This window comes from Physcomitrium patens, chromosome 9 (assembly GCF_059467195.1).
Source record: "Physcomitrium patens ecotype Gransden chromosome 9, ASM5946719v1, whole genome shotgun sequence".
NCBI classification, from domain to species: domain Eukaryota; kingdom Viridiplantae; phylum Streptophyta; class Bryopsida; order Funariales; family Funariaceae; genus Physcomitrium; species Physcomitrium patens.
Window position 1 is genome coordinate 2,149,314 of NC_143418.1, and position 144,179 is coordinate 2,293,492.

The 144,179-nt window shown below is 32.8% G+C and overlaps 10 protein-coding genes, 1 long non-coding RNA gene and 1 other non-coding gene across 39 annotated transcripts; 6 read left to right on the forward strand and 6 right to left on the reverse strand.

Moving 5' to 3' along the window:
- Positions 1 to 15,072: 15,072 nt before the first annotated feature.
- Positions 15,073 to 21,450, forward strand: LOC112286619 (uncharacterized). Of its 16 annotated transcripts, XR_016504658.1 has the most exons (19): positions 15,073 to 15,395; positions 15,828 to 15,896; positions 16,133 to 16,316; positions 16,506 to 16,578; positions 16,768 to 16,813; positions 17,033 to 17,143; positions 17,476 to 17,728; positions 17,835 to 17,937; positions 18,259 to 18,319; positions 18,476 to 18,606; positions 18,882 to 18,999; positions 19,172 to 19,295; positions 19,481 to 19,582; positions 19,721 to 19,810; positions 19,922 to 19,977; positions 20,209 to 20,374; positions 20,561 to 20,686; positions 20,781 to 20,876; positions 21,132 to 21,209. XR_016504658.1 is itself a non-coding variant. In XM_024528667.3 (16 exons), exons 1-15 carry the CDS (start codon positions 15,297 to 15,299, stop codon positions 19,975 to 19,977), a joined length of 1,620 nt encoding a protein of 539 aa, XP_024384435.1. In that variant the 5' UTR covers positions 15,073 to 15,296; the 3' UTR covers positions 20,781 to 21,097. The 16 variants fall into 16 exon arrangements, 4 of the variants coding, with proteins under 4 accessions (XP_024384435.1, XP_090109024.1, XP_024384439.1 ...); XR_012218181.2 differs by lacking the exon at positions 20,209 to 20,374 and having other exon boundaries at positions 20,561 to 20,669; positions 21,132 to 21,450; XR_016504660.1 differs by lacking the exon at positions 20,209 to 20,374 and having other exon boundaries at positions 17,838 to 17,937; positions 21,132 to 21,450.
- Positions 21,451 to 21,551: 101 nt separating this feature from the next.
- LOC112286618 (SCY1-like protein 2 A) lies at positions 21,552 to 29,002 on the reverse strand. Its single transcript, XM_024528658.3, has 15 exons — positions 27,965 to 29,002; positions 27,486 to 27,696; positions 27,180 to 27,284; positions 26,639 to 26,749; positions 26,233 to 26,415; positions 25,782 to 25,908; positions 25,360 to 25,421; positions 24,869 to 24,955; positions 24,566 to 24,652; positions 24,281 to 24,394; positions 23,897 to 24,025; positions 23,522 to 23,584; positions 23,109 to 23,270; positions 22,884 to 23,002; positions 21,552 to 22,779 (listed from the first exon to the last, which is right to left on the reverse strand). Exons 1-15 carry the CDS (start codon positions 28,243 to 28,245, stop codon positions 21,957 to 21,959), a joined length of 2,664 nt encoding a protein of 887 aa, XP_024384426.1. The 5' UTR covers positions 28,246 to 29,002; the 3' UTR covers positions 21,552 to 21,956.
- Positions 29,003 to 35,735: 6,733 nt separating this feature from the next.
- LOC112287068 (katanin p60 ATPase-containing subunit A1) lies at positions 35,736 to 40,398 on the forward strand. 2 transcript variants are annotated; one of them, XM_024529699.3, is made up of 8 exons: positions 35,736 to 36,410; positions 37,112 to 37,715; positions 37,947 to 38,159; positions 38,372 to 38,423; positions 38,506 to 38,698; positions 38,948 to 39,100; positions 39,285 to 39,372; positions 39,690 to 40,398. In XM_024529699.3, exons 1-8 carry the CDS (start codon positions 36,292 to 36,294, stop codon positions 39,966 to 39,968), a joined length of 1,701 nt encoding a protein of 566 aa, XP_024385467.1. In that variant the 5' UTR covers positions 35,736 to 36,291; the 3' UTR covers positions 39,969 to 40,398. The 2 variants fall into 2 exon arrangements, with proteins under 2 accessions (XP_024385467.1, XP_073392506.1); XM_073536405.1 differs by having other exon boundaries at positions 36,180 to 36,316.
- Positions 40,399 to 59,966: 19,568 nt separating this feature from the next.
- LOC112286950 (uncharacterized) lies at positions 59,967 to 62,612 on the forward strand. Its single transcript, XM_024529429.3, has 5 exons — positions 59,967 to 60,271; positions 61,035 to 61,294; positions 61,421 to 61,501; positions 61,724 to 62,077; positions 62,261 to 62,612. Exons 1-5 carry the CDS (start codon positions 60,013 to 60,015, stop codon positions 62,357 to 62,359), a joined length of 1,053 nt encoding a protein of 350 aa, XP_024385197.1. The 5' UTR covers positions 59,967 to 60,012; the 3' UTR covers positions 62,360 to 62,612.
- A 549-nt stretch (positions 62,613 to 63,161) lies between these two features.
- LOC112286949 (lanC-like protein GCR2) lies at positions 63,162 to 66,554 on the forward strand. The gene is made up of 6 exons (XM_024529428.3): positions 63,162 to 63,735; positions 64,094 to 64,275; positions 64,507 to 64,618; positions 64,900 to 65,049; positions 65,273 to 65,587; positions 65,840 to 66,554. Exons 1-6 carry the CDS (start codon positions 63,610 to 63,612, stop codon positions 66,179 to 66,181), a joined length of 1,227 nt encoding a protein of 408 aa, XP_024385196.1. The 5' UTR covers positions 63,162 to 63,609; the 3' UTR covers positions 66,182 to 66,554.
- A 1,756-nt stretch (positions 66,555 to 68,310) lies between these two features.
- Positions 68,311 to 69,873, reverse strand: LOC112286430 (uncharacterized). Of its 2 annotated transcripts, none has more exons than XM_024528305.3 (2): positions 69,755 to 69,873; positions 68,311 to 69,312 (listed from the first exon to the last, which is right to left on the reverse strand). In XM_024528305.3, exons 1-2 carry the CDS (start codon positions 69,843 to 69,845, stop codon positions 68,987 to 68,989), a joined length of 417 nt encoding a protein of 138 aa, XP_024384073.1. In that variant the 5' UTR covers positions 69,846 to 69,873; the 3' UTR covers positions 68,311 to 68,986. The 2 variants fall into 2 exon arrangements, with proteins under 2 accessions (XP_024384073.1, XP_024384072.1); XM_024528304.2 differs by having other exon boundaries at positions 68,311 to 69,315; positions 69,755 to 69,860.
- Positions 69,874 to 71,566: 1,693 nt separating this feature from the next.
- LOC149988329 (uncharacterized) lies at positions 71,567 to 74,335 on the reverse strand. Its single transcript, XR_016504667.1, has 2 exons — positions 73,552 to 74,335; positions 71,567 to 73,328 (listed from the first exon to the last, which is right to left on the reverse strand). It is a non-coding gene; the product is annotated as an uncharacterized LOC149988329 (long non-coding RNA).
- A 2,305-nt stretch (positions 74,336 to 76,640) lies between these two features.
- LOC112286330 (uncharacterized) lies at positions 76,641 to 83,946 on the forward strand. Of its 8 annotated transcripts, XM_090252907.1 has the most exons (15): positions 76,641 to 77,746; positions 78,050 to 78,252; positions 78,468 to 78,658; positions 78,756 to 78,830; positions 78,989 to 79,061; positions 79,296 to 79,452; positions 79,777 to 80,068; positions 80,257 to 80,371; positions 80,780 to 80,943; positions 81,050 to 81,127; positions 81,511 to 81,585; positions 81,696 to 82,181; positions 82,587 to 82,656; positions 83,194 to 83,278; positions 83,440 to 83,946. In XM_090252907.1, exons 1-10 carry the CDS (start codon positions 76,656 to 76,658, stop codon positions 81,059 to 81,061), a joined length of 2,373 nt encoding a protein of 790 aa, XP_090109033.1. In that variant the 5' UTR covers positions 76,641 to 76,655; the 3' UTR covers positions 81,062 to 81,127; positions 81,511 to 81,585; positions 81,696 to 82,181; positions 82,587 to 82,656; positions 83,194 to 83,278; positions 83,440 to 83,946. The 8 variants fall into 8 exon arrangements, with proteins under 8 accessions (XP_090109033.1, XP_090109032.1, XP_090109027.1 ...); XM_090252906.1 differs by having other exon boundaries at positions 83,194 to 83,946; XM_090252901.1 differs by lacking the exon at positions 81,050 to 81,127.
- Positions 83,947 to 85,899: 1,953 nt separating this feature from the next.
- LOC112286329 (serine/threonine-protein kinase VPS15) lies at positions 85,900 to 97,859 on the forward strand. Of its 4 annotated transcripts, none has more exons than XM_024528104.3 (19): positions 85,900 to 86,154; positions 87,165 to 87,412; positions 87,696 to 87,770; positions 87,985 to 88,107; positions 88,265 to 88,310; positions 88,678 to 88,841; positions 89,128 to 89,207; positions 89,413 to 89,518; positions 89,886 to 90,062; positions 90,363 to 90,692; positions 90,867 to 91,050; positions 91,458 to 92,053; positions 92,305 to 92,550; positions 92,831 to 94,197; positions 94,612 to 95,524; positions 95,855 to 96,025; positions 96,260 to 96,519; positions 96,806 to 96,905; positions 97,235 to 97,859. In XM_024528104.3, the coding sequence occupies exons 2-19, from the start codon at positions 87,215 to 87,217 to the stop codon at positions 97,421 to 97,423; spliced, it is 5,325 nt and encodes a 1,774-aa protein (XP_024383872.1). In that variant the 5' UTR covers positions 85,900 to 86,154; positions 87,165 to 87,214; the 3' UTR covers positions 97,424 to 97,859. The 4 variants fall into 4 exon arrangements, with proteins under 4 accessions (XP_024383872.1, XP_024383873.1, XP_024383874.1 ...); XM_024528105.3 differs by having other exon boundaries at positions 91,461 to 92,053; XM_024528106.3 differs by having other exon boundaries at positions 91,464 to 92,053.
- A 2,107-nt stretch (positions 97,860 to 99,966) lies between these two features.
- Positions 99,967 to 102,262, reverse strand: LOC112286331 (xyloglucan endotransglucosylase/hydrolase protein 9). The gene has a single exon (XM_024528108.3). The coding sequence runs from the start codon at positions 101,317 to 101,319 to the stop codon at positions 100,417 to 100,419; it is 903 nt and encodes a 300-aa protein (XP_024383876.1). The 5' UTR covers positions 101,320 to 102,262; the 3' UTR covers positions 99,967 to 100,416.
- Positions 102,263 to 103,890: 1,628 nt separating this feature from the next.
- TRNAP-CGG (transfer RNA proline (anticodon CGG)) lies at positions 103,891 to 103,962 on the reverse strand. Its single transcript has one exon. It is a non-coding gene; the product is annotated as a tRNA-Pro (tRNA).
- A 3,343-nt stretch (positions 103,963 to 107,305) lies between these two features.
- On the reverse strand, positions 107,306 to 114,440 carry LOC112286642 (uncharacterized). Its single transcript, XM_073536230.2, has 18 exons — positions 114,243 to 114,440; positions 114,013 to 114,105; positions 113,725 to 113,787; positions 113,482 to 113,561; positions 112,100 to 113,157; positions 111,669 to 111,908; positions 111,043 to 111,320; positions 110,554 to 110,676; positions 110,226 to 110,363; positions 109,940 to 110,025; positions 109,566 to 109,665; positions 109,356 to 109,431; positions 109,075 to 109,157; positions 108,865 to 108,935; positions 108,654 to 108,737; positions 108,444 to 108,531; positions 108,177 to 108,293; positions 107,306 to 107,722 (listed from the first exon to the last, which is right to left on the reverse strand). The coding sequence occupies exons 1-18, from the start codon at positions 114,438 to 114,440 to the stop codon at positions 107,558 to 107,560; spliced, it is 3,141 nt and encodes a 1,046-aa protein (XP_073392331.2). The 3' UTR covers positions 107,306 to 107,557.
- Between the last annotated feature and the right edge of the window lie 29,739 nt (positions 114,441 to 144,179).

Below are 144,179 nucleotides of genomic sequence, written 5' to 3' on the forward strand. Positions count from 1 at the left end.
TATATCAATGTAATCTATTTTAGGAATTATTTTACTCTAATTCTACTTTCAAATTAATCCTAATAACAATCATATTAATTATTTATCCCTTCTATCTTATTTTTATCATTGTAATATAAATTATATGATGAAAATGTAATCAAAAATAAATTTCTAATTAACATCTAATCATCTTGATTTAATGGTCATTCAAGAAAGTACAAAATATTTCTAAGTATAGTTTTATGTTCTTTGAATACCTTCTTGTTCCAAAAGATTTATTTCCATGTTATAGAATTGGTGTCGAATAGTTTCTAAAATTTTAATATATAGCATATGTTAATCTAGGTTTTTCAAATTATCTACTATAAATAAAATCTTATTCTTTTTATTACATTGAAGTGAATATAAAGAAACCATACATTTCTATGTTTTCAATATAATCAAGTAATATGGTGTTTGATGAGCACCTATTAGAATGCTAATATAGGCAATAAATCTTAAATATAGAGTTTAGCTAAGAAAGCCTAGATTTATAAGACGTGATCTAATAATTTTAATTTACTTAGCTTTTGTAGCAAAACTAAAGACTCCTAGGCTACTTTAGCTTTGAATATCTATTCTCCATTCTTACTCAACTATGAGTAGTTCCATATTAGAGTACAATCTTTATCAAAGAAATAGAAGTGAAGACATCAACATGAAGCTACATATGAATTTGATGCTAATAGAAATTGATTATTAATTAGTATTCTATCAACTAAGGATAATTTATTAGTATACAAATAAATTAGTTTTTATTGAAGAGATTTAAGGGCTAATTTAAATCTTTTTCTAAGGATGCTTAAAAATCAATCATAAAGCTTAGATATTTAGACATTTCTTCTGATATAAGCCATATAAGTTTTTTTTTTTTTTTTTTTTTTTTTTTTTTTTTTCTTCTCTCACATGAATGGTCCATCACAAATTATTCTTTTAAATATAATTTTTTTGGAAGGATTTCTACATTTTTTTTTATTATATTTTATCATATTAATATTTTTTCCAAGTATCTATGAAGATTCTATTAGTAAGCTTATACTCATTACATTTCAAAATGTAGCTTCTTTTTTTTTTTTTTGTTGAGAATGTGAATATTCAAGAAACCTACATTTTTTTTTAAAGCCAAAATTATCTATTTTTTTTCTTTGAGATCAATATATTGGAGTAAAGGACATTAAATTTCAGTAAGACACTTAAGAAAATATATGTGCTTTATTTGTATTGATTAAAGGTAGAATATAGAACCAACCTATTTTAAAGGTCTTTTCTATATTTTAGGTCTAAGGTGCCAAGCTTCTTGCAAAAATCTTAAGAATTTTATGTTTATATATGGATATCAATTTTGATTTTAGAAAAAAAATAAAAAAAAATAAAGATGATTTCTAAAGCAACTGCATTTGACCTTGTATGTAGAAGAGCTAAAAAAGTTCCTCACATTCTACAATACTATGCTTACACTTATGTCATACATTAACAATAGTAGAATAGGATAATTCAATGATGTTCTATTATAAAGATATAGTTGTGTTTGCCTACAATAAGTGTAGGACATAAATTTTTAATATAAAATCCCACTTTGTAGCAAATTTGATGTTGAATTGAGAGATGAATAATACAACTATATATTGTAATCTAATAACCATCATCTTGCTCATAGAAAGATGGTAAATCATTAAAATAGGCATCAATTAGTAGCATCTTTTAGAGTAAGCTATTGCAACATTTTTTCTATACTTCACATCTTGAAGGCTTGAAGGGAGTTCCAAGCTATAGCAAAAATATACATAATAGATTAAATCAATTGATTCTTATCATGGTTAACTAAGACATACTCAAAAATTTGTTTCAGGATGACCTATTATAGAATGTTGATCTATAATATTGATATAGATAAAGATGAAGGAAAAAGCAAAGAAAAACTGCTTGGAATGTTTGACAAAGAACATTCCTATGACCAAAGTGAAGTTGGCTAGAATATTTTATTACAATGTTTCTGAAAAGTGAGCATTAATGCTTGTTTTGCTTTGATCAAAGGCAATAGATATCAATGTTATTTCTCTTCATTGTCAATATATTTTATTATGGTTGATTGGCTTAGAGAATCTTTCTTTGCTTGAAGTTTTTTATTTTTAAGGATTAAAGTCTAAAAGTTTTAAGTTTGAATTTGATGGTTTGTCAATTTATAAGTCAATTTCATATTAGGTAGCTAGTATTTTTAGAGAGTATCAAGTTTTTGGTGCAAGATCCTAATTATGATATTGTTAAAGTCAGTAAGTAAAAATGAAAATAGAATAAGTTACATTGTAGAAGATATTATCTTAGATAAGTTATTATAGGTGAAAGAATTAGCTCTTAATATGTGAAAAAGATAAGAAATAAGGAAGATAAAGAAACAAAAGATAGAAGATGAATGAATAAAGTAAATAAGATATTAATGAATAGACTTTGTAGAATGTTAGATGGACATAATCATCTAAAGGATGGAAGTTGTCTATTAGAACAACAACCACTACCTATACGTAACGGATGTTGGAAGTAAGATCTTATCTTACTCCATACTCGCTTTGTGAACAACTTTATCGATGATATATATTGTAACTTCAAAGTTCTTTTTTTTCAATAGGTTATAGGTCCATTCACCTTTAGTTGTGAATTTTGAAGTTCTTTGAAGTCTTCTTTATTAGAAAGATTAGATCTTATGATTGTTGATATTAGAATTTGATATCTTCTAAACCTATTTTTGCATCTAATTCTTGATGTAATTTTGTTCTTACTTATTGATAAGTGCATTCATAGTCTTAGAAGTTATAAGATTATTTAGAATGATGTTTTAGAATATTAGTGTTGTATTCCTTTATTGAATTATATCATTGGTATACTAATTGAAACAAGACTAGACTATCTCAAAAATCTAAGATCCTTCTAATCTACAATAATATAAGGCATTATTACAAAATAGGACAAAATAGACCAGAATAAAATTGAACAAAACTAAACAGAATAAGATATGAAAGATAAAACCGAGTAAGCATAAACAAAACAAAATAGATTTGAAAAGAAAGATACAAAATCAAACTTTACTAAGAGAAAGGATTCAAAGCCATACCAGACCAGATGCTCCAAAAGGCCTTGGCTAGTCCTATTTATACCTTATCCTACCTCCTTGGATCTTCTAGAATGTTCTTAGGTAGTAGGCTCTATTTAGACAATTGCCTTAAATTTTTTTTAGAAGGTTTCATAATAGTTCCCACCTAGATAATCATCCTAAGTCTTTTTTAGAAGATTCTATAGTGGACCCTATCTAGGTAACTATCTTAAATCTTTTCTAGAATGTTCCACGATAGATCCTATTTAGTCCACTAACTTAACCTCAATTCTAGAAACTTCTATGGTTCTAATTATCTATATAATTATCTTATCTATACAATGTTATAATTAATCCCCTTCCACTAATGCACTATGTCTTTGTTTTACTCTCGATGGTATCTTTGCATTGTCTCTTAGCAATGGGTGAATTTTTGTGCATGTTTCCACATTGTATCAAGAATGGAATAATCTTTGCAAAGAACTTTGTGCTGAAGTTGTGGACATCTACTGCCACGACGAAGGTAACAATGCTCCAAAATGTTGTCCACTTTATATTCTTATTGTTCATCAACTACAATTGGTGGTGGTGGTAATTGATGTCAATCCAAAAAGTACTTTGGCTTAATATGAAATTCTTTCAGTTACTAAAGATAAAAGACTAGATAGATCCAAATATGTGGTAGAAGCTCGAGGTGGTGTCATGATGTAAAATGGCTAATAGATAAAAAAGTAAAGAAAATATCATATTTTTGAAGATCTTATTTCAAATATATTGAATAAATTATCTTAGAAAAATAGATATAGTCAAGGAATAGAAAAATTAAAAGTGTTAATATTATCTTTTTACAAAATAGGCTTCTACTCACTTTATAGGACCACAAATAGAGCAAAATAAGATAGATTAGAAAAATAAACAATATAAACACCTTTTAAAAGAAGTTAAGAGTATTTTTTAGCAAAAATTATCTAAAAAAACTAGATATTGATACCCAGAGAGGGCCATTTATGAACTAGAATCAAAATTAGATCCCAAGGCACAAAACCAAGCTGTGACGATGATTCTAGGATTCTTTGGCAAATTGGAGAGCAAGATTAGAGAGGTGACTTGATAAGATTTCAATAAGCATTGATTTGAGGTGATTTAGATTTGGATGACTATGTAAGAGCTTTGCAAAGTCAGGATTTGGTTTGGGTGACTCTAAATTTGTGAAATAAAAGGGGAGATACGTTTTGGAGAATTTTGTAAGTTTAGCAATAGATCCATAAATAAAATTTCATAAATTTGTAGATTTATATGTGTTCAATATATGCTATGAATTTGAACTTGATCAAAGGGTTGGATCAAAGGCTAATAAGGTTTAAGTGGGTTGAGGTCTCAGAAAATAGAACTTTAGATCCAATGAGGGTTTCTAAGATTTCTTGTAATCTATTACTTGGATTGAAATGAAAATTTTGTATATGAGTAGTCAACTTATTTTTCTACATATATAAAAAATTTGAGATCAATTCGAATAGTTCAATAAGGAGATATTGGTACTAGAAATTCAACATTTAAATTCGAGAAAGAGACCAGCCAATATCTAAGCAAATATTAGGATTGATCTTTTTTTTTTGGTGAATTTGATGTTCTTCAAAAAAAATTTACTTGTTGTCAACTTAATTTTTAAGAAATGTAAAAAATTTGAGTTAAAATCAATGGTTCATTGAGGTTTAAATCTACTATAGAAATTATTAGAATTTATTTAGGATTTATTTAGCATTTGTTTAGGATTTATTTAGGATTTGGTTAGGATTTGTCCAGGATTTATTTAAGATTTTACTAGAATTTATTTAGGATTTTTTTAGAATTTGACTAGGTTTTATTTAGGATTTGGTTAAGATTTGTTTAGAATTTGAATAGGATTTAGTTAGGATTTTTTTAGAGTTTGGTTAGGATTTGGTTTGGATTTGTTAGGATTTGACTAGGATTTGGCTATGGTTTATTTAGGATTTGGTTAGGATTTAATTAAGATTTGATTAGAATTTAATGGATTTTTAATTAAGATTTAATTAAGATTTTTATTTTAATATTTTATTAAGATTTCTATTTTAGTATATTTTTGAATTCTATATTATTTCTTTATGATTTCTTTAAAAGGTCTTTAAAAATATTTTATATTTCTTATATGATTCCTTTGAAATTTTGATTGAATTTGATTGATATTTGATTATAGTTGTTAATCATTAATTGTAATTTGTTTAAGAATCTATTACAGTTGTTAGAACTTGTTGTTGGAATTTTCTTTATATCTTCCATAACTAGATGCTCGGTGCATTCTCAAGCCAAACACCACATAATACAATAGTAATATGTGACATCAAAAATCACTACACAAATGTGAAAAGGCCCAAGCTATCGAGGTGCTAATTTATGGATTTGGGTTGATGTAGTAAGTGGCAAGTTGACATTAGAAAATAACACCTAATCACCCTCTCAAAAGGTCTTGTATTGTTGATGGTTATCCGCATAATGCTTTGTCAACAAGAGGCGGTGCCATACCTCTTGTAAGGCCGTTGTATGCCATTGTATAAATTCCTCCATTATTAGATTGTTGGTATCGATGGAACAATAAAGAGTTGTTGGCATAATTGGATGCTAACCGGTATTCAGGAAAAATAGTCAATAAACAATATTTGCTTGAATACTATCATTGTAAGTAAATTCCAAAGATATCAAGTATTCACCCCAATCATTATGATGAATCCTTACAAATGCTCACAACCTATCATTCAAGGTCCGATTTGCATGTTCTATTTACATATCTGTTTAGGGATGGAAAGTTATAGACATGGCAAGTCGTATACCTAGTAGCTTGAATAAAGCTTATTAAAAACTTCTCGTGAAGCATGGATTCCAATCTAAAATGATGACACAACATAATCCACGATGATAAAAGACAATATCAAAGAAGACTCATGCAAGCATGGAGAATCAATATCCAAGTACATCGTAGACAAGTGAAATTACTTTGAAAGTTGATCCACATAGACGGCAACCACGGTATGATTATGAGACGTGTGCAACAAATACATAATGAAATCTATAGTCACATGCTTCCAACGTGTTGTAGGTAGCAAAATTGGCTCTAATAATCTAAGAGATGCTATGTTGCATGCTTTGTTATATTGACATAACTTGCAAGAGCGTACTAAGGCTCAAACATCACAATCCAAATTTGCCCAAAATTATATCCTTGAGATCCATTGCACGATCTTTTATCATCCCAGATGTCCAAGTATTGAGATGTCATGTCCCTCTTGAAGTATGCACGTCCAAAGTTTTACATTATTGGATATATAGATTCGCTTCTTGACATAGAGTAAGCCATCGTTAAGAGTGTAATCTTGATATTATATATTATCCACCTTCTGCCAATCGCTAAGCATCTTGAAATAAGCATCTTGTTGTGTAGCTTCCTTCTATTCTACCTCTTTGATTAGATCTGAAATGATACTTCTAATGGTAGCAACTTCTATCTTATCCTCTGATTTATCCTTCAAGTTTGGTCTCTATGATAAATTGTCTAGTACAATATGTTATTGCCCTTGCTTGCACTCAAGTTGAATATCAAAAAGTTGCAATTATTCTTTCCAATGATGATGCCATGATTTTATATTTTTCAAATACAAATCATGTAACAAGGGTTGATGGTCAGTCCGAACATGACTAAACTATCTCAAAAATCCAAGATCCTTCTAATCCACAATAATGTAAGACCTTATCACAAAATAGGACAAAATAGATCAAAACAAAATTGAACAAAGCTAAACAGAAAAGACATGAAAGACAAAACTGAGCAAACAGAAAAAAAAAAAAATAGAATAGATCTAAACAAAAAGATGCAAAACCAAACTTTATTAAGAGAAAGGATCCAAAGCCATACTTGACCAGATGCCTTGAAAGGCCTTGGCTACTCATATTTATACCTTGTCCTACCACCTTGGACCTTCTAGAATGTTCTTAAGTAGTAGGCCCTATTTAGACAACCACTCTAAAAATAATAAAAAATTAAAAAAAAATAAAATAAAATAGAAGGTTTCGTAATAGGCTCCACCTAGATAACCATCTTAAGTCTTTTCTAGAAGATTCTAAGGTGAATCCTACTAAAGTAACCATCATAAATCTTCTCTAGAATGTTCCACGGTGGATCCTACTTAGTCTACTAATCTAACCTCAATTCTAAAAACTTCCATGGTTCTAATTATCTTTATAATTATCTTATCTATATTCTATTATATTAATATTATACTTTTATGTATTAAACTTTTGAAGATGTCTTCTTATAAGGCAAAGAGAATATTTGTAAGATTAAAAGTGTTTTTGTGAAATTTGAAAGTGATTAAAGAGTGAAATCATTAATTTATTTATAAAAAAAGTAATTCGGATTTTTTAAAGTAGCAACTTCTTTATCTTAAATTTGAAAGCTCTATCTTTTCTTTTCTTATATTTTTTTTATACACCTCTACATTAAATATGGCTTCAAGTAAGAATGATGGCCTAAGAGAAATTGAAATGTCTAAAAGTGATAATTTTTACCACTAGAAGAAAAAAATGGAGTTTTTTTTTTTTATTTCATTGGATCTTTAGAAAATTATTTGTAAAATTGAAGAGCCTTCAAGCTACAATGTTGATGTCAAAATAAAAAACAGAGTAAAAATAATGTAAAAAGAATACTTTTGGATTGATTGCAATAAATCTTAATGAAGATAATTTTTTATATATTATTGCTTGTAATAGACCAAAAAAAGTATGGAAGACTCTTTGCAACATCTATAAGAGTAGAAACCTTGCTAATATTCTATGGAAAAAGAAGAAGTTCTTAACAATAAAGAAATGACATCATGACTCATATCAACAAGGTAAAAATACTTTCAAATCAACTAGCAATTGTTGACAAACTAATTGATAATAAGAATATTGTGTTGATATTGCTCATGAGCCTTTTAGAGTCCTAAAACTACCTCATTGTGGCATTAGAATCTAGTAATATGAAAGAACTTACTATGAATTATATAACGTCAAGACTTATCCATGAAGTAACTAAAAAGATAGAAAGGAGGTTCAAAGTGATGATTTGGCTCTAATTTCAAGTCAAGACAAAGATAGCTATTTTCACCAATGTAATAATTTAAAAAAATTTATAAAAAATTATGATATTTATAGAAAATCAAGTCACTTTACAAAGAATTGTTATAGAGCTAAGATAGAAAAAATACAAAAATTCTTGTGATAGTTTAGGTGGAGATGACTATGCTTTCATGGCAAGCAAAAGAGCCTCCATAACTGTCATGTCCAAGTGAATTATAGATTTGGATGCTACTAAGTACATGACATTATATAAGTGATCATTTGATACTTATGAAGCAATTTCAACAATAAAAGTTTGATAGAAGACAATGGCATGGTGCAAGCCATTGGAATTGGCTCCATTGTGGTTGAGATTAATATAAAAGATCAAATGAAGAGGATCAAAATGAAGAAAGTCCTATATATGCCAAAAATAAAGAAGAACCTCTTTTTGGTGAGTAAACTTCTATCACATGGTTGTAAAGTTAACTGAATATGAATGGATGTTTTGTAAAGACATTGAATAGAGATCATGTTACCAAAGGCTTTAGAAATGGCAATCTTTACTTCATTAATTATAAAAAAATGAATAAAATTGAAGTGGCAAGATTTATTGAGTTACTACAAAATTAAGATAAGTCTAGAATTTGGGATCAACAACTTAACCATTTGAATGCCAAAAGCATGAAGAAGCTCCAATCTATAATAAATAGCTTGAATCTTGGTCAATTCAGGCACAATACTATGACACTTGCTTGTGAAGGTTGTATGTAAGGCAAATAACAAAGGATTTTATTTTCCAAGTAGAGTTGCAATATATACTAGCAAATTATTGAAAATTATATATTTTAATATTTGTAGACCAATAAAGATGCCAAAAATTAGAAGAACAAGGTACTTTGTTATATTCATTGATGATTTCTTAAGAAAACTATGGATTTACATTTTTAAAGCTAAGAGTGAGTTTTTGTTAAGATTTAAGGAGTTTAAGGTACTTGTAGAGAAGCAATGTGAGTGTAAGATCAAAGTATTGTGCATGGATAATAGAAGTGAATATATATCAAAGTATTTTGATAAATTCTTAAAAATTGAAGGCATTATAATATAAATCTCTATTCCTTACATTTGACAACAAAATAGAATTGCTGAAAGAATAAATCACACTATTGTGGAGATGGAAAGGAATATACTTCATGTACAAAACTTTGAGTATGAATATTAGACAAAAGCCATAGTTATAATAGTGTCTATAAGGAATAGGTGTCGTGTAAGTGCACTCACATCAATGATTCTACAAGAAGCTTGGAATGGCAAAAAATACGTATTTTATAGATGAAGATTTTTAAATGCATTGCTTATGCAAAGGTATCAAATTATATGAAGTCTAAACTTAATACAAAAATTATAAAATATGTATTTTTTGAATATTGTAAAGGCATCAAGGCTTATAGGCTAATGTATTTACAAACCAAGAATATCATGAAGATTTATAATGTAGAATTTTTGGAGCATAAAAATACTTATTAGTACTTAGAGATGTGCCCAAGTGTGAGTAATGGTATATTTGTAGATATATCTTTAATTCAAGCAAAGAAGGAAGGAGAAGATGATGACAATGAAGATGAAAGAAATACAAATTAAGATAAAGAACCAATGAGGGTAGATCATAATATGTCTATAATTGCTAAAATCAACAATAAAAAGAATCAAGATATTGAAGATGATGATGATGAAGAGTATCAACTATTAAATGTGAAAAAACTAGCTTTAAAAAAGAATAAGATTGCAAAAGAGCTTAGAGTACAAGATGATGAATTTTCATTAAATAAAAGGAGTTATCCTTTGAGAGATAAAAAAAAAACTTGGTGAATAGTGGAAAAACCATATCTTTCTTCAAATAAGTGAAAAACATGCTAGTATAGACTTCTTATTGATCTATTGAATTTTTGTGATATAATGAAGTCTATTGATGCTATAAAGTCAAAGAATGCTATAAAAAAAGAATACAAATTATTTATGGATAATGAACATAGAAGATGACTCAAATTCTACCAAATTGACTTTTAATTAGTTCTAAGTAGGTGTTTAGAATCAAGAAGGATGCAATGAATAATGGTATTAGATACAAGGTTAGATTGGTTGTCATAAGCTACTTACAGGTTATTGGTGTTGATTTCAATGACACATTTGTTCTTGCGGCTAAATTTAACACTATTAGAATTATTGTGGCAATTGAGGCAGTAATGAATTTTGACATGAATCAAATGGATGTGAAGGCAACTTTTTTAAATGGAAGGTTGGAAGAAAACATCTACATGGATTTACTTCAATTATTTGTTAAAAAAGGCAAACAATATCTTATTTGTAAGTTGAAAAAATCCTTACATAGGCTCAAATAATCACCAATTGTATGATATCAATATATTGATATATTTTTAATTAATAAAGGCTTTGAAAGAAATAAGACTGATCAATATATATATGTGATGCAATCAAATGAGTTCAAATTAATTCTCATCTTTTATATTAATGATTTGATCATCTTAACCAATACCTTGAAGACAATGGATTGATTGAAGGTAAAATTAGAAAAGAAATATAAGATGAGTGATTTGAGGGAGCTACATTATTTTTTAGGAGTAGAATTTATGAGAAATTATATTAAGACAACAATTATAATGAGTTAAAGCAAGTACATTGAAGAGGTATTGAAACGATTCAACATGGATAAGTGCAAGTCTATTGGAACATCTTTAGATGCCAATTTAAAATTAATGAAGCTCACAGATGAAGAATTTGTTGAAGTTGTAGGTGAAATACAAGGTATTGTATACAAGGCATTAGTATGCTCACTTATACATACAATATTTTATATAAGAATAGATCTTGTACATGTGGTGAGTGTTGTGAGCCATTACATATTAAAGGCTGGACCAATCTATTGGGCAACCACCAAAAAGATCATGAGGTATTTAAAAGGTATTTTGTATTTCAAATTACGCCTTGGAGGTGATAACATTACTTTGTATGATTATTGTGATATTGATTGGGCTCAAAATACAAATGATAGAAGATCAACAATAGAATATGTATTCTTTATTGGAGTGGGAGTTATTTCATGGAATTGCAAGCTACAACCAATAATTATAAGATCAATAATGGAGGTAGAATACATGGCAACAAGCCATGGTGTAATAAAGGCAATATGGCAAAAATAATTTTTGGACGACATTAGAATTATACAAATAGAAGCAATTACAATGGAGAGTGACAATCAAGGATATCTTGTATTTGCAAAGAATTTAAAGTATCATTCAAGGATCAAATACATTGATATTCAACATCACTTCATAAAAAAGAAGATTGAAATAGGAATGATTGATATGAAGTATTATGCAATGGATGACATGCTTGTTGATTTGTTGACAAAGACATTAGTAAAGGATAATCATCACATATTGACAAAGCCATTAAGATTGAAAGCCTTTGATTAATAATAAAATAGAAGTATTAAAATAAGTAAATAAAAATAAAAATAGAATAAGTTACATTGTAGAAGATATTATTTTAGGTACGTTGCTCTTAGTATATGAAAAGGCCAAGAAATAAGGAAAATAAACAAGTAAAGGATCTAAAGGATTTAAAGAATATATTAAAGATGTATTTTTATAATAGATAAGATATTAATAAATAGACTTGATAGAATGTTGGATGGATGTAATCATCAAATGATGAGTAGTAGCCACCACCTATAAATAATAAGTGTTGGAAATAAGATCTTATCTTATTTTATATTTTCTTTGTGAGCAACTTTGCTAATGCTATGTGTTGTGATTTCAAAGTTTTTTTTTTTAACATATATATATATATATATATATAAATTATTTGTATCTATCTATTTGAATTGTATTTCATTAAAATAAAGTAAGTCTCATCTAAAGTCACCTCTATGACGTCTAGTACATAACATATAGAAAAGCTTTTGTATAGAATTTGCCATTTGTTGACTCAATGAATTATTTTTCATTATCTATTAGTTAAAGTTTTATTCCTTGATCCAAAGTTGAATATAATGTATATTTAGAATTGCTTCTAGTAGAGCTCTTAGAAACTCTTAAATTTTTGCATTATATTTGATGGCAATGAAATATAGGTGCCTTAGAATTTGCTTTAGATGTAGCTCAAAAATTATGGTTTTGAATCTATGGATGTTGTGTGTATAATTGACCAAAATTGTAGTAATTTTTTTTATATATATGAAGTGCCTTAGAAATATAAAAGTTCATAAACTTATACTTTGAGTAGGTTGGATACAATTGGCCACTTCTTACTTGATGATGGTGCCAGTAGAAACAACATGTTTTTTAGAAGAAATTTCATTGCCTTTTTATTTTGGCCAATAATCTGTCAATCTTCAGCGTTTATGAATGTTAAGAAAAAATTAGGCTTTGTGTAGAGCACGTCGCCACTATACAATATCAAAATATCTATGATTGTAATTACCTCACCTTTTAATACTGCTGTAGATTTTGATTTTATATTATAAATTGAAAAGATGGAAAGAATCTTTTCATGGTCCTTGACCTTGATCACATCAAAGGATGGTATTGGTGCATAGAAAGGCTTGATAGTATTCAAATTACTTATGGTCTTCGTACCAATAGTCAGTTTTTCTTTTTTCTTTTTTCTTTTTTCTTGCATTTGATTTAGATGCATTGATTTCTTTTGACTTTTAATTCTAGAAAATTCTTACATTGTCTAAGAATGCTTTTGTATTCTAAATTTTTTTTAATTTTTTTATGTTTTAAGAATTGATAGGATGATTGATAAAAGAATGATTTTGACATCACCAACTAATACATGAATTCAAGGAGTAAAGGATTTCTTCAAATTATCCTCTTATTTTCTCTCATATATAACTTTTCTAACTTCAAAGAAAACTGCAAGTAGAACTTGATAGTAGATATAATCATGTTTTTAAAAGCAAACCTACAAGGAGATTTTAATGCCTTTTGGCACCTCGAGATCAAATTAAGGTTGCTAAGGGTGTAGATAGATGAAATGTGTATCAAAATAGAAGAGACTTTGTTATAGGTTTATTGTCACTGCTTTTGCCCTATTAAAAATCAGCAAGATGTAATCCTCAAATAGAATCTAAATCTTGGTTACTACCATTGCTAATTCTATAAGATTAATGTTGAATCACTTTTGGAGCTCCAAACATAAAAGATGCTTTATAAATGTAAACTTAATCAATACAATTCAAAACATGGTCAAGACATCTTTGTCAATAGGTACAAGAGTATTAAGAGACAAATTGTGTTGCAAAATTAGGCTAAAAAAGAAAATAGTGGCTCTCATAATCTTAAGTGTCTTTGTCCAAGCCAATACTTGCGTAGGTGCTGTAAAGTCTGCTATGGCAGAATCTCTAATTTAAAGATGTAATAGATTCTAAATATTGCTACAAATCATGATATATATGTAGCAAAAAAAAAAAAAAAAAAAAAAAAAAAAAAAAAAAACATTATCTATACAAGAAAATAATTTAATTTGAAGATTTTGAAAATTTTGAATATTTTGAATATTTTTTGTGCCACAATTCTATTAACATTTGTTCTTGATTCTTTGGAAAGTTAATAACAATCTACATGCAAATTTGGTATATATATGTCTAAAGATCTAATCTATATATAAAAAACTTCTTTAAAGTTTTCTAAAGAAGATATTATTTGAACATATTTTATTTACTTTTGTTTATTTTTATTTATTTTTAATTACTTAAATAATAGAAACATCTATTAGAAGAAGAAGGTGTATATATGATGTTATTAGAGAAACATCAATGGTTTTATGTCACATAGAAAGAAAAATTATACAAAAAATAGAAAATAAACTAAGATGTAAGAAAAAAAATATTATACATACAAATAAGACAAGAAGAAGATATGCAACCATTACAAGTATAGAGAAGAAAATAAAGAATATTGAAAGAAGAAGTTATTTATATGATATTTAGGATTTGATAGAACTACTTCTAGACTTATATTATAGATGAATGTCATATAGGAATTTGTTATTTTTAGAAGAATTTGCTTATTCATTGCTCATCTAATATCCTAAGATAATATATATATATATATATATATATATATATATATTAAATTCTTTCTATATAATAAAAACTATATAAAATTCTAATTGAAATTTATCAATTGTAAAAGCTATTGTAGCTAGCATAAACTCTTTAATAGACCTATGAAGTCTTTAGGATGGATCTTGCAAGTAGTGTTGTTAGAAGTTAGATATTATAGATTTAGTTTTAAAGCACTTTTATTAATCATTTTTTCCTTAACTTCTTGAATTTCTCTTTGTAGTGGTGGATGGTTCTTAGAAATTCTCTTCCTTTTAGTCTATAGGTGCTCTCAAATTAAGTAGATGGATAAGCAATCAAGAAAGAAGAAAAATCAAAATCAAAATCAAATGAACTTGTCTAAAATCTCCAATTGGATAAAAAATAAAAACTTATTTATTATATTCCAAGTCCTAGTCCAAGAATAAATGTGTCCTAGCCCAATTCTTAGGAATCAAAACTTACTCATCAATACAAGGGACTTTAACTAATTCAAGATAAGATTATTTTGAACTTACAAAAGGTAAGTGAAATTGCATCTTATAAGTGAACCTCTTGTCTACAATGCTATCTTGCAAATGGCAATTTCTAATAAAATTTTAAAACCATTTTGAAAAAAGAAAAGAGAAGAAGACGTATGTCTTGGTGACTTTCCATACAAGAATTCACTTTTTCAAAAAGTCGATGAAGGAAGCAACGAAGGGTGAGCTTTTCACATCGAGATATGAGAGCGAGACATTGCAGCCTCCGCGCGATGGCGTCCTCCCTGGAAGACGAAGCTATCGCCGAAGCCGAATCCCCGACGCTCGCGACGCCAATTTGTGCTCGAGATTGACGATGCCGATGTGAAGCGAAGCGAGAGTGAAGTGAAGCATTTGCAATGAGACGATGTGCTGAGATGTGAAATTGCGCTTTCGCAGATACCTCATTTGCCCTAGTTTCGCTGCAACGATGCCGACGTCGCTGGAGAAGCCTCGAGCGGAGATGGATTTGAGGCCCAAGGTGGCGGAGCTCGAGGCTCTCGTTTCCGAATTGCGGGGACAGAATGAGGTATCTTCTTCTCTCGCTCGCTCGTGCTACAATTTGGATAGCATTGAGCCTTTTAGCATGAATTTGTCGGTCCTTTAGATTTCCGTTGTGATTATTTCATGAGTTTTTATTTGCTGTTTCTGCCCGAGGAGATTATGAACCTGGTTTTAGTCTTCTCGTCCAGGTTTTCCTCGTGGGAACGCCAGACGGGTTGGCTCGTGGCTGAACCTTTGCTGTTTTCGAAGAGACTGGGGTTCAGGGCTTAGGGTTTAAGGATAGAATTTCAACTTCGATGAGTAGAATCCTGGCTCGATGCGTTTGTAGGGTTCGTGTTCACAGCGTGTGAGGTCGTGCCCGTTCTGGTTTGGTTGGCTGACTTGTCGAGCGTCTGACTTTACTCAATGCGAATGTTCATGTACTCTTGTTTCTTACTACTGGTGCTCCTTCGTGCAGATTCTCAGGAAGGAAAATGGAATATTGAGTTCCCGTTTAGCTGAATTCGAGAGTGGTCTCAAGACAAAGGTCTCTATTTCTGCTATAATCTTTGCTCATGCTGAGATGGGGATTTGTCCTTCATTTGAATTGGTAATTTAGTATGAGTGCTGACATTTGCTGAGGACGCTGAACCTCATGATGTAGAGATTCATTATCACCATTTGATCGACTTCGGAACCACTTCCGAAGCGTACAAAATGACCTATTGTTAAGTTCATGATCCAAGAGTTAAGCCTGTGGTTTGCTTCTTCAATGTGCTCCAGCCTGGACGTGAAGGGATTTTTGCGAGCGAATCATTGTTGCAGACGCCTGAAAGGTCAGAGGATGCTGCTCAGCAAGTGAAGAGGGTTCTTGGTTTGAAGTGTCTGTCTGAGAATCCAGTTTCTGACATCCCGTCCACAGAGAGCAAACTTCCTAAAGTAAAAGGAAAACGGAATAAGAAAAGAAGTATGTGTTGCGTTTTCCACTTAAGTCCTGAATCTTGAACCTTCATTCGTTTAACAGCATCCGCATGTTGCATAGTACAGTCTTTTTTGAGTGACATTTCGGATGAAATTAAACATTTGAAGGTCCTTTTGTTTACTTGTTTCATTTTTTATTATTTATTGAAATTTTCTGATGGCATGCATGATGCAGATGCCATGGAAAAAAGCATGTCCCATTATTGCTCTCGTCACGTAGCACTGAAAGTGATGTATCTGGGCACCGGGTATGTTATGTATGCTGTTACTCTTGCATATCACTAGGGATTGAATTTATTAAAATGTTTGGATTTTAAAAACTTTTATCTAGCTGTAAGAAACACCTGGTGTGCCTGTTCAGAATGCGAAACTACTTTGTAGACACCTTGTAACAATTGTTAGGTGATGCAGATTTGATCCATGTGTATGGTGTGTAGGTATCAAGGATTTGCATCGCAGGCTGGTTCGCCAAACACAGTTGAGGTGCAGAACAGTCTGATTGGTGGTCAAGTTGGTTATTGACCAATTTCTGATTGTGTTGTATTTTGTATGCTCGCCAGTTCATTACCCTTTAGTTTTCACACAGTTCGTGAATGTATCTTTGCCGACCGCCGCGTAAGATGTGGGTATTGCAGAGAGTTACACCGTGTAGGCATAGGAGTATTTCGTAAACAAGTTTCTCTGGTGTTTTTTGTGCTTCAGACAGAACTTTTTGCCGCGCTTCATAGGACACGAATGATTACTGGGACTGCAGCAGAAGCAAAGTATACAAGATGTGGGCGCACGGATAAAGGGGTGTCTGCCGTTGGCCAGGTCTGATACTTGCGACTCATCATCTGGGTAATTATCCCATTATTCCCAAACGTCTTGGTTTATTTGAGTAGAATAGATTGGGATGAATTTGAGCGGTTTCCTCCTGATTATTGTGCTCCGTTATGACTCTTTGTTGCTCACCCTCGTTGTCATTTCTGCGTCATGGTTTTCAATCTTGATGCAAACAGCATCTTTGAGGACGAGGCCGTTAGTCCGTTACTTACGTGCAATAAGGTGGGTTGCTTTGTGCAATCATGTGTGCCTTATAGTTCATCAATATCCTACTTTAAATTACTGATTGACTGGGTTAATCAATTGATAACATTTTGTAGGTCGTTGCATTGTATCTTCGATCAAAAATTCAACCACGGCGTCAAGAAAATATTGTGTCTACTGGAGATGCTGAAGAAGAGCTCAATTCAAAGAGCTCGATTAGTGCTCAAGGTGTTCCTGAAGGAGAAGATGGCTCGTTCACCAAGAATTCTGGATTTGTTATGGATTTGTCATGCATAGATCATTCTGGAGACAGAGTTGCTATGGCTCGAGCAAGTCGTAAAGAAGAGGAGCAATTCGCCAGAACTGCATGTATTTCAACCCAACTCTCGCAAATGTTCTTTCAGATACTCATGATCTTAGACATGGTGTTGTTTATCCTACCGCTTATTTTTTTGTGTGTATTGTGTCGGTATAGCAGATGAAGACGAATATGACTACGTCGGAATCTTGAATAGGGCACTTCCAGAAGATATACGAGTGCTTGGTTGGTGCCCTGTTCCACCAGGGTTTAATGCCAGGTATTTTGATCTGAACTTGTCCACCGTTTTAAGTACTGATATTCTAGCAATGTCTGAATACTCCAATCAAGACTCATCTTTATTTTAATTATGTGGGTGTATGAGGTTTCGTGTAACTCACTTATCTTTGGTGATTGTGATCAAGTTGATTCTTTATGTTAAATGAAAGATACCGGATTGTTTCATAATTGAGATCCCAAATCTCTCATCTTACCTTCTGGTATAGTAGTGTTTTCACAGAATTCTGTATACTTGTTTTCAAATGTCAATGCCTATGTTAATTTTATAACATATGTTTTCTTCGGTACATGGAGGGTTCAGATTCAGTTGTATGTATCGTGAATACAAGTATTTCTTCATCGACGATGGTCTGAATATTGATGTATGGACGCTAATCTATGCTTTCAATCGTCAATATAATGTTTTTTCTTGCTTGATGTCACCTTATTTTTTTTAATTAGCTATGCTGTTTACCAGGGTCAACAATTTTATCATAACCAGAATGTTTGATTAGACTTACACTTTCTTGTCGGTTCAGGTGATGAAGTTTGCTTGTAAGCAATTTGAAGGAGAACATGACTTCACGAATTTCTGCAAGATGGACGCCGCCAACGTACATAACTACATGCGTACGATAACCCATTTTGACATAATACCTTCAAATGAAAAGTAAGCAACATCTGCTCTCAATTGTGGTTAACTAGTCGCACAGGAATGAAATGACTTTCTAACATGACCTATGACTAGTTGAACTGTTATGACGTTCCACTGGAGTTTGGGATTTCTCTCTTTCTTGTTTCCTTCACAACCATCGTATGGAGATATAAACCATAATGTTCATTGCGTTTTGACTCATTGCAGCAGCAAAGATTAACTGAGCATAATTTTGTCCTTCATATTAGTTATTAATCTCAACCTCGACTGACCACGTTGAATGCATTCAGATGGGGTGGGAAATCCGTATGGATAATGAACGTCAAAGGCACTGCATTTCTTTGGCATCAAGTTCGCTGTATGGCTGCAGTTCTATTCATGGTGGGCGCTGGTCACGAGAAGCCAACAGTAAGTTAAATCACAAGCTGCGGATGTAATAATGCACTGGGGTCGCAGCAATGTCACTTTCGTGCTACCTTTGCTGAATGAAGCTGATTACATGAAGTTCTCTGTAAAGGGTATAAACGTGCCCGTATTGGTAGGTTAGTCTGATATGTGAGGCACATTGTGTGTTATGCAGATTGTAGAAGAGTTGCTCGATGTAAAAAAAATTGTGAGAAAGCCACAGTACATTATGGCGTCTGAAACGCCTCTTCTTCTTTTCCATTGTGGATATCAAGGCCTTTCGTTTCGTTGTCATCCTGGTATTTATATGCAGGACTATTTTTATCGAAGTACAAAGATAGACGTGAATGTTACAGTTTCGTCTATGTGCCCAGTTGTGTTCATTTTGTTCATTTTCTGCAAGTATTGCACTGGAGAAGGGGCTCATTTTTTAACGACTTAGAAATGAGTAACGCTGTTGCTTTATCTCGTATTAATGTTGCAGATGCCGTGAAACGCCTTCGTCTGCACCTGGAGTCTTTGTTACAGACCTCTATTGTGAATTCGTCGCTTCTTCTGCAGGGATTACTCGAGCTTCCATCTCCAGGTTAGATATCGTCAGTAGTCATAGTATGATTTCTAGGTGAATTTCATCTGTTATGCCGATTTTAAAATTACTTGTGCGATTTGAATATGCTTGGAATATTGCTGATGCTAATAAGGTTGGTTTACTTTGTTCCACTAGTATATTGTGCAGCAAAGAAACCCACACAACCAGGAGATTCACAGTCCAGGAAAGGTCTACACGTTCCCATGCTGAAACGGCCCACAGAACGTAAGCACAATATTCACCTGGTAATTCACCCTGAGCTCATGTTTTTGTGTTTCTATGTTTTGTAAGAGCATGAGTCCTAATTCTGTGGTTCACGTTGGTATATCTTTAAAGCAACGTACGAGGAGCGTCGAAGGATGCTGGGCGGTAGCCAACCAGAGTCAATTTAGGTAATTTTTTTAGGCTTTGAAGTCACTCCGTAAGAATTTGATCTAGGCAGAACACTGGTACATATCATGGTGTTTCAAAACATCCGGAACTCATTCTCAATGACGAAGATTATTTTATTTATGTTTAGTAATTAACAAACAAATCAAAGTAGAAAAAGAAAAAGATTGAAAGTGTCACCAAGTATCGACAATTTCAACACATTCATAACATCCGCACGCTTGGTGTAATAGATCAGCATGGAGGGATAAATGTTTACTTGTGATTCAAGATTACTTGCTTATCAGGGAAACACAGTCCATCCTTCATGACAGCCAGTCTTCATCTGATGGGAACTGTCATACTTGACTGGCAATATGCGACGCACTGCCTCGTTTCCGGAGTGAACACCCTTTAGCTGTGAGCTCTAAAATTGTGCTCAAACAACGATCTTTCATCCATCTGCCCTAGGGTTGTGTGGCACATGTCCGGGAAAACACGTCCTTTCGTCAAATCTATCCGTGTTGTATACCTTGGATAATCTGGCGTTTTTCTGTAGAGATTGATATTTAAACTTTTTATTTATGTTTATTTACTTGTTTACAGTGATGGCGTGGATACAATCACCTGATCGCTCTAGCATCTACACCCCTTCCGCACCCTTGGCAAAAATGTCAAAAAGATTTAGCAGGACATAGCCAGACATCTCCTCATCGTATGCACTTACCAGTGGTACTCTTCCCATGCTCTCGTGGCTCACTTAGAACTCGAAATTCACAGTAGTGTCATGAATCCTGCATTTGATACGCTCTCATCTTTTTTGCAGATAATGCATCACACTTAATTTCGTCATCAAGGAATCACTGGAGTAACCAATCTAGACTTCAATTTGGTGAATTTCTTGCGGCGCATACTCCGCCATGTAAGCCTTCAGAGTCCTCCGTTACTTCTATTGCTTCATTTGAAAGACTACCTTGCATGTAAGCTGTGTGGTACCCAGTTTAGGTGCCTTCAGCAGAAGCGATCAGAGTGTTCTTTCAAGATGACCACAAGTTAGGTGTGTTCGCCATTGATCATGTCTAGGGCACCAGTGCTAGTGCGTTCAGGAATTTGAAACCAGAAATCAAATTTTGATTACAATTCTTGTGGGTGTTTCGTTGTTCACTTGCATCTTCAGAGATTCATTATGAAACCAGACAACGAAGCACTCTCAGATTATAATTCTTTGAATACATGAAAATGATCACATTCAGCACCCAGAGCTAAGCTCCGAGTTCGATGAAGTAATGCCAGGGAAAGGACATTCGCTGCTATAATATTTACCAAGCAAATCGATGACTTTTGAGAGACTGCTTGATACAATAATATGTCTACGAGCTTGTGGTGCTATGTTGATTAATCATGCATATGGCAAACAATCCCATGATCAGAAAACTATCCACTTAACTTCTTGAAAGTACACCCGGTACAATCAATAAATCTGCACTATTTGCAAAGTTTCTGTGCCAAAGTCGGCTCCATGTTTACTCCATCAGCAAATTGTTACGGTGATTGACACCTAACACACGGTTAGTTGAGAGGTGCAATAGAGATTGACTGATACTGAAAACAACTCGCATTACTTCAAGGTGCCAGATAGCCAAAATACACGGGACTCTCCAAGTCCCACACAATTATGCGATTAGCTGGACCTGTTGATCCTTCATAACTACGAACGAAGAATGTTCTAATGTAATAAATAGTGACACATCCGTAACTAAAGTGACGCCACTAAGCGTAATTGTAAGCAAGAAAGCCCAACAATACCTTCTACACTCTTTGTACAAAAACTTCCCTGCTAATGTCTTAACAAGACTTTTCGGAGACTAAAAGGGAAGGAGCGGGCTGCAACAATGAAGCTTATTATCATTCGAGACTACCTCTACTGCATGCCTCTCAAGAATGACTAAGATATTAGCCTAACCACGAGTTTACAAATTCTAAGTTCTGTCCACTAGAGCTATTATAGCAGATCCAGCAAGGGAGGTTGATCACTTGTATTAGTTTTTGTGTGCCTGACCTGTGGCCCACGGATAGGGTTTCTCCCTCTCCCTTTCCCTAAGCCCGCAGTTGGAGGAGGAGGAGCCAGTTTTAATGGGGCCTCTTGACGTCCAGGAGAGCTGAAAAAGTCGCCAAAATCATTTGTATCCTTTTGCGGACTCTGCTGAGCCGAAGGCATCGTCCAATCATTTGCATTCAACATAGATTTTGAACTCCCTGTTCTTGTCTTAAGGTTGCCAAGGCTTTGAGTATTTGAAGAAATGGAACCACCATTCCAACTGGGCTGTATAGATGTATTGCTCGAATTTGAAGATGCTCGTGGTGCCCAAGTAGAGAATGGATCATTGTCGCCACTAGCTTGAGTGTTTGCTGTAGTTTGAAAGTTATTTGAAGAACTCAGATTTGCGTTGCTGAAGACAGAACCTATTCCACCAGCGTAAGGAGAGCTGGGAGCCTTGGTGGCCTGATTAGCAGTGGACGCAGGCGGAGGCCACTCAAATGACAAATCAGGTTGTTGCAAGGAAGATTGAGGGGGCGGAGCTGGCGCCGCACTTGGAGCTGCAGGGGAAGCTTTTTGAGGAAACAAGCTACTATTGTCAAGTGCAGTGTTGGTGGGTGTCTTCTTAGGAGCAGTCCAGTCAGCGTCCCATGAACTGTTGTTGTCTGTACCGTTCCCTGTTGCCGAAACATTGGCTTTTGCAGGACCAGTAAGCGCCATCGTCTTCATGTCTAGAGAAACTGGCTCCACCCCATTGACTTCAACACCTCGCTTCTCCTCTATTTTCCTGCAATTTAAACATGGTCCACGTCTTACACTATCGTTTGCCAGAACAACCATATTTTCCACACAATTGAAGGGAGAACAGAACCAAACGATTGCCAATTTTACCTGAGAACTTCTTTCACGAAATGCATATACTTTGCAAATTGTTGAAGGTTTAGCTGCTGAGCAGTGAGCAGAGGGCAAAGAAGTGGAAGCAAGTGCTCTGCAGCATATTCCACACCCATCTGATGTTGCAACACAACACCAAGTCAGTTGTGACGTTTAATTCATGACTTTCAACTCAATGCAGACAAGACATACTGTTCAAACATGGATGATAGTATAGTTAACCTGTTTGTGAATAGCAGATGCGACTCCTAGAGAACACATTAAAGTAGGAGCAGAATGGTCGACAGCAGTGCAGCGCTGCAAAGTTTGTAAAATTTCTTGTATAGCCCCTTTGTCAAGGCGTGGAACAACCTCGCCTAGACATAGCAGCGCATTCACTCGCACCTGCATCAGCCCAATTCGATTTAAATATAAACTTATAATACATCCACCCTAGATTCAGCAACACACTGTGCCATACTCCTGCTCAATTAAAAGTTGTGAACACCCCAGTTCCATTACTAATAGACGACTCAGACTGCAAGAATGATGCCCAAAACCAGAATAATAGGGCACAACACTAGCTACACTTTTTGCTATTAAGCTGCACGTTAACTGCACCAACAGGAAATCGGAAAAGCAAGGAAGATACATACTGCTGCCATTGTGGTCTTGAGAGCAAGACCATGAACACGGGGTAAAATCGATTGCCTAAGAACCTGTACAGGTAATCCGACGTTAGCACATTTATAATCGCAGCCAGAGCAATTACTACGTCACAGAAGTAATAACCCACAAAACTTGAGGACTCGACGCTTTCATAATATGGGGATAATCATTTACCATGCACAATGCCAAAGAAAAAAGGATGTCGACAACTGTCATTGTTCTTGACAGTTGCGTAATTAATAAATTATAAGCTACGCACAAAAATACTCACGTCCACATAATCGCTGCTCCTACGACAAATTAGTTTAAAATCCGATTAATTAGAGATTGATCAAACAATAAGGCAAGGAGAGCACACTAACTGTGAAATCGAGCTGCTTGGTGAGGTTCAAGGTGCGCTTCAGAACTTCCTCCTGCATTCGGGCATCAGGGTCTTCAAAGGCACGGACAATCATGGGTACCACATTAGCTGCCAAGGCATCTGGTCCTGCCTGCAAACGAATTGGCACCAAAATAAGTTCAAAATTGGACTTTTATTGAGGGAGCTAGGGTCATGTCAAACACGAATACATACAGTACAAAGCTCGGGAACAAAACTCACCACGTTACTCTCAACAACTCAATTTCCTAGAGAGAAATATATCTACTATGTTTCAGAGTACTAGTAAAACAAATTGCACATAGATGTGGGATCCGAATTCAAGAACATGTAATGAGTAAATTGTCCGAATCCAGCAGAAAAGCACCTTGTTGATGAGGAGGCTTGCATGCTTAACTAGCAAAAGCAAAGCATCTCCAGTGGCAGTTCCTAGAACAGGTAATAATGCTGGAAGTGTTGCAGACTGAAAATCCACCATTTCCTGCAAAACATCACCAAGCATGAGGAAACGCTAGTTTAGCGGGATTAAGGATCCATAACAGACAAATTTGAATATGCACTAAATCCCATTCAAAACAAGAAAATCAGATTCACTAATCAGAACATCCAGAATAGATACTCTGTCACATGGACGCCGTAAATAAGCACACACCTGCGATTCTGCAATAGTGAGCACCATCGGGAGCACCATTGGCAGCATCACTTCATTCCGAAGCTCAGCACATAATGGTGGCAGCACCTTCATTCCAGACATTGAGCCGCGTCTAAATTAGAGATTTAGCAAATGCACGTGGCAGACACCACTCTAAAACATATCCATTAACATCCCATTGCCAAATTAAAAGTGAGCTGCAGCATCCAGCTGTCAAATGGTCGCTTCCTCTTAGTCAAGCTGTTGTGCGAAAAGTGGAAGGTAATCAAAAGGAAAGCATTCTCCACATCCATAATAACGAACCTTGTAACGTAGCACACGGGCATCAAAGTTGGTCCACATATCTGCCATAGCTTTCAAGAACTGGGTTTTTTGCATATTGTCTCTTTCCTGTACGTTCCATAGAGGCTTGATATTAGAACAGAACTTAATTAGCAGGTATGCAGTGTTCGGATAGGAAAAATGCAATCGAGATCTAGGTGATAGAATACCAATTCCTTTACCCAGTCACTGCTGAATCTAAACTTACTGCAAACAACGGAATAAGACAAAATCCAAATGCGTTCTAGAAAAGTGCACGCAGTCAATGCCATGCACTACACCTACTGCATACTCGTCACATGTCCCTACTTTGATTATGAGAAGTACTGAAAGTTCTACATGCAATTCTAAATGTACGGTCAAATCATTGGCAACTGTCCATCACGTTCTGACCATTGGAAAGGACATTAATGATCTGTAGACTATCCTATCGCCAAGTCATCTGCAGTTCAAATGGGAATGACATTTTTTACCAGCATATGATCCAGGAACCGCAATGCACGCAGCCTAGTGTCATCCCGAAAGAACGGAGAAGCTGTAAAACCATTTCCACAGCCTTCATGAATAAGCACATCATGGAAAGTAAATGTTTGTGCAGGCGACTTCATTTAAGAAAATATGTTTCATGTCGACCTCAGAGCAAAACAGTGATAACATCGTAACAGTAGGAGCTTAGGTGAACAAAAAATATCCAGTTCAGTACTAAGGCAACCAACTTGACTCTACCAAGGGGTACAACAGTCACTAAAAATATGACAAATCGAATTTGACAAATTTGGTAACCTTAGTATACATCAACAAAACTACCAAACGGACACAAAAGATAAATACTGTGATTTTAAGACCAAGGAATTGCTAATGATATTCTGATAACTTTTTAAATGAAGAGGTTTACTTGTAAAGTCGTGGGCGCTAGGTCTGGAATGCACATCCGAACTGAGCATCCGTCTCAAGTCTTGACCAATATCGGCAGGTACATTTGAGAAACTTTCGTTTGGAAGGTATGAAGCCTTGCCTGAATACTGCAGCACCAAACTAGACACGGGTCAACTTATTGCCACGTACAAATCGTAGTTCATGACTCAAAGCAACTTATGAAGTGACGGTAGATATGCATATCATAATCTTTAAAATAACTAAAGACAGGCTGAGACCTGGGCTTTCGAGAACAATCAAGAAATAACAAGCGGAGCTACTGACCAGCTTTGCAGACTGAACAGTTGCCATCTCTAGCAAGAGAATGAAAGAGACCATATCTTGCAAAAAGCCATAAATATCACACTTCAAAGATTTCAAAAATGTTCGTAGGGTCCTACACATTGGAAAGTTAAGGTAGACCACCATACCGTTTGCAGATTATTATTGCACTTAAGGAGTGAATGACGGGATAGTAGATGAAATGCAAGCAGAGCAAGGCTAAAGATGTCTGTCGATGCAAAAGGCCCACCAGCTCCTTTACGTGTCAACTCGGGCGCTGTATAATCAAGAGGTGGTTGCAACGGCAAAACTACGTCATCCACATCATAATCCTGCATAATAGATGCTCAATTCAATCAATTAGGATTACGGTAAAGGTGTCGAGTAAGGAATATCTTAGATACCTACAAAAGATGAAAATAGTATACATTACTGTCATGGAAGCTTCAGCTCAGGTAAAACTACCAGGTTGAAACTAGATTCCTAATAAGCAGCATCATCATGTGAACAGATAGAAACCACGCAAGATGTTCCAAACGAATTTAAGAGTGTTACCGGGAAATGAAAAACAGGACCCCCCGTTGGATCAGCTCCAGTCTGGTCTAGACTAATGGAAAATCCAAATCCAGCAAGCTTCCATGCTCCATGAGATGTGATGTAAACAGACTGTCAAGGCGAAAAACAACAGATTGCCCCATTTACTTCAAGCTGGATTGCAAGTGATCACTGAGGACCATTGGGTAGATTGCAACTGGACGTCCCTAAGTATTACTGCTTTCCAGCAACTCGTAAACTCTCAAGCAACTCAACGACCTCAAACTGATAATCAAGACCAACTAACACTTCAAAGCAACATGTGGACACTGACATGGTGGGATCCCTGTTAAAAGGGGGGATAGAATAATCTAAACAGTAATAAACATGAAATTCAACCAGTAACGCTGGATACACTGATTTGATGACTGCAATTATTTAGTTCATAGAACCCTTCCCAAAGAAAAGAGACGAAATCCTTGCTGAATAATGGGAAAATTGAACAAGGACGGGAAGCAACCGAAGAGAGAAGAAGAGCACAAATACAAGAACTGAATTTCACCTCTGGTGAGATGCCTCGGTGAGAAAGACGTGCATTGTTATGCAGAAATCCCAGTGTCTCAGCCAGCTGCAACAAACCATGTTTGATCTCGAGTTGACCTAGCTCCTGCAAGTACGCTCACAAAACCATCCAAGTTCATCCTCTAAGCACAGTCGCATGAACCAAATATAGATACTGAGAATTAAGCTTGCAATTAGCAATACGAATAACTCCCTAAGCAATAACGCATCACTCTAAGAACTCCTAATAGAAAACACAATCACATGGATACCCAGAGACACGATAAACCGTGAGAAAAGTACCTACCAAGTCTTTCAACTCATTGGGGACTTTTCCAACGTTGTCAAGTCGCCCCAATACATTAGCAACAGAAGCGAAGATTGGTTCAGTCACCATGGCCATGGTTGTTTTGCTCTCATCCAGAGCTTGTATTACACGTACTACACCTGGATGTCGCAAGCGCATCAACTGCGCAGCGTCTTGCCGCACCAAGTCCAAAAATGCCTCCTCCGCAGCCCTGTAAATCACAACCGGCCCGAACTCGTGAGCCACTATATCAACATCGTATTGCACAATAAAGCACGAGACTGAAATTCCACCTATTACTGTAAATACGCGTTTGATTTCAATCAGTTGTTTCCCAATCAAAAAAGTTCATTTACAATAAAGATTACAAGATGTACTCCCAAACATTGACAGTAGCCCTAATCTTTGAAAAAAAACAACTCGAAGAAAGTTTTGCTGCAGCTCGAACTGTTTCGGAGAGAGTTCAAATTGATAACTACCTAGATATACCAACTCGAAGTCTGAGATCTGTAAGTGCCTTCTTGTCCAGAACCCAAACGCATACTTCAGGATTGTGCATCTGCGTGGCCTTGTTCCGAGGCCGTCCCGCGTAGAGCTTCCAAATTAAATCTGGACCTCCGGACCCCACCTGTTCTAACAACTCATAGTCCTGCATCGCTTTGGGTCCAGTCACCTCGTGCACGGTGCTCGACACCGTCTTCTCAATGACCGCAGAGGCCTTAGCAAGCGCTTGTGTGAAAGACTTCATGTTGAGCGACATTTTGAATTCCTGTGTTGATCAAGAACGCAAAATCCTCTGATCTTTTTCGAGAAAAAAGAGCTTTGTAAACAAGCCTTGAACTGCTACAGAGGAGCCAAACTAGGGTTCGCTTAACAGATCCTATCTTTTCTCGAAAACCAACTAAAATTTGCGGTAGCGAAAAGAACAATTCATTCAGTCATACCCCTGACAAGGGAAAATATCCGAACCCTACACCTCGGAATTATAACCGCCCCCAGCTATGAAACCCACAAATCCATTTCCTCAAAACCCAATACCCGACTCGCGAACCGAATCACTGCTCTCTAACACGAATTCCAAATCTTCGACGCAAGGTGATCCACTCAACTACCCTAACTCAACCAAAAGAAATCCGACTCCCAGTAGCAAGATCTGCCGCAACGTGAGCACCAAGCATCTCCAAATCCACCCGGAATTGTGTCACTGCACGAGGTGATGAGGGAGCGTTAAGCGGCATAAACATTCCCAGAGAAAGTGATGCGAGTGCAGATTGTCGGTGTGGTGGTGGCGTTGCTGCTGCAGGATCTAGAGCGGTGACACTGTAAATGCGACCAGCGTCACAGCAGCAGCAGCATGGATGGAAGGAAGAATGAAGACCAGAGGTCTATTCTTGTGTATCAGAAATGGTCTACACCAAACTGTACTGGAATGATGGTTGCATAATGGCGACCCAGTCATGAGACCAGCCAGGGCATCAATCCAAAGCTCGTATGATCCCACCCACATTACTTTTCTTCGGTGCAACGCAAGTAGTCGCAGCCCTTTCTTTCGCATTTGTATAATTACTATAAGACTTGCAACAGAGGAGAAACTTGCAAATCTGAGTCCAGCGCGCAAACAATGCTGTCGTGATGACGTCTCTTACAATTCCTTAATTAATATTTCGGAAGATTCCCGTAGCACAGTATTCCTCCAATATTCTGATGGCTTGCCAAGTCTTACAGTACTGTCCGCAGAAGTGTGCCAAGTCTCAAACTATCGTCCTTCGCGAGTCCTCCCGCTTTTGTCGTCGATGATTGGTCCATCCTTGTTTCCAGCAATGTTTTGCAGATGCTGCATTAGCCAGCTTCATATCATTATTCTTCCCTTTTGCCTATCTTGATCCTCTTGTTATCCCGTAGAGTTAGTCTGAGTTCGTCACTCTTTTGCTGCAGAATTCCATCACCCTAGAACTCAATCTTTCAACAATCCTTAAGAAATCCCATTCTATCTTTTTCTGCTTGCCATGTTTTCTATTTTGTGATTATTTCAACAAGGTAATAACGTTTCTAAGATATTAAATTTCATCTACGCTGGTGATTGCAATCTCAATGGCGTGGATGCCAGTGGTAACGGGAGGGGTGGCGCTCATGAGTACAATCACAAAGTCGAAATCCCACGCAGTTCTTTACTATGGTGAGACCATGAATGAATCGGTCGCGATGCGTCGCGGTCCAGTCACCAATTCGTGTGGATTGAGGTCGAACTCGACCGCAATGGACTACTCCAGCGTCGCCTAAGCCATGCAAAGGGTATCCTCGGAGACGTGGTTCCAGGTCTCCGAGGGGGGTTCATAACACTCGCCAATGAGCACTGAGAGAATCCGCGGAGTGTGGCTTCTTCCTCTTCGCTTGAGATGTGCAATAGCAACGCCGCATAAACACACACACACACGCAAAGTCTGATTGCGGAGTTTGAGGAGTGCGTTTGAACCCGCCTCGTTGATTCCGCCCGAAAATACGAAAAAAAATAAAGCCTCCTCCTCCTCCGACGTCAATCATTTGGTTTGTTACAACCCCCATTTTTTTTAATTTAAGTTGGTGCTATCATGTGAGCCCAGTTTCATTCATCCTTTCAACGTTTCTTCCATCCCGCACCGCTGCCCAGTTTAGGGTTTTGATGTGCAGCATGGCCAACTCAAACCCTTCAAACAAACGAAAACCTTCATTTCTATCATCACTCAAATTTTTTATTTTTTATTTTTTACCATAAAAATTTATATTATATTATTATTAATTATTATGATTTAGTAAATTATATATTATAATTGAATAATTCTAATACATAATTATTTTATATATATTATATATTCTATTATATTTTAATATTTTATTTTTACTAATATAAAATTTTAAAAATGATGACAATATTAGAAAATGCAATAATTAAGGTGAGAATAAAATCTATATATATAAATACATATATATATATATATATATATTATTAGAATAAATTACCACAAACATCAAATCATAACCAAAATCATTTTTGAAAATAAATAAATAAATAAATTCAAATGACAGCTATATGAAAAATACATAGGTATAGAAAGCTGATTGTTTGGCTGATCAAATATGCCACAAATTAAAAACAAAATGTCTGATTTACAATATATATATAGAATCAATATTCAGAGTTTAGAATTTTATTTTATTTTCATAAAATTCATTTTATAAATTACATTGATACAATATCAAATTTAAATTTAAATTATCTTTCCAATTTTGGTTTCAATTATTTTATTATTATTCAAAATAATTAATACAGTTTGGAAATTCAATATAAAATTATAGTGCATTACATCCAAAAATCAATAATGAAAATCTATGGAAAAATATCATATGTATCCCTCAAGTATGTTGAAATATCAAGAATATCCTTACATTCTTGATAATAGCAAATATACCCTCAAATAAGATAAGGTATCATCAATCTCACAAAGCTCTAACAATTCTTATGATTCTTGCCATCTTCTAGGTTTGTGTGAAAGATGCTAGATGAGATTGCTGCTATACTAACTTTGTCAATCAAATACTTGCAAGAAACAACATTATTATCAAATCCAATAAAAGATATGATCTACTATGATGAAGTAGGTGCCTTTTGATTCTTAAACCTCAAATTGTACACTTTTCAAACCTTCAACAAGAATGTCTTTCTTAGCGCTATAGCTTTTAATCAACTCTGCAAAGAATAAATCAAGTACTCACAATGCTTCTAGAGATTTCCATTGGAGTGGCATTGTAGTTGTAAAGATTAAGAATATACCAAACGGATTCTTCATGTCACATGTAGTGCCACAACCCATCTAATTTTCTATCTTATCAAAAAGAATGTTTTATCCAAGAAATTCATTGTCACCATCATCTCATACATGCCATTTAGTGGAACCTATGACACATGCTCTTATTTAAAGACTAGCTTATTATAGACCTCATCACAAAAGACAAAAGTATTGTGTTTCTTTTGCATAAAGATGCAATGAGTTCCATCTTAGGCGAAGGAAACATCTTATTGGTAGGATTGTGAGGTGTATTCACAAGAATTATCTAAGTTTTGCTTGAAAATGTTGCACAAAGCTCCTCTTTTTGCATAGCAAAATTTGGAGTATGTAATATAATTGTTTTTAAGATCACACTAGACATGGAAGCAATTGCTTGCTAAGAATTGTAAAAAGGTTCGAAGAAAACAATCTTGTCTTTAGGGTTAACTAAACCTAAAATATTGGCTGTAATTGCCTCATTGTAGCTTGATGTAATAGTTTCATGGATTTCTAGATTTACATCGATGGCTATTTTTGTCTTGAAGTTCTTTGCAATAACTGCATTGAATTGTGGTACACCAAAACTCCCTGCATATAGATTCTTGCCACTATCTCAGATGGCTTCAATTGCAAAATTCTTCACAATTTGGGGGTCATAAAAATTTGGAAAGCCTTTGCTTAGATTGAATGCATTGTGCTTTGAGCCAAGGATGATAATTATAGTAAATGTGGTAGTCTTGAATTGCTCAAGTTACTTAGCAACCTTGAAAACCAAAATATGGTATAACTCTTAAAAAATAAATAAATATGGTGATAATTATTTTTCACTCCCTCATCCAATGACACCATTCTAAGACATTTTTTAGATGTTGAGAATTTGTGAAGCAAAATACTAAAAAATTGAGCTAAGATCTATCCACAAGTGATATCATAATTGCATGCAATTTGGATCTTGTATAAAGACAAAAAAAAATAAAATATATTGGAATCCATGAGGATTGATGCGTCTTTGTCAAATTGGTGATACCTAATCATATTTGAGGATACATTTGCTATTATTAAAAATGCCAGAAATACATTTATTATTATCAAGAATGTAAGGATGTTCTTGATATTTCTATATACTTGAGGGATATGTATGACATCTTTTTAAAATCTAATGATCTATTTATTTTATTTGTATCATCTATATATATATATACACACAAGTACTACAATCCCTTATCTTTTTTTAAAATTAAATATTAAAGTAAGTCATTGAATTATTATAAAAAATAATACAAATTGGATGGATGCATGAATAGTATTACATGCATAGATAGGCACATTTTTCTCTCTTTTATATATATATATATATATATATATATATATATTATATTATATTATATATTTTTTATAATTTCAAATTATCTTTATGTATTTGACAAAAAATATAGTCAATACTTCAATCGAAAAAAAATGCAATGAAATGAAATTTTGGATCAAATATTTTATTATTTCATTTAATATATCATATTTTATACTATATTTTATTAATATATGTATAAATTATTGTCTATTTTATTTTAATTTTAAAATCGTATTAATAAAGATATAATTTCAAATTTAAATTATTATTAAATTATTAGTATAATATGTATAATAAATTATAATAATTTTAATAAAAGTAATTATATATTTTTAGACTAAATATATCTATATATATGAATATATATTTTTTATTATATATTTAAAGATAAACAAACAATAAATTTGTTTCAATTTCAAATATAACATTTATGAAAAAAAAATTAAACAAGGTTAAATAGATAATTCATACTTGATTGTGTGTGACGATAGAATCTAAAGCATATTAGTAATAAAAACAAATTTTAAAGCTAATGGTCTTGTATTTGATTCTTGTATTTTGTAGACATCTAAAACACATAATTATTTAATTATAATTCTTAGTATATTCTATCTCCTATATTAAGGCCTAGTAATAGTAGAATTAATTTGTGCAAGTAGAATTTGACATAATAGTAGTGAAATTCAATACTACTAATAAAATGTATTCTTAGAATATAAGTGGTGTATATGTTTTATTATCTTTCTACAAAGTATTAGGTGTGTATTTTGTGAGTATTCAATAGACCATAAAACTTATATAAGCCCTTGAGATTGTAGGTGTAAGGTAAAGCATTTTATAATGTAAAGTCATCACCTTTGGCATTATGATTTATAGAAAAGGAAATATCTATTGTAATGAGAGCCAACAATAGAGATTGCTAGAAGTGATACAAAACATTAATGTGGTGTGAAAGAGCATAACTAGACATATAAATATATAAATAGATAGATTGCATCTTAGATGTTTGGGATAAGATATATACCATTGTCATTGATACATAAGTTTTTGTAGCCAACACTTTAATATATATATATATATATATATATATATGTATATTTATATTTGATAATTATGCAAATATAATATTCAATTAAAAAAATCAAAAGTAATATTATATGCCAAACTATTATATATGAATATATTTATAAATTTATTTTTATAATTTAAAAATTAATATAATGTTAGATATAAACTAAATAATCATATTAATATATGATTTTAATTTTAATTTTATATTAAAAAAATTTAAAATTACATTGTTGATATATGTATTATATTTGATGTTTACAATTATTTTTTAAAATAAAAATTAAAATCCTATATAATTGTATAGACATATGTATCACTATTTTTAATTTTTATCTATTTTATTCTTTTTAAATATTTTCTAGATTAAAAATTGTACAAAATTTACATAAATAATTTTCTTCATAGATTAATATTAGACATACTATCACGGACATAATCATATAAGCTAGTAATTATATATACAAATAGATAGAAATAAGTAAAAGTAGGTAAAAGTAAGTTAATTCTATAGTATTTAATATGGAAGCTTCCTAGAAGCTTCATAGATGCTGCTTTGACTTCATAGGTGTCTTTAATTGACTTTTTGGATTAGAAACATGGTCAACAAGTTGGCCATGTGCCATACATGTTGTTAGCTTGAAGATCAAGCTAACTATGTGGCCCACACATAGAAAAACTTGCCTTGTAAGTCAAGGCATGTGTCCTACAAAGTCAACACACATTGGAGGTCCTATAGAACATCGCCACGTAGCCCCTAGTTAGATAGTATATATAGAGACAAGAGTGAAGGCTTCTTCACTCTTGTCAACTCCTTTCTTGCTTCTAGTCTAGTTTCAAGGGTCTCTAGTTTTCTTGTCTTTTGGCAATAGCCATTCCAGTTTCTCTTTCAATATATATACTTGTTTATATATATTTTTTTACCTCTCTTTGAGTGAAGGCTCACTTATTTGAATTGTTTTTTCATCGAGTTCTTGTCCTTGACACATACTCTATAAATTGTTGTTGGTACATTTGTTTTATTGAGATGATATACCTAATTTAGTTATAAAAAATAATAATATTTAAAAAATAAGTTTAAAATAATTATTTGTAACATAGTTATTATTATTCTCTTACCATTATATAGCAGTTCTTATTAACATTATAAAAATTTATAATACTTTTATTATTATTAAATTATATTATCTCATTAAAAATATTACAAATTTAGTTTTAAGAATGTTTTTTATGAATTATTGATTAAATTTTTGCATACTTAAAAATTCCATAAATATTTGAATATTTGTTTTTTTGAAACTAATGAAAAAAAAAGTAGTTACAACTAAGATAATAATTTTTTCAATAATTCATTGATAAATAATTTCAAAAATATTATTTCATCATTCTTTGCATATTAAAATATAAAACATTAATTATTTAAAATACAATACCTTTATTTTGTCTTTTGAATAAATTTTAATTACCACACAATACACAATAAGATTATTACATATATATAGGAATGATGGGATTTGATGACTAATTCATTGATTCTCACTCACGCCATCACGTTACACATGAACAAGTCAAAATTTGAACATTTCAAGAAGTCAAAGAATTCAAGAAGAACAACATTCAAATAATATTGCCAAAATCAATCAAACTACATACTTAAGTGGATACAGATGATACCATAAGAAAACATGTTACCATGAGAGTTTTCATAAGAATTCCGAATATGTTACCATGGAACAACCGGCATTTAGTTTTTATTTAACCCTAGGATAGAAGCAAATTAGAGTTTTTTGCTCGGACTCAGCTACCGAAGGGCTCCGCAATGTGAACGAGTCTTGTAAGAAACAAGATTCCGCTGAATGGCGCCATTGCCCACGCAGTTTTCTGTGTTCAAAAATACGTATCCCCCACGGCTCACCAAAAATCTATGAAAACCCCGACATGCAATCTACGATTCTGGGCCCGTCTTTCAGAGAGACACACTCTCGCACACATGCGCGCGCGCCAGGGCATCATCGCCATCGCTACATTCCGCCGATCGATGAGCTGCTTAGGATTGCAGGCTGCGTTGGATTCTTGTAATTTATGACTTGTGGATGATCTCAGCAGGTTTTTGTGGTTTTGGGTTGAAGCCACCGGTTGGAATTTCGAGGAGTTGTGGTTTCGTGAGGTCAGGATCCAGGAGCGAATGTGGAACAGGGGACCCGGCTGAGTGCGGTTGTTTTTTAGCTCCATGATTGCAAGTTGTTGGCAGTGCGATACGTGCTGGAGTGGTTGATGCATCCCCGAAGCTTTTGAGTCGCAAATTCCGCCTGGACGTTGCGGTGCTTGGTTTTGGAGCAACGCGGGTTTTGGGAGCGCGGAGAAGAGCTCGGGGATTGAGCGGGTGTTTAGTTGGTTGGGAGGAGGTGGTACTTTGATGGCGTTTGGAGGAGGAGGAGGAGCGTGGTAGAGGTGATGATTGAGTTTGCAGTGGGAGCAGCGGAGAGTGACAGAAGGGTGATTTTGGAAGGGGGCTATATGATGGGCTGTTGCTGAGGTTACCCAGGGGCGGATTTGGCTTAAGAAGTGATTGCGGGACGAGAACAGTATGGGAGGGCCTTTAGATACTCTAGGCGAGCATCTCACTTTAGCGCGGGAGTATGCATTGTTAGGGAACTATGATACCGCTATCATTTTTTTTGAGGGAGTGCTCGCGCAAATCAACAAGTAGGAACTACATTCTTTTTTCCCCCCAGTGTGCTCTCTTCCTCATCTTCCTTCATCGGATGATGTGCAGCATGGTGGTGATGATATGGATCTGTGTATGACTGGAATTGAGTATTGCATCTCCTTAGATCTCATAGTCCTCATGCAGAGCTAAGCCCTAATATCATCTGAGGTTGATCATGCGCTTTGAGAGGTTTCCTTGGGATTTTCGTATAGTTCTCTTGGGTCATGGTCGGTGCGCCGATCACCGAATGCGGAAAGTTTCTCTTTTCACAAGAGCATAGGTTTTAGCATCGCATCAGAATCTATCCCTACGGGAGTTTGGTATTACTGCCTAATCACAGACGCCTCTTTTTTTTTTTTTTTTTTTTTGAACTGAAACGTAGTATTACTGTAGCTTATACTCCTTAAATCTTTGAAGGCATCCTTTCAGAAAGTCGAGCAGCTCTTAAGCCTGAATCTGTATCTTTCATTCTGTCGTATGGTCCAGTTTCTGAAAGCATTAAGCGCCATTCGAATACGTCCAGGAGAAGATTGAAGTTTGTCATCGTTTTCGCAGCTTCATGTTTTATCGTAGAACGAATGATAGCTCTCCCTCAGCAGGAGTACTCTCCTTTGATTGTTCAGTCGCTTGTTTTTATTTTTTTAACTCGTTGCTGACATCACACATGATTCTTCTGCGCCCATCTTTGTTGGCCCAGGCATTCAAGCAATGTGGACGATCCGTATCTTCGTACTAAGTGGAATAAATGCAAGAAAGATCTCATGGAGGAATTCAATATTGTGAAGCAGATCGATACCGAAAGGCAAGCCTTTAGGGATGCTCCTGGTAGTCATCCTCGGCCATCATCCCCGAAAATAACGGTATCTGCACCCCCATTACGCCACACACAAGAACGCCATAGGGAAGAACGAGAACCCTTCTTTCCTGTCGAAGAAATATATGTGTCTCATCCCCCAAATCGATCGGATAGTTCCAGATCGGATCCCAATGACGATCCTGACGTTTGGAGACCTCCCAGCCGTGACATTCCTTCACAGTATGGGACCAGACGGCCAACTAAAGCAGGTCAGATGGCAGCTGCTGCCCAAGCTAAGCGAATGGCTGCCTACGCTAGAGGAGCAGGAGATAGGACTGCTTCTCAGGTGGGGCGAGGGAATAAGGTAACTCCATCAGCTTCGTCTAAGACCATTGGTCAGGGAGCTGGGATGGGTGCGAAGGGATCCTCCGTTTCTGGTACCACAGTCCCTCGCAAAAGCACTAGCAGCACTGGCCGCTCGACACCCAGCAAACGAGAATCATTGGTATGATTGGACTTGATTACTTGTTTTCAAATAGCTCTTGTCATCGCTACTCTACATGACAGTGATAAGCATGCATTGAACTTTTTGCTACTGTTCTTAATTGAGATTTAATTCAGTATCTGCAGTTATTGTGTGATTTGCTTCGACTACAGCTCACAATGGCTTGTGAAGTCCCTTTTCGGACTAAAGGATTGTCGGGTTGCATTTGGTGCGGGTCGATTCTTCCTGCAGAATGGAGCTCCGGAAGAGGAGGTGCCACGAGGTATGCCCAATAGGAAAGGGAAATATGAAGGCCCGGACACTGAGCTCGCGGCTATGTTGGAAAGGGATGTTCTTGAAAGCAGTCCTGGTGTTCGGTGGGAGCATATTGCGGGTCTCACCGAAGCAAAGCGTTTGTTGGAGGAAGCTGTGGTTTTACCACTTTGGATGCCTGAATATTTCCAGGTTCCAAACCGTACTCTGAATCATTCCTTGTCCTATTGTTGAGACTGTGTATAATCTGTCATTTGTTGTGCGTGCTCACTTCTTTCTGGATGATTCGACTTGAAGTCGGTTCTGCAGGGACGTACATTATAATCTTATGATTCAAAATTTTGTATCCGGATACTTATTTTCATTGCTCAATTGGTTCTTAATTGGCAAAAATGGGCGTGCAGGGAATTCGGCGCCCGTGGAAAGGAGTGTTGATGTTCGGTCCACCCGGTACTGGTAAGTTTCCTGATACACTTTTAAACCTTCTATTTTTGAGCCAACAGTTCTAGGTTGTGACCTTATGTTGACTTGTGTGCAGGTAAAACACTTCTAGCCAAAGCAGTGGCAACAGAGTGCGGGACCACTTTCTTTAATGTATCATCCGCAACACTGGCTTCCAAATGGCGAGGGGAGAGTGAGCGCATGGTGAGAGTCTTGTTTGATCTTGCCCGTGCCTACGCTCCTAGCACAATATTCATTGATGAGATCGATTCGCTGTGCAATGCCCGTGGGTAAGTCTGATATCTGTGTTTTGCCTCGAAAGGTTTACTGTTGCCTTTGGGAATGAGAATATTTCAAGTGATGTTCACATGTACCATCCTGATGGTTAGATTTTGCTGTCGATTGTCTGCCTTTGTTTTTTTAGTTTACTCTTTTCAAACTGTTTTATGAAATTTCTGTTAGTTATCATGCTGCAGTGCTGGTTACAATTGAGGGAACACGATATAATTCCAAGTTGTTTAATATATCTGTGAATGCAGTTCATCTGGAGAGCATGAATCATCGAGACGAGTGAAATCAGAGCTGTTGGTTCAAGTGGATGGTGTGAATGGTACAAGTGAGGATGGTGAAAAGAAAATTGTGATGGTGTTAGCAGCGACAAACTTTCCTTGGGACATTGACGAAGCACTTAGGTTAGAGGCATTTACATAAAAAGTCATTGCTAGATTGAATATATCAAGTTACGTGTGTGTTTTCGATTTCTTAAGGATGTGCCTTGTGTTAAGAAGAAAAAGAGAAGTACTTTTGTGAAGTTTTTAATACTTCAACTGAACAGATGGTAGATTGATGTAATATCTGGGTTTGTTCTTAATGCAGGAGGCGACTCGAAAAGAGGATTTACATTCCTCTGCCAGTAGAAGAGGGTCGGCGAGAACTTATTCGGATCAACCTTAAAGATATTGAGGTTCAAACTAGCCCTTCTTTTCCTTTATCTTCGTTCATGTTCACCAATTTAGGTGTAACAATGGCGTTGACGTAGTTTTCCCCCCGAGCTTATGCTTTGTGTTCTGCTTTTGTTTTTTTGGAACCTTAGGAAGCCTTTGATGACAGGCTTTGTTCAGTTTTCAGAAGTAGGCCACCAGCATGGACACGAGTTTAGGATTGGGCTTGTGATTCTTGTAGAGTTTAAAAAGCTTGATAGTTATTGCATTTTACTGTTCTCTTCTGAGCTTTTTCTGGCAAACTAAGCTGATCGAATGGTCGTATGGGCTTGTGATGCAGGTTGCAAAGGATGTGGATATAGATGCTCTGGCAAAGCGCACTGAGGGGTATAGTGGTGACGATCTAACCAACATTTGTAGGGATGCATCCATGAATGGTATGCGGCGCAAGATTTCTGGCAAAACTCCTGAAGAGATTAAAAACATGACCAAGGACGAGATGTATGAGCCAGTGGCTATGCGTGACTTCGATGAAGCTCTAAGCAAAATCTCTAGAAGTGTGTCTACTGCAGATATTGAGCGACACGAAAAGTGGCTAGCCGAATTTGGGTCTTCATGAGCTTCTGATGTAAACGATGGAGCTGAAGACTTCAACGTGCACCCATTATTTGAACTTTGTTACTCATGTGGCCGTTTTAGGCTTGCGGTCGGTAGCAGTACGCTCGTTCTGAAATTATGGAGTTTGAAGAGAGTTTTTATTTTTCTTTTTTTCCCTCAAACCATTTCAGCTCAGTGCCTCTCGGTGTTCTCCTGTAATCATACTCATTATGACATGGCGGGCAGGCTTGTACAAAGATAAGTTTTTGCACATTGCTGGTGATGAGACCTTGGTCGTATTTTGGAAATCTCCGGACTAGGTTTTGAGTAGATCCTTCAGTATACACGTACCCACCAGGAACCTTATCCTTGAAGAGTTGGGAAGCTCAAGGGTATTTCGGTTATCATTTGATTCCCTATGCGTTCACTTAAATTTATTTTTAAATGTTGTATTTGTGCGATCTTGTATTAGTTTCATTACACAGAAGTTTTAGAAATGAGATATTGTAGGGTAGAATGGTCAGTGAAATGGAATGGTGTAGGGTAGCATCTAGGTTAGGTGTAAGAAGCTCCATTTTATGCGTACATAGTGGAAACATAATTTGATGATGACGTTTACACGAAATTTGTTAATAATCGCGAGTCCATAATCAGAATTGCTGGATTAAATTTGTAGCGACTGTAATATACTCTTCCAAGGAACAACATAGGGATATCTTCTCAATTCTGAAATGAGTTTCTTATTAACTTTTACTCTTCCCTCCAAGTTGTGTCTTGTTTGAAATGATGGAAAGTGGAGATACAGTTACATTTCTAACATCTTCAAAGTGTTTTAACTGTTGGTTTCGATGATACATTTCACTCTAATTTTATGTGTGATATTTGTAGGTGTTTGTTTTGATGTGATGGTAACTTTTAATTACTTGTATATAAACAATATATACAATGACTACCAACTTTACTAAATATTGACATAATTCTACTAGGTAGAAGTGTACTGAATTTATACTTAATAAAATTATCAAAACAGTTTTTCCTATATGCTTTGTTCACATGATTGATGTATATGTGTAAATACACATGTATACATACAACAATAAATGTATAATTTCCTTCACAGTAACATTGACAAGTTTTGATAGTTTTCAAAATAGATTTTATTCTTTGAAAAGAAATGGTGTAAATGTGATTTATTTTTCTAAATTATTGTTACAGTTGTCATGTATCTATATATATTAAGATCACTCAAGGAGACAAGTGGTGGCTCTCACATGCGAAGTGAGCTTAGCACGTTGTGGATATTTATCCATCAATTTGTCAAAAATTTGATAGGTCAATTAGAGTTGGAGAGGCTTTGGAGTGGGTCACAAGTAAAATACTATGGTCCTCGAGCTTTTGTTGCACATCCATCTAAAAGAATATTATTGACTTAATAGCCTATTGCCATGATTCACTCTTGCATACATGTACAAATGTTGTGCTTTGATCATCTCTTAGATATCAACCTCACTAAGAATTTTGAGGGTGAGACGGTATCGTACTACGTGTGTTCTTGCTTGAAAATGCATCGAGCATCTAAATGTAGAAGGTAAGTAGAAATGCAACAACAATCCTATCAAGTTTAATAGAATTTTATATAATTTTAAGTAGACCTTAATAATCTTGATTGAACTATGATCAATCCAAAATAAATTTAAAAGAAGTTATAAAAGAAATATAAAGAAGTCTTGAACTAATTCTAAAGAAAAATAACAAGAAATCTTAAAAAAAAAAACATAAAATAAACCTTTAAAAAAATAACAATAATCTAAAAGAAATACTAGAAATAGAAATCTTTAAAGAAAAAACATAGGATTCTAAAGAAATATTAAAAATATAAATCCTAATGTAATCCTAATTGAAACCCTAATTGAACCTTAACCAAACCTTAGGTCAAATCCTAGTTGAAGTCTTAATTGAATCTTAATCAAATCCTATGTCAACCCTAATAAAATCCTAATAAAATCCTAAATCCTAGACAAACCCTAATCAACCCCTAGTCGAGTTTTAAACCAAATCTCAAGAAAATCCTAATCCTATCTTAATCCTAGATCAAATCCTAAGTCCTAATTAGATCATAAATAAATCCCAAACCAAACCCTATAGTAAATTGGAACCTCAACAACTAATGATTAAATTGTTGATATCAACTCAAAATTTGCACACATCTTAATATCTTAGTTAGAAACAAGCATAAGAATGATGAAATTGATTGCACTTATCAATTAAAAGAAATGCAAGCTAATCTAATTGGGTATTCAGTAGCCTCCTACTCCAACTTAAATGCTGAACTTCTAACACCAATATCTCCTTCTTGAACTATTGAATTTCTTTCAAATTTTACCTAAATGTTGAAAATCAAGTCTGATATCCATGTAAAGTTTTTACACTTCAATCCAATTGACAAATTGCTGAAAATCTTAGAAATACACACTAATCCTCAAAGTCTAATTTCTAAGACCTCAACCTACAAAACTCTTTACACACTTTGATCTAATTATTTGATTGACCTCAAAATCTGCATACACATTTATAACTAGCACACTAATGCACTTTCTAAAATTTACTTGTATATATACCACAAAACTCAAGAAAATTTCAAATTTGTAATTATGTTTTTATTTTTCAAAATCTAAACCAACTTAGAACATTATTAATTTTGAAAATCTCTCAAAAACTCAATACTGATTCAATTAATATAAAATCAATTCCCAATTTTTTTTTTCTTAAGTTTGTTCCCAAATTCCATTCTTTGATCTACAAAAGAGCCCTAAAGTTGCTATATGGGCCTAGTTTTATACCTCATGATCTGATTTCAGCCCATGTTGAAAACTGGTCCTTTTTGGATACCAATTTTTGGTAATTTGAAATAAGTTTTATTTTATTTTATTTTATTTTTAATTCTCTTCTTAACATACCTATATCAATTTCTTATCTCATTTACTTTGATTTGGCTCATTTATATATCTACAAAGTTAATAGAAGTCCCTTCTATAAAAAAGTAGTATTAAGACTAAATCTTTCACTACCTTTCTATCATTTATCTTTATTTTTCTACTATATCTTTCTCCTAGGCACTTCTATAATAACATCCATACTTTTATTGTTTACTATATAGTCATGTTACTACATGATAATGCCTCTAATTCTATTATATTTTGAAAGTACATATTTTGGAGTGTACATAGATACAGTGGACCACACCATGACTTTAAACATAATGATTTGTGGTATAGCATTTTTGTCAGCATGAACCTTGAATCATTTATGCAAGCAAAAGGTATCTTAATTCCATTTGATAGCAATCTAGATGTAAAAAAACTTTGTAAGTCCATTTGTAAAGAGTGTGAGAGAAATTAGGGAGGTGATGTTGATGGAATAAAATAATGTCTAGAAAGAAGATATGTCATTAAGAATTAGAAGTAATAATGAAAAAATTCATAGGAAGTAGAGAATGAAAGTATGTACTCAAATATCAAGGCATCTTGCATGTGAACTCATTGATAGTAATGATAATAAAAGATTCCAAAGATTGATGAAGTGACCATGAAATTATGAATAATCAATTTATGTATAGTACTAGTTGGACAATATTTATTGAATTTTGTGATCACTCTTCTTTGATGACATACTTTGGAATATAGCATAATGATCAAGTAATATTTTATTATTACTTGATTGATTTTTTTTTTTTTTTTTTTTTTTTTTTTGGATAATTTTGCATTTAATGTTTGTGATTTTAGTAGCGACAATCTCAACCTTATTTTCATTCCTGCAATCACTAATATAATTTATACCAAAAATATATTCATACTTAATCATAAATATTAATTAGCAAATAAATATCTCATTTGAAGAAGGTGCTATGACTCTGTGAGAGGCTTTAGCTATGGCATTGGTTGTGGTAGCCTTATTATTTGGAAAGGTCACCATTCTTGGAGTAGTAAGTACTTCAAAAACTTGGCTACATTGCTCTCAGATAAAAGAATCTATAAACTCAACCCGGGTTAGAAAGTGATAACAGCAATATCTATTAAGAATATTGTATTTACTTTTAGGATACTATCAATTCTTTCCTATGTTGATAGAAATTTTAGACATTTCAAATAAAAATATTAATTTGGTTCTGAAATGATTTTATAATTTATAAATTGTTGCGCCTCTAAGATAAGTGGTTAATTAGCATTGGTTTTCCATAGTTCCAAACTTTGTAATTAGTCACATGCAATTTATGATTTTACAATGTCTTTCTACTCTCGCTATGCTCAAATGAGTTAGACAATATTGAAGTTCATTGAATTTGCTTATTCTTTTCTTTTCTTTGAATGTTGGTGATTGGAGGCAGCAATTCAACCATGAGTAAAGATCATGTTAGCAAAGATTTCATAGTTGGCAATGGAGCCTAAACTTTGAGCAAATTTTTTTTATTAGAATTTTAGAAGCATTTTCAACTATAATAAGAATTACTATACAAAAATTTAACTCTAGGAATTTTATTTCTTATTTTTATATGAATTTTATTACATTCAACTTCATATGTATGTATATATATATATATGTATCAATTTTTATGTATAATATATATATAATTTAATAAATATTATTTAATAAATAAATAAATAAATAAATAAATAAATAAGTAATTTTAAATTTTATTAATTTATTTTGGTTTGTCAATTGTAACAGTTTGGAAAAATTGAGCTTTTTGTTGTAGCAAGTTGTTGTAAAAATATGTATAATCATGATCAATAGAAATGCATAGATATAGAATATTTTTATTAAAGTATTAGGGCATTATAGTTTGATTAATTAAGCTATATATGCTCATTTTTATTTTATAAATATTATGTAATTTTATTAAAATACTTGAATAACAAGATTTTATTAAAATTTTATGGAGGTGCAATTTTGATAATTAAAAGCTTATTCTAATTTTTTGGTAGAAATTATGCTATTATAAATAGTCTTGCATTAACTATGAATCAAAAAACAATTGTTCAACAATAGTATATATAACATAAGAGAGCACAAAGAGAAGCCTAAATAGTTACAAGTGGTGAAGCCATATATAATTTAAGAAGGATGGATGTTTTGTATCCTCATTATAATGCACTGCATTAATTTGATGAATGCTTCAAAAAAATGCTCTATTCAATTTTAGAATAAATAGAAAGTTTTAATATTTAATAAGAGAGTTGTTATCAAAAAAAGGTATTGATCCAGGTTATGCACAACTCTATATTCACAATGCATTACTTATATAAGATAGAAGAATGAGATGTAATTGTGGTTTATTAAGCCAAATTACATGGAAAATTGGAAAATTTTTGAAGAAGAATAATTTTTTTCTTAGATTATATAGATAAGTACATCAAATATTATCTTAGGTGCAGATTGAAGGAATAGTGGAAATAAATCTTGCTGTTTCTTTTCACTTCATGAATGAAAGTGATAGATGCTAATATAATCTTTTTGTTCCTTTTAGAAAAATTGCTATTATATTGTTTAGAGATGGATTGAAGCATAGTATACTTTGTGATATTATTATGTGCCTACAAAATATTATACTATTAAAAAAAATTCATTAGATTCAACTTGCTTATTTGCTCCTTCATTATGTTCTTTTTTCTCTACATAAAATCTTTGAATGGCATCTTAATCTAAGGATGTAAAATGTAGTGATGGATATTATTAAAAAAAGAGAAGGTATCAGACAAGAAGATTGGAGATACAACAACCTTATACAAATAAATAATTTTACTTATTAATTTTTTTTAAGACCTATCAAGTATTTCACAATTTTAACTAAAAGAAAGCTATTATAAGAATTTATGGTTGATGAATGGGCATCAATTGAGCAATCATGTTTGCAATATCTACATTACAATCAAAGAAATCTACATAATGATTTATACCAAGGATTGATAGATGTTATTATAACTCATCAAAGTATTAGGCCTGAAGAAAGACAATATGAATTAAATAATTTAAGACGTAAGACCATACTTTCATCATCATATATTAAAAGTGTAAGATATATGATAGAAATACTTTAAGATTCTATGGAAAATACAAGGTTTTATTAGCATCTTGATATTTTTATAGCAATGATAGCAAATCTAAGATGGTGAAAAATTTAGAATGAATTACTTCAAGGACAACAAATAAGTGACTAGCCAAATTTGGTTGCTTGTGTATTTGAGCTTAAAAAACATGCAATTATAGAAGATATAAAGAAAGGAGTTGTCTTTGGTTATGTTATTGTATATGTTTATATCATTGAGTTTCAAAAGAGAGGTCTAGCTTACATATACATCTCGATTTTTTTGGATAGGAAATACAAGATTAAATGCACTATAGATGTACATCACATGGTTTTTACAAAATTTCTAGATAAAGATAAGAATCAAGAGTTATTTGAAGTTATTCTATAATGCATGGTATATGGTTCATGTGGAATACAAAATCCTCAAGCACCTTGTATACAAGACAATCATTATACAAAGAAGTATTTAAAGGTGTTGGTAGAAGAAATAACAATAGATACCAATGGATATCCTCAATATAAAAAAAATAGTAAATGAATGTTTGAAGTTCAAAGAATGATTGTTGACAATAGGAATGCTGTTTCATTTTATCCAAAAGTATCTTAAAAGTATAATTGTCATATTAATGTTGAAATATTTGCATCTATTTTTATTATCAAGAATATCCAAAAATACTTCTATGAAGGCCATATTTGCATTACAATGCAATTTAAAAACCAACAAAGCAAAATCAAATAATATTTGGATTTAAGATACATTAAAATTCCAAAAGGTGTTTAGAAATCTTTTGGCATGTGGGTCTATGAAGAAATACTAAATGTTGTTTATTTAATCATTCATCTTCTAAGAATGCATCAAGTGGTATATCATCCAAAAAAAAAGGTAGCTACAATTTTAGAATATATTAAAAGACAAAAAGAAAATATTAACTTCATTTTTTTTGAGACATGTGGAGCAATGGTAGTGGCAAGATAATATACATACTAGCAGTTTTGACAATATTTTATTTGGCATAAGGCAAAAAAGATGTATATATTAAAAAAAAAAAAAATTCTATTGAAAGATTATATTTTGCAAATCCGACAATGGCAAAAAGATATTATTTGAACCTTCTATTAATCCATATTAAAGGTCCATAATTATTTGAGCACTTAAAGACTATTCATAGAATTTTCTATCTAATATTTAAAAATACATGTACAGCTTTGGAATTGCTTGAAGATAATAGAAAGTGGCAAAAATATTTCAAAGAAGCATCAAAAATTCCATCAATTGAAGGCGTTGTTTGTTGTATTATTATTACATAGAAATCTCCTAAATCCATTAAATCTATAGAAAAGATTTTGAAAAAGCATCTTGAATGATTTCAATGCCTATTTGTAAAAAAATATGGAATTAAAAATCCAACAAAAGAATAAATTAAGGATTTTTTTCTTTTTTTGGATAAGATTTTGCAAGACTTAAAAAAAAATACTTAAATAGTTTTTTCTAATGCCATTCTCAAAAAATAATTGGAATGCAAAAATTGATAAAAATTAATTTATTGTTTAAAAAAAACATGAAATATTTAACAATTAAAAGAAAAGTTGATTTAAAGAGATGTATTTTTTATTCAAAAAGCAAAAATTTGAATTGATTTAAAGGATCAACAACTACTTGAAGACAATGCCTCCAAACTAAGGTTTGTTACTAAGCCAATTTTATGAAGGATTTAGTTTTAGCCATATCACTACCATTTGGATGAATCTTTGAATATATTTTTTCATAAATGTGTAGTACTATGTTATAAAGCTATATTCTAAATTTTGTGGTATTTGAATTATGGATTTTGAGATATAAAGAAAATAGTGCTTGGATACTTGCAAATTGAGATTTAGAGCACTTATTAGTATTTTCAAGATATTAGAGGATTGGGAGCTAATCTATAGCTATTTTTTTGGAATAGTAAATCTTAAGGATATAAAATAAATTTTTAATAAATTTAAAGAAAAATGAATGATTTCATTAAGAAGTTGCAGATCTTAAAGTTAAAAAAATAAAATAAAATAAAATAAAATTCTTGTAAATAAAGAAGATGTGAGAGGTTTTTGGCCACAATTTTGGATCTTTTAAATTAACTAAGGGATTCTTAAAAGCCAAGACTTTATATGTATATATTGAAGATGGATATATAGAGCTATGATAAAATTTTGATATGATGTTAAGTTTTTGAAAGGAAATTATGGATTTTCTTTAAAATTATTAAAAACCTCATTTATTAGCAAATGGCTAGTTATGATTTGATATAGCAAAGAATATTAAGAATTTTAGGTGCTTTAGAAAGCCTTATGTATAAACCTTCTTAAATATAAAAGGTTTTATTAGTAAAATTTCTTTTGATATTATTAGATTTATTTGTCATCTATAATAAAAATAAATCACTTATTAAAACTTTGCCAATAAATTAAAATTAAACTCTATACAGCTAGGTACTTAATGTATTTGAACATCATAAATTATGCTATATGATACCATGCAACTAACAATTTTTGCATAATACCTAATAAAGGTCTTATTTTTTCTTCAAATCCTTCATCTTATTTTACAATAGAAATTTATTTAGGACCAAAAAATTGCAAAGTCTTAACCTTATCAAATTTAGAAACCTCAAATTATTTTATAGACACAGACTTTGTCAAAAAAAAAAGAAATTTCATTAGTCAAGAAAACTAAACATATACATATAGAAGTCATAGATGATTGTTTGCTATCTTTTGAAGATGTTACCTATGAGACTGTTCTTTTCCATGTAAAAACTTAAGATTATAATAATATAGTAATATTTAATGTAATAAGATCTCTCTTCAATCTTATTATTTTAGGATTATTGTGGTTAGAAAAGCATAATATCTAAATAGATTAGATTTTTCAAAACCTTAACTTTTTTTGTAGTTTGATCTAAAATTTCATTCATTAAATAAAAATACATAAGTCTAATATATCCAAATCCTTATTAGTAGGTACAAAAGTTTCCATGCATGCAACAAATAAAGAATCATCTTTTGCTATATATGCCATACTTATTTTTGATGGAAAAAAGACATCAAAAGATATTTCTAGTCAGATTCAAGTTTTTTAAGACATTTTTGAAAAAAAAATAAAGATATTCTTCAAGAGCATTGATACTATGATTGTTCAATTGATTTGCAAGAAAGAACTGAACCACCATTCAAATCAATTTGCAACTTATTGCAAAATAAGTTGTCTATACTAAAAGAATATATTAAGAAGAACTTACTAAAAACTTCTTATGCCATTTAAAATTTCTAGTAGAAATTTCCATCTTATTTGTAAAGGAAGAGGATAGATCTTTATAAATGTGCATAGACTATTAAAGACTTAATAAGATTAACACTATAAATAAGTATCTTCTACCTGAGATTTCAAAACTTCTTGATGAAGTCAATTAAGTAAAGATCTATACAAAAATAAATCTATAAGGAGCATATAACCTAATTTACATCAAAAAAAGACATTAATAGAAGACTACTTTTTGAACTAAGTATAGATATTTTGATTATAATATCATGCTTTTTGGACTCATAAATATATTAGCTATTTTTAACATATCATGAATAATATTTTTTATGAATTTTTTAATAATTTTTTTGTCTATTATTTAGATGATATTCTAATTTATTCTAAGAATAAAAAAATATAAATTTTATGTTTGTTGTATATAATGAAAACTTAAAGCTGGAGGATTATATGCAAAGATTTAAAAGTGTATATTCTAAACTATTCAAGTTGATTTCTTAGGATATATTATTTTCAAGAAAGGACTAATGATAGATCTGAAAAAGGTCCAAACTATCATAGATTGGAAGATTTCAAAAACAATTACAAAAGTATAATATTTTTTGGAATTTTTTAATTATTAAAAAATCTTCATCAAGAACTTTTTTTAAGTTATGACATCTCTTGCATGCCTAATATGTAAAGAAAAACTTAAGCAGAGTAAAAAAAACTAAAGCATCTTTTGAAGCTTTGAAGATAATATTTATTTTTGTACCAATTTTATATTAAGTTGATTCTTTAAGGCATTATTCATGAAAATAAATGCATCAGACTTTATTATAGGTATTATTTTGTTATAAATGGAAGCAGATAATAAATTCTACTTGATAGTTTTCCATTCTAAGAAATTTTTAATAGTCAAAATTGACTATAAGATCTATGATAAAGAAATTCTTGCAATTATAGATTCATTTCAAGAATGGTGTCATTATCTAGAAGGCATCTCAAGTCCAATCACTATATATATGGATTACAATATCTCAAATATTTTGTATCAACAAGTATTTTGAATCATCACTAAGCTTGTTGGAGCATGTTTTTATCAAGATTTGATTTCAAGTTCACTTATTGATTTGAAAAACAACAAGATTTATCAAATATCTTTTATAGACATTCTTATCTTATACCAAAAGAAAGAGATGCATCTTTTGATCAACAAAGAAAAATTCTCTTAAATCTAGAGTATTGTTACTTTTAAGCAATAAAATCAATATTAATTGTTGATTGAATCTTTTTCTAGTAAATTCAAATGAATATATCTTCTGATCTTCTTATTGATAATGTTAAGAATAATTCTTCTAAATCTCATGATACTTTTAAGTTTGAGTTTTAAAAAAAAAATCTATTTTATTTCAACAAACAATTATACATTCTAAAAAGAAAGCACAATTTTATGGTTTTTTAAGCTTGTTATGATTTTTTAGCAGTCAAATATTTTGGATACAACAAGACTTTAGAGCTAATATCTAGAAATTTTTGGTAGCCTCAAATGTTGAATGTAATCAAAGACTTTGTATAATTATATGATATTTTTTTAAGATCAAAAACTCTTCATCATTAACCTTGTAGACTTCTTCAACTATTACCTATTTTGGAATAATTACAATCTTTTATTTTTATGGATTTTATTATGAATCTTTTAGTCTTAAGTTTGTATGATTTAATATTTATGATAATAGATTGTTTTATCAAAATAGCACATTTTGAACTATGTACAAAATCTATCATAGGTGAAGAAATGACTAAGCTTTTATTTGACAACATCTATTGTAATCATGGATTGCTCAAAGATATTATATCAAATAGGAGGACTCAATTTGTATAAAAATTTTGAAGAATAATTTTTAAGATTTTAAAGGTGGATATAAAGCTCCTTTTGACTTCTTATTCTCCAGTTAATGGATAAATAAAACAAGTCAATTAAATTCTAGAATAATAATTGAGATATACTATCAACTAGGATCAAAATGATTGGATAGTTTTTTTGCCATTGACAAAGTTTGTATAGAATAATTTAATAAATTTTTTATTCAATAAACATCTTTTTATTAATTATAATTATCATCTACAACTTGATACTTTTAACTTTTCAAAAGTTAATAATCTTGTAGTAGAAGTTTTGGCAAATTGTTTATTAAAGCTACATACAATAATAAAAGCACAGTTAAAAGAAGCTTGAGAATAATAAGATCAATGTAGATGCCTACTACAAAGGACAATTACAATTCAATATGGATGATAAGGTATGGTTATTTCATTGTAATATCTAGACTGTTTGTCTTTTTAATAAATTAGACTATTATATGCCTAATTTTTTTCTTATTTGTGAACAAGTCAATTTTATTGCTTATTGATTACATCTACCAAAATTAATGAAGATCCATCTTATATTTCATGTATCTTTTTTTGAATCATATAAGACAATGAATATCTTTGGAAGAAGACAAATACCACTTCCTCTTATAGAAGTAAATAATAATAAAAAAATTGAGATAGAAGAAGTCTTAGATTCAAGGTAGTGCCAAAATAAATTAAAATATCTTGTTCATTGGCATGGATATGATATTAATGAATGCACATAAGAATCAACAAAGAATCTTGTAAATGCAACAAAAAAGATTGAGGCCTTTTATTGATAATATCTATCAAAATTAAGATAAAAAAGCAAGATGCATGAAAGTTAATAATTGTTGTTTGTAGACTCATTTCTAAAAGGAGAGGTAGTATTACAAATATATATATATTTGTTCCAATAATTATTTATATGATTATGTCAAAATAGGTAAAAATAGTTTAATTTCATAACATCTTTTAGAAAAACTTCTTAAAAGATTCATAGATGTGATTTTGACTTTATACATATTTGTAGTTGATTAGTAGGTTAGAAACTTGGTCAACAAGTTAATCACATATCACATATATTGGTAGCTTGTAGAACAAGTTAACTTTGTGGTGCATATATAGAAAACTTATCTTACAAGTTAAGATATATGTCTTGCAAAGTCAACACATATTGAAGGTCCTATAGAACATTTTCATGTAGCTCCTAATTAAATAGTATATATGGATGCAAGAATTAAACCTTTTCACTCTTTTTAATGTCTTTCTAGTTGTTGGTCTTATTTGAAGTCTTTCTAGTCTTTTTGTCTTTAACAATAGTCATTCTAGTTTAATACTATGTCATCTTTAAATAATTTTTTAGTCTTTTTGAGTGATATAAGAGTGTATTGATCTTTTAATTCTTTGAGATTTATGTCCTTGACAAAATTTGATCTAGATATAAAGAAAATAATGTAGTTTATATTACAACCATTAAAATTTATGTTTTGTATTAAGATAATTGATCAATAACGTTATGTACTTTATGACTCTAATAATTTTTTACTATTATTAAGTAAAATGATGATGCACTAATCAATAAATTTTTTAAAAAATTATAATTTGAGATAAACAAATTCATGCTGAACTTATTTGATCTTAAGACATTAAGCCAAGCAATTAATTTTGTTGTAAAATATAACAATTGACTTTTTGTATTTTGATTTAAAAGTTGTACAAGTAGACTTAAATATTTTTATAATTCAATGGCTATACCAATGTCTTTTCAATACATACATTTAAAAGTATAAGACATATATAATGACACAATATATTTTAAATATTTTATTGAATAAGAAAAGATTTGACATTGTTAAGGAGGATTATGCTTATATTGTAGTAAACCTAAGCACATTACTCAACATTGTCTGAAGAAGCAACTCAACCACAAAATAAAAAGCATGGTTATGAAAGAATATAATATGTCAAAAAACAAAATTTTGATGCTACAATAAGGACTAAGTGGCTTGAATCTTATATAATATATAATAAATATCACATTTTTTTCTTCAAAATTCTTTGTTTTATAATTGATGTTTATTTAGGACTTAAAAATCATAAAATCTTTGTCTTATTAGATTCAAAATTTTCAATTTATTTTTTATATAAAACATTTATTCAAAAATATAGTATAAATTTAATAAAAAAAAATAAACTTATATAGGTAGAAATCACAAATGATTATTTTTTGTCTTTAGAAGATGTTATTTATATAATCATTCTTATAGACATACCAAAAAATAATCATAATAGTATAGTGATATTGAATACTATTAGATCAGTTTTTTAATTAAATTATTTTATATTTATTGTCTTAAAATATATAATTCTTAAATTGATTAAATTTCTTGTAGTCTCAATTTTTTTTAAAGCATGATTAAGACCTTTGGTAATTATATAGAAAGTCATAAACCTAGTACAACCAAATTCTTACTTGTAGGTATAAGAGCTCTCATGTTTGCTATAAAAGAATGATTATTTTTTGTAATTTATACTACAATTATTTCTAATAGTAAAAAGACTTCAAGTGATATTCCAAAATACTATGAAGATTATTAAGACATATTTTGAAAAAAAACATAAAGATTTTTTTTAGTATTATTTTTATAGTTGCTCAATTAATCTTTACGAAGTAGCTCAACCGCTAATTGGACCAATCTATAGTTTATCACAAAATGAATAAGTTCAAATCAAGAGATATATTGATAAGAACTTAGAAAAGAATTTTATGCGCCATTCAAAATCTCTAATAGAATCTTCTATCTTGTTTGTAAAGAAAAAAGATAGATCATTATAGATTTTTATGAGTTGTAAAAGACTCAATAAGATTATTGTTAAGAATAGATATCTTCTATGATTGATATTAGGACTTCTTAACTAATTGAATCCAACCAAGATCTATAAAGAATATATAAGTTAGTATACAATAAAAAGAGATAAATATAAGGTTGTATTTTGAATTAGGTATGGACATTTTGAATACAATGTCATACTTTTTGGATTCACAAATGTACCAATTTCTTTTTTAAATATTATAAATTATATTTTTAAAGATTATTTAGAAAAAAAAAAAAAAAATCATCTAAATAATATTTTAATCTACTCAAGGAATAAAAAATATATAAATTTTATATTTTTTGTATATTATAAAAACTTTAAAATATAGTATTATATATCAAGATGAAAAAGTGTGTATATTATACTAATTAAATTGACTAATTAAGATATATTATCTCAAATAATAGCTTTATGATAGATCCTAAGAAAGTATAAATTATTATAGATTAAAAGATTCTAAGAAAAATAAAAAATATCCAAAGCTTTTTGAGATTTTTCAATTATAATCAAAACATTATCAAAAACTTTTTTAAGTTGCATTTCTAGTTACACATTTGGCTTATAAAGAAAAATTTAAGTCGAATAAAAAAAATGAGTTAATATTAAAAGCTTTTAAGTCAACTTTTAAAATACCTCTAATTTTAAAATAAAAAGAATTTTTTAAAACATTTTTTATGGAATCAAATGCATCAAATTTTACCTTAGATTTAATATTATCATAAATTGAAGTAGATGAAAAACTTTATTTTTAAAATGTTTATTCAAAAATTAACTTTTTCAACTAAGATCAATCATAAGATCTATAGTAAAGAATTCATTGCAATTGTAGATTTATTTCACAAATGACATCATTATTAGAAAGAAAATTCTTGTCTAATAATTATTTATACAAATCACATGAATCTTAACTACTTTATGTCAACATATATTTTGATTTTTTTCAAGTCCATTAAAACATGTCTTTATCAAGATTTATATTTAATATTATTTTTGAGCCAAAAAAATAGCAAGATTTGATAAATGCCATTTTTAAACATTCTTATCTTACATCAAAAGAAAAAGATGTAACTTTTAATCAACAATAAATGATTATTTTAAAGCCAAAGTAATTTCATCTTTAAGCAATGAAATCAATTTTGACTATTGATTCAATCTTTTTTAATCAAGTCCAATCAAATATATCCTTGGATTTTTTTATTTATAATATTAAAAATAATTCTTCTATTTCTCATAATACTTTCAAATTTCAATTCAAAAACAATCTATTCTATTTTAAAGAATACATATGTGTTTCAAAAGGTGAAGCTTAATTTCAAGTTCTTCAAGTTTTTCATAACTTTATAATTGTAAGATATTTTAAATATAACAAGGTATTAGAATTAATCTCAAGATATTTTTAGTAGCATCAAATGTAGAAGGCAATTAAAGACTTTATATAATCATGTAATGTTTATTCAAGAACAAAAATTACTTATCAGTGATCTTATAATTGTTTTTAACCACTTCTTATACCAACACAACTATGGTCTTTTTTTCTATAGATTTTATCATAGATCTTTTAATCATAAGTTTTTATAATTCTATATTTATAATATTAGATTATTTTTATTGAGATAGTTTATTTTCTATTATCTACAAAATCTATCATATATATATATATATATATATATATATATATTATATTATTAAAGAATATTATATTAAATAAAGAGATTCACTTTATATTAAATTTTTAAAAAATTCTTTTCAAGATATTAAGAGTGGTCATAAAACTATCATCAAATTTATATCCTCAAATTAATAGACAAATAGAATGAGTGAATTAAGTATTGGAGCAATTTCTAAGATGCACCATCAACTAACATCATGATGATTTTTAAATCTTTTTTCTATTAGCAAAGTTTGATTACAATAATCCAATACATTCTTCTATTCAAAAATCACCATTTTGTATAAACTATGGTTATCGTCTTAGATATGGTATTTTTTATTTTTTCAAAGTTAATTATTTTACAATAGAAGATCTGATAAATTACTTATAAAAACTGCATGTAACAATAAAAATACAACTAAAGAAATCTCAAAAACAACAAAACATCACGATACGTATTTATTGCAAAGATTATCCTCAATTTTACATTGGTGATATGGTATTGTTATTGTATGATAATCTCAAGACTATCCTCTCTTGTAACAAGTTGGATTATTATAGATTGTAACTATTTCTTATTTGCAACCAAATCAATCTAATTGCATTTTATTTATACCTACCAAAGAATATAAAGATCCATCCTATATTTTATATATTTCTTCTTGAGCCATATAAGATACTGGATATATATATATATATATATATATATATATAATAAAATAAAAACAAATACCACATTTTCATTTTAAAATGGATAATAATTAAGAATAAAGGATGGAAGAGGTCTAAGATTTAAGGTGGCACCAAAATAGATTCAAATTTCTTGTACATTGGTGTCAATATGATAATAGTGAATATACATAGGAGCCATCAAATAATTGTACAAATGTAGTAGAAAAGGTTAATATGTTTTATTGAAAATATCCATCAAAATCAATATAAAAAATCAAAAAAATCTTTAATATAAAATAAAGCAAGTTTAATGGAAATTTCATTCTATTTTTTATCTTTGTTTGTTATTTCTTTGTATTTGTAGTGCTATTTTTTTTTTTTACTATTTTATTTAAAAGATTTTTTTTGAATTAAAATTTGAAAGTATTATGAGATTTAAAAGAATGTTTTTATATTATAAATAAGAAGATCTAAGGACATATTTGATTAAACTTGATTAAGAAAGGTTGAATCAATACTCAAAATTGATTTCATTACTTAAAGATGAAATTACTTTTGCTTTAAAATAATCATTTATTGTTGATTAAAAGTTACATCTTTTTCTTTTGATGCAAGATAGGAATGTTTAGAAATGGCATTTGTCAAATCTTGTTGTTTTTTTGGTCCAAAAATAATTTTTAAAATAGAATAGTAAAAAGTTTAAACAATCACCTTGATAGTAGTTGATAGTACATCTTAGAAATTGCTCCAATACTTAATTCACTCATTCTATTTGTCTATTAATTTGAGGATAAAAATTTGATGATAATTTTATGACCACTTTCAATATCTTAAAAAGAATTTTTTTAAAATTTAATATAAAGTAAATTTCTTTATTTAATATAATATTCTTTAATAATATATAATAGTAATATATATATATATATATATATATATGTGATAGATTTTGTAGATAATAGAAAATAAACTATCTTAATAAAAATAATCTACTATTATAAATATAGAATTATAAAAACTTATGATTAAAAGATCTATGTTAAAATCTATAGAAAAAAAGACCATAGTTGTGTTGGTATAAGAAGTGGTTAAAAAAAATTATAAGATCAATAATAAGTAATTTTTGTTTTTAAATAAACATCACATGATTATATAAAGTCTTTAATTGCCTTCTACATTTGACACTACTAAAAATCTCTTGACATTAACTCTAATGCCTTGTTATATTTAAAATATCTTACAATTATAAAGTTATGAAAAACTTGAAGAACTTATAATTAAGCATCACTTTTTAGAACACATATGTGTTCTGTAAAATAGAATAGTAAAAAAAAATTCAAGCAATCTAAGCATATGATCTTTTATTATTCAAATCACATTAAAGTTATAAAATCTTACATGATTTATAAATTTCCATTTTTGAAGGTCATAAATTAGGTAGAATATATTTATATAGAAAAATATCATATATATCCTTAAAATATATTGAAATATCAAAAATATCAATGTATTTTTTATAATAGCAAATCTTTCTTTCACTTTTGTGATAATATCAAATCAGTTCTTCAACCTAATAAGATATCACAACTATTCTTTTTTAAATGCACATGGCTCCAACTTGCTTGCTACAAAGAAGTCAACATGCCTTCTTCAACATTGTTTAGCATATAAATTTTTTTTAAAGCTCTTATTTCAGATTATGAGTCAAACAAGCTGCTTAGTCTTCTAATGGTAAACATTTATCCCACTTTTACAAAACACAATTTGATACATTGGATGCATAAGTCTCAATCCTTGCTTCTCACATACCATGGCTCTCAATGTTAATACCACCTTAATATACACCCATGACAAGAATCCGTATCTTAAAACCTAATAACACACAACAAAACATGCATTTTGAAAAAAAAATCGAAATAGTGTCAACCTGTTTTTTTTTTTTTTTTTTTTTTTTTTTAATATAACTAAAATTTGCATCCAACCTTTTTTTACTATCGCAAAAGTATGTACCAAAAAGTTATATTAAAAACTAGAGCTTGAATTTTTGTTAGTCTTTAATATCCTTATAGACACAAAAATTATAAATGTAATGTAGCATTGCATCAAATTGAGACTCATGGATTTGTAAATCACAATCACAGCAATGTAATTTTGCATTGAGAAGTCACTAAAGTAATCTTACATGAGAAACTAGAATTAGTGGTTGTCTTGTAATGTTGAATAGAGCAATTAATCTTTTAAGAAGTTTCTTGTAGCATGATTTCTTAAAAAAGAGATCCGGAACTATGTCCCATAATTATTTTTTTCTAGTAATCTATGGAATGTGGAATTATATTAGAAAGCTCCATCAAACCATCTACCAAATGGTAAAGACATAAATCCAACAAATTTTACAAGATCTATGATACTATTTGTTGATTGTTGGTTACTTGAAAGCTCTACCTCTTTCTTATCTTCCAAATGCTTCTCTTAGACCACCTTTGCCACAAGTTGGGAAAAATTAAGGCTAACCATGTTCCAATTTTTTTCCAAAATGCATCTTTTATTGTGTGTTGTAAAGTTTTAAGACATGGGTTCTTTTCATATATATATATTGAGGTGGTATTAATGTCAAGAGCCATGGCATGTGGCAAGTGGTGGTTGAGACTTGTACTCTCAACATATCAAATTGTGTTTTATAAGAGTAGGACATATGCAAACTCTTTGGAAGTCCAACAGCTTGTTTGACCTAGAATATGAAGCAAGGGCTTTTATAAAATTTTATGTGCCAAAAAGTATTGAAGAAGGCTTGCCAATTTCTTTGCAATAGGCAAATTGAGCCCTATTTGCACTTAAAAAAGAATAGTTGTGATATCTTATTAAGTTAAAGGATAGATTTTATATTATTACAAAAGTGAGGAATAGATTTGCTATTGTCAAGAATGCATGGATATTTGTGATATTTCAACATATTATAGAAGTATATATATATATTTTATAAATTTTTATAGAACCATTACTTTTCAAAGTGGACTTATACATACAATGATCCTTTTTCTTTTGATGCAGAGATGTAATTTATATTTATATATATCTATAGTTTTGGTAACGGAAATGAAGCATCGGATGGGATCACAGTTCCGTTGGAGTTCAGATGGACGGCGGAGGAAACGAGGCAGGACGCCCCCGTCCCGTTGGCTAGCGGGCGGCTCGGGGGGATGCGAAGTGGGCGGATGAATCCTTTTATCCGGAATGTTTCTGTTTTGTTTGTTTTTTTTTTTTTTTTTTTTTTTTTTTTCTTTTTGAAGGTGATCCCCCGTCTCACACACTGTCCCTGGATTCTAGATTGTGGCTGTGCCCATCGGGCCATGCAAATTCAGTCCGGGAATCCGCCCCGCTGTCCATCCAGTGGAGCCCTGCTGTCACCTTCGCAACACGAGTCCAGTGTTGGGTCCTTCTCTGCGCTCAATTTCTTTTGCTAAAATTATTCCAACATTTGGTCACCAGCAGATTGTTAGATATATATACATATATATATATATATATATATATATGTTCTAGGAGAATTTGTGACGATTTCGAAACCCTGCGGTCCAGTTGTCGAGGTGGGTCTTCATGGTTGCAGAGGAATGTGGAGATCTAGCAGCGATTTGAGGGCGGGAGGTTTTGCGCTTCCACGAGGTTTTGTGGGTCGTGGTGGGAGAGGTTGCATGGCAATAGCCGTGGGAGTTGCTCCCTTCGGAGCCCTTGCCACAGTTCCAGCTGCTGGTTCTGTTCTGGGGAGAAGCATTAGAGCCAGGAAACCCGCCCGCGTGACGACTTCGTTGCGGCCATCGTGTCATGAACTAGCTTTGCCCTCATCGATGTCGCATCAGCGCTCGAGATCTGGTCAGAGTCCCGCTTTTACTATCTTCTGCGTTGATTGGGAGTTGAGGATTGTGATTGTATTTGCATTTGCATCGTAGGTCAAGAGCCCTGCTTTGAATTGTTGATTGAGAATTGAAGCTTCTTCCAAATAGCTAAACGCGATGTTGGATTCTGTCGTCGTAGGCCGAGTGACGGATTACTTAAAAAGTTGAATCTTTTTAATTCTATTATGCCCGATTGGCTGTGGGGCTTGTTTCGATTCCAATGGGTAATAATAATTCGACTTGTAAGTAGATTACAACTCCACAGGTGGTGATTTGTAGGCGAGGTATCCGTTTTCGGCAAGCGTTTGCCATGAATCTGTTTTAGGTCATGAATGAAACACATCAATCAGACAGTGTTTCCGAAGCAACTTTGATCGAGCTAGAAAGTTGAGCTCCATCATGAGCAGACAAGCACCGTCCACATTTGGCAGAGACATTTTAGAGTCTGAATTTCGTAAAGCATACACTGAATGGTGCATTGATGCTGTGCTTGTGTAGCTACCTCGGCGTAGCTCTGCACCATGCTCAATCCACCTTTATGATAATGAATGATTAATTGCAGGAACAGTTCAAATGCTGTGAGATCATTGATTGGTCAAGTGCGTGTACTCTTTTGCACCTCTCGTTTTCCGTCTAAGTGGTTTTATTCTAAGTTTTACGAAGTAGACAAGGATGTGAATATCTTTACATGTGCAAGTCACTTCGATTAAATTGTTATTAGTTTGGATTGCTTGTTGCAGACCCATTTAGAGTCGCGGCAGATGGTAGCGGCCGTGGTCTTGAGGATGGAACCACTACATCTACCGTTGACAAAGAAGCTGAGAAGACTGAAGTGGACAGGCTTATGGAGGGGCTCTCGTTTGGCCAGCTATGCGACGAGTTCGAGTGCATTAGCAGTCCTGCTGTAGAAAAAACAGCACGGCAGCTCGTTAAAGACATTATGGACCTTCGAGAGGGCCGGAGATCACTGTCAAGTTTTGGAGTTAATGTGAAATATAAGGTACGAGTATTTTACCACTGCTCATTACATGTAGTAAGGTTTCAGTTGACGAATCGATCATGTTTTTGTGTTTACTCGCATGCTAATTTTGGATGACACTGAAGTTTGTGGCATGGACTTCTACAGGACCCTCTTCGATCATTTAAAGGACGAGACAAATACAGGAGTGCAAACTGGATTAGTACTGCCTTGGAGAAACCCTCAGTGGTATGTTGTTAATTTAACCGAATTTCTTTTTTCTCTTCGCTGATTGTTTTTTGACATGCATTGATTGATGAGTTCTTTCTGGCTTTCCAATCACAGGCGACTATGATTTGCTTTTAGTAATGGACTGTATGGAGTTGTTTTTAAGATTTTACTCCTGAGATTTCTGTCGGATTGTGCACCATGTTGTGACGAACGATTAACTTCAGCTTTCTTCTGGCCCAGGCAGTGCGTGAGATGAAGATGCTGTCCACAAGCGTACTCAACATCAAGTGGACCTTGACAGGGACACCAAAGCTTCCACCAGCGTCTGCTCTGGGTGGTAAAGTCGTGTTAGCTGTGAATTCAACCTTCACAATGAACCAGATCAGTGGGCAGGTTGTCTTGCATGAAGATCAGTGGGACTTGTCAGCCTCGGATCCAGCTGCACAAGCTTACTTCTGGACGACGCGACTGGCCTTCTCAGCCGTAGAGGGAGGCAAAAATCTAGCAGATGGTGTTCAAGGAATGGCCAAGCAACTGGATAAAGGCCAAGAAAACAATTCTATTTATCCGGATCCATCGGGCGACCCAAGAAAAGTAAGCCCTAATATTCGCTTAATTCTGCGTCCACTTATGATCATGTAATTTGCAATCTTCAACTACTCTCAGAACTGTCCTGGTGTGCATTTTTGGGATATGTTGTATCATACGATAGCTTACACTCTTGTGAAGCATGGAGCAGTTAACAGTGTTCAACTGTGAATTTTAATTTTTGTGCAGTTTTTTCAAATGGAAGACAACGGAAAGGATCTTTACCAAATTGGCTTAGTGATAGCACTGATATACTTATTAGTGCAGTTTCTGAGATTAACTATCTGAACATTCGGATGTATCTTCAAAAGCCTAACCATGTATTTTAGTGTAATTGCATGATGGTCGCAGAATGTAGATAGGATGTCATCTACCGGAACCCTCCTCTTATGGTCGATTGTTTTGGAGAAGACCAGCTTGTACGTTGATTGAAATTGACTCTGACCACTGCTTCATGAATAGTGATGAAGCTTGTGTTTGTTCTCGTTTCTATTTTGAAGAAATTATTTTTTATATAAATGCCATTCAAATTTTGACCGCAGCATCAGCTATATCCGTTTTACGAGTTGCAACCTCGTCGTAGCAATATTTTGAGGTGCAGACCGTTGAGTCTTCTTCAGTCGAATGCTAATCGGTATTGTATAAATTCTGCGCTTACCTTCGTAAAAACTTGCTCTGGTGCACTGTGCGGTTCGAAAACACGTCCGGTTAAAACTCAGCACAGCTAGCAATTGAACAATGCATCTGTGTCTGCGAAATCTCTCACTCATGAACTACTCTACACTCGAGTATTATTATTGTGCGAATGAATGATTTACTGTATTCTGTAAAGAAAAATGCAACACCCATGGTATTTAATAAACGCTCAAATTCACCAGCCTCTGTCCACAACTTGGCTTGCAAGTACCCACATCAGTCCACATCCACCTCAAAAGCGTAAAGAGTAACCAATCTAATGAAATCCAAATGGTATCACACTCAGCACTGGTCTATATCCATTGGGACATGTGTAAGGAACAAACATATAAACTATTTCGAAGTAACATAAGAAGAGGAAGAAGTAATCCGCAATCGAAAGATTCAGTTCCGTAGCATAACACCCAACGAAATTGGTCAAGACCTTGTTTTCGTGTTGTGGAATTTTGAGGGATTCGTGCCCTATTTGGCGCGCCACGCGTGATCCTCTGACTACACACTGTTGTCCTCTTCAAACGACACATGAGCGACAGTTCCGTCATTGCGCCGAAGGATTCTTCGTCACTGTACTGTGCACATGCAAAACGACAACTGTGATCCATCATGCCTTCGATGCAATCCAGTGATGCATGACAAGACACCACGCGATCTTTGCAGACTTCTATCGTTTATTTCTCGAACGATGCGAGTTGTAGAACGCGCGGAACTGATCACCCCACATTCCTAAGAAAACTCGATGCACTGTGATGATACTTGTGACTGCTTAGGAAGTTCCACTGCGGTCGTTTCTCGGAAGATTGGGTAGCAGACATTGGAGGGAGGGGCTGTAACAGTAGGAAAGCATGGCTAATCGGTACTTCCCCAACACTATGCCAGATTATTCATTGAGTTTGGAAGGCTCAGAAGCGGATTATTCAGTGATGGATCCTGACACGCTGCTGGAGGTCGCCATGTCCATCAAAGATGAGGTAAATCGCTCTTCTTCTTATAATTTTGTTCCATTTCTTATTGCTCTTGTCTACAGTTCCCCTTGATGTGTTGTGTATCCCACCTTCTGGCTCTTATCGGCTTTTTAAAGGGAAACGAGAATTACAACTATCAGCAATTGACACTTCGCAGAACTTTAATTTTGATGTTGGTGCTATGTTTCTTCTCCTTTCTCGATCGTCAGATATGCTCTGCACTTCGATCCCTGCTGGATTAGTCTTCTTTAATATATCTGCAGAAATAGCACTTCGTTGTATTGGTTGAGGATATTGTGCTGGAGGAAGGAGTTCATCTTTTTGTAACAATTTGGGTTTTCTTTTTTGCTTTGGCATGTTGCAGGTGATACAAGCAACATGGATACGAAAAGGCCGAAGGGTTTCTGACCCCATTCTCTACACAGGGGTGTTGGGAACAGCTTTTCTGTGCTTTAAGGCATATCAAATTACAGGAAGCAAAGAGGATCTCACACTCTGCAGCGAGATCGTTGATAGTTGTACCGTTGCCGCTAAATCTTTGCACAAGTATGCTTGCCTCCTGTAGATCTTGTTCTTCACTTGATTGTGATATTGGGAGACTGATCGGTCCATTTTCTACACATGTAATGTACCTTAACTCACATCTGCTAGGGGAGGTCGTATTTTCGACAATCCGATCTCCTTTTTAGTAATATTTATTTCAGTGGTAGAGACCTCGTATCTTATTAGTGCATGCCTTTCGATGACTCTGATGTTGCGTTGACGAATCACAAACAGATACGTCACTTTTTTATGTGGGCAGCCAGGCATATATGCCTTAGGAGCAGCAGCGGCAAAAAGCAGCGGGGATGAGCAAAGTCTTCATCGATATCTTCAGCTTTTCCATAAGGTGACCTCTTTTTTTGCCCAAGGGCTGAGGTAGTCGGTGGTAGATTTGTTTCTTCGGGCTGTTGAATTGGATATGAATGATGGGTTTCTAAATTATGTCTCATGATGAATCTCGAGTTCAACCAGCAAAATGGCCTGATAAGGACTTCATGTGCCTATCTCATCATGCGTGTTTCCAAGTGTTGACAAGTTTAAAATAAGACATTATTGGAGCAAATGTTGGCTTGGTCGACTGGTTAAGTGCACAGGTGTATGGGACTGACATGCTTCACTATTTTTCAGGTTTCCAAAAACCAAACTCTTGCTGTGGGAGCGGAAGAGGGTGGTATGGGAATGCCTTACGAACTTTTATATGGACGTGCGGGGTTCTTATGGGCTGCTCTCTTTGTCAACAAGCATGTCGGCGAGGGGACCATTCCTTCGAGCACTACGGTTGATTTCACAATCTATTATGCCCTTTGTTTTGAACTTGAGCTAGGAAGCTTTGCATCCAAGAGTTTGTTGTAACTGTATCTTTGACTTGTGATTAAAATGCACATATCGCTGAAAGCATCCTCTAAAGCTGGTTGAAGCATTTTAAAGTTCAAATTTACTGGTTGCAGTTGCTAAAGACGTCATATTAATTTACACTGAATCCTCTGCGTCTTTCTAACAGGGTCCCATAGTTGATGCGATTTTAGCTGGCGGACGAGCTGGAGCTTCACAAACACAGTCTCCATTGATGTATCAGTGGCACGGATCAAGATATTGGGGAGGAGCACATGGTCTGGCTGGTATCATGCACACTCTCATGCACTTTCCCTTGAACAAAAAAGATGAAGAGGATGTCAAGGGAACACTACGATACATGATCGCGCGCCGCTTTCCTAGTGGCAACTACCCATCCAGCGAGGGCAATGCAACAGACCGGTTGGTGCATTGGTGCCACGGAGCACCTGGTATTGCCATGACTTTGTGCAAGGCGTCTAAGGTCTGTTTGCTCTCCAGCTCAGAAGCCGTGTATTATTGGTTTTGCATATCAGAACCTTGTCATATTCCCTCCTCAGAAACCATTGTCAGTGTCTTGAATCTGCCTCCCACATTATTACAATAGAGGTCAGGTAAACGCTTTGAAGCATCATCCTCTTCCGTAGAAGAGATCTTGCGTCAAGATAAAGAGTTTATCTCATTTGATCAATATTGAGCTTGTTCATCTAATAGGAATTGTTCCACCAATTTACAGGTATTTCCTGATGAAATGGAGTTCCAACATGCAGCAGTTGAAGCAGGAGATGTCGTATGGAGTCGAGGTCTACTTCGGAAGTTGGGCCTCTGTCATGGGATCAGTGGAAATACCTACGTCTTTCTGTCTTTGTACCAATCAACAGGAGGGAAACAGCACCTCTTCAGAGCTCAACAATTCGCCACTTTCCTTCACAAAAACGCCAGAACGTTGATCGAGTCAGGAGAGATGCACGGCGGTGACCATCCCTACTCTCTGTTTGAAGGCTTGGCAGGAACTGCATGCCTCTTTTTTGACTTGACAAAACCAGAGATGGCAAGATTCCCTGCTTATGAGCTTTAGGCCTGCTTCACCAAATTCCTAAACCTGTATAGATATGATATCTGACGTTGGATCATTGGAGTCATTGCCTCATCTTCAGATGAGATAGTGAGGGTATATAGAGTAACAGTAAGTGTCTGTCTATGTATCTGTTATGTAAAGCACAAACCCAAAATTGTATAATTGTATAATCGCAGCGATTTTATAATACTGAACATAGATACGAACAACACTTAAGCTGAAAGAAGATTAGTGATATGAAAGTACAATTGCAAATGATAGTGAAGTTAGGAGTGAATACATACAAAAGAGTTACTTAGAATGTATATATGTATTGGCTTCGGCAGACTGTATTGACAATAATGATATTGTGCCTGTTTAAAGTTTTTGACAATTTGGTTGGCATATAAGAATTTGTGAATACATAAAATAAAAGTGTGTACACAAATGTATATTTTGTGTGTGTTTTCTGAAGCACCTCCAGATATTCAAATGAGGGCATTGTTCAGTTGTCTCATGTAATGATGAGTGTTTTATACATTTTATTCTTTTTTTGTAACAAAGAATGTTAATAAATAATTATTTTGAAAAATATTATGCATCTTGATTATTTATCTTTATATATATTTTTTTAAACAAAAAATCCAAAATACTTCAATGTATTATACAAAATTTAATCATTCATATGTATGTATGTATGTGAGATATTGCTAATATCACCACAACTTGCCACCCATTTCACATTTTTTTTCTTCCAATCAAAAACTTAATAGCTAAACTAGACAAAGTGAATACTATATAATTTTAATTTTTTATTAGAATTATAAAATATTAAATTAACTTAAATTAACATGTTGAATGGATGGAAAGTTATGGTAGCAATAGAAAAAAATATGGTGACATTAGAAATATATATATATATATATATATATATATATAAACATATGGGTGCTAGATTTTAATCAAAGTTTTGAATACTCACAATATTAGTATATTGATTGTACTTGACACAAATATATGCTTTTTAGAGCTTCATTATATATGAAGTATATAATTATTCTATTTATGATTATTTATAAATAAATTATAATGTATAATATTTTATTTAAAAATAAATAAAAATTAAAACAACTTGTAAATTATCTAATGAAACATAATTCAATTCAATATTTTGTTATACGAAAGTATATTTGTTTCTTAATTTTTCTAAAATTAATTTTTTATTATATATAATTTTAGTATATATTTTAAAAATATAGAAATTAAATATATATATATATATATATATATATAAGTTTCTAATAAGAAACATTGCTTGAGATAGTGGACAAGTAATTTTAAGAAGGAATTTTTGTTAGACTTATAACTTAAGTTTTCTAGTAGAATCAACATCATTATAAAAATAAATAAAATAAAGTAAAATACTTAAGTAGACACCCTTTTTTAATGTGTGGACTCACACCCCTTCTTCCTCCCCTCACTAGCTACACATCCATGCAAACAATAGCTAGTTTACATTTAAAATCATCATTCTTGTTATATTCATTATTTTAGTGCTAAAATTTGGTATACCCTTATTCATTTATGGTTCCATAATATCTCGACCTTTAATTCTTTTGATAATCTAAGAACTAAAAAATAAAAATAAAATATGTTTTAATCATGGTGTCCTTTAAAAGTACAAAGATTAGAATAAAAACTTGTCACTTTTGTTGGCAATATATCTTCAAGAAACACCAAATTACAAACCTAGAGAAATTGGCAATTTTTTTAAATGGTCAAAAATATATTCATACATAATAAACAAAATAAAAGTTGTATTAGTTGCAAATAAGTAATGAACTATACTACTTCCAACAATGAATCAGAGGTAATATAGAAAACTTCATCATACCACATACAAAAAGTTAATTAATTAGTATATTATATAATTGACTAAATAAATCATTTTTATTTTTATTTTTTAATAATGAAAGATACAGGATTATATCATTTTAAAGTGAGTACCTAAGATTAGTATTTTAAAGCAAGAATAGTAATAAACATATTACTTTGTTTAACTACTATTTAGATCTTAAAATGTCAGCTTCAAAAATCAATACAATATTAGATCAACTGACACACATTCACAGACGGTGCTGAAACCAAGCTTCACGAAAAAGATGAAAAACTTGTATTAAAAATCCCTACGTAGGAAGGTTGATAAGCTGTGAGTGGTTATCTCACTCTAAAAAAAATGGTTCATAAAACAACTTTATACTTTGAACACCTCTGTACTACCACTTCTATTAAACAAAAACAATCATGTTGAGAAACACAAATACCCACATATCTTGTTGCTCTTCATCAGCTTACTCAGATTCCAATACCAACCACCAGTCGTAGAACGGTGTCCTCAAATCCATTGCCGAGTCAAATCATTCTTCCTCATCCCTGACCGTTGAAATCGTACACGTTGAACCATAAAAGCTACATTCGATTTTTCTAAAACGAAGTATAAAGTCCAGTCGTCGAGATTTACAAGCTTCAAGGGTAATCCCTGTTTCACACTCGTACAGGAAATGAAACCCACCAAACCTCAAACCATCATGCCAAGCAAACAGTAAAGACTACAACATGATACTACAGCAGCTTCGAGTTATACACCCAACCCACCTGAATCCTAAGGCTCTCAAATCAGGTTTCTGACTTGAGATATAATCAGTACACTGCTTTCTAACTAGGTATGAATTGTAGTATCACGCATGCATTATACCGTCCCCGGTGACTACTTCCTTCGATGGCAAGTCTCCACGAGACATGAGTCTAACTCCAAAACTGATCTACTTACTGATCTGGTAGAATAACATCGGCGTATGATATTGAGATCAACTTGCGACGGAACTCGTCTTCACTGCCGCCCTGGTGAGTTGATTCAGGACTTCTTTTGACCTTCACAGGAGACAAGGGCATCATAGAGCACAGAGGTGAGCCTGACACAACTGGTTCGACCCGTGAAATCGCAAGTAGCCGAGCGCGCACCGAATCTTTCCGGTCCAGTTCCTTATTGTGACCCTCTTGTTGCTGTTGGAGAAGGGACCGTGCATCCTGGTCAAGGTCCATAGGCAAAACCTGTGCTGCCTTCGCCATGTAATCGTTTCCCACTTTTTCAACTGCTGAGTTACAACAGAGCCTCGATAATCAATACACCTCTACGTAAAACACTACAGTGGGTTTCTTTGCACAAGAAGGGAAAACTACACCCACGAAATTCGCATTCAACCGATCACACAACCCATCAACCCACTCTCAAAAACTTGACACCATCAGGTCTACGAACGCCCTCAAGAACTAATCTGGACTCGAAATCAACGCAACATCCGACTTGACCCACTGCAGATCTCCTCAACCGCACGCACGGAAACCAACCACAATCTCGAGATTCACCAGCAACGCAAGCTTTACCCTCGCCCACCGACACCACCAGTCCTCGTATCCCTCACGTGACCGCTCATTCTCGACCTTTTATCACGCTCATCTCGTTCTCACAGAAACCCAGAAACCTCGATCACACTACCATGTCATGCAAACAATCAAACAAACAAACAAACCAACCTCGGCCCGAATCGAAAGTTCTCGAGTACCCAACAGCCTCCAAACAAAGACCGTGAACGACGGACCTGATCAACTGGTAATATGCACTCATACACCATTACCTGCGGAGAGAAAACAAAAAAGAAAAAAAAAAGAAAAAAAAAAGTTAGATGTTTCGATGGATGTGGTCGTTCATCTGTAGGATGAATGATAATTCGTTCCTGTAACGAATGGAGCTTTAATATTGTGGGGCTTTGCTTTTATGGCTTCTTTGTGTGAAGCTTAAATGTTAATAACTGCCCTTTAGTGCGATGCTTTATTTGTCAGTGACGGTGGATTTATTTTGCACAAGCGTATCATTGCTGTATAAGTTTAATAATTCCCTTAATTAAAAATTAAGAAGTGTGATTATAAAAATAAAGATGTGAATTTTGATGTGGTTTTTGTTCACTTGGATGGGGTTTTTAGACCTACAGGCTTACTTTGAAAAGTAAAAGTATAATGAAAGTTTTTTTTTGATTGATAAAGAAAAGTTTTGATTTGGGAATTTTTTACCTTATTTTTAAGTGAGAAGAGGTCTTTTTAAGGACCAAAGCCATTGTTTGATTATGGTTTGAAATGTGGTGGTTCATATCTTGAGTGTACAAATATGAAAAATACAAAATAGTATTGATAAATAGTTATGGGGATTTTTTATATGAATTCTTCAACTTTGTTAAAAATATTTTATTGAGGTGGGGTTAATGCAAATTTTTGGAGACAACACCATTTGTATCATGTAATAATACAATTCATCTCATCATTTTCTTTTTGTAGCTTCTTGGATGGTTTTCTAAATGTAAAAATATGCTTAAAGAATGTTTTTATATTAAGAAAATACAAATTTTAAAAGTTGTGATCTTTTGTCAATTTTTTCTTAAGCATAATGACTATCTAAGATACAATTAACTTTGTGATTTGATCCAAGTAATCATTTTGTTCAATGAGTTTCTTAAATTATATAATAAAAATTTAAAAAATTAAATAAACTTTAAAGAAATAACAACAAACAAGCATGATTGATATAAGGGTCGAAAGTAATGTGAGATGCATGTTGCATCAAAAACAACATCACAATCATGTGTTGAATTTAAATTGTGTATTAATAATTTAAATGAAAATATATATGCAAAGTATTTTTTTTTAAATAAGAATACTAATTAATAATGAAAATGTGTAACCTTGAAATTAATATGCCAATTTTTTTTGTTTTTGGTAAACCATCAGTAAAAAATTATAAAATTTTCAAGGTTATTTCTTTTTGTGGTCTTAAAAGTTTTAATATTAGATTATCATGCTTCCTTTTTATAATTTATAACTATATCTCAATAACAAAAGTATGTAAATAAAATAAATAAATAAATAAAGAGAATATAAATTTATTAATTGATGACATACAAAAATCATTTAAAAACATTGTCAATTGAAACACCAACCTATATTCCAAAACCCTGATTTTTGTGATGATCAAAATTGTATAAATAAATAAACCAATCAAAATTTTATTTAATTATTTTTATTTTTAAAAAACATAAACATCAAAGAAGAGTACAAGGAAAGAATTGTGTTTGAATTTGTTGTTTGATTGAATAAACCTCATTCATTGCAACCTAGTTTATCTAATTGAAAAGAAGATGGATCAGTGATTGATCAAAAGGTCTACTAGCAAGACAACAACAGAACGTCATCTATACTAAAAGGTTGTAGAAATTATTTGAAAAAATTACTTGAATTATGTAATAATATAATATAAAAATACTATAACATTTATTGCATGCTCTCATGAACTAAACCTTTTGTAACCATTTTCAAAACAATTATTTCACAGCTTTTCTATTAAAATTTATACACTTTATAAATTGAAAACATTAAAGGAGAAATCAATATTAGTGATATGTATTGATTACTTGTGTTAAATCATTTTTTTTTCATTTCTGATAACTGCTTGAATCTAAAACACTATGCAAGATATTTAATTAGTTGTAAAATATCACATTGACTTGTTTGCTTGTTTTGAAGACATAAAAGGCAACCATCCTCCTAAAAAAAGTAGAGTTCTAAGACTTGGGTAGGTTTGAAGTTGCACTTGTTGTAAGGATTGTTTCCTAGAGTTCTTAGTTTTTGGTTTTACTATTGATTTGAAGGGAGCTATTGGTGCGGGAATACCCATACGAATTGGTCGTGATCCGGGCAACCGTAAAATATCCAATCCATAGTCACAAATAGCCATATGAGATTTAAGCCAATTTTTCCCAAGCGTGATATTATAAATTTGTCCCGGAAGCACATTAAGTTCTTCGGATATCTCGAGATCACCAATTTCAAAAGTCACTACACACATCCGCTCCGGATACCTCTCTACATGGGTGTTTGCTAAAGTGACGACTAGAACATCATCCGTGTACCATGTTTCTAAATGCAATTGTTGTGCAAAATTCTCCGTAATAGCGGATATGGAAGACCCAGTATCCAACAACATGGTTGTTATAATGCCATTCACTTTCCCGCATACTATAGCTACGGATTCTTCATTATCTAGTTGCGATGGATTGTGGGCTTCGTCCTCTTTCCAATTGTCACACCATTTGTTACTATTATTCTTTTCAATGCCCTTGTATGGATGATCTATTGGTGGTAGTTTTTTGAGTCTTCTTCTTCTTGGTTTAAAAGGAGAAACCTCACTCTCCGAATCACTTTTGGAACTACTACCCGGAGAGTGCGAGTTAGGGTTCATTCCATGCAATTCAACACAATATTCACAACTACCACCCTCAGTACTGCTTTGATAACTTAAGTGTTTCTTTTCATAATCCAAATGTTGGTTTCCTTGTTGAAGAAAACTCATTTGCATTATTTTTATTATAATTTTTTATTTATTTTTTATTTATTCTTCTTCCTCAGTGTATAGATTCTTTTAGCTTCTTCTTGATGTGCAACAAGTAAGAAAATTGACTGTTTTGTCATGATTTGTATTGGAACCTCTACAACTATTACAAAACTGTAATACCCATCTTTTCTTGTGAATTCTTTTTCTTACTGAATATTTATTTTTTGACATTTCATTTTCTTTTTCAAACTCTCAATTGATTAATTTACAAATTCTACTTCTTTTAAAATTTAAGCTTTCATTCTTCAATGACTTATTAGAAAATTCAAAGACATCATTTCATTTGCTGATAGATATATATATATATATATATATATATATGTTTTAAGAGATCTAACTTAACAATTTAAAATGCTTGAATTCTGTACATGTTTTCAGAGGAAAAAAACCTTCAGATTTCATTGTTAAAATTATTTATGTCACAAATTCAATTTTACTACCAGATTGATGATAAATATATATTTTTTACAATAATACAAACGATTTGATGAAGTAATGAGTTCTTAATACAAAATGTAGAAATGCATGTTTAGGTTTAGGTTTTTATAATCTTATCCTGCCACCAACAAAACTATGCTCTCTCATGCATTAATAAACAAGATTGCACGATATTTTTCAAGTTACGGAAAATTTTCTCCACTTATTAAACACACAACAACATTGATCCTGCTAAAGAGGACGAAGAAGAAAAATCAAAATTAAAATAAAATAAACTAATCTAAAATTAAAACACACAAACAAATAGAAATAATAGAAAACAAGACACTTGATACAAATGGTAAAAAGTTACCCAAGTCAAAATAAAGAGTGCAATTTTGTGTGTAAAAAATATTTAATTTGTATAACTTACAACCTCAAGATATACGAAATTTCAATCTTACAAAAATCTTACTTTCTTTTTGTTTTTAAAACTTTGAAGTTGAAGATTATGTTGTATTCCAAATCAAATCTTGGAGTGTTATGTTCATATTAAAGGCAAGGGAGAGAAGATGCTTTTTTCTTCATTTTCAGTTTTCTTCATTGTTATAAAAAACAAAACAGTAACCTTCACATTTTAATGTTGGTAAAATAGAAAAGATGAATGAAAAGGTTTAGTAAATTTTCACCAATGGTTGTCATTTAATTGTAATGTTCAATGTTCATCATCAATGTTGTTACATCAACCAATCAAATATTGTGAAATTTATGAATCTCATGTATTTGTTTATATATTATTCGGAAACAAGAATGAAAATTTAAAATTGAGTGAAACTACATTCCATAATAAAAATTCTCTAATAGATAATGGTTCACCATTTTTTTCATGAAATATAGACTATTTAGAAATTCTGTTTCTTAAACATGTAGAATGAGTGCATGTTAATTTTTAAATGAAAAAGAACTGAAATTAATAATCCATATCTTTGAAATTGTAAAAGCTAGTGGATTAATGTGATAGTATTCTAATTACTGAGATTCACATTAAAAAATTAAAATTAAAATTAAAAAAAAAAAAAAAAACAAACAAACAAACAAAACAAACAATGAAGTTTACTGGATTTTGATGTTGTAAAACTGATGAAACCATTAATGCAACATTGTAGACAACAAGTGTCATTACTTTCATTTTCAAAACATGCTGTTACACATCAAACAATCGTCAAAATATTACATACAACAAATGCTTGAAAGAAGTTTTATACTTCGTAACTGTTAGGTGACCTTTTTCCAGCATTTTTCCCTTTAGAACGGTAGAATGTGGCTGTGTTTTATACATTTCATTTGTAGACACACAACTATTTAGTAAGAGGTGTTAAATGACTATGCAACAATTCTTTTATATTATGTCAAATTACTGCTACTTACACTTTTTATATTTAATTGATTCAGTAACTTTATTCAAGTTTCATTGTGATGATAATGCTTTAAATAATATTGCAAATCAACTTTTTAAATTATAAACAAAAAAAATTACGTATTAGAACATCTGGAAACATACAAAATCATGGGTCTACCAGATTCTCCGATTTAGTAACCACAGTATCATTAATCCATATACTACAATCACATGTAGACAGTGGTCTGATTTCTTCATACAAAATAAATGAAAAAACTATGGATATATGAGTTCCAAGTGTGTAAATTATGTATATATATATATATATATATATATAAACGCACACATACATATGTGTATGTGTGTGTGGCTGTTGTGTATTGTTTATTTTATTTTTTTAATTGTATCTCATTACAATCACAATTGAGACACAAAGTATTATTTGATCAGAGCAATATTTTTGCTTGTTTTCTGTTGTTGTTGTTGTTGTTGTTGTTTGTTTTTTTTTGTTTTTTTATTTTCTTCTTCTTCTTGTTTGATTTGTTAATGTTGTTGTTATTATTATTTTTAGAGGATTGTTATGCTACATCTCCAATTGATATGGCTACACCACATGTAACCTCCTCATAGACAACTAGATAATAATAATATTCTTTTCTTTGCTTTAAGAAATGGTGGTGGTTGAGATAGAAATAGTGAGTATTTTATGAAAAAAACATGTTGTTAAAAAAAAAAAAAAAATTGCCACAAAAAAAAATTAATTTAAAATTTAGTTTAGTTTAGTTTTATTTATTTATTTATTTATTTTTTGGCTTCCAAAAACTCAAAAGCTTATGTTTTAGTTTATTCTATTTTGGGTCAATATTGGGATTAAATATTGGATTGTCAAACGTGCCCTAAGCATAGAAGCATGCTTTTTAGTCAATTTAAGTAGTGTAGAGGTCATATGGGATGTAGCAATATCAATTGGAGATATACTATTAAAAATTCTCTAATTTATTATTATTTTTTATTTACAAATAAAATTCTCTAATTTATTATTATTTTTTATTTACAAATAACATTACAAAGTGCTTCAATCTTGATTCTTATTTTGAATGAAAGCATATTTTATTGCATATTTTTCTTTTGTATTTTTGTATCCTATTATGTTTTTCAATTACTTGACATTTATCAATATACTATGATAAAAAGTTATACATAAAATTTATCTTTCAAATAAGGTTTTAAAAATTGTAAATAGAGTTTTCTTTTAAAATTAAATATTAAATAAAAATCATAAACAGTTTTCTTAGTCTCTAACTTTAAAATTTTGAATATTTTTGTAATAACAAATAATTTTATTATCTTGTTATGACTTAAAACCTATCATTCATACCCTCATATATTAATACAAACCACTCAAATAATGTTTTAAATTTATTATCCCTCATAAGTATCCCTCATATTCCTCCATTTAATATTGCTACACCCCATATGACCCTCTTCATAGACAACTTGCTAATAATATGCCTATTTTTTTTATGCATTTTTTCCTTTGTTTGCTTTAAGAAAGGGAGGTGGTTTAGAAGGAGTCAACAAATATATTATGAGAAAACATGTTGTGAGTTGTTTTTTTTATTTTATTATTATTTTATTTTAAATTTAAACAAAATATTAGCTTAAAAAGGTTCAGTTAATTAATTAATTAACTTAATTATGCTCTTATAAACACAATTTTTTTTTTCAATTTATTCTATTTTTGTGTCAATATTGGGATAAAATATTGGGATGCCAAATATGCCATGAATGTAGAAACGTGCTTTTTTCAAATTTACATTGTGTAGAGGTCATATGGGGTATAGTGATATCAATAGTGGACACATTACTAATATTTCTCTAAAAGAATATGAAAAAAAAAAAATGGAAAGAGAAATTTATTTTCAAACATAACAAGAAGGTGGAAGAAACCAACTTTTTAGGATTTTACGGTCCACATTTAAAAACAAAAATGCAAACCTCAACCTTCATTTAGTTTAGGAAGCACACACAAGGGGGGGGGTACGACCACGTGTCAGCACGTAATAGGGGCAGCCAATCGTTGCCAAGTCCACGTGGATGGAGTGCAGAGGTCGCGTTCCCAAATCGGGCAAGCCCCGTTCCCAGGATATAGAACATCTGGGAACAACACAATTGACGCTATGGGAACGCGAGTTCTAGAAGAGTGTATGCTTGGTAGTTCGTGGGTGGACGGGCAGGGCGACCCGCGATCCGGAGGGGGGGGAGTCGGGAGCGTTGTCGTCATCCTCGTCTTCGTTGTTGTTGTTAATGTGGAGCTTGGCTATGGCGTAACGTCGCACGGTGCCATATTCTATCATAGGGTTTCGATGTCGGAGCGAGTGCGAAGCAGGGCGGAGAGCAGAGAACGGAAGGCGCGATCACGGTCTAGGGAAAGCATGAGAGATTCGAGGATAGAGGGGGCAGTGGAGACGACGAAGGAGAGAGCGCATAGGAGTTCGAGCGATGGACGGAGACGGAGGTCGCGGTCGCGAGATAGTATGAGGGATTCGAAGCGCAGGCGGAGGTCGCGGTCTAGAGAAAGCGCGAGGGATTCAAAAACAGAACAGAGTTCGGACCGGAAGGCCCGCTCTCGATCCAGGGAGAGTGTGCGTGACCGTGATGTTGTTGGAGGAAGGGATAGGAGGAGGAACCATGGTGCATCAGAGGAGGTTCATACCAGGAGTTGTGGCAACGAATCTAATAGTGGTAGGCATGGATGGGATGAGGAAGTTCATGATAGAAGAGGGAGGGGTGAGCATAACCGCACCAGTGTAGAGCGGAGAGAAAGGTCGCGTTCTCGGGAGACCGTGCGAGAGAGGAGGGCCGGAAGTAGGGAGAGCTGGCGTTCGAGAGAGAGACGGGCCGGGAGTTCCGAGAGCAATCGAGATAGAGAAAGAAGGGCTGGGAGCAGAGAAAGCATGCGAGAGAGGGAAAGAGAGAAAGAAAGAAGGGTTGGGAACAGACCTCGGGGTTATGGAGATGAATATTACGATAGGAATGCCGGTCATGGGAGTCGAGATAGTGCGTGGAAAAATCATTACGACGGGGGTAACATTTTGTATGATTTAAACAGAGATAGAGCGTATGGGCCTGACAGACATGGTGATAGGGATTGGGACAGGAGTCGAGACGGTGGTTACAGAAACCATCATGACCGAGATCGCGGTGGCATGGGTTTCCATAATCGTTCGTTTAGGGAAGACATAAATCACATCAATGAAGAGAAAGACAGGTATGTGTGCAATTCCTGAATGCCTCTTGTTTGAAACTTGTATTGATCCTTCATAATTGTTCCTTTTGTATGAATGCTGTGAACATTGCTTAAATGATACGAGACACAATGTTTTTTTTCTTTTTTTCTTTTTTTCTTTTTCTTTTTTTGCCCTCGAGTGTCAATACTTAGGATACAAATTGTGAATCGCGTCTGCGTTGTTCGTCGTTCCGGGCTGTGATCATTTACATGTAGGGTCTAGGCAATTTGTCGATATTTGACGGTTTTTTATATGACTCCTTTTTGTGTCTTAAATTTTTACAGAGAAGAAGAGGATGACGAAGAGTACCAAGAGCGCATCGAGTCGCAGTTGGCTGCTCAAGAAGAAGACGATCCGGAAAGGATTAAAGAAGAAAGTAGACGCCGAAGGCAAGCAATTCTAGAAAAATACAAACAGCAGCATCAAGAGCAGCAGCAGCAGCAGGAGACAAAAGTGGACATTTTTGAGGACCCGACGGTCAATGCAGGTGAGTTGTTCAATGGAATCAAAGACATTTTTGTTTTTGACTAGGTTTGATGTTAATTTGGTCATGCATTTAATTTTTTCAGGATTCGTTTTTCCTTTTTATAAGTGTCTTTGGTCGAGGTATTTCAGGTTTCGATCTCACTATTCTCAACGTTGAAATAGTTTTAGTTTTTTAAAAAAATTACAGATCATAATCAGTTTTGAGCTAAACTGCAGTTGATAACGTCGTATCTTCGAAGACAGAGCAAAATCCGCCTTTAGCTCTTCATGAAAACAAGGAGATGCAGGCTGTGGAAGAGACTCTTAATGGCGTGGAAATCGACTTGGAGAAGAAAAATGTCGCAAATGGAAACGCTCAGAACGAGATTGCACCAGAAGCAAGTGGCTTGGGACAGGGATCACCGAAAGTAAGTCTATTATACAAATTTAATACTCTTTTTAGAAGGTAGTTATGATCAGTGTCTGTTAGTGAGACGGGTACTTGATTGTTTTTGGTGGTTGCAGAGCGAGCTAAAGAGGACCGATGACATGTTCTGCGACGATATATTTGGGGAATCACCCGCAGGGGGTCGGAGAATGGTAGGTCTCTTTTTGAGAACTGTTTGGGATACTTTCAATTACTTTTTGATGGAGGATCATTTTCTTGTTTTACAGATTTTACTCTCAAATGGAATCGGTGTTGTTCATCGGATTTCTTAAACTTGAGGATTGATGACAAATGCCCATGACCATTGCAGGGGAAAGGTGATGGCTTAGCTATTAACTCAAGTGGCCTGAATGACAATTGGGATGATCCCGAAGGACGTTACTGTAAGTTCACCTAGTCTATGATTTTGAATTGCTGCTTTGTTCTTGGGTGTTGATATGTTTTTTTGTTTGGATACTGGTATATGCTTTGGCATGGTTTCTGTTCTTGATTTTTTGATTTTTTGATATTTTTTTTGAGGTGCTTGGGGTTTGGGAATATAGATTTTTACAATGGCCCTTGATTAAGGCATCATTACGTTGGGTGAACTTTGACAAAGTGAAGGTAAATGTTTACAGGTTTTCGTATCGGTGAGACCTTGGATGGCCGCTATAATGTTTTGGCATCACATGGCAGCGGTGTATTTTCAACTGTGGTTCGAGCGTATGACACAAAAGCAGGTAAAAATGATCCCGAAGAAGTTGCAATCAAGATCATTCGCAACAATGATACTATGTAAGTTTTCAACACTCCTACTTCCATTTTCCATTTGAAATCTTGCGATTGTGTATCCCATGGTCCGGTTTTTGTTACATGTGAGGTTTCGTAGCTGTACCAAGTGCTCACTATTGGCCGTAATTTTCCATTTATGATTTTGATATGGAAGTTGGATGCAAGTTGCAGAACTTTCCACACATTTTAAAACACATACTGTCGTCATACAAAGAAAGTTGAATTTTTCGTCACTATCAGTTGCATTCGTATGAAATGTTTTTGAATTCCTGAACTTTTTGATGTGATAAATTTAAGCTCTAAGATATCCGCGTGTTGGACTTGCAGGTACAAAATTGGTCAACAAGAGCTGGTGATATTGAAAAAATTAGCTGGAGCTGATCCTGAGAACAGAAGGCATTGTGTACGACTACTTTCTAGCTTTGAATATCGGAACCATTTGTGTTTGGTCTTTGAGTCTTTGCACATGAACCTACGTGAAATTCTGAAAAAATTTGGTCGCAACATTGGCATCAACTTGACTGCAGTCCGAGCTTATGCAAAACAGCTATTTATCGCACTCAAACATTTGCGGAACTGTGGAGTTTTGCATTGCGACATCAAGCCTGACAACATGCTGGTGCGTAAATCCATTTCATAGACAATTAGAACTAGGTTTTGGAATATCTAATGGGTCTAATGTGCATGATTTTATACTATTGAGTTCTCTGCACCTTTAGTGTAATTGTGGGACTTATTGACATCTTTTGCGATGGGGGGAGGGATTGAAGCACATCTCTGGGCTTATGTTGCAACCATTTTTTGCAGGTAAATGACGCCATGAACGTGTTGAAGCTTTGTGATTTTGGATCTGCGATGTTTGCTGGAGAGAACGAAATTACACCTTACTTGGTCAGTCGATTTTATCGAGCACCGGAAATTAGTACGTATCTGAACACTAACTTCACATATATTTACAGCTAGTATGTTTTAAATCTGGTAATATCAGTGGTTTCTTTTAAATTCAATTTTCGGGGAAATTTGAATTGAGAACGATTGAACCTTAAGGACCTTTTTCCCTTATTTGATAAAATTTTCTGTAATATTTCTTTCTATTTGAAGTCTCCTGTTTCTTATCTTCTTACGTTGCCTCCATGAAATTTTTAGGTATTTATTTATTGCTATTTTAAACTCTCAAGTTCACTTTATATTCATGCAAGTTTGTAAAGACATTATTAATGCAGATCTTGTTGCTGAGTACCATTTTTTTTTCCAGGTACCACTTAAGTGCCCATGCTGATAAGACAAGTCAAGGTTTCACGTCTGACTCATTTTCATTTGGCTATTGCAGTTCTTGGCTTGCCTTACGATCATGCTCTTGATATATGGTCGGTCGGCTGCTGTTTATACGAGCTTTACTCGGGAAAGATGCTGTTTCCTGGGCATACCAATAATGACATGCTGCGACTGCACATGGAGCTGAAGGGGCGTTTCCCCAAGAAGATGCTCAGGAAGGTATATACTGAAAATTTAGCTATTATCCATTGTCACTTGTATGCCGTGAACAGTTTCCTCTTCTAAGGTCTTGGGTGCTTAACGTTCTTTGCCTCCCGGCTGACAGGTGGAGTTTTAAGCTTTCAATCATTTCAAATTCATACAGCCTAGGTGAAGGGATAAGAGGCCTGCTCGGTTTTGATTGGTGAGCTGTGCAGCTTGGCTCATAGAGAGTGGGGTAGTGTGTCTATAGGCTCCATTTATGGATTGTGCGTATCCATAAACCATACTATACCTGCAGTCAAGGAATGATAATATCGTTATAACGTTCGCATAGCTGTGTGAAGTTTGTCAACTTGGATGCAGGTATGGTATGGTATATCCCCGTAGCCCTAGAGCCTTAGAGGCCTTCAGGATGTCTACAATTAGCGCCCACGTAACTAATAGTGATACAGCTATATGTATACCAAGTCCTGGTATTTATACCGGAAGAAGGCTTTACCGCTGAAGCACAACTCAGGAATCATAGTTGTGCTGGCATAGAGCTATCTGTTCTAATGGGTCTTAGTGGTTTGTCTTGTTGTGCAGGCGCAATTCCTGGATCAGCACTTCGATCAAGACCTGAATTTTTGTGCTGTAGAAGAGGATCCTGTCACTAAGAAGGTAAAACCCACTTTCTTTCTCTTCTTCCTCTTTTCTTCTTTTTTGGTATGTGTACCGACCCTTTGTATGTTCACCTTTTGCATTCCTCATTTTTGTTTCATTTGCTGCAGATGGTGAAGAGGATAATTAGAAATGATCATTTTATTAAACCCAAGGATATGGGTCATCTCATTCACAGCTCAGGAACAGCTGAAGAAGACACAAAATTGGTGATGCAGTTCAAGGATTTGCTGGAGAAGATGTTTATTCTGGATCCAGACAAGCGGTTGACTGTGTCCGAGGCACTGAGTCACCCCTTCATTTCGGGAAGGTGATGCAGTTATGCCAGTTTCTGGCGTATACATTGTTGTCTGTCTAGACATCAAGTTGTGTCCTGCATATGTAGAAAGTAGGAAGGTATTCGGAATCGTAGATTCTATTGGACGAACAAACAAATTCTGCTTTTTCGTTCTACAATTTCAGCTATTGATCTTAAACTCTCTCTGTCGTGGCACTGCTCGTCGCGAGATCTCGCCAATTCATCAATGGCGCCTGGCGAGGGTGGGCTTCTGCTGTTGTTTCAGGGCAATACCCACAGAGCATAAAACTATACGATTGTAAGACAACACGCACAAAGCGTTTTCCTGTCCGTCTGCTTTTTATATCGATCATTGTCTTGATGGTGTGAGTTCTCTGGGCGTCGATATTTGGTTATTGGCGGTTGGTTTTTTTTTAGTGTCCTTAGAATTAGTCGTTGTGCTGACACTCTGCATGTTCTAGTGTTGGGTGAGTTTCAGTGTGGAGATTGAGTTGAATTTGTTTCATGTCTGGTATTAAGAATGGAGAAACAGTTCGGTACTTCTCCTCTTTGAGATGTATCAGGGATTTTCTTTCGTAACTCATCGTTCCTGTGGTAGGCATATTCTTGGTCCATGTGGCTTTTGATTTTATTTACCTCTTGGTCTTTTGTAGAATAGTTGTAGGCAGAAGTGTGTGGAGTCTGATGCGCGTTCGTTCTTCAGGGATGTCCTCATATCTAAGGAGATTAGCCCCTTTGGTGCTTAAAGCGCTAGGTAATGCAGCGACGAGAAGGTACTCTAGTTCTCCCAGGGCTGTCTGCGCACGTATCCGTAGTGTGCTCCTTACTAGTCCTCATGGCCTAAATCTTTTTTGGTATTTTTAAGCAAGCTTTTGGCTTGCTGGTCTTACGTTGTGTATGATTGTTCTCTTTTAATTGTAATTAACCTTAGTGATGTATTTTTCACCTTTATAAGGCAATTGGATATGGATTTAGAAGTTGTTACCTAGATTGAGGTGGGTTGGAGTCGCTTCTAATGTTCAACTTCCCTTGTCAGTAGAGTGCTTAAGGAGAAGTCTGGAATTATGTTATTATATAGTGTTTATGGTGACACATGAGGCGTGCTGTGCAGTCAAGATACGTTGATCGATTGAATTTTATCTCGGCTCTCCTTTTGTTGATGAATAGTTTCAAAGGAAGCCTAAATGGAAATTTCCGTGTCCTTCGTTTTTTATTTTTTATTTTTTTATTTTTATACTGTCAGTTGGTGCTCTACACTTTTTTAAATGTTATGGAGTTTGGAGTATTCATCTGTCGTTCATAACTGACAGGAAGTGTGTAGGTGGTGGCTGCCTCTTTTCTTGTGAGCTCCTTGGGGAAGTGATTTTTCAGACTGCCTATAATGGCCAGATTGAGGTGGGTTACATTTCTTGTCATTATAGGTTTAAAAAATTATCACCTTAGTCATTGCATTCTATGAGTTGAATCTTCGGTATATTCTTCTAGACGTAGAAATCGTAATCCTCCGCATTCCTCTATATTGACCGCAGAGCAGGGTTAATGTGGGTTTCTGTTAGATAATGAAGCTGCTGATGAAACATTGGTAGTTATTTTTCGGCTCGTTGAGGTTCAGCTCGGGTAAGTCCCTGCTGATCCGTGTGGCACGCTGGGCTCTGGTGACATGATACATATTCTTAAATGCCTTAGATTTTCTAATAGATACCCTTGTGTTCAGTCTGTGACACCATTAAATTGTCTTACGGAACGATATAGTGAGGATTTCGTGAATCCTTTGATTCTAAATGTCTTGGATTTGCCTAAGCTACGTTTCAAAGCAGTGCAAGAAGAGGGGTTCCACATCCACTCCGGATGCGCTGCTTACATTTAATTTCTGCGCAAGCGCACTTAGATGAATGGAAGTAAATACCCTAATTACCAACAAATTTTCTCGTTATCTACTAAAAGAAACTGCGTACTAGTTTATTGCAAGTATGCGCTTAATCCTTTGGGTTTGAAGCACAATGGGATGTGGCGAAGAACATCACTGTTTGCTCTTAGGCTCAATTTAAGCAGCGTTTTGTTTACACGCTTTGTGATTGAATGTATCAATATTTTTGTTGAGTTTGGGACGTCGGAGCCTGTTGCAATGATCTCTGAGGTAGTTTCTTGAATATCTGTCACTTTTTGAGGTCGTGAATTGGCTCCAGGTTTTGGTATCTATAATTTTTGGGTTAGAATAAAGCCAATTAATCCGAATGGTTAGGTTAGGAATATTAGCTTGTAAGTGGTTATACGTTTTAAGTAGCCTAGATGGTTGATAGTTTTATTATTTTTATCATTAACACCATAATCTTTTTAATGGATTCAATTAATACACTCAAGTTAGAAAAGTTGGAATGTGAATTTCAGCCATATTAATAGATTAGACTGGGGATATAGACAGAGCAAATATCATCTTACAATTGGGTAGTTGATTTGAATTACTTCAAATTTGTTGAAGATGTTAGAACATTGAAATTTCAAGCCACATGAGAACAAGAGATGAATTTAGTAGGCATCACTGCCTTAATAAATGGGTCGTTGGCAAATACGGAGCTCCTTATTATGGAATCAATCTTAGCAATGGCGGTGGTAATTACAATTTGTGAAATTAACAATCTTGTTGTTAATTTCCTAATTGTATTGAACACAATGTTTTTCTTGAAAGGATGTGAATATGTTAAATTTTTGAACTATGTTTTAAAAAAAAACTAAGTAATTGGGATTGATTGTAGATGAAGTGGAAATTTACATTTTAGAATATTTAGGAACCTTAAAAATAATAGTTGGATGGATGTTAAAATCTAGTGATTTTTGACGGTTACTATTTATTCTTTAATTGAACTATTCGAATAGAAACTTGAAATACAATGTGTTCTGTAGGTTAAGACTTTATCTAATGCTGAAAGAGTGGATACAAATATGTTTTTATTGGATTTAAGATTTTGTTGTTCTTCATTATTGTTCTCTTTATACATTCCTCTTTCTTCTTGTAAAAATCTAGAATCGACCTTGTCTTTAAAACTTTCATTTTGAAATATTTAAAATATCAATAATTATTCAGATATAATTTATCATCATGCTTTACAAGTTCTATTCACTTAGTTTTTTTTGTTTTGCAATCTAATCTCAACCTCGATTTTGTGAGTTTTGGGATCTTGATTTTTAATTACAAACAAGCTTTTTAATTGGTCACAACATCTTATAGACTTAAGATGAAATCAATATAAAGTTGTATTTTTTTAATCTATGATGTATTTTGAATATTCAAATTTTATACAATGATCCAAAATATAGTTTTTGAATATTTGCTTTTTATATATATATATATATATATATATATATGCACATTCTAAATATGTAATAACTTTAATTACTTATTTTTACCAGTGTTCCATAAATCTACCAGAATGTAATTAGTAAATTAGATTAAAACACACATTTATTTCATATCACTTCTAACATATTGATGCATATAGTTTGAAACATTTCAGCTTAAATAACATTATTTAAGCTGAAATGTTTCAAACTATATCATTCTTTTTTTTATTTAAAAATATTTTAATTGCTATATATTTTTAAAATACAAATGGATGTAGTCAATCACACAATACTTTTTATCAAATAAAAAAAGTTTAGTCTTGCGTAGAATTATTTCTGCCACTCCAAAGCATTTTATACAGCTCCAATGCAGGTAAAAAAATTTCTCTAAAGAAGAAAACTACATAATGTGGAGAATTTTGTGATGGTGGTTAGTATGGATGGGTCAATTTAATAAATACTTGGATCATTTTAACAAATACTTGGGTTGTCATTTTAAAAATTCCCTATATATATATATATATATATATACGTGTGTATAAAATAAATACATAATATCTCATATCGTGTCTTATACGACAAGGCTCGCGACCATCCGGGCGTCCTCAACCCTTTAGCGTCCATCACGGTTTACGTAAATGCTTTTCCGCGACCCTCTAACGATGCCCTAATTGCAAAGCAAAATATTTCGATGACCGCCATAGCCAGCTCCTAGTTCAACCTCGACTCGACTCAGTGAGATAGTGCGGAAGGGGACGTTGCCGCGCCAATCGGAGGCATGTTGCTTTCGCGCGAGGATTTTGAAAGCTCGGAACAAAGTCTGCGAGAGAAAAAAGGACAACTCTGAATTGGATCATTAGAGATGGCGATGAGTGGGCAAGGAGACCGACCATCTTCGTGGTTTGGTTAAGTCCGCAAGAAGGCTCTTGGAGGTGCGTTTCCATGGATGCGTGCCTGGCGAATTTCGTTTTGAATTTGTTGCTACACACGACCGTGAAGTGGATTGCTATGCCATTTGTGGTTTCTCAATGCTCGTTTCTGGGAATTTGTTATTGCAAGCATGCACGGGGCGCTTCTCCTCTTCGTGTCGCTTGTTGCATATGAATTCTGTGATTGGTTGAGGGCTGAGAAACGGTGCGGGAAATTGGAGATGATCATCGTGAATCATTGATGAAATTTTGTTGTACTTAAAGGGTGTGATTCTCTTTTATTATGTGATTTTTCTGTGCGCGCTGTGAGGTATATTGGTGTGGCTAGGAGGTTAGATGAGGTTTTCCGCGTACACTGTGAAAAATTCTGGTAACGAATTTGTTCTTGCTTCGAATTAGAACACTTTGGAGTGTTTGGGAATTTTACGCCGCTGAAAGTTCGACCAGAAGCACTACTTTCACAAGTGTTAGCATTTGAAGGAAGTCTTTCTGCTGCAAATTGAAGTCGTAACACAATATTTTAATCTTATAAACTATAGTGACATTTGTTGACTTGCAACGTCTTAGGATTGACCTTGCGCATTTGGTGTGGACTTGAAATGATCGCAGCTTCTTTCTACCCCAACTTGCGCATTTGATCACTTTCTATTGAGAGCTTAGAAATTTAACATTGAGTATCTGTAATGTAGTTGATATACTTTTTCTCCTTGCGCAGATTGGGGGTTGGGATGAAACTTTTGGTCGTGGAAATAAAGTCCTGACTGTGTCAGTTGACTAAATGAGTACTTAATTCATACTCTTAAGTCGTTGGTATTAAAGTTCGGAGTGTGAATTTTACTGTCTTGAAATCATTAAAATCCAGATCCAGCATTGAAGTATAATCAAACTTGCAGCTGTAATGTGGTATTGATTATTTCTTTTGTTAGAGTAAGTCTCTTTTCGCTATTTGATTGAATCTTACGATGTTTGCAAGCTCTTCATTCATCACTATTGTAACGCATAGTTGTTCACAGGTGCACACATTATCGTGCTGCGGCTTAAGATTCTAGCGTAAGCATGCAAAATGGGTAATAAGTTAGCTCGAACGACGCAAGCTTCGGCGTCGGAGTACTATTTGCACGACCTGCCTTCTTCCTATAACTTGGTGTTGAAGGAGGTTCTAGGAGGTGGCCGGTTTTTGAAGTCAGTTCAGTGTGTCCATGATGAGGGACTCTTGCTTGTGAAGGTTTACTTCAAACGAGGCGAATCTCTTGATTTGAAGGTTCGATTCATTTCATACAGTTTGTCCTTTTCTTTTTTTCTTTTCTGTAAAAACAATTATTAGGATGAACATGTATAAGCGTCATTATCGATTATTACGTACTGTCGTCTTGATGGTTGTAATTTTACTGCAGTCTGTTGTAGTGGGTGCAACATTTGTAAGAAGCCCACCATGCTGCTGAAGCTTGCACATGTTCATCCTAATTTGAGTTCTTTTGTTAGACTTGGCCGGTTTCGAAGTTCCTTTGTTGATACTTATGTGTTTATTTTTCATATTTATGAAGGAGTATGAGAGAAAACTACGAGACATTCGAGATCGTTTGAGGAATATTGAGCATTCACATGTTTGGCCTTTTCAAGTAAGTATATCATATCAATATCTATTATTGTTGGCACTCGTAATCAAGATCTAAGTTGCTTGTCGTGGATACATTTGCTTGATTTCAATCTGTGTTATCTCTTCCTATTTACTCATCTGGTCATTCATTGGCCTGGGATGTGCTTTCTTTGCTTGTATAATGTGTACTTGAAGAATCCACGTATGACTTTTAACACAACTCTTGCATGTAATAGCACTGGATTGAGACTGACAAAGCGGCTTATTTGCTACGTCAATACTTCTTTAGTAATTTGCATGATCGCATCAGCACTCGTCCATTTCTCAGCCTCATTGAAAAGAAGTGGCTCGCCTTTCAGGTAAGTCCAGCTCTCTTTACATGAAGTCTACAGTGTTGTCTGTTTTGCAACAATTTTCGTATCCTATTATTCGAACCTTCCGTTTCTGATTTTTAGAGCTCACATTTAGATAGCTGCTGCTAAAAACTTGAACCTCACAGCCTCTCGGTTTTTACAGCTTCTGCATGCTTTGAAGCAAAGCCATGAACGTGGAGTTTGTCATGGTATAAGTTCAACTCTCAGGCTTTTCATGTAGAATATACTGCTGATCATAACGCCAATCACCTTCCGGGTTTAATGGTGTTCCTGTTCATCATGCTCTTCTTTGTGTAATTAGTACCGATGTGTTTTCCACGCACACTACATGAAGCTTTGTGGTTTTATAACGAAAACTGAATACATATTTATGAGTCTACCACCTTTGGTTTAACATCCCGCTGGCGGACAATAAGATCCATTAATTTTATTGTGAAGTGTTCATTATGTGCTCTCTTATTGTTAAAATTTTTTATTCCATTTCTTGTCGGGTATATATTAGTAGGTTGCTCATTCTTTTCAAGGTGTCGCTTAATTAGTGAATGGTTGTGGCAGGGGACATAAAGTGCGAAAATGTCTTGGTGACCTCATGGAATTGGGTATATTTAGCAGACTATTATGGGGCTCTTAAGCCCACTTTCTTACCGGCGGACAATCCTGCCGATTTTTCTTTCTTCTTTGACACAGGGAGTCGGCGTCGATGCTATCTTGCACCTGAGGTACAATCATCTTTCTGGTATTGACGTGTAGTACGCATGGAATTTGTGCTGCACATATGCTTCTGCTCTACGTAGCAACGTCTTTATTTTCCATCCCTTTTTTCCCTGTTTCTTTTTTTAACTGTTCTGATATGGTCTGAGGATATAAACTAAACTATAAAAGCGAGATAAATCTCAATCACATGTAAATGTGGTTGAGATTTGGACATGCTGATTTGTTTAGTAAGTTTGAATGTCAAGAAATGTAAGATGCTATAAGACTCATAGCTTTTGTTGGTTGATTTAGCGGTTCCATGAGCCAAATGTCGACATGCTTGCGACTTCAGATGCTCCTTTGACGCCTGCAATGGACATTTTCTCTCTTGGGTGAGTTATCTGTTTGGCTGAGACCATCTTGATTGCTATTTTCAGTTTAAGGTGAAATGGCTATGTTGATCTCATAATCTCGATGGATAATGGTGGGCACAGTATTTCTGATATATGATTGTTTACTAGAGCAGATGTCCTCATTGCCATTATGTAGGACTGCTCACCTGTATGTGAAGCTGTTGACTTGTTACTGGCATATCAGGTGCGTAATAGGCGAGATGTTCTTAGAAGGGAAAGCGTTATTCGATTTGTCTCAGCTGCTGGCTTATCGTCAGGGAAAATTCGATCCTCGGTCATCTCTTGAGAAGGTGGGTCATATCTCTGAAGGTGCTTTTCGTCACAAGCTTGTCATTCTTAATCTTTGGTAAATTCTTAATATACGAGGCAACAAGACGACAGGCAGCTACTTCTTGTGGTCAATGTGTGAAAGTAGCTCTAAGATGCATATGGGCATAAATTGTGTGATTTTTGGGCATCTATCTTTATTAATTGTATTCTGCAGTTGCCATAAATGTTTTTCATAATCTGCTTATTTCTTGGAAGGGCTGATTCATGTTATATTTCTTAACTGCTATACTTCAGTCAGTCATATATCTGGGACAGAGCGCTTTTGTTTACTTACTATCAAACTGAAAGGCGGACACAAATATGTATTTATAATGGTCTCACTTGCAGATTCCAGATGAAGGAGTCCGTGCTATGATCCTGGACATGATCAACGTCCTTCCAGAGAAACGGTTATCTGCAGATCAATACCTAAAGTTGTGGTGTCCTATAGTATTTCCAGAATACTTCTCACCTCTGTTGCACGACTTCTTCTCGTACCTAGTTCCACTGGATACTGACAATCGAGTAAGTGATCATTATTTTCACCCCTTATTTTTACTGATGATTTTTTCCTTCTTCTTATTTAGTTATTATTATTATTATTATTATTATTATTATTTTCCCTCTTCTTCTTCTTCAATTCGGTTTGTATAAGTGCGGGTATCAATAGTTTTGTGACTAGCGTATTATAATTTAAGTAGGTCCAACCAGTTCTCAAATTTTTGAATCAATTTGCATTAAGCTACTTTCAGGCCTGACAGGATCAGTAATATTGTAGCCTGTTAATCCTTCTGCTTCTTTTGTTTGTGCGTTTGCTTTGATAAGGTGGCTCTTACACAAAGCTTTTTCCCGGAAATTCGCAAGCAAATGCAAATTGATTCTCGAAGGAGGCAGTTTGCGGAGGCAAATGGTGATGGCATTGCTGATCTGGTACTAGGTACGAGAAGGCTTAATTTGTCGCCGACACAGAAGCAGAAAAACTTATACGATGGAGATTTTATTGTAAATGAACCATTCATTTTAGAATCAGCGAGACTTTTGTCGGAAGGTCAGACCAGGTCCGTTACTCTATGTGCATCTTCGCACCGCATCAAAGCTGCTGCGGTGGCAATGACAGAGGCAGCTTCTGCTCTCGAAGAAGTTGTTACTGAAGAGGTTAGAAATTCAATAATTCTCCTTTTCTGCTTTTGAACTACTTTTACGATTAGATGGTCAGTTCTTAGATACTTTTATGATCAAATATCCTCTACCGAAGAGATTTCCAAGCTTATCTGAGGCTCAAGTGTGGTAATACTCGCGTTGTATTTAATCGTTTTACGGTTTCCGCAGGTACTTGAGAATCAAGTTCGAGAACCAGGTGGTACATTCTATGAGCGTCTTCTTCACACTGTTGAAGCTTCCATGGCTACCCATGGAATACCAGGACGTTGCAAAGATGATGTTACTCTTCCTTTGGAGGGTGGATGGAGGTGGGATGGAGACTGGGAAGTCGACCCTAGCTGGGTTCATAGTGGTACGTCGAACCTTGTCATGATCGCCTTTTGTGTGATTTATCGCTTAAGATTCTAGCCCTCTCTCTCATGCGATAGTTGAATATGCACATTTCAATGCAAATTCAATAAGGTGAGTTGTCTCTTTTACGAAAAAATTAGATAAGTGGGTCAAGTTTGAATTTAACGCCTGAGCTTTGTCTCAGACTTGCTGATGCACTGCCAAACTAGCAATTATTTCACTGAATTGCTAGTTTATTTCTAGGACTAGCCACCGTTTAGGCTATAGTCTTAAAGGGGAGGTCGCATGATTGAATATCTTGGATTTATCTTCCGTTAAAATTTTGTGTGCAGCAATAAATTTGACTTGTTTTGAAAGTGAAGTATATCTAAGAACCCACTTATTATGTTTAGCTTGTGCTTGTCTTAGCAGCAGGAGTTGGAGCTGATGAGGAAGGGTGGAGGTATCGTAAGGTAAGCACCGGGGGTGATGAAGGTGAAGTAGACACTTCTGTTAAAAACGCGGGAGATGTTACTATAAAAGGGAATAGTGTAGGGGATTGCACTCTGAAACGAACCCCTCCTGTCAGTCGTAGTTGGACATCCACTTGTACTCCAGATTGTGTATGGAGACAAAGGAAATGGATACGCAAACGTCGAAGACGACCGTGTCACTTAGATCTGATCTCGCAACAGAGCATCGGATCAGAGAGTCAAGGACAGGGATTATTACCAGAAGCTTCAAAGATCCCGGAAAGTGGTAATGAAGGAACGCATGATCAAACCCAGCAATGCGAAGGCATGGTGTTAATTGCAGCTCTCTTATGTGCCTGCCTACGTAATGTCAAGCTCCCTCAAGCTAGGCGGGGAACCATCCAGTTATTGAAAGAAGCTTCATCGTACATAGAGGATGATGCTCGACTTCAACACGTCATACCTTACGTTGTCGCTCTCCTGTCCGACAATGCTGCCATTGTTCGATGCACCGCTCTTCAGACTCTATGTGATGTCTTGTCTCTGGTGCAGGTATTTCTTCATTCTTTTATTCTAATCTACTCTTGTTAGTTTCTATTATTGCTTTTGCATTGTCTTCTTCGCTGGTTACAGAGTAATTTGATAATATTTGAAGTTGAGCAGGGTTATCGCATGTAATGAATATTGTCGCAAAGCAGGTTGCATCAGGTTTTTGGGTTTTCTTCCTCTTGTGGTTAGTGCCGCAGCTAATGACCTCAGCTGGAATGGGAGTTTCTAAGCGCGACACAATTAATTGTCTACAGGTTTTTCCACCAAGTGATGCCAAGATGTTCCCAGAATATATACTGCCTTTGCTCTCCATGCTACCTGATGACTCAGAAGAGAGCGTCCGCATTGCGTATGCTGCTAATATTCACAAGATCGCTGAAACTGCGAACCGATTCATGATGCACTCACAGGAGATCCATGAGATTGGAAGCTTAGATTCTCCAATCAATCGCGCGAAAGGATCTTTGTCAGAGAGGAAGGCGACCTCCACTAAGCTTGGGGTAACTTTCTACTTTTAATTTGAAAAACAATTCTAGTCCATGAAGTTGAGTTGCATGATAGAAATAACATAAATCTATGTGCAATATCATGATAGAAAATTCAGAGGAGATTGCACTTCCTAGGTAGAATTAACTACTATAGTTGTCACGATGGTTGACATTTGTTAGACAGTTCTGCTGCGGGTTCCTTCCCAGTTGTCTAGAATGAGAACTTTTTCTGAATCCTTTATCGTTTCTTTGTATGAAGCTGATTCCTGCTGGGTCTGTTGGGACAAATTAGTCTGCAGGTCGCTTAGAGGGAGAGCTTGCACATTTGCGTGAGACTATTGCACGCGTCATACAGGAGCTAGTGATGGGTCAAAAGCAGACCCCTACAATTCGTCGTGCCTTATTGCAGAATGTGGGGCCACTTTGTCGGTTTTTTGGACCCAAACATAGCAACGATTTCCTGTTGCCAATCCTGCCTGCTTTTCTAAATGACCGTGACGAGCAGCTACGGGCAGTATTCTTTGAACACATTGTTCATGTTTGTCTCTTTGTGGGACGAATGAGTTTGGAGGCTTACCTTCTCCCTTACTTAGAGCAAGCTCTAAATGATGTAGAAGAAACGGTAATTGTTAATGCCTTGGAATGCCTTGCGGCTCTTTGTACACATCGTTTACTTCGAAAGAGAGTTTTACTTGAAGCTATTGAACGGGCATCCCCCCTTTTGTGCCATCCAAGCCAGTGGGTGCGGCGGGCGGCGATTTCTTTTGTTGCCGCCTCTAGCGCAAATCTAGAGCCCACTGATTCGTACGCGTTCTTATCGCCGATTTTATTACCATTTCTTAGGCGAGAGCCAGCTTCTCTATGTTCTGAGGTATCTCTGCTAGCATGCTTGAAACCACCAGTGTCAAGGGAAGTCTTCAATCGTGTCCTTAGTGATGTGATGCTACTGCAAACTGAGAGGGAGAAGGCAGCTGCAAATAAGCAAGGGATTCAAAGGACTCAAAGCCGAAGAGTAGCTCCTATTCTACCTCCTCCAGAGTTTGCTGGAGTGAGTGGTATGAACGCCGCACGCGAGAGTAAGAAAAGTGAAAGAGAGAGTCGGTCATCTAGGGTAGGTGTTTCCCAAGGTCCACCTAGGAATAACGCTAAACGTGCTCCAATGTCCGGATCTGGCCCCCAACTTCTGCAAAAGCCGTTGACAGGAGAAGGTGAGGATGGAGAAAAGATGAAGGCTATGGAGGGTTATCTTCGTAACCTGTCTAGCACTATGCAGACTCGGATGTTGTATAATTGGGAAGCAGATAATACAGAAAAACTTCAGAGCTCCGCAATCGGCTTCGCAGCTGGGGTGGGTGCCGGTTTCTACTCCAACTACGATGGCTCTTCAGAAGGGATTCCTCTATACTTTGTCCCCGTGAATGAGAAGAAGCCTGACCCAACTCTTTCTGGGCAAGGAGGGACTCCCCAAGTTGGAGAAGTAAATCCTTCTTTCAATGAAGAGTGGAGTCGAGTATTCGGAGGTAGGCAGGGATCGGCACCCTTTCTCATGGCCACGATTGCTGGAACACCGATCAGTGCTTCATTAGGACCAGCGTCTTCTCAATGGGCTAACGTTGCTGGTCATTCATCGATGTCTTCTATTGAGCCTTCTTTACACAGGTACCTTGGTGGACCAACTCGTTAACGTTTTCTGTTTGTTTCTTTACTTTTCCTACTAAATGTTTTGCACGATGAGTTCCTCCTCAACATATCTTTCTTCTTTTACTGTTTGTTTTGAATTCCATCTTGCCTCTTGTATATCACTACGTCTTACGTGCATGCCTTGGATCATGGATGACTCTGCTGTAGTGGGTTGTGCTTTATGCTGCATAAGTGTGTAACTTTGAGCAATCTCCAAGAAATGATGTGCGAAGCGATTCATTTTATTTTATTTTCCATAAATGTGCACCTAATAACCTCTTGTTCAAGTACTTACTCTGTTACCATCAGCTGTAGTAGGCTCTTTGGCAATTGGCTTGTTTCACACATTCTTGCTACGCAATTCATCTTTGCTGGGTTCAACTGTCCATGCAGGTCACATGTAGCTATGACGGGGTCGAGCGCTGCAAGGATGCTCGCAGGATCTGTATACCAGGGGCCCAGTCCCATAAGCTACAGGAAGTTCGAGACCTTGAGAGGCAGTAGTCGACAAGAGTCCGGCGAAGGTCTTCTTGCTACCGGTTTCGGAAGCAGCATCCATAGTATGACAAATAGTAAAGCTAGCCTAGCATCATCATCTGAACTTCTTGGAGGTGGAAAACCTTCGGAGTCTAATTCAGTTAATGCACCAACCAGCGAAGCATCTTTGGAGTCTGGTACTCCGCTCTTAAGTTCTTCAGTGGTAGCAGAAAGCTCATGGAAACCCCGTGGTGTTCTCATAGCACATTTGCAAGAGCATCAACGTGCTGTGAATGAGGTGGCAGTTTCTAGTGACAATGTCTTTCTTGCAAGTGCATCGGATGACGGAACGGTTAAAATATGGGATTGCCGAAGGCTAGAAAGAGACATATCTTTTAGGTCCCGATTGACATACCCTCTCCAGAATGACGGGCGAGCACTTCACGTGTCCATCCTGGGTGGTGGGCACCAAGTTGCGGCAGCCTCCAGTGAAGGAAATATTCATGTTTTTACAGTTGATTATGTGGCACGTCAAGGAAACAGCACAGAACGTTATACTGGCATTTCAGATACGCGCAAGTTGGACACCCAGGAGGGGAATGCTATGACAATGCAAAGCCTTTTCAATGAAGGACCATCTCAGCTCTTGTATAGCACACAAAGAAACGGCATACATCTCTGGGATTTGAGGACTCAAACTGATGCCTGGGTGTTGCGGTCAAAACCAGATCAAGGCTACATAACAGCAGTATCAGTTGACCCTGCATGCAACTGGCTGGTGTCAGCAACATCTCGAGGAGTACTCACACTCTGGGACTTACGCTTTCAGGTTTCTCATCTGAAACTATTGACATTTTATGCTTCACATTTGTTTCTGAATTTAGTCGAGTTTGCACTAATACTGAGGAGAAACTTTCTTATTCAAGTACCCCTCACATTCTATGCTGCTAGAAAATTGGTGGGTTCCAAGATAATAGTTGTTCAAGGAGTCTCAGTCTGTCAATGTCCTCTTGCCTGCTTGTGTCCTTATGGTTCAGAAGTGCATTGCGACAGCTGAATGTACCAAGTAATAATTTAATTCGCTCGACACCGATCTTATAGTACTTGTGATATTCATTTTTAAGCACATGGTTCTTAATCCAGTTCTTGCATATTGCAGATTGCAGTTAACACGTGGCAGCATCCAGCTTGCTGTCCAGTCGAAAGCATGTGTGTTCTAGTTCCTGGAAAAGACACAGTTGCAGCAACAAGTCAGCATCCGTACGTGTGGGTTGCTGCCGGACGCAACGAAGTGGCTCTCTGGAATGCTGCAGATGGTATATGCCATCGGGTAATTTTAGTCTTTTTGAACATCAACTTCCCTGGAAAAATTTGTGCATGATGTTCCTTAACATGGCTATGAATCAACTACAACCTTTTATTTTATTTTATAAAAATATTCAGGGTGAGAGTTTTCCCGCTACCCTCCAGGCATGGAATTTTTGGGCAAGTCTGGATCTTAAGTCATGTGCATATTGTACATATCTCTGTCCGTGTATGCTGAAGTCTCGTAACTTGTGTGCAGGTTCTTAGATTATGCGCTGACCCAGTCCATCCAGAGATGAACACTGTCCCTGCAGCTCTTAGTCAGCCACTATCAAGCTCCCAGTCTTTAAGAGATACCAAGTTGGTTGGAGGTGTGAAGTTTACTGATTATCGCATGGAAGAACTGAATGAGCCTCCCCCAAGGTTACCAGGAGTTCGTGCACTACTACCTTTGTCAGGGGGTGCTGCTCTCCTCACTGGCGGTTCAGATTGCAGGATTCGAATGTGGGATCGTTTAAGGTATTGTGCTTGTTCGCAGTCAATGGATTTAATTCTGGTGTAGGTACTAACAATTCTTGCGATTAGACCATCTTGTAATCTTGGGTTTTCTCGTATGTGGTCCGTAAAATTCTCTTTGGACGTGTTGAACCGTTAGGGGTTGCTTATGGTAGCATTCTAGGGAAATTCTACAGCATTCTGTACTAAAATCCACGTCCGATTTGAGGTTGCGGTATTTAACTCATATACGGTTATGTTGTAATTCCAATCCGAATTATTGTAACCAACTTTGCTTTATTGAATACAGACCGGATCGGAGCTATCATGTCTGTGGGCCCACCATGGGAAAGAGTTCTGCTGTTCAGACTTATGAGCTGCGCTCATTGAACAGTGTCCGCATTGTTCAGGTTGGGATCAGTGACTGTCAACTTCGTGTCTTCCGCGTTTATTGAGAACGGATGATGTATTATTGCATGTCTATTTCCACCGTCGTTGATGGCTACAAATATCACAAAAGTACTCATTAATTCAGTATTGTTTGAACAGGTGTTCTGTGTCGCTATTGAGTTGTTTTCGTTGTGATTTGGGCTGTTTATATTTGGTATTATTTCTGACATCAGTAGGAAAATTATTTCCTAGTGTCGACACTGAATAGGCTCCTCTTTCATAATTCGTGTTCCTCTAGCAGATGATAATGGTTTGGTCATTTTTTAACTAGAGAGATAATTGTTTACAGGAAACTCCAGGGACAGAGAGTGCAACCCGACCCCCAAGCAAGAATTCTGCAAAGACTGCTCTTGCAGCAGCTGCTACTGATAATGCTGGTTGTCATCGAGATTGTATTCTTAGCCTTGCTTCAGCTCAAACCAATCAGCGGCTGTTGATATCAAGTAGTAGAGATGGTGCTATTAAGGTCTGGAAGTGAAAATCTCCTGAAGGACAAACAGTTGTGTTCGTTGTTGAAGTCTTCCAAGACTGGACCTGGAACTAGCGTTAGCATTGGATGCCTGGATGATAATTGGTTTTGATTGTGGCACCAGTGACCTCTGAAAGCCGACAAACAGCTTCAAGGTATCACAATCAGCAGTTGCAGATGCAGCTTCAGTCGTTCTAGAGTCTTTCCAACAGTTCGTCCGTAGACTTAGAGCTTTATCACAGGTTGTCAGGTTGTAAAAGCCCCAACGTTGTATAGGAATCCTCTAGCAGTCAATGCTTCAAATCATTTTGTGCATACCGTATGTATAGTATGCTGTGCCTGCATAGTTCAGGTTACAGTCCACAGTAGTGAACTCTAGACAACAAAATGATTAAAATTGTGAGTCGTGAAGTGAAGACGTCTAATTAACACTGGTCTTTGGTAACTGTGTAATACTATGTAGTCTTTCTTACTTCTGTAAACTAGCAGGTGCAATTTTGAATTGGAGCATTTCCAATGTTCTCGAACTAAACAATATTATCCAAACAAATTCTGTATCTTGCAATCAGTGAGGGATACCATTACAGTAGTATTTTCACTCCTCTTACTACCTTCATTGCACAAGGCTGACTGAACGATGCTGATTACCATGGTCTTGTGATAATCGCATGATTTAACACGTCATCTATCACTCCACAAGTCTGTCCAAGTGTACTACTTACAAGCTTCAAGATAGGTTGTGATACTAGAGTGGAGTAAACCCAATGGCGGGTAAGTTGATCTTATGAGCATAAATAAGGAATAACTGCTAATTTTTCGCGTAAACTATACTAATTCTATTGAGATACGCCGCGTAGACCTTAATTAGCGTAACTGTTTGAGAGTCCCATTCTTTCTTTCTTTTTTCTTCTTGCATTTCTCTCACTCCTTTTTTTAATGTTGGTCACTAATCTTGGTATGAAGGCACATTTTCATGAGCATGCTTTGAAAATGCTCAAGTCACCATCATCCTTAGTATTACTGCCTGCATGTAGTTGCTCCAATTCGAGCAAACCTTCTTCCTACAGTGATATTCATTTATTGCGCTCAGTTCTTGAGATGAGAAGTCCTTTTAACTATCAAGTGGTCTGCAACCAAAAACTGCGAGTGCAATGACTTCACGGGTTGCAGAAGTCGTGCTTATTAAAACAGCTGAATATTTTTTATCCAAGTAATTTATCAAAAATCTACAATCCTGTATTCATAAGTAGTATCACGCGTAGCTCATCAAGGGTTTCTGGAGACATTACTCTTATCTTCTGCTTCCATCATTCAAACTATCCACATCTACATTGATAAGCTTGTTATGAAAAGTCATTGCACGTCATTTTAACCTAGCTAACGGAAATAGCCTAGCACGCGTTGCGGTTCTTCAGATCCTTGAGACGCTGCTGCTGTTTAAGCAAAGCGTACAAGAAAACTTCCACTCGTATGAGAAACTAGAGTCCTAAGAAACAGATCCGCAACGCCCCCGGTCCTCTTCCAAGAGCTCCTACAAATATGCCGCGGCCTTCTCACGTGTCCGCTTGTGCATGAGATGAAACAGCACACTCCGCTTCCTGCGATTGCTCCACGCAGGCGGTCGTTCGTTCGGAGGCTGAGGCAGACGAACTCGGTCTCCAAATCATTCCGTTACGAAATAGGCAGACAATGAAGTGAGCTGCAAGGCAGGAATCAGCTTCAAGACCTGGATATGGGTGGTCATACGGATGTTCCGATGTGGGGGTTCCTTCTACAGCTTGCACCACGGTGGAGGGTACTATTTCTCCCTGGACTTAAGGCTGTGTTGCTGTTCATACTTTACAATGAAAGCTCAACATGGTCTATTGTAGGGTAATTCGATGTAAGACTTTTTAAAATCAAACCCACCTTCGTTCTTTATTAGTATAAATTACGCCTATTACTATTATAATCAATATGTTCTTATGGTTCTTTTATGCTTGTATTGCTTATAATTACAGTAGGATGAACTTGTGAATATCTATATAGGAGTAAAGTTATGTCAAACTTCATAATATTATATATAAAATACAAGTAGGCTTGAGACTTTATGACTCAGCGACTCAATTAATGTAATGGTGGATATTATAATTTTGGTTTTTTAAATTATGCAAAGACCCCAGCAAGTAGGATTACTACAACGAAACATTCTCATAATTCAAATTGAGTTGCCCAATGCAACGCGACGGTCCAGTATTCTTTTCAGAGAAATAGATAGATTTGTGAGAGATGCTATTCAGTGTCCTTTCTGTGTCATATTCCTTACCATGGACAAAACCACCCTCTCAAAATACAATTGGTTGCATTTCAACTGTGAGACTTGTTTATCCAAATCTCTTCCATGTTACTCAAAATTATTCTCCTTGCAAAAGGTTTATGCAAATTGGAATGGATTTGACAAATATATATATGTTTAACCGTCATGTTAGGATAGGATTTTCAAACCATTGAAATTCGAATTGAAAAATGAAGGAATGTAAAATCTTCGTTCTGAGTCCAATTCAACACTGTGCTACTACAAGCGGGAAAAATTAGGTGGAATCACGAGTACATAGGTTGCAGGAAGATGGCCTCGGGGACATCGCCATGCAATCCAAATTCAAACAGCTTGCGCTGCTCGTCACTTATTTGTTGCAGAACTGTATCAGATCTGTTGAGTGCCAAGTTATATTAGACTTAAACAATGCTTTCGTTGTAAATGTTGCCCCAAAGCTATCTACACTTTCAAGTAAAAATTCAATCCGTGCAGCTGTAATGGACGGTGACTGCAACGGTCTCTACTTTACCGAAGATCGTTGCTCAGTTATTGCCTCGGAATAGATCCGCGAACGCATGATTCACCAAATCAAGCTCTTCACCACGGTACCTGCGATGGATTATTTACATCCTCGTTTCTCGTCCAGCTCCGATTGCTCACGAGGTGCATTCCACATGAACATCCACCTTGATGCGAATCTAACATTCTACAGGGTGTTGTGAGCGCATTCCGCAGGTGCGATCGGGTATCGTTTCCTGTCGTCGCAGTAGTTGTATACCACCCGATTCGCCCTCACCCACCTCATCTGCCTCACGCGCGCCATCCCCACGGTCTGAGCGTACGCTCCCGGAGAGGCATACTTACTGCCCTGGCACAGTCTCAAGCTGTTTTGATCGAGGACGTTGTGCACAGCGCATCCATTCAGCCTAAAGTTCTGATATGTTGCCACAAACGGAGCAGCGGACCAGTTGATAGGGATGCGGCCGCCTTGGGTGGCCCAGGTGCTTCCGTCCCAGATACTCATGTAGATGCCCATGGCCTGGGAATTCGGATACTTGAAGTTGGGCACAATGCCTTCAAGGTTCTTAAACATGCGGACGGGTGTGTTGTCTACGTATAACACCAGCACGTCCTTGTTCCATTGGAAGTTATAATAGTGGAAGGTCTCTGATGGGTCGAATCCCAGATATATTTGCTGCTCGCGCCCTCCAACGCCGTTCACGTGGATATTGGTGTGCAGAAGGAACGGTTGTCCAGTTTCATTCCCTAGAAATTCGAAGTCGAACTCGCAATATTTTGGTCCTGTCGATAACATATAAAAGGTGGTGACTGTCCCAGCGGAATTACGAGGAGGCAGCTTGATCCACGCCCCGAATCCTCCGAACAGATAACTAGTCTTGGACGCCGCTCCAGAGGCAGAGAGCGGATCGAGAACGAGCTGCACCCCCCTTCCGTCGTTGGTGTACTTGACATTCTTCGTCCACGGATTGAACGACGCGGCAAGTCCCCTGCCTGGCCTAGACTGAGCGTGACCACCGCCCACGAAGATACTTAAACACAACAGAGCGATGGCAATGCATGATCGTGAAGGTGCTCTGCGTGGCCCCATCAAAGTTGAACGACGGATAATCCACCAACTAGGCGCACTCCTATACACCGTCTTTTGACCAACTAGTTTCCCACAATTGTACTAAACGCTGCTCGTAAAATAAGATGAAACAAGTTTCTGTGCCTTCAGTCAGCTCAAAGAGATGTTTTAAGCGCGGAGCCGATAGAAGAGATCTTAGTACACGAACCACGTCGAAAATGCGGTAAACTGAACTAGCCGATTTCAATTGACAGGAAGTAAAGGAGCAGAACTTGATTGAAGATCAACCTCACAGGCGTCAGCTGCAAGAACTGTAGTCTGCATTGGAGAGAGATGTTTCGGAACTGAAGAGCCTGAGAGACAGTTGGGAGATGGTGGTCACGGTGCTTTAAAGTTGGTGGTGAAGAGTATCTATACTATGCAGTGGGATGACAGCCATGGGAATAACTAGCGGCGATCGACATTGAAAAGTGGTCACGCGGTGAAGTCACAAGGTGTCAACAGGGCACCGTCGCAATCTGGAGTAACATCTGGGACCAGAGCATAAGGGCATCCCGGCAGTTACGGAATTTCCTCTCAACTTGCAAGCTTCGCCAGTTCACTCATGCACTCAAGTAATCAATCTTAACAGTGGATAATCACCGTGAATGATCACGCCCACATCAATGTCCATTCTAGAAAAAAGAAAACACTTCACGATAATTAGCAGAGGAGTACTACAGTAACTGCACCTTAATACGGGTCCCACGATCCCCAATTATGAGAGCGTAGCAGTAGACGTCCTTGCAGAACAGCAATCAGCCTCGAATAATACCAACATCCTTAGATGGTAATTATCAAATAAACAAACAGGTAGATAAACACGAGATTAGACTTACGATGAAGTTAACTGGAACTGAAAAAAACCAGTAATCAAGTTTCTGTACTACTGGCATCTCCCTGTCGTGACCTAGAGTGCCCTGTCGGGGGCTGGAGTACAAGTGATGCATAAGTGATGCACGTTTATTTATCGCTGTCCGATATGCCACCCACACTGACATTGCTTGCTCTGGAACCATGAACGCGGTTTCGAAACAACAGCGGCTCTTGTATGGCATCACACTCGATAGCTACGTTCTAGATGCAGAAGAAGGGGAGATTTTTCTGCGTCAGTATCCACTGGCCATTTTGACCTGAGTGTAGCTGACAACACGGATTCTATGACACGTACAGGTGCTGATTGCAGTTGGTCTGGCGACTCTGCAGAGGATTGAATTCCTGGCAGACTAGACGGCCTTCATAGTTCATTTCTATTCGGTGGGTTGAATTATAGACCACCTTGCACGGTGCATAATTCATGAGGTTGAATTTACACTGAGTGTGTGTGTGTGTGTGTTTGTGTGAGTCGTGATCTGGTATTGAGCACATGGGAAGCTGAATTGCTCGATTCCCCTTCTGACACTCCTTAAGAGAATTGGCTTATAAAAGTTTACTTTATTTATTTATTTTGTTTGTTTCTTCTTCTTCTGAAACTGAAAGGGGTGTATCCATGTGCTATTCTAGAGTTAATGCAACCCTTTTAGGGCTGGTTACAGAGTTGCCGGTGGGCAGGAATTAAGAGGTCTGGCCAAAGGAGATTGATGAGGAATGGGAGTTTCTGTAGGAATGCCTTACAGTGTCTGTTTCCTTGATTTTCTAGTTCAATCATTTACTGCATGCTTTTCTTTTTTTCTTTTTTCTGTTATCAATAGTGGGTACCTTACTTCATTGGTGTGCAAATCCACCCTTTCTCCATGTTGTTGATTTTGCACCTCATGCCGTTGTTACCTATCTACTAACGTATTTCGGGCAAAAGGGTTGAAATTTGAAAAAACCAATGTTCTAGGAAGTGTTTGTTGGAGAGTGGATCTGCAATGGAGGTGGATTGGAGACGGATCTAAAAAATACACCCTAGTTGAAAGGCATGGAGTGGTCATGGAATCCCAGCTAATTAAGAATGAAGAAGTGTGCAAATAAAAAACTTAGCTTCTTTTTTGAACAAAACCTTTTGGAACTGAATCCTTATAAATTAATAATAAGATTCACAAAAATTGTAAGGTCAAGTTGCATTTAGTAATCTATTTATAATTATGAAAAAGCAATATTCATGTCATTCGACAAGTCTTCCAAAATCATTGAAATATGCCCGATATTAGAAAGTAAAAGAAAGATATTCATATATGAATATATATAACAAAATATGTAACATTAAAACTAAAATAGTTTCTTTGAACTCCAGTTAATCTCTTCAAGAAGACATTTCTTGTGGATACTTTTTTGATATTTAGTCTCAAAGTAAATGGAAAGGCTTATGTGAGGTCTTTCTTTATGTACCTAACGTGAAATCCATTCTTCCTTCCGGGAGACACACATACATATATTTATACATGAAATACAAATACACATGTTTCCTAGTATCAACTGTTAGGAAAACTCTGAAATCACCCCAATTTCATTAACTTTCTTAAAGAGGGTGGGTTTTTTACATGAGATTGGCGAAACAATAAAAGTTTCTTCAAGAGAAATAAAATATGACGAGCAAATAACCCTCCTCGGAATCAAAATGTAAGATAAGGGGCGCTACGAGAATCGAACTCGTGACCTCTCGCACCCGAAGCGAGAATCATACCACTAGACCAAGTGCCCGCCGTCACAAACACTGGAGAGCTGTTATACTCTAAGAACATTACATATAATATTAAGTATTACTTCATTCTTTAAGGCATCAAAGAAAATTACCGTTTTGTAAAGGATGGATCGGAATCCCCATAGCGCGTGATAAGATGTCACTGAGCTTTTTGTAATTGGAATTAATCGTACACACGTTCAGTTATTCTGTTAACATGATAGTTCCAGATAGCATCTAGTAATGACTGTTACGAGCGGACAACCCATTTTTCCTCAGGCTATAACCTATTTACAAGAGTAATTCTGCAGCAAGTGAGCAACATAGAGCTGTACAATTTAGTTCAATTTACCAGCATGACAGCAACCGCTCTTTGAGGGTGGTCAAGATATGCCTTCACTATATTTCAGGATCAGTCCTGCGGACCTAGGTCTTGTCTTGTAACCTAAGAAAAGATGTCTCCCTAAATCCAGTGAAAAGTGCCTTCTTCTGCATTTTTAGTTTATCTGCTCAAAGTGCCTATGATGTGGCGCAAAGAATGTTGATGGGTGCGTTTCAAGCTAAGAACACAAACTAAACATGTAAAGCTCTTCAGGTCAAATTTCTGTTTTCGCTGTCATGACCGCAGAAGCAGTCTATACAGGAATTCATTGGCATCATTAGAACTTTCAAAGACCATTGTAAAATCATAAAAAAAGCACTCTGACATGGGAAGGAAATCAAGACACAGCTCAACTACGTACCCAACCAGAGACCTTGAATTCCTTGTTCAACCAAAGTGCAAACACAGACAGATCAATCGCCAGCACGAAAAAAGTAAAGACCATCGCACGATTAGTTAGTTGGATGGCATGAACATAAAAAATCACCTCCAAGAATGCGCTAACCATTCCGGACATGCCATCTACATAAAGGACCTTCACTGCGTAGCAAAGCCATTATTAAAGTAACCTAAACGTGAGACAATAATACAAATGTGGAGAGTCATCTTACCTACACTGATTGAGCGTATACAGCTCAAGGAGATGGAATTAACTTCGATCGCACTCATCCACCTCCAAGCACTTCACCTTAACCCCAAGAAGGCACCGCCCGAGGAACCAACTCCATCTTCCGTGCATTAAAAACCACACGGAACACGCTCCAAGCAGGACTATGTACCAAACAATATACACATTGGATCACAGGGGCGCTGTGTTAGTGCGCACAGATTTGGAAGCATAAAACTCGGGGGAATGTAACGAATAGTATGGGAATGACAATGGACAGCACAACTGCAGCAATGGCTGGGGTTCAAACAATTGAGAAGAGAGGAAATGTACCAGAGTTTGTGTGACTGGGATTTTAGGGCTGAAGGAGCTGGGTGTCCGCCTTCGACCTAATTCTTTCGGCACGGGGAAATACGGTCTGAATTCGTGAACTGAATTACCCCTGTATTGGATCTAGTTTCTCTTGAGTGTGTCAACTGTGCTGCGCTTAAAGCGTATTTATTGTTACACTAATTTATGGTTTTCTAAGCTTGACGCATTTTCCTGGAATTGGTATTACATTGATGGGATTGTAGAGAAGTTCATGCTGAATGGTAATACAGGAGTACATAAGTTTAACTCAGTTAACAAGATTATGTCAAGTAGTCATGGAACTATATGAGTTTCAGACTAACAAAAGAATCTAACTAATAAGTTTATACGGAATGAAGTCAAAGTGTTATTCAGGTTATTATTACTATTCTTAATAATTGTAAAGATCTATATGTAACTAGACCCGACTTGAAATCGTGATATTGACTGTTGGTAGTGACGTGAAAGAAGCAAATCTTGGTATAACCTCAGATTTTCTTAATGGGTAAACAGGGTGTGATGGTCTATATAATTGATCTATGGTTAAAAGTTATTAGTCTTCAATAAACATCATCCAACATAGTTTTCAATAAATTTTACGCAGCATTGTCATCAATGAATTTTACTCGACATGGTTTTCATAGATGCAGCTCTGCTGATCCACCATGAGTCCAAGGCGTGAAGCTATGTCACAGTTAAAATGTTTATCAGAATCAAGTAGGCCGGCGAAGGAGACCAGGACATTAGAATTGTCAGAAATAGTTAGAAATCATAGCACTCCATCCCAAAAGTAATCGTCGTCGTCCTCTTGGGTAGATACTTCTCCCTGTCTACAATATGTTAATCCAGTGCTTGGACAAACACCTCAGCTGTTCGTGTATTCTGCGTCACGTTGACAATTGGCTGTGAGATAAACTTCAGCAAAATGCCCACACTGAATATTATGTTCATGCACATGAAATGACGGACGAAGCCGTTTCAACAGTAGATAAGATGCAATGTTTCTCGCAAACCACGGGCAGAGAACTGTCTAGTTTGCAAGGACCAACATTTAGAATTCACAACATTAAGAATCTCAAGGCCGAAGGAGTACTCATACTTGTAGTGCACCATGAGCTTCGCACAACCCCCAGAAGCGTGTCTGTTATGCAAGTGGTCACACAGGATCATATTCCGTAGCACAAGCTCAAGACGGACTCGCCAAGAAGATGGCCAAGGACTGTAGTGCAATGACTTGGACAAAGAACTCGCTTAGGGCAACCTTGGCCTCGTTTACATGTCAGCATGACTTCAGCCCCTTCTGGCTTGCGTGGGTGATCTTAACCTGTGTACATCTGAAAGAGATTTAGAAAACCTGAGAAGGTGCTGTAGGCTTGCCTGTACATAGACAATATTTTGGTCAACGTATATAGACTACACAACAGCCACTCATACTTATGGATTATGAGGCCCCAATGTGCAATGGGTCCGGATATGCATTTACTTCTTGTACATTAAAAAATGTGAAAACACTACTTTACTCCAGCTTTTGTTTTAAAACTCTGCTCCTCTAGTTCACGTGTGCAAGACCTTTTCAATAAAGTTCGATTTTGTTGAAAGGAAGTTCTACCAGTTTATCGAGACTCAAGACCTGTCTTAACACTGATGCAATCCACGGTGAACAAGAGGTGATCCAGGGTGGATAATTTAGAAACACGCGATACTCAGTTAAGCCTTCGTTTGTTGTACATGCGAACAAGACTTTGTACCTAAGAAAATTCTGAACTAATCCAAAGCCTTTCTTTAAAATCTGCATACATAACTCGTATGTTGCGGTGGTCGAAGACAAGTTAGCCCTCTGGAACACAGCATCCCTGTGGAAATTACAAAATTAGTTGCTAGCAGACAAGCGGCAGAGAACTCACCAGAATTTGAAGACGCACGCGGGCTCCGAATGGTTCAAGATCCAGCTGAAGTGGATATTCCACGATAAATGTGCACAACACTCGACACAGCAGGTTGGTAACATCCGAGCCAGAAAACGTGGATGCAATACTAAGAAGTCCTCCGCGTGTGAGAGACCCCGAACTTCATTATTCTAAGAGGAAATCATTAGGCATTGGACATAACACCCAATGAAAATAATAGCAAGCAAGGAGCCCCACCAGATGAGCTCAAGCTTGAAGTTGTCTACGCACAAGCTATGCCCTAAATTTAACAACTTTCTAATATCTACAAGCTTGAGAAATTACAAGCACCAAACCACGTCAAGGACTAGTAAAGAAACAGTTTCATCTTATTTTCTTTTTAGAAGCATGGACGGATATGGAAGCTTCTCGATCATCACGACTGTAGGTTCGTCAAGATGCGAACCCATTGGTTGCATCCACGGCTCTCCATCCATTTGCATATAAGCTTTCTTTCGCGCATGACCATTGAGCTCAATTTTGATTGCCTCGGCCTGGAGCAAAATGCGAGATAATTGGATTAAAAAATGACAAAGCTAACGGAACTGGGCAGTACTATTAATGAGTGTGAATCAACTTACTGGGTTTAATCAAAGAAACAGGCACAACATTCGGTCCTCACACCGTTAGCGTGCAACTAGGACCTCCAACTTTCAGAATTTCAATGGTGAGTTTAATTAAGTAAACAAGCTAGAATGATATACCAGTAGATCCATTTGATGATCACCTTTTCGACTTATGGACGAATAAAACAAGAAGGATAGAAGCTTATACGACCTAGAAAGCTATTCAAACCATGCAATCTCCTCACCTTCCAAGTTTCCGATACCAAAGCAGCGTGATAAACAATCTCTTTACAAAATCAACACCAAGTCACTACTACTTTCCGTTTAAATAATTCGGTCGATCTGAACTGGACACAACCTTGATCTAGGAAAAAACGCTTACTTGACAAAGACGAACAGCAGTGGAAACTTCAAGGAGAACAAAAGCCGAATGCCAACCATCCTTCAACCCCATGATTTCCAGCAAACCATCATCGCACCTTTGCTCCTCAAAACCTTCCTGTTTTCCGCCGATGACATCAAATTCTGACAACGTTGATAAAAACAGAGTACAAGAACTTGACATTCTCATAACATATGGAAAATCTGTGGTAAAAGCTTCCTGAACAGCAACTTGACGGAGAGAACTGAGCGTGATAAGACAACCCACCTTTAGTCTTCTTCCAGAAGAAGGTTTTCCCCACGGGTTTCGCCCACCCGCGTAGCTATGTAAATTGCAAATTACAATTGCTCGAATACTGTTGCCATAACCATCAATGATATTGTTACATTCCACGTGATGAAACTGTAGCCGTACCCATCAATGAATGCCACTAGGAATAGGTAGAGGTGCAAAGTGCGCTCGGAACTTGTAACTTACTTGCTAGGAATCTGAATCAACTGCCAATCTTTAGAGCTAGCGCCCCTTTTTCTCACAAACAATTTCAAAATATTTGACACACCCCTGCAAGAGAACTCTGTAAGTTAAGTAAATATCAAGTTTTTAAATTGTGGACTAAATTTCAAACACTGATCTACCTTCAGAATAAAGTACTAACATGAGAGTTGCAAATAGTCACAAGGAACTTCACCTGGCGCGAGGAGACACTGCACATGTAGCGCAAAACCAACCTTGGGTGCAACCGAAGCTACCGTAAATCATCTGCAAGTTGAAAATGACTCTCATATCTTAGATAAAATGCCAAAAAAATTTACATGATTTGGCATTATGATAAAATGAAGTAAATTAAAGCGCATAGCTTGCAGCACAAAAAAAAACATAGCAATGCCAATAGACCCACTTGATTGGCTGTGCGACCTCGAGCAAGCCAGGGTTTTTTATCTCGCAGATGGTGAAAGCCATACGCCACTTGAGCATCCATTCCTGCACCAAGTAATAAAGCATGGTTTCATCAGTTTAAATTAATAAATTCATATGTGTGTCAGTTCAGTACTACACTATATTAGGTCTTTTACGGTCCAAACGTTCAGGCAATGCCTTTTGCTGATATATCAGTGCAAGATTCTTTTTTAAAAAGCCATTTATTCCACAGAAGGATGGATATTGACATATTGATCTCACCAATACTGAAATAGTTGAAAAACAATCCCTCAAACGCAGGAGCTGTTTCATCTTTTTCATGATTTTCACCAGCAATCTGCAAGATACTCATGAAAAGTTATCTCATCAACATAATTTGAGGCACCTAACACAACTATCACCTCTCTGTAGTCAATCTGCTTTATATTGAAAAAAACCAAGAAATTTTTTTAAAAACTTCAGAGAAATTACCGATGAGGGCAATGGAACATGATGTTGAGGATGCATTGCATGTGGAAAATGAATATCGGCTGCAGAAACGGATTTAGCAGGCATCACTTCTACTTTCCACCTGCGCAAAAGTTCATGCTGAGAGAATATGAAACTTATCTTCCTGACCAAAGTGGATAAACAGACGATATCACTTGCACGACAATCCACATTGAACATGATCATAATTGGCCCTTTCAGGACAACAAACTGACCAAGACCGCAGATCTGTAATCAGTATTACCAGGGTACTGTAACAGAAACATTAGAAGACCCCTCCTAAATCGGAATCTTCACGATTCTATTAGCTCAGTCTACACGGCAATTCGATGTTGTCTACACAGAGGAACACTTACGTATCAAGAGGTGCAACCTTGGAATATAATGCCTTCACCAGGCACTTTTTGATTGCTGACTTGTTCGTCGAACTAAAATCCCCACCCTGTGTACACACACAAATACATAGAAAAGTACAGTTCAGAATGCTCACGGCAAATTGTGATCTTCTTCCGAGGAAATGAAATATGAAGCGAGCTTCAACGCATTTTTACTGATTTCAATGAATCCTGGGCTTAGACGACTATTAAACATTCTAGTGAGATTGATTTCAGGATAAAATTATATTTGGATTCGATGTCTTACCCAACCAAAACTTCGAGAAAGGTCATTTCCGGTGCCAAGCGGAATAACTCCAACGGGAGGAACTGTGTTAGTTAATAGCTCTCGAAGAGCTCCTACACTAGAAAGACACCATCCAACGGTCCCGTCCCCACCTGCCACCTGAAGGTAGGTTTACGACTTTATTCAGTTCATTTATCTTCGTTTGTAGCGTGTGCAAACATCAACATAACACACTAGACTAATGGTGCTCATCGATAACTGTAACTCTTTCCAAAGAAGAAGAGGTACTGTGAAACCAAACATTACACCTTCCCAGAAACGCACACATAGGAGTGGTGATGAGACGTACGAGAATACGAAGATTTTCCACCGTCTTTCGAGCGCACTCGTCTCCTGATTTAGCCATTTGGTCCAGGCACCCAACTCCATATCGGAGAACAGCCATCGGCGAGTGCTTTGATAGATCATAGGTCTGAAATATTGCAGGTAAATAATTAGCCACAGATAACTTGCAATGATGCAAAGCCTCTGTCTTCATGCAACACAAGGTTAAAGACACATTGAAAGAAACTATCTCTTCAGAATTTGGAAAAGATATAAAATTATGAATGATATAAGTGTAGAAAGTTCTTTTAGATTTAAGATGATTTAAAAGTAGAAATAAAAATAAAAATAAAAATCTAAATAATGGATTAGAATCCCACTTAAATTGAACCACTAAGTTTCTTCATACACACACGTGCTACATGGCCCTATAACTCATTTTCAATCTATCATCAACGAGACTTAAAATCAAAGAAAAAAACGCGACAAAGCGCAAGATGAGGGAGATTCTGACCTGGTTGGGACTGATGAGTTCTTCAAAGTGTTTCATAAGCTCAGGGCCAAGTCGACCCCCACTTTTAGAGTTTATGAATACTAGAATCGGGCACGCGGGTGCGGCTATCTTTTCACCAAGAGGGGGACCTTTAGGAACCGCAGTTCCTTCAGATTGAACTGCGTTAGCCATATCCTCGCTTAGATACTTAGGTATAACTACAATTCCACGGAGATCATCGTCGGTTGGGCCACGCCATTTTTTGGTGAGTATTGTGTTGAGCTTGCTGATGAACACACCTAAAATCAACATATCCAATTAAATTACAAGAATAACCCTTTCTTGCGGAGCGGTTCAACACAAGATGCACACAAATCAGCGACAACAGTGACTTACTAACTCCACCTTGAAACCAAACCTAATTGAACTCATATATTGAAAGACAATGCAAGTAAACATTTTCGACGCAAGGCCTTCGCACAAGACCTCCATGTGGAACACAATCACAAACGATAGAGAGAATGCTGAAACTCCGGATGAACCATTTTGACCAATTCCTAGCTGTAAGTTTAAACAGAGGGAGTTACGGTGAACCTAGATACTGAGTGCACTAGAGCAAAAATTAGCAGCTGTATGCTAATCAATACCTGGTTTAGAAGTTTCAGTAGAAAGAGAAATCGGCGCCCCCTTCTCAGCCTCGACATTAGAGAATGCAAAACTCTCGGGTGCAATCACTATTTGATTCTGCGAGGTTGCGCTACTCACTCCCTTGTCGTCTATCGTGGCTGTTTCATGTTCGATAACCTTTTCCACAACTTCTTTCCCAATTCCTCCACTAACGGTAGCCACATTGCTTGCATCAGAGGACTTCTCAGGTTTTGATGAATCTTCATCATTTCAAACCCAATCACACAATGTCAGAGTTATGACTTCTAACTTAAATTAAAAATTGGCGTTCCATTATTCGGACTTACTCATTTACATGCTAGGCTCAAACACCGGACGAGAAAACATATGCAACGAAAACGAATTAATCAATCTCCTAAGGGAAAGTGAGACCCCGAGTATGTAATCATACCTGCACTATAGATATTGGGTGAATCTGTTTGAAGAGTGTCGGATATTTCAGATGGTGAACTAACCACAGCTGATTCTGCTGAAAGAAGAGCTTCATCGCTCGTCAGCTGGGCAGGTTGGGCAACATCCCGTTTTGATTGCTCTACAACTGGCTGAGGCTCTTTATGGGTTCCTGATGATGGAGCCGCATCACTGTGGCTAGGAGCGCCTTCAACTGCTGGAAAACTAACAGCACTAACCTTATCTAACCCTATAGGCGAAACTAAAGGAGCAGATGGCTTGTTCTTTGTCATAAACGACTCTACCAATTCATGTCCCGGGATCTTCTTAAGAGCGACGTGAGGCTCGTGGGACATTTCACGAGTTTGTGGCGTTTGAGGTGGTCCACCAAATGAGAAGGAATTCACACCACCCAGAGCAGGTGATTGGTCTGGCAGGGCACTAGGAGATGAGGGTACAGCTTCAGCAGAGTGCTTTTCGACAAGGTTGGCAATGGGAGAAGTGTGATGTTTCGGTTCTTGATTCGCTCCCCCTTCATGACCTTCAACCGTAGTAGGAGTACTAAAATCATTAGTTCCAGGACCAGAAGCCTGGGTTTCAGAGCCTTTGGAGATTTTATGATTAACTGCAGGGGTTATAAAGCTCAATCCTTCCGGCCGAGTGACCTTGGGTGTTTCCTGCACCTCCTGGGAATGCGAAAGCCATGAGGGCTCGAAGCCTTCAAAAGTGTCGGAATATCTTGGGGCATGATGACTTTCGAAGACATGTGTATCGCCTAGGGAAGCAAATGATGGAGAATATCCAGGAGCCGCAAGAAAAGTGCCCGACATGCTGCCGTTCCTCTCGTGCCTACCAGCGCTGCCGTCCTTGGAGTTCCCATTTGTTGCTCCACTGGGATGCAAACGCACGGCTCCTTTCTCCGAGAGAGGTATCGCACCACCAGGTTCCTTAACCCCTAAATCTTTTGACGCACCAATTCCCTCATTGTCCACCCACGCTGGAGGATCCCCGGCCATCACAGCAGCGAAATTTTCCTCCGAATTCATTTCCCGAAAAACCCTGAACGCAAAGACATCTCCCAAAAATATATTAATCTAAGGAAAACAAATAATAAAAGAAAGAAAAGAAAACACATGGCGCAAAGACGACCACTCAAGAGTCACCCCAATCGCTCCACCTCATCACGACCTAGTCCTGGTCTAAAAACTATCCAGGACGACTAGTCGTTCCAAAACCATAACTAATTGTTTGACCTTCCACAAACGCATGCGTTTTCACCCTCAAAATGAGCACATCCGCAATGTAATTCATTTTTAAGCAATAAAAACAAAACAAATAATCAAAGAACATCGAGCTCCACTATGAAGACCTTGTGCAAAAGACCTGCCGCAGCGATAATAATACTCGCTTCCGATTACTTGTGCAAAATCGGTTTCGCCCCCTATCTCTGACTCTTTCTCTGTCTGTGTGTTACCGCAAGGGTCAATCACCAACTACAAAAAACAGCGAAAACTCTTCACGAGTAGCCAAACACTTCAACGGGCGCAACCAACATCGCCCCAATGCAGATCTCCTCAACAAACTCGTGCAATTAAAAACCATCACATCCCTTATGACACTCCCCACCTCGAAAAAAATCCAAATAATTGCTTCCGAAACGGACAGTGGCAACCACACAAGCTCTTCCACCTATATCCACATCGAAGAGAGGCTTCTGTCACAGACAGCAAAGGAAAACACACTCTCTGCTGCAGGGGGGAGGGAACAAAAACCAAGCAGAGGGGCAGAGAGCAGCAGCGTCACTGGCTCTCATCATTCCCACACTCCCTCTCTGGCAGAATAGGTAAGCTAACTTACTGCCCCATAATAGTAAATAAAAAACACCTCGAAAGTACCTCTCCTACTCAATCATACACAACGGCCAGCGACCAGCATACCGTCAAAGTACCTAAATGCAGCAGTATTCAATGCACCCGGCACCCCCTCTTCCTCTTCCTCTCGCCCCAACTGCAATTCCGTGGCAACAACTTACGACTCGCGTTCATTTGTTCGTCCGTCAGTCCGTCCGTCCGCAAGAGCTCTCTCAGTCTCTCTGTGTTCTTCTTCTTCTTCTCTGCCTCGGTTAGTATCATTCACTCACTCACTCTCTCGCTCTCTCTCTCACTCTCCCCGATTCCCCGAGGCCACTCATGAAAGCATCGCCAGGAAGCACGCAGGGGCGCATATTGGTGGACTGGGCCTCTGATCAACAGGGCTCGATGACTGACTGACTGAATGACCGACTGTCCAGCGAGCAAGCGAGCGAGGAGGGCAATTGCGACCGAGAGGGGCTCCCGGGACATCGGCTACAGTGTCGGCTTTACAGCGGAAGGAGGAAGAGGGAGCCTATGTGTGTTCGCAGTCCCCTGCCACGTCGGATTCTTCTAGAGGGCGCAGTTTTAGAGGTGTGCGCCACGTCGGCGCCGCGACCGCGGTTGCAAGGGGTCGCTGGATTGCTGTTCCACGGAAATGGAAACAGTTCAATTGAAGGCCGCCTGGGTGTGAAGAGTTGTCGTCATTTGCCCACATGTATAGGAATATGTTTGAAGAATTGATGATTAAAATAACATAATGGTATTTGTGACATTGAAATTCAAGCATATATATATATATATATATATATATATACATGCACATATACACATGTACACACAAAGTATCATCTCTACTAAGCAATGGAATTAGATTACATCCTAGGATAGAACTTGTGGAAATTCACAACTTAGTACGGGATAACTTAGCACCATAGAACCATATCAATTCTATTGTTTTCCAGTAACTTTACAAAGGTTGTAACTTAGCACTAGATAATATAGTAGTTGAAATACATTATGTATACACACACATGTAGAGAGAGAGAATTGATAAAGCCACACCTCAATGTTGTTAAAGCCACACCCCCCCCCTTGCTATCTCATTATTGATTCTATCCATTCTTTGTCTTTGTTCCTTGTTTCTAATTTCATATCTCTTGTTCCAAGCCCATGTTCTCCGTTTTAGCCCATCATGAATCACCTTATTGAAGGGGTTTTTCGAAATGAATATTTTGGATGTTAATTGAGGAAAACCAATTAGATCATGTACAAGTACTGCCTTGCTAAAGGGATGTCGCCTTTTACTCACTATCACAATCCCTTACGAATATATATGTAGCATACATTTCACTCACTATCATGAATAAACTTGTCAATCATGTTGGTTATCCATGATTTGTGAATCAATATATGTTGTGTGTGGACCAACAAATGACATTTGTTCAATTTCATGGCTAGTAGCACCATGACTCACTTCTAAAACCTATAATAATCTAGCAACAATATTGGTGCTCGAATGGTTACAATTTCTATGCTAGTACCATCAAGCCACTTGGCATTTGACAAGAAAGTCCAAAGCATGTTACAATCATCTATTACACAATTTGGAAATAGCAACAAGGGATTAGAATCCATATTTTTGAGAATAGAAAATTTTGAATAGCAAGAAGAAGGGAATATGGCAAATGAATACAAAAATTTTGTATTTTGCTTAAATGATATTTTTTAGAATTATCAATAGTATATATTTAAAAAAAATATGTATATATGTATATATATATATATATATATATATATAATTTTAAAAAGTAGTAGCACCATCATGTATAATATAAAAAAACTTAAGGCTTGGAATTTAGCCTTATCATTAGATGTAATAAAAGAATTTACAATGCCAAAGATAATGGATTAAAACAAATAAAATCTTAAATTAAATTTTTTATTTATAAATAAATATATATAAAATCTCTTATATAATGAGTTATTTATACATCAAAAATAACTAAGTTTTGTAGAACTTAAAGTGAATAAAAATTAAGATTATATCATTATTTTATAAAAATAATTATAATTTTATATCATTCAAAAATATAGTTTATACCTAAATTTATATATCATGTCTTTAATAATAATATATTTAAATTTGAATACTTTGAAGGCTTATATATGCATGTATTGTAAAATATAGAAACATTATTGATATATCTGGTTATATAAAAAATATATTTTATCAATTAATTTGAAGTTTTAATTTCTGATTTCCGAAGCCAAATATGCTTTTTAAAATTATTTATCATTAATAAAAAATTATTAAAATATATAATTTTTTTAAGTAATTAAAAAAAATTAAATATATGAAAACTCAAATTATAATTTAAAAAATTAGGATTATTACCAAAGTAATACCATTTTTAATATCAAGTCAATCTTTTTATTATTATATTAAATTTATCTATTAAAAAAACCTCAATATTTTTGAAGATATAATTTTTTTTGAAATAATAATAAAAATAAAATAATTTAACTTTAATTTTTTTTATTATTAATATATATATATATATATATATATATATTCAATGCACTTTTGACTTCTCTATAAAATCATATTTCTCTTTTACTTTTTATACAAAATGGTTATAAGAAAAAAATTGCTATTCTAATTTTAATATTTACATTTCATAGTTTCAATAGCCTTACAATACTAATATTGATTATTCTTATTCTTACAATAGTAATATTGATTTAGGATTTTTCTCGGCTATGGTGATTTAGCCATTTAATAAAGTTTAGGATTTTTTCTACATACTTGTACTCTTGGATTCTTTATTTTAGTGTTAGAGATAGCTTGACTAAATTGTATTTAGATTCTTATAATTAAACTTGAAAATATTAGATTTAAATTTTTTTAGATAAAATATTAAATTTATTACTTACAAGCCAATTTGGACTTTATTTCTTTTGCTATAATAAAATAAATACTCTTTTTTTGTTTTAGTTAAAAAATTGATATATCTTTATTCAATCTTGTAATCTTGTTATTTATTGATTAGCTAGTTAAAATAAATGATTTGAATTGTTTCCAAGTTAGATGTCATCTCAAGAGTAAAAGCATATTTAGGATCTTTTTAATTCCTAAATGATTATATTTTTTAGCTTAGTATAATTATGTGTAAAAAAATTCAACTGTTATTATTTTATTATTTTATTATTCTTTTTTTTTTGTAAAAATCTCATGCTACATTTGTTATGAGTGTTGTTTAAAATCTCTTATTAAATTTTAAGTTATTATTTTTGTTTCTTTTTGTCTTATATTAGCAATATATATGGTGTTATTTTTCTTTCTTTCTTTCTTTCTTGTTTGCAAATTAAATGTTGTTATTAATTTTTTAAATCAAGTTTAGTATACTTATCAAACAACAGTATATATATATATATATATATATATATAGAGAGAGAGAGAGAGAGAGAGAGAGAGAGAGAATAATTTTATTTTTTTATAAATTGAAGTATTTTTTATTTTAAAAAAATCAAAATGTTTATTTAAAAATAAATATTAATATATTTAATTATTCATAAAAATGAAATATATATATATATTTTAAAAATAATAATATCTAAAAGCTATTCTTTTTTAACTATTATTAATTCATAATAATCAATTTTACTCTCCATCAACAAACATCTTTTAGTATACAAATAAATATTCTTTTAAAATCATTTGAACAAACATGACCAATTTGAAAATAATTCTAGCAAATATATGTATTAGATCATATTATAAGATATGAAATAAGAATATTTTCTAAAAATATCCATAGATGTGGATATTATTGAAATATCTGAATTTATTTCCTAATTTACCACAATTTAGACAATTATTACCAATAAAATATAAAAAAGATAGAAAAATAAATAAAAAGATATAAAAATAAAATTTTAAATTTTAAATTTTAAATATGATTTCAATATGGATAAAATTAATATTTATTTATTTAATAAATAAATAAAAATAATTATAAAAATATAAAAAATATAGTATTTAATATATATATATATAATGTTTTTTTAGTAAAGGCTTCATAAAAAATAAAGTAAAACATTAATTATATGAGATACAATTCTTATTCGTTTTGATTTTTTGTATAAATGATTTTATTATCTTAACAAATAACATAAATCAAATTGAATAGATAGAATATAAAATTAAAAAAGATTATAACATAAGTAATATTGTAAGTTTTAAAAAATTATCTTAGATTCTAATATTTTAGAGATTTACTAAACATAATATTACTATGAGTCAATATAAGTGTATTAAACAAATATTAAAATAATTTAATTTAAAAATATATAATTACAAATGATAAAATAATAAATTCAACTTTGATAAAAAATCTTAGAGAGTGAATTTTTATATTTAAAAGATAAATTAAAAGAAATATTATACACAACAACAAAACACATAGTTAGATATGTTTATTTGCTCAACATTTATATATTTATTTATTTTATAATATTATAGAATTTTTCATGTTGAATTTAGATTATTTTATATACTTTCATATTTTTTATGTTTATTTAAAAGTCCCTATCTTTTAGATTTTTGTCAAAACCATCTTAGAAAATCATAAAAAAATTGAATCGATTTTTAACCATGTCTTATAATTTGCTACTCATTTCAATAAAACTAATATTTTTTTTTGAAGATAAATTTTATATACAAAATTTATATATTATATTTTCTTATTTATTTCAAGCTTATTTTAAAAAATAATTGTAATGTTCAACGGTATTTCAGAGAAATCAAACCTTTAAGCAATTTTACTACATGACATTACAATACTTCTATGTATGTTCTGTCTAACAATTAAATATATATATATATATATATATATATAAAATAATGGTTGCAATAAAATAACCACCTCAATAGTATCCAAATCTATTTTTTCCATATCAAATATTATCTTTTTGATATTTCATGTTCTTTGTAATTATTTAAGTATTTCATAAAAAGAGCTATTCATGTAATGTTCACCAAACATTGTAGCTTCACAATACTTTGTTATATTTTCTGTCCTATCTAATAGAATGGGAAAGACACAAGGAAGAAGTTGATTAAACAAATTAAAGAAAAAAGGTTTGCAATCTACAAAATTAGAGTTCTTCACAAAATTAGAGTTCATTACAAAAAGATATAGTAGATATTTTCTAAATAAATAGATTCTATTGAAGCCTTTGTCCTTGAAAACCCCTGTAAGAAGCATTGCCCTTTAAATCTACCTGTTGACTAACTAGCACAGCCACTGCAGGTGAAGTTGCTGCCCTCCTTAACTCCCTCCACATTTGTTGCAAGTATTAATTACACTCTACACAATAACACTATGAAACCTCAACAACTTCTTTTCAATTTATGTTAAATTATTCTCACTAATATCCAATTAATTCTTCAAATCATGGTCCTACCTAATACTTCAATATATTATTGATAAAAATAGTCAAATATCTTTAAATAATGAAATAATATATGATTTTTATTTTAAACTTCTAATTATGGTTGTTTTAGACTTCTTGGTTATATAATATTACTAAATTTAGATATATTTTATTTATTTATAATAATATTTATCTATAAATAAAAAGGATTAGTAAAAATGAAAATAAATGTTACATTGATATCTTTAAGGTTACTATGTTACATCAATATCTTTAAAATTGCATATAGTTTTATTTTTTTATAATTTCTACTATAAATATTCCTAAAAGAAATTGATAGCTTAATGTAAAATAAGAGAAGACATAAAAATTTATTTTATTTCATAACTCAATAATTTAATAGTTTTATTTTATGGTTATTTTTATTTGATAACTACAAGAGAGTTTTATCATATTTTTCTAATGAAATCTATAGCTACAAGTTCTATAGTAAATATTTAAAGTTCTATCTTAATTTATAATCTTTTTATGTGCACTTTAAACTATTTAATTTATTATGATTGTTTCATATTTTCAATACATAGTGTATTTTTTATTGCAAATTAAATGCTATTTTCTAACTTTTTTTGAATATTTTTTAACTAACACTATTAGTTTTTTTTGTTTTTGTTTTTTAGATATATATATACATGTATTGTCAAGGTTAAGAACTTGAAAATGTAAATAAACAAAGTGAGATATGTATCAAAGAGACATGACAAAAAAGAGATGAAAATGATGTATATTTAAGAATAAACTAGAATGACTATTGCCAAAGACAAGAAGAGTAGAGATTTGTATAAGTAAATAAGAAGTAAGAAAAGCATCAAGAAAAGTGATGAAGGTCTTATTCTTGCCTCTATGTATACTATCTATTTAAAAGCTATGTAATAATGTCTCTTAGACTAAATGGCTTGTGTCCAATTTACAAAACTTGTGTATAACTTGTAGAGTAAGTTTTGACATGTGGCAAATTTGTTGGCCATGTTTTTAATCCACCAAACAACATATATATATATATATATATATATATATATGTCTACAAAGCTTCTAAAATGCTTGCAATAAAAATATTAATGATTTAATTTACTTCTACATAGTTATACTATTTATCTAAGTACATATAGTATAATTACACTATTTACTAATTTACTTCTATATAATTATATTATATGTACTAATTATATTATTTGTATTAATAAATATATTCTAAACGTAATACATATATGAAAAGCAACTACTAATAATATAGGATAATATTAAATAGAACCAGCTTTTTACTATATAATCCATCCACCCAAATCATCATAAATATAAAAAATATGAAAATGACCTCTAGATTCATTTCTTCACTATCAAATCTGCAACTAATAAAAACCAACCACATTCATCATGATTACCATATTCTTTATCAAAGATGAGTCTATTTAGTAAAAACATGGATCTATTTAACATCCCCCATAATATAAAGTCAAGTTTGTCCATCTATTTGCATTAAGGTGATATATGTATATACCCAAGAAAATAATTAAGTTTCTTTTCATGACAATATTTTAGTTCAAGTAGTAATGATCGGAATTGATAATTTTTATTTCACAATTATCCATTTATTTATTCATGTATATCCTTAAAAGAAAAAAGAAGAAAATCCATACTCCCTCCTATCTTGAAAGTAAATCAAAACCTTATCCCATAAACTTGGGTCTCAATGTTCAAGTATAAATTTCTAAGTAAAACCTGAATTAGAAACCAGCATTCTGAATCTAAACCTAACAGAGCAGCTCTGTAACCTAATGTTGAGGAACAATGCATATAGATTCAATCCCTCCATCTCGAGGGATTAGGGTTTAGGGTTATGGCGCTAATTACCCAAACCCTAAAACTAATCTTTCCGACCCTTCCATGTGACTTTGTAGAAATTCAGCGCGTGACAGTGTTGTACTCCTTGTCAAAGGTCCGCCTTCGTCCTGTGCACGTGCTTGGGGAGTAAACAAACCAAAAGCGCACTTTCCATCTACTGACCTCGAATTCGCGAAGCAGCTTGAGGGTTATGGCGCTCGGTCCATTCTCTTTTCTCTCTTTTTCTCCCGATACGCTGAACAGTCTCGTTGGCAACAGAAAATAGCCGCATGAGCAACTGCAATCGATCCTTCCTACGCTTCTCCACTGTACTCCACTCTACTCACGTCAACGAGTCTGTTGTTTCGTGTTGTGCTTCCCCGTCGTAAACGTACATTTGTGAACAGAATGCTGTTTCACTGCCTTCCAGAAGAATGGCCTGTGCGCCGTGAACTGGTGATAAATCTGGTGCGGTATCGAGTAGATCCAACAGTTGAAGCACGCGTGAATTGTCGATGTGAAGCATCTACGCGGGCTCTATCGTGGGCTCTATCGTGGGCTCTATCGTGGGCTCGTCGTTGTCGAAATACGAATTGGGGGACCCATTCTTGGAGTGCAACGATGACGGCATTATTCATTGTGAACTGTGCGTGGTTGGTATTTGGTGCGACAGAATTGCGAGCCATGCGGTAGAACTGCAAGTTCAAGGATTCCTCCGCGACATGCTTCTTGCACTCTGTTGTGGAGGCTCGGAAAACATACCTGTTTAATGCTTTTTACTAGTATGCGGTGGAACAATGTGTTTGTTGATGAATATGTATTTTAATTTAACAGATGATTAAGAATTAAACATCAAGGTTTTAAAAATAAAAATAGTTCATATTTCAAGTAAAGGAATGTTACAGAACACAAAAAAGAAAAAGAAAAAGAAGTATTAAGTTTGTTATTTGAATAAGTAAAATTTTAATTTTCAAGAAATAAAATTTATTTAAAATTTTAAGATGTATTTTGCAACAAAAGGAGCTTCTTAAGTATATTTCAAAAAAATGTGTATTAAAATAAATTATTCTTTTTATTTAGATTATATATATGTATATAATTAAAAGTTTTTTTTAATATGATTTTATCATTCACTTTTTTAGTTTTTTGTATAAAACTATCTATAAACTTAAGTTAAAATACATTAAGTTTGAGTGTAAGTAAAAAGTTAACTCTTATATTATATATTATATTATATTAAAGATATCAATTTCTATAATATTTGAAACAATATCTAAAATCATTTGTTAACAATTTTCAAATCTAGTATTTTTTTATTTTCATTTTTTACAAAAATTAATAAAAATCCTATGAATATTTGATTTTTTTGTTTAAAAATCTTAAAATATTTTGGTTGAAATTGAATTTATTCAGTTAGAACTTATTTTATAAATATAAATTCATAGAAATACAAAATATTTGGATTATAAATGAATCAATTAAAAACTTGTATTTGATGCTTGCCACCAATTTGAAAAGATAAATAAGAAGGTCATGTACTTGAATAATAAATTATTAAAAAAATCCTTCAATTAACCTTATACTTTAACCTTTAGTAAGGCTATTTATTAATCATGAAGCCAAAAAGTTCTTAACTAAATAATTTTTGTTAAAAAACTTTTGGATAGTTTATATCTTTGTTTTGTATTATAAAAAACTAAACAACATTTAGAAGAAGATAATATACTTGTTGAATGCATGTTTTGGATATAATTGTATTAAATAAAAAACAAAAACTTAAAGATTAGCAAAATAAATAGATTAGAATTGTAGAATGTCTAGGTTGCTATTTGAGACTATTGTGATAAGGAATAATAAAAAATTAGAAATTTGTTTCACTAAATGGTATTAAATTATAAGAATTCAATAAGGAAAACATTTGCTTATTTCAAAGACTAGATGGCAACTAAATTGTGATGTAAAACATTTCAAGGTTTAAAAGGTATGGATGTAGTACTTTAAAATAAAAAATTCAACATAGTAAGATGAACATCAAAAACATTGAAATTATTGTAGAAAAAATCTTATAAATTAATAGCTTTTTATAATCTTTTATTTTAAGACTAATCTTAAAGCATATAATATTAATAGATGTTTTTTTTGCAAGTTAAAATTACTAACTATGTAATCTTTGAATCAATCTTTTAAAATTAAAATTATTAGTTAAAATTTTAATGAATATTTTAGTATAATATCTTTTTGAAAATTTATGTTAAGAAATCTTTTTAAATAAAAAAATTTAGAAATTTTAGTTATGTATTAACATTAAAAGAACCTCAAATCCATATTTTCTTTTATTACATATATTTTTCTTTAAAAAAAATTCTAATGTAGCTTAATTTTCTATAAAATCTTATAAAATATAGAAAGAAAAGAATTCGTAGAGAAAAATATAAACATAGATAAAAAATTGGACTATAATCTAACAAATATTTTTTTGTTGCTAAAAAAAAAATTACATATAATAAATTAATATATGTAGAAAACAAGATATATAATAATAAAGATGGAAGAAAACATTTACATAACAAAAAAAATACTTTTGATATTTGACAAAGATTTGCAAAATCAATAGTATTAAGAGAGTGTTTAGATGCTTGCATAACTCTTATTAGATATTATGTGTTTAACTAATATATGAATAATTGATACTAAGTTAATACCAATTAACAACTTATGGTTGTTTTAAATTGGCGATACTACCATATAATCATAAATGGCCTAATAAGATAATTATTTCTAAGAAAAATTGACCTTTGTGGTAAGTTAGTTGTTAGTAAGTTTGTACTAAAAAATCCTTATCATATGATTGCAAACTTATTTAGTAAGAGCCTAAAGTAGAGGCTTATTTCTTGTCATTACTTTATTTGAATCGTCCTTGATTAAGTGATGAATTTATTTGTATTCACATAATTAAGCTTCTATCTTAGAAATATATTTTTTCATATTTTTTTACATGATATTAGAGTTTAATACTCAAGGTTGCCTTTTGTGGTATTTTGTTGTAATACAACTATTGTATAAAAGAAAAAAAAAGAAATATCATGTTCTAAAAGAACTTAATTGAAAATGTAGTAGCAAATAACTTTATAAAGTAGAAGTAGACATTAAGAAGGTAGTAAAAACCATTTAATGTTAACAAATTAAATAATTTATGCTAATTTTCTTATAAAAATGTCTTTTATTTATTTTACAGGATCATAAATACTACAAAATAAAGTAGGTTAACAAAAATAATATTATAGATATTTTTAGGTAAAGGTAAATAGTATCTTTCAACAAAAATAATCTAAAAAAACCTTAGATTGATATTTAGAGAGGATCAATTATAAAATTTTGTGGATTTGTGAGCATAATTGTGTTGGATATATATTGTAAAATTAAATTTAATTGAACAATTTAACAAAAGGTTATTGAAATTCAAGTGAGTTAAGATCTTGAAACATGGATTTTGAAGATCAATGGGGATTTCTATTATTGTTAGTAATTTTCCAATTATATTAAAATAAGTTTTTTGTAATCTAATAGTTGACTAGGTTTTTAATTTTTTTTGCAAATTTATAAAACAAGCAAACAGTACTATGAGTGTAAAATTCACTCCTTCATCCAATTACAAGATGGCCTCAATTAAGAGTTGCTTGTAATGGGTGGTGTGAAGTGAAAGTAGCAAGAACAAGAACAAAAGAAGAAAAACACAAAACAAGTGGAACAAGTGCAATCAAGCAATTGTACACTATAAAGTTAGTCATAGTCTGTTCACTGAGTTTTTATTCAATAAAAAATAAAAAGTAAAAATAAAAAATACATATTTTTTATCTTTCTAATAGTGTAAGAAACATTTAAATTTGAGTTACTATGAATAAGTTATGAAGGTTTGAAAAATAATAAGTAAATGAATGAAAAATTAAGTAAATAATTTTACCTCAAGGGTAACTTATTTAAGAGATCGAGAATTCGAGCTTCACCAAGTCTCACAAGTAGTGTATATTGGTTGTCTAAAGAGGCCTTGAGGCCTTAGTCTTATCTTCCTACCTATATCCAAGGTGCTACAACTCATATGGGATTTGTACACCTCCATTGCTACAATGACTTAACTAGCTGCTGGTCCTCTTATTTTCTACTAGTAAAACTCATTTTTTTGCATTTTTGACTTCACCCCGGTATTTGAAAACACCTTTTCAGCATAGGTTCCTTATGAGGCCTTCGAATCTTGCTTCATTTCTTCATAGTGGCTCTCAAGGTGGCAAAACTTAGTTTTATCAAAGTCTTGGAAATTGCTCTAAAAATTCCTAAAAAAACCTAAATAAATTCTAAATAAAATTTAAAATTCCTATAATAGTTTTATAATACTAATAATAGTTTAAGAATATAATTTCCTATCTTGATGGTTTTAAGATAATAAAATAAATTTAAATCTACTATAAATTCTACTTTCTATATAACTAACTAAAAAGACATGAGGTTCTTTCTATTGCTTCTTCTAAATACTAACTAATATTTATAGTTTTTTCTTATAAATAATTTGTATAGATAGAAGGCCAATATAAATATTGGCCTTAGTAAATATTCTTCAATACTCAATAATAAATAAAAAATACTAAACCAACTAAGATAATTGCCTCCAAGACTTACTAAGATTCCATTTCTTCTCCACTAATATTATTCTCCTTCATTTAACATCCTCTGAGCACATCTTCACCTAAAAATTGTAATTTTGGCACCCTACATGCATTCTTTTGTTCTAAAATAACTAGTGAGTCAATTATATGACTCACATGTTAAAAGTATTTTTAAAATTTTAAAATACAAAAATATTAGGATTGAAAAGTTTATTTCTTTATTTTAATCTTTATTAGAATTTAATGATATTTTTAAGTTACAAGAGTTTTATTAGGAAAAAATTTATAAAAATGGAATCTTAACAAGTCTTGGAGGCAATTATCTTAGTTGATTTAGTATTTTTTTAATTATAAAAATAAATATTAAGTTATTTATTTCAATGCCTACATTAACTTTCTAACCACGTGTGTTACTTATAAAAAAACCTACTATTGTTATTTAATAGATTGAAGAAGCATGAAAAAGAACATCATATCTTTTTAGTTATTTATATAGGAAATAAGAATTTAATTGATTAAAATTAATTTATTAATATAATAAATCATTAAGATAGAAAAAATAATTTAAAATTAATATTAGTATTATAAAAATATTAGAAATTTTAATATTTTATTTATAATTTATTCAAAATTTATTAGAAAAATTAAAGAAATTTTTTAAGACTTTGATAAAAATAATATTTATCACTTTAGGAGTCTATTATGAAAACAAAAATCAAAATTTGAAGGCTTTTAAATATTCTTAGCCTAATTGGATATTTTTGAATACCATGATAAAGCCAAAAAATTTAAAATATTAGTTTTACTAGTAAATAATAAAAGGATTAGCAACTAATGTGGTTTTTGGAGGAAGAAAAGTGCAAAAGTCCTATATGGATTGTAGTACCTTGGATGTAGATAGGAAGATAATATTAAGGCTTTGTTGTCTCTCTAGGACATCTTTATGTACTACTTGTGAGATTTGATTAGGCTCAAACCCTTCATTTCTTAAGCATATTATCCTTGAAATAAAACTTATTTATTTAATATTTATTATTATTTAATTTTTATCTTTAAAGCTTCATAATTTATTTATAATAATTTAATTTATATACTTTATATTATTAAAAATATTAAAAATTATATATCTATATATCTATATATATATTATTTTATATTTATTTTTTATTGGATAAAAATCTCATGAATAGATTGTGGCTTAATTTTGTAATGTGTAATTACTTGATTGCAATTTTTTACTTGTTTTGTATAATTTGTCTTTTTTTCTTGTCATTTTCTTCTCTTACTTCAAACCACCAATTAGAAGCAACTCTTAAGTAAGACTATATTGTAATTTGGATTAAGAAGTAAATTTTATTCTTATAAATTTGATTGAAATTTTTTAGAATTATTTAAAGTTTAATTAGATTTTAATTAGGATTTGATTTGGATTTTTTTAGACTTTATTTAAGATTTCTTTAAAATTGACTAGGATTTGGTTAAATTTTCTTTTAATTTTTTAATAATTTTTTAATTAGTTAAGATTTATATAGGATTTATTTGGTTAAGATTTATATAAATTATATAATATTTATACAATATTTTTTTGTAGTTTTATAAGTTCATTGTTCAATACTTGTTTCTTATTAATCTTAACATTTTGGCGCTTCTATAAGTTTTTTCTTGAATGTCCTTGTCTTATTTCAGCACAATTCAATTGAACTAATTTTTTTGATGTTCTTGCAAGGATGCTTGTAGTCTAAACTCCTTGTCTAAATAATCAAGTGATGATGCCTCTATTTTAATATCCTTATCCCTTGATTTTGATTGAAGCAACAACACTCAATTCAATTCTATAGCAACCTCATTAAGTGAGATACAACAATCATTACCCTACACAACTCAATTCTATAGCCACTTCATCAAGTGAGGTACAACAATTGTTGCCTTGCACAACTCAATTCACTACAATATCTATAAACAATTTTATAAGACATGATTCTTATACATTGGTGTTATCACCTTTCTTTGCCCTACATTTATACATAGAATACATTCAATCAAATTCTATTATATTTTTAAAAGCCATTTTAAAAAAAATTCAAGTATTTTTAAATCACTTCAAAGTGATATATAATGTGTTTAAAATAAATTCTTTAAAAAATAATGTAAAGTAAATAATCCAATGCTTTAGCAACATTGCTAGCAATTGGTTCCATTTCATAGATCTTGTAGTCTAAAATAACTAGGCAAAATTAATACTAGTAGCAAAAAGACACTTCATTGTATTGAAAAAATAAGATTGTATGATAGAAGAATTAGAAGAAATAAAGAAGGAGATACAAAAATTATCATGGCATTTTTTTTTTTTGATTTTAGGCCTTCATAATACATCTTAATCTACAATTTCATAGTGCCACAACCCTCTGCTATATCCAAGGAGCCTTATCCATAGAAGTTGCAAAATAATTTATGTTCTTAAAGATCAAAAACATGGATCAAGTGCTAAAAGAATTGACAATACGGAAAACAATAGAAAAAATATACTATTAGATAATCGAACTTCTTCTTCCATTCTATCTTTTATTATTAAGCATAACCTTTTTTAACCTTCAATATAATCTTCTATTCCATCTTAGATTCATATAAGATTTGCTTGTTCTTTAATTTGCACTAATATCATTCCCACCTAAACAAGTTATACTTTTAGAAAGTGAGTCCAATGCTATAGAAGATCTTCTTTGCCAAATGATTCAAAAAATAGAGTATATGCTTGTAAAGATCAAATAAATCTACATTACTATCTAATTAATTCTAATACTATTTAAAAAAATATTATAATTTAATATATTTTGTATAATTTACAAAGGCATAGGACACACCATTCTTTAAAATATTAATCCAAAGATCAATAAGCAATGTACTTGATGCAAGTGTTATAGTTACATTCACAATGTTTGTCATAAACACCAAAAATACATCTCTAAATAAAAATCAAGTGTCAACATCTACTTTGTTCAAAAGCACATCTCTCTAAAATTTAATTAATACTTTTAAGACCCTCCATCACAATTCCAAAGAAGATCTTATATGCCACTAAATATAAAATGTCATATTTGTGATAAAAACCACTATGCTTATCATTATTTAAGTAAATTTTTACATTACTTCTTTTACTCCAAACCTCTTAAGCTGCTAGATTGCTTCAAATTACACTCTATTGACCAAAATCCAATAATTTCTATATTCTTAATACTTCCAAATAATGCATGCATATACTTCACTTCTTATAACATTCTAAGTCTAGTGCTTTCAATTGGGTAGAATCAATAATATACAAAATAATACCACCAAGTCATGTTAACTTCTTTCAATACTTGATGACAAAAGGCAAGTCTTATGACCAACCCATAATAGCTATACCATGCCAAACTAATTGTGATCAGACTTATAATCAACCCACTATAACAACACTACCTTAAAATAATAGTAATCAAGATTACTATCAACTTATAGTACTAATGTCATCTCAAGCCAACCATGATTGCACTTATAACTAGCTTATTATGATAGCACTATCCTAACACAACTACTCTTAATTTCCTCCTATATATCTCTGTATTAGTGACATTTTTTTATTATCTTGATATTGCATTAATTTATACATAAAAAATGTATTATTTTCGATTTGTGAGTTATGATAGAATCTTATAAGTAAGAAGTGTCTTGGCTTTTGTGATTAAAGATTTATATAAAAATATATTAGGATTTTTCTTATTTCAATACTTAACATTTTTTGATTAGACTAGAATCTAAAGCATAAAATTATAGATAATAAATTGATATTAAAATTTCTTGATAAAAACCTATGTTATAATAATACATGTTATAAGTACCAAGTGAATTTTTAATTAATTAATTAATTAATTAATAATAAGATATTAGTAATAAATATTTTAATTTATTAAATTATTATAATTATTTTAAAAATTAATATAATTTTTTATTTAAATATAAATATAAATATGTATCATACATCAATATTCAAATTTGATTATTATTGGTTTTATCAAATATTGGATGTATTTTGAGTTAGTAAGTAGTTTTAAAAGAAAATTAAAAATAACAAGTACTTGAATGCATATGATATTTGGCAACAAAAGATACATTATTAGAGAAATTTAAATATAAATCGGATTTTTTTAGCTTTATCATATTATATTTAAAGATGATTAAAATACAAAGAAATACTGATGAATCTTTACTACAAGATTAAGTTTATTTTTCTTAAAGGGTGAAATTTTTATTTTAATTTATTTTATATTTAAGATGATTTTAGAAATTATATATATATATATATATATATATATATATATTAATGGTTGTATTTGTTTTTCACTTATAAATATATAAGCCAGAAGTTATTTAGAAGATATATTATTTTTTTAAACCTATTCCAAAATAATATATGATAAAATCTTTTTAAAAAAAGATTTAAGCTTTTAATTTACTTAAATTTTTTTTGCTTTAATATTAGAAATTATTATGATATTAATTATTACATATATAAATCAAGATTTTTTACAGTTAATATTTATGTGCTTTTTTAGATATAAAAGCTTATTGATTTAAGTAAGTTAATAAAATTAATAGATCGAACATTACAAGTGAATCATAAAGAATTGCAAGAAGAAATTTAAACCATTAAGATTACTTTGCTTTGCATTCAAAATGATAATAAGAGATGCTCTGTACTACTTGTATTCATATTGCAAGGTCATACATGATTAGAAGTTGTGGTGCAAGGTAGAAGTAAAATTTATCTATAAAAACTACATTGGTTACAGAAGATAATTCTTTCTTATTTAACTAAAGAAGTTTGAAGTATTATGACATTAGTATTCTAGTGTATTTCAATAATAAAAGCTTATTAATATATAATTGTAACAATAGATTATTATATTTGAGACCAAGGTTTAATATTATAGTTGGCTTCTTTGCTTCATGTAAAGGCCAAACCTGATATACATATATATATATATATATATATATGTACATAATTAGATCTTAATCGTTTCTTTCATTAAGAGAAAAAAAAAAGAATAAAGTAGTATTTATTTTAAAAAGTTGTTCTTAATTGGTAGGATTTTTGAATTTAATATCAGATCCATGGTTGTTCTTAGATGTTTTTTTGATTTATGGTGCATCTATTTTTTGTATTTATTTGAATTCTTATTTATACTATGATATTATTTTATGACGTTATTTACTCTTTAGTCAATTTGGTTTTAGATTTAAATTGGTAACTTAAATTCAAAAATATTTTGATACATTTCTTTTTTCAAAATATTTTTAGCATCCAATTTATACAAATAAAATTATAAAAAATAATATTAAATTATACCTGAGTAGAGAAAAATTATTTTAAAAATTGTACAAGAATGTCAGTAGAAAGTTATAATTATTATTATTATAGAATAGTGTAATACTTGATAAAGTGAATTGTCAGTTATTAGATGTAAAAAGAGATTATAATAATTATTCTTATTTTTTCGTAACAAGAAATAAAAAGAATTTTTTAAAAAAAATTTATAAGATTTTATTCATTTTAAAAAGAACATTTTTAGAACCAAATTTTATAATGGTTGTCAGAAGATGAAGTATTAATTTTTAAAGATGATTCATATAGATATAAAATTTGCAAAAATATTATGGATTATGCATGGTGTAGTAAATATGTTATATGAAGCAATTTTTTGCTCATATCAAATTTTTATTTTTATAATGCTCCTTTGTAATAGTTATAGAATATTATATTAGAATAGCATAAAATATAATAAGATACAAGATGTGAAAACTTAAAGATTATAATAATATATTCATTATTTAATTTGATTTTATAATAAAATATAAAATAATAATAAAATTATATAAAAAAATAAAATAAAAGTTGATAGTGATTTTAAATTAGTGCCAAAATAATTATTGTACTAAATATACTTAATTATATATATATATATATATATATATAGAAGAATAATTTTAACAAAATATTTTTTGTAATATAAAAAATATACACTAATAGAAAAACTAAAATAATCTAAAATATAATCAATCTAAAATTTAATCAAATTTATTATAGGTGATTTTAATAAATTTATTAAATAAAAAATTAGATTGAGGCTAATATTAATTTTTGAATGAAACTAAGCATATTTTATTTTTATTTTAATTTTTTTAAAATTTAAATCATTGCAATCTTGTTTTATAATTGCATTGGTAAAAACCCTCAAGGTCTTCATAATATTTATTTTTTAATGGCTTTTTATCCAAATCATCCCAATTTCTTTTATAATTTGTACAAATAATTAAAAATTGAACTACTTTCTTTATATCTTGGCTTTTTATCCTTGCATAAGTTAAATCATCATTCATAACTTTTGTTTCTATTTGTATTATAGTATTATATGGTTTTTCTAATATAATAGGATATATAGATATATCTTGTATAAAGAAATATTTTTCATGTTTAACATCTCCTATCATCACCTATCATTACTTTGAAATTTAAACAATCTCCATACAAATCTCTCTTTGAATTATTTGATAATTTTATTATCCATTCATGTTTAATATCAAAATATCATTTATTTATTTATTTATTTATTTATTATTTTTATTCTTATGATATATAAGTGATTTTAGAACCATAATCAATCAATGCTACAATGAATTCTTCTAATTCTCCTAATTTTACCAATTTTTTTTTATTGTAGCCTTTGTCTAATAATTTTGAGAATAATGACTTAAGGCTTAAATCACATCTTTGTAGTTTGAAAATTCCATAAATGAAACATCTCTAAAAAACTACATTCTAACCTCTTCACTTGTATTGCTTTCCATTGCCCTTATTCTTTATGCATATAATGTCATAGTATCTTTTATAGATTGTTATTTTTTCTTTATTATTGTATCAATATTAAATTCATGAAATTTATGCTTTGAAATTCCTAGAATTTTACTAATTTTAAATTCAATATTTTTACCTAAAATCTTCTTTTAATATCTTCTTTAAATCTATAGCAGTTTCAATATTTAATTGTAATTTTATTACTTGTGCACAATATTTCAAATACTTTGAAACACCCTTTCCATCAAATTTGTCAACCTCGGTAACCATTGATTACAATGCTAAAATCTCTTTAGAATTATTACATAATTTTTTTTGCATACTTAATTTTAATTCTAAAAATTTACTTGTAATGGTTAGATCCATGTGTATACCTTGTCTTTTAGAAGAAAAACAAGTAGAACCTTCACTTGAAGAATCGTTCAAAGCTCTTGCTGAAGTTTCAACCTTGATCTTATTTTCATTCTCTTTCAAATCCAAATAAGAACAAACAAAATTAAGTACCTCCTACTTCAAGCTTTCATGTTGAATTTTACACTTATATCGTATTACACATTGTCTTATTTAATAATGCACCAATTACCTAGTTGTGGAAGATAATTTGCACTTTACAACAAACAAAAAGTCTAAAAATCCTAATGAAATCTTAAATAAAACTTAATTAAAACTTAAAATTTTATTTTTTTATTTTTTAATTTATTTTTAATCAAATCCTTAAAATATTAAAAAAATCATAAAGAACATAAAAAAAATTTTAAAAATTTAAAAGAATTTAAAAAATAAATCATAAAGAAATCCAATAAAAAATCAAAGAAATATTTTAACAAAAAATTCTAAAGAAATTCTAAATAAACTCTAAAGAATCTCAAAGTAAATCCTAAAAATATCCTAATAAAATTCTAAGTAAAATTTAACCAAATTCTAATGAAATTCTACTGAAATTCTAAGTAATTCCTAATAATCTTGATAAAATCCTAAAAAAATCCTAATAAAGTTAAATGAAAATTTAAGAAGAATCCTATTTATCAATTGGAAGAAAAAAAAATCCCAATTTTCTTAGATGTTAGATGTCATTTTTTTCCAACCTTAATGTTAATCTACCAAAAACTATATCTCCTTATATTTATTGTCCCATTGGCTTCAAACTATGCAAAAATGTTTCAAACTTAGTTATCTATCAGCTTACAAAAATTCCTTTTTATTTTATTAATAAATTTTAAAATATTAAAGAATCCTTGTTAACTCTTAAAATTCCAATTCCTAAATCTTAATCCAGTTGATTTTCAATAATCTTAAATTTAACCAATTTATTACTTTTAATCTCACAAAATACATCTAAAAAAGTGAGTTTAAAATCTCACAAATTATTAACTTGTCAATTTACTACAATTTTCACAAAATTCTCAGATATGATTTTTTTTTCCTTCCTAAATCTAAATCTCTTTAATGCCTTTGACTTTAAAAAGCCCTCAATAATTCAATGTTAGTCTAGATCTATTAAAATCAACATTTGAATAAATTTTATAGAATACTCTTTCTAATTTTATTCTTTAATTAATAAAAAAAACTCTATAATTACTATATGAATATAGTTTTGTGCCTTAAGATTTGATTTTAATCTAGATTTACAATTGGTCTTCTTTGAGTATCAACATCTAGTTTTTTTTAATATAATTTTTAATAATAGCTACTAATTACTTCTACTTAAAGATCTCCATGATACTAATTTTGCTAATACATCAGATTTTGTGTTGTTTATGGCTCTACAAAGTAAATGAAGGTATTATTCTAATAAAAAATAAAATATTATTATTTATTTATTTTATTATCTCTTTAATTATCAATTATGTTTTAAAATTAATTTTATGCTATATATTTTAATTTTTTTTATAAAATATTTTTTTTATTTTTATTTTATTCAATAGCCATATGACAACATAAGAGCATACTTGCCTTCTTTATTATTGCAAAGATATTTTAGTATCTACCCAATATTTACCATAAAGTCCAAAAGAAAGATTTTAGAAAGATAAGAAAGAAAAATTTGGAAAAAAAAATAATTCAAACAATAATAGAAGAGATAGCAATTGAAGGGCACTTGCTTTTATAACCTAAAACCTAAATAAGGTGGATTAAAGATAATTCAAACTTGCCCTTTTAAATGAAATAGAGGCATATCAAATACACTGATTAGGAATAACTGTTAAGGTAGATCCTTGATATTTGAACCTAAGATTGTATGGTGTAGTACAAAAGAGGTAGTAACCTATATATTTTTTTATCTATTAATTAACATTTGTAGAATTTTAATAAATAATACATGTAGATACAAGGCCAATTTAGACATTGATTTTAATAACTAAATACTAAATTTTATAATTAAAAAATATTAATACAACTAAAATAATTGATTTTAAGATGTACTAAGGCTTTAATAGCCTATAAGCTTAATATTTATGTAATACTTAAATAATCATAAAAATCTTATGTTTTAATATTTTTATACCTAAATAACTTAAAACTTTATTTTTAATAATTTTACCATTTAAAATCTATAAATAGGACTTATAAACTTAAATTAATGTCATATTTATAATCTAAAAGTATGAAAAAGAATTTCACATTTATATAGCCTTTTATATATAAAAGATTATTTTTTTCTTTAAATTAATTTTATTACTAAAAAATATTATTTATATAAGAAAAATAACTTTAAATTAATTTTATTACTAAAAAATATTATTTATATAATAAAAATAACTTTAAATTAATTTTAATATTTTAAATATATTATAGAAATATTTCTAATTTAATTATATTTTATTCAAAAAGTTTTAGAAATTTTTAGAGTATGTTTTTAAGACTATAGTAAAAATGATTTTTTCATCTTAAAATATCATTTATAAAAATTATGAAGGACATAAATCTTCAAGAATTGAAAGATCAAAACATTCTTGTGTCATTAAAAAAGATTAAATATTTATTCAAAGATAATAGTATATTAAACTTGAATGATTATTAGTAAAGATAAGAAGCTTAGAGAGTCTTGAAATAAGTCTAAAGATTAAAAAGGCATTGACAAGAGTGAAGAAGGCTTTACTTTTGCCTCTATATATACTATATAAGTAATAATTATGTGGAGATGTTCTATAGGACTTTCAATACATATTGACTTTGTTAGACATATGTCTTAACTTGTAAGGCAAGTTCTCTATATATATACCACATAATTAGCTTGTTCTACAAGCTATCAATATGTGTGATATGTAATTAACTTGTTGACTAAGTTTCTAATCTATTAATTAATTACAAACATGTTTAAACTCAAAGTAGCGTTTATGAAGCTTCTAAGAAGCTCTGCTAGAAGATATTATGAAACTAATCTACTTTTACCTACTTCTACTTAATCATATAGATAATTATTGGAATAAACATGAATATTTATGACTAAAATTTGAGTAAGATTCATAAGCCATTTAAGATTTTTGGATTACTTTGGTATTTTTGGATATTGAAGTGAAGTCAAAAATGAAAAAAAATAGTTATACTAGTGATAAATAGAAGAACCATCTTCAAATAATTATCTATTCTTTTTTAATAACACAAGAATTTATTGATCCTTTGATTTTGTATAATTTATATCATTAATAATTTGATAAGAATTACAAGTCATTTTTTTATTTTAAAAATAATTAAATATTTCACTTTTATTGTTGTATTTTAGAAATTTCTAATTATTTACTTATTAAATTTTATTTTTATTTATTGATATTATTTAATTTTTTTTAAAAAATAAATTTTTATTATTTTAAAAAATAAATTTTTATTATTTTAAAAAATTTATTCAATATTAGAAATTATGGACTATCTTCGTCTAATTTGACTTTTAGATTTGTTAAAGTTATGTGTTATAGAGATAAAAAGAAAAATTATGGGTGCTACTCTTGATAAAAGAAAAAATAGATTTGCAACTATTATAGTTTTTCATGAGTTTGTCTTCACTTATAGGATAGAAATCTCATAGATTACCAATGCCAAATATAAAGGTATTATTCTTATGCCTATTAAATAAAGTACCAATGAAATTTAATGTTTATGTTGTTGTGTGATAATATAAATAAATGTTAAAAGATAAAAATATAGATTTTATTATAGAAGAGCCTAGTAAAAAGATATTATAGCAAAATATAAAAAAATGACAAGAAAGAAGTAAAAACTTTTAGTATTAATATTGTTTTTTTATAAGGCCATAAATAAGGCAAAACAAAGTAGATTAAGAACATAAATTATATAGTCATCTTTTGGAAGAAATTAATGATAAATTTTAGCAAAGATTACCTCAAAATATCAAGAATTAATATACAAAGAGAATTGGTTGTGAATGAAGATTGATATTAGACCTTGAGGCACACAATTATATACCAATAGAAATTTTAGGATTCTTTTGCTAATAAAAAAATATAGTTAGGAAGAAAAGAAGACTAGAAAAGGATTGTGTAGACATTGGTTTCAAGTAAAATAAATACATGCTAAATTTTTAAAGGCTTTTCATGGTGAAAGTTGTATTTAATGGTTTTTGATTTTGAGAAATAAAAAGATGTAAACACCTAGATTTTCACACCTCAAGAATTTCAAGTATCCCTTCTATATTTCTACATAAGAACTATCCATGTACTTATTTTTTACAAATCCTAGTTCTGTCAAAATCATAGTTGATAATTTATCTTGGAAACTATCTTCATTTTATTTGCTGATTTTATTTATCAATTTTATTTTTCGATAATCTTCACACATCTATATCTTCATTAACTTCATTTTCTTTAATCTAGACTTCATATGTTTATATCTTCATTAATTTCTTTTTGTCTTCATCTTCCTCAATCTAAACTTTAAACATATATAACTTCATTTGTTCTTGCAACTCTTTAAAATTCAGTACAAGATAAAAAATTGTATGAAATGACATGCAAGCATGTCAATTGTAATATCTTTATTATGATTTCCTTTTTGATATTAATAACATGATTTCGAAATTTTTTATAATTTTTTTATATTAAGTTTCTACTAATACTATTTAAAACATAATAAAACTAATTTGTTTCTAACTACCATAACTACCAAAGGTGGTTTTAACTTCTTGAAGTGGTTTAAACCACCTTATCTTTTCAATACATAGGTGGCTAACCACTTGGCTTTTTACACTCTCTTTTATTTTTTTACCTTATTTATACTTGCTTCTATAAGTTGTTCTTTTATAATATCTTAACTTTATTAATTGTAATTCTAAGGTTATCAAGATGTTTACATATTTATAAATAATCTGAGTATTGTAGAAAATGTACAAGTAATTTTTTTTACATTTTTTACTAAGCTTATCTTAAATTTGTATGACAAATTTCAGACCAATCAAATAGTTAGATTGAAGAATACAAAAGTTTTATTGGTTAAAGGTTCTTGATATCTGAAATTTAGGATCAATGAGGTTTTTTGCAATCCTAAAAATTCCGCCAATTAGATTAAAGCAAAATTTAGTGGGAGCATTTTTGACTAAGGTTTCTACATGTTTGTTAATTTTTAAAATAATTCAATTGTTTAGCAAAGAAAAATTACTGTTAAAAGAACAATATTTAAGTTAGAAAAGGAGGAGGGCCAACATCCAATAGTTTAAGGAGTTTTTTTTTTCTTAGTTGGTGAATTTGATTTTCTTCAAAATTTGTGTACTTGTTAATTGCTTGTGAATTAAAATATAACTGAATTAAATGATTTAATTAATAATTATTGAGATTTTAAAACAACTATAGGAATTGGTCATGATTTTGTGAGCTAAAATAAACCTCTACTAGTTGGAAGTTTATTCTAGTTCACAACAAGTAAATTATATATGTGAATTTTAGGAATTTCAGAAATTATTTTTATTTCAATTAATTCACTCTTTAATCTTCTTAAACACCAAAATAATCAAATCCAACTTTGACCATTAACTCATACTTGTAATAATAATTCTTTTATCAATTTTATATCAAAAATTTCTTTTCTTAATTCTCAATTTAATTATTATTATTATTATTATTATTATTATTATTATTTTAAATTTAATAAATAAATAAATAAATTTAAATTAAAATTCATCCATTGATAATAAATTGTCTAAGTATAATGCATCTAGAACCTCACCAATCAAAAGAATAGGCTCCTAGGCTAATGTGATGTAAAATAAATTTCACTTCATCACCTTTGTCTAATTGCTCTATTATAATCGTAAGCCTCTACTTAGTCAATAAGTCCTTCCAATATTCAAACAACTCAAGCTTGAGTAGCCTTGCAAGAGCTTGGGTGCTGGACATGCTAGAAGTATTTCTTCCAATGCTAGTACTCTTTAGTTATAACCCACATCAAAGAAAATAATCACATAAATACTAGTCGCATTGCCTAGATCTTTACTTAGATCTTCTAAAGGATTTTATGTCTTCTATTTACTTCCTATCAATTTTTGTACTTATTTTTATTGTCTTATTATCTAATTTTATAAGCTCTCGGATCTATAATCTGAATGATCTAGTTCAATAGAAAATCAACCATATTATATTGATAATTCCTAAATTTATAGCAATTTTCAACCAATGAGAGAGTAAAGTGTTTTTTCATTAAAAAATAATTATTTCATATTTTATACTTTTTATATTTATTTTTGAATATTTTATTGGATATACTTCATCATTTAATATTTTTAATTATAAAGAATTATTATCAAAGACTTTCTAAATATGATAAGGATTCAACCAGAGAGCATCAAATTTACCAAAGAAATCCATTCTTTTAGCATTTTGTATCAATACTAGTATTCCAGGTTATAAAACTCTCTTCTTATATTTTTTTTTTTATCAAAAGTAATTTTTTGTCTTTTTTGAACTACTTCTATATATTGAGCCCTAATCCTTCAAATTTTATTAAGGCCCTTCGATTGTTCTAATCTATCTTTTTAAGGATTTTTGGATAGTTAATCTATCATCTATTGCTATCTTGAGAGAATTAACTTCAAATTTTATTGGTAGTATAGCTTCTATTCTATACACTAAAGAAAATAGAGTGGCCTTGGTTGTGACCTTGTAAGTTGTTCAATAAGCCCATAAAGCTACTAATCATTTTGTGTTCCAATCATTCTTAGAGATTTGTGCTATTTTTCCTAAGATATTAATTAAGGCTTGGTTCACTCTTTTTATATGATTGTTAGTTTGTAGGTAGTAAAGAATATTCATATAATATTTTATATTAAATATATTAATCATATTCTCTATCACACTCTTCAAGAAGTGTGTACCTTCATCACTAATGAAGATTTTGAAACAATCAAATTAAATAATGATTTTCTTATATATAAAATTAGTCACATGGATGTCATTGTTGATTTTCATAGCTCTTGCTTTAACCTATTTTATTAGATATTTTGTGGCCACTATAATATGTTTTATTTTTCTTAAAAAATTAGGATGAACTCTCTCCTATGTAATCAATTCTCTATTTTTTAAAGGGAACTAAAGGCAAGAATGTGTGGCAAAGAATTGCCATATGAAAATTATTTTTTGCACAATTTTAGCAAGCATCATATTATTTAGCATAATCATGTGCATCTTGAAATATGATAGGCCAATAATATCTAACTCTCATTACCTTTTGAGCCATCAATCTATCCAAGAAGTGTCTCCTACATGTACTATTGGAGCATGCCATTAATATGGCTGATACTTCATTAATTACTACATATCATCTGAGCAAACCATCTACTCTTTGATAATATAATTATTTTTTTATAATAGAAAAATATACTTTTAAGTCTAATTTTATATTGTTCATGTTTAGAAAATCCTTCAAGAAACTATTGAGAATTTAATTTTTTTGCAATGTGGTTGTATCAAGTAAGATGGTTGGAGATGATAAAAAAAGATTCTTCTATCAAGTTATCATCAATAGGAGTAGGACTTAATTCTTCTTCTAATCTTGAAAGGTGTTCAATTTGATTATATAATTTTTTGGATTTGTATTCTATATTGTAGTCAAATTTTGCTAATAATAATATCCATCAAGCTATATGACTATTCAATTTTTTTTATTGACTTTAATTCAAATTTTCCTTATTTGATGGCCATATGATCAATAAAAAATACCACGGAATTTTATAGAAAGTAATTGAATACCTAGATTTTTATACCTCAAGAATCTTAAGTATTCTTTTTATGTTTTTACATAGAAATTATCCTTGTACTTATTTTAAATCTCTACTATTCTTGATTTTATCATAATCAAATAATTCAATCTTTAATTTATTTATTGATTTTTATTTTTTAATTTTATCTATCAATTTTATCTTATCTTTTTCAACTTAGTCTTCATACATCTATATCTTCATTAACTTTTTCTTATCCTTGTCTTCTTCAACCTACTCTTGACACATCTATATCTTCATTAATCTCATCTTGTCTTTGTCTTTTTCAGCCTAGTCTTTAGACATCTATATCTTCATTTTATCTTACAACTTTCAAAATTCAATACTAGACCAAAAGTACATGAAATAACATGATTTCCTATTTATTCTTAAAATAAAACTTTAAAGATATTCATAAATTTTAAATAGTGAATTTTCTTCTTATACTATTTAAACATAATAAAATTAATTTATTTTTAACTACTATAACTATCAAAAGCGATTTCAACTACCTTGTCTTTTAAACAAATGGATGGCTAACCTCTTTGTCTTTTCATACTCTCTTATCTTTTTCTAACCTTATTTAAACTTGCTTCTATAAGTTATTTTTTTATACTAAATTTTATTTCTTTCTCTTCTTCTATTTTATTTTTATTTTTCATATAATATTTTTATTTTATTAATTATAATTTCTAAGGTAAATATTACTTCTTTCTCCTATCATTAATCAATTCCACTCAATTAACTATTTATAATTATTTTTAAAATTATTTATATATTTTTTAATTTTTTTTATAAATAATGGATTTTTTCATCTTTAGCTACTAAATTCTCACGTAATGAATTTTTTTCATATTATAAAGCTTGTTTTTTCTTTGAAAATTATATTTTATTAGTTTTCAAAAATACTGAGTCATCTCTATATATTTGATTTGTCCTTGACTTGGTGTAATAACTGAAATTATCTTCTTGAATTTTGCTTGATTTATTTGGATATATTGTCTTAAATTCCTAATGGTGATGTAATTATCTATAATTTTTTTTTAGTAGTTTGTTGTAGAATATTAGATTCATGCAAGATATGATCGTTGAATGGTCTTATAATTTTCTATTTATTTTCATAAAAAACCTAGTTAGATAATAAAAAATAGTTTCTATAAATACATGGCCATCCTTGTCTACCTCCTCTATGAGCAAAAATCTAAGATGGTAGTGGAGTCGCCCCAGCTTCCACCAATGAGGTATAATGAATAGATGATGGATGGTGGTAGATGCTGCTACTCTTCTTTCCATCCATAAATGAAATAAAAAGGTGGCTATTGAAGTCACTACTCCACATGCTACTCTTAGTTTTGATACAATAGTGGTTGCCAAAGCTACTACCTTTCTTTCTATCTATAGATATAATTAAAAGATGGCCACCTTGGCTTCTATCATGCTCATTATCCATGGCTAATATAGAAGGATGGATGTCAAGGCCGTCATTTCCTTGGCCCCCATCTTCACTATCTATGAAAGTATAGAAAGGAGGTTCGTAAAAGTCTTCTATTATTTTGGCCTTATGATTGCTTATGAATACGCCTAAGACATAATGCTTGAAGGGATATTGTAAGCTTTTATTGGTTGTGTCGTATTGAATATTGTAAGATTGAGTATTTGTATTAAGATCATTATTCAATTATTGTAATTTGAATTCATACAAGAGATTTTTAGTTGAGTGATAAAGTCTCACTAATTAGCCTATTGTAAGTATTTTATTGAAGCGAAGTGTGGTATGGTTTGTCGTTTCTAGCATTATTGTGGTACAAGTGTCTATGTGAATGATCACTTTGGTGATGGTTGCCTGAGCCCAATAAATCACCACCATAGTAGTTTTCTTGATACTAATTGATTGTCAACGAACATATCATATTACATGAGATCTTGCTTCAGAATGCAATAGGTACTTAGTTGTGGAAGATAAAAGAAATTTTCAACAATAAGTCCTAACAACTCTAATAAAATCATATATAATTATAATTAAAGCTTAACAAACATAATCAAATATTGATTAAGCCCAATAAATTTTTCAAATAAATTATAAAAGAAACACAAAGAAACCTTTAAGAACTTTTAAAGAAATCATAAAAAAATAATAAAAAACCTAAAGAAATCTAAAATAAATAAAAAATCTCATAGAAATCCAAAAGAAATCCAAAAGAAATCTTAAAGAAATTTTAAAGAAATCTAAAAAAATCTAAAAAATAATCCTTGTAAAACCTTCAAAAAACCTTAAAGAAATAAAAAAAAAAATCCAAAAGAAAAATCAAAAACAATCTTTAAAGAAATCCTAAAGAACTCTAAAAGAAATCTACAAGAATCTTAAAGAAATCCTAAAAATTTCTAAAGAAATCCTAAATCTTAATCCAATCTTAATTAGATCCTAAATCCCAAATCAACTCCTATCAGATGCTAAGCCCTAAATCAAATCCTAATCAATTTCTAAAAAAATCTTAACCAAAACCTAACCAATTCAAACTAATTCAAGGGTAGTTTAGAACTTCAATATTTATTAATCATATTATTTATCTTTCTTAAAATTTTATATATCTCTTAATCTCTTAGTTAAAAATAAGCACGATAAATTTGAAAAAAATAAATTTAAAAAATAGGAAAAAATATCATAATCCACTTGAATGTTGGTTGGCTTCCATCTTTGATCTTAATGTTGATTTTTGAATAGTAATAACTTCTAATTGAACTATTAACTTACTTTCAAATTTTGCATGAGTGTTGAAAGTCAAGTCAATTATTACCTCCAATAAAAATTACTTCAATCTAATTAGTAAATTATTACAAATCTTAGATAAACTTATTAGTCCTAAAAATCCAATTTCTAAGATCTTAATAAATTTGAATTTCGATAACTTTCAATTCAATTGTTTGATTAATTTTAAATTTACAAAATATTTTTAGCAAAACTATATTCACAACTCTACAAAATTTCATTTATAGATCTACTACAAAATCTATAAAATTACCCAAATTGTAAACTTTATTTTATTTCACAAAACATAGAGTCACCTAAAACAATCCTAACTTTGCAAAGCTCTTATAAAGTCATTAGAAACTTGAATGACTTGAAAGTAATACTATAAGAAATTTTATATAGTCTGCTCTCAAATTTG

Excerpts from the sequence above, each read along its gene's own strand:
- LOC112286950 (XM_024529429.3), top strand. The coding sequence starts at position 60,013 with ATGTGGAGATCTAGCAGCGATTTGAGGGCGGGAGGTTTTGCGCTTCCA. Across the intron at positions 60,272-61,034 it reads GCATCAGCGCTCGAGATCTG|ACCCATTTAGAGTCGCGGCA; the intron begins GTCAGAGTCCCG and ends TGCTTGTTGCAG. Across the intron at positions 61,502-61,723 it reads CCTTGGAGAAACCCTCAGTG|GCAGTGCGTGAGATGAAGAT; the intron begins GTATGTTGTTAA and ends CTTCTGGCCCAG.
- LOC112286330 (XM_073536311.2), top strand. The coding sequence starts at position 76,656 with ATGGGAACGCGAGTTCTAGAAGAGTGTATGCTTGGTAGTTCGTGGGTG. Across the intron at positions 78,659-78,755 it reads TGGGACAGGGATCACCGAAA|AGCGAGCTAAAGAGGACCGA; the intron begins GTAAGTCTATTA and ends TGGTGGTTGCAG. Across the intron at positions 80,069-80,256 it reads TCAAGCCTGACAACATGCTG|GTAAATGACGCCATGAACGT; the intron begins GTGCGTAAATCC and ends CATTTTTTGCAG.
- LOC112286949 (XM_024529428.3), top strand. The coding sequence starts at position 63,610 with ATGGCTAATCGGTACTTCCCCAACACTATGCCAGATTATTCATTGAGT. Across the intron at positions 64,619-64,899 it reads ATCTTCAGCTTTTCCATAAG|GTTTCCAAAAACCAAACTCT; the intron begins GTGACCTCTTTT and ends ACTATTTTTCAG. Across the intron at positions 65,050-65,272 it reads CCATTCCTTCGAGCACTACG|GGTCCCATAGTTGATGCGAT; the intron begins GTTGATTTCACA and ends TCTTTCTAACAG.
- LOC112286329 (XM_024528104.3), top strand. The coding sequence starts at position 87,215 with ATGGGTAATAAGTTAGCTCGAACGACGCAAGCTTCGGCGTCGGAGTAC. Across the intron at positions 87,771-87,984 it reads CACATGTTTGGCCTTTTCAA|CACTGGATTGAGACTGACAA; the intron begins GTAAGTATATCA and ends TGCATGTAATAG. Across the intron at positions 96,026-96,259 it reads CAGATGGTATATGCCATCGG|GTTCTTAGATTATGCGCTGA; the intron begins GTAATTTTAGTC and ends ACTTGTGTGCAG.
- LOC112287068 (XM_024529699.3), top strand. The coding sequence starts at position 36,292 with ATGGGAGGGCCTTTAGATACTCTAGGCGAGCATCTCACTTTAGCGCGG. Across the intron at positions 39,101-39,284 it reads GACATTGACGAAGCACTTAG|GAGGCGACTCGAAAAGAGGA; the intron begins GTTAGAGGCATT and ends TTCTTAATGCAG. Across the intron at positions 39,373-39,689 it reads TCAACCTTAAAGATATTGAG|GTTGCAAAGGATGTGGATAT; the intron begins GTTCAAACTAGC and ends CTTGTGATGCAG.
- LOC112286331 (XM_024528108.3), bottom strand. The coding sequence starts at position 101,319 with ATGGGGCCACGCAGAGCACCTTCACGATCATGCATTGCCATCGCTCTG.
- LOC112286430 (XM_024528304.2), bottom strand. The coding sequence starts at position 69,845 with ATGAGTGCATATTACCAGTTGATCAGGTCCGTCGTTCACGGTCTTTGT. Across the intron at positions 69,316-69,754 it reads AACTTTCGATTCGGGCCGAG|CAGTTGAAAAAGTGGGAAAC; the intron begins GTTGGTTTGTTT and ends GTTGTAACTCAG.
- LOC112286642 (XM_073536230.2), bottom strand. The coding sequence starts at position 114,440 with ATGTCCCGGGAGCCCCTCTCGGTCGCAATTGCCCTCCTCGCTCGCTTG. Across the intron at positions 113,562-113,724 it reads TTATTTGGATTTTTTTCGAG|ACAGAGAAAGAGTCAGAGAT; the intron begins GTGGGGAGTGTC and ends GGTAACACACAG. Across the intron at positions 109,666-109,939 it reads AAGGTTGCACCTCTTGATAC|GTGGAAAGTAGAAGTGATGC; the intron begins GTAAGTGTTCCT and ends ACTTTTGCGCAG.
- LOC112286618 (XM_024528658.3), bottom strand. The coding sequence starts at position 28,245 with ATGTCGCTCAACATGAAGTCTTTCACACAAGCGCTTGCTAAGGCCTCT. Across the intron at positions 24,026-24,280 it reads CAAGCCTCCTCATCAACAAG|GCAGGACCAGATGCCTTGGC; the intron begins GTGCTTTTCTGC and ends ATTCGTTTGCAG. Across the intron at positions 23,585-23,896 it reads CCAAGCAGCTCGATTTCACA|GTTCTTAGGCAATCGATTTT; the intron begins GTTAGTGTGCTC and ends TTACCTGTACAG.
- LOC112286619 (XM_024528667.3), top strand. The coding sequence starts at position 15,297 with ATGCCGACGTCGCTGGAGAAGCCTCGAGCGGAGATGGATTTGAGGCCC. Across the intron at positions 16,814-17,032 it reads GTTCGCCAAACACAGTTGAG|ACAGAACTTTTTGCCGCGCT; the intron begins GTGCAGAACAGT and ends TTTGTGCTTCAG. Across the intron at positions 19,296-19,480 it reads TTCGTTTCGTTGTCATCCTG|ATGCCGTGAAACGCCTTCGT; the intron begins GTATTTATATGC and ends TTAATGTTGCAG.